Here is a 144179-nt window from a genome sequence, read left to right on the forward strand (position 1 = left end):
CTTACTTCTGCTCAGTTATGCCCCCTAGGCCACATTCGCGCTACAAAATGCCAAATTCAAAGAAAAAAATGAGTAGATTGATAACTGAAGATAATGTTTTACCCATATTCCACCTACTAATGAAGAAGGGGGCTGCATGGGAGTCAGGAGAGAAAATATTTATCATTTTAGGGCAGTTGTGCAAAAAAGAGTGTCTGAAATTGCTCCTGGATTTTATCAAATCGAAATATTAGTTAATGGGAAAAAAAAAAAAAAAATGTTTAACCAGCCTTAGCGGGATTCGAACCCTTGTCCTGGGGAGCTTCTAGCACCAGAGGCAGATGACATTGCCGCTGAGCTATTGCTCCTTGTTAGTACTCAGAGATTCAGGAGCGTCTATGAGCTACATATAGGCCCCTGGTCTACATCATACACCATAGCCATGATATAGGGACGATTGGAAATGATATAGATATGGAAGCCCATGTGGTCCAGTGGGTAAGTTCCTGCCTTCCACCCAGATGACCAGGGTTCAAATCCCGGCTTCGGCACCAGATGACTGATGGCGGTGAAGCAGAGGTAAGTCGGTAAGTAAAATGTGTGTGTGTGTGGAGGTGAGGCTGGCTGGTGATTGGTGGATGAAAGATTGGTTGGTGTGTAGGTGGAGTGGGAGTGCAGTAGAGGGGAGGAGGCAGAGTGTGAATGGGTGGAGCAAGAATGGTAAGATGAGAGAAGGGGGGCACAATTGGGGGAGGAGCCTAGGGATAGGTGGTGGCATAGAGCTGGGGTGGGGCATGGTTGGAGAGGGGTGGGCCCCCAGAGGAAAGGGAGGAGTAGAAAAGATTCACAGAAGTAGGTGGAGTGAGGGGCGGAGCATAGGGGAGTGAGGCCAACTAGTAAAGAGTACCCCTTCAGCCAACAGAGGGGGATGATGAGATGGGCACCATGGTAGTGACCCCCAAACATTTTATGACCGAGACCCCATACCCACCCCCAACTACAGAGTTGTGGGGGGGGGGCAAATTTTGGGGAACAGAGCAAAATATGGGTGTTGGGGTGCATTACAAAAGAGGGTGCCAGAAGGCACAGAATGGCTTCGGGTGCGCTACCCATAATTTCTTTCCCCCCCCCTTTTCATGGGGGGGGTGGTGGTGGGGGTGTACCCGAAAAGCATAGGGGCAACAGAAGGAACTTAGGGGAACAGGCTTGGGGAACATTTTATTACCGACCGCAAGGGGGGGCACCACACAGACAGACTGTAGTTATGGTATTGAAAGAGGTGACAGCAAGGAGCACGTGGTAAGACACGGCGAGGGGGGCACGGCACCCCAAGTTTTTATTGCCCCCCCCCCCCACCCTCACAGGATCTGTTATGAGGTCTCTTGGGGTAGTTTTATTGAAAACAGATGTTTAGACACTGAAGGGAAGGGGAATGTTGACAAGTGTGCCCCCCATTGTGTGGGTACTGTCCTCCGGGGGTGTCAGGGGGTGATGTCAAGAGGTCTGATGTAACTGACAGTAGTGAAAGGGGCTCTGGCCTTTTCAAGATGCCCGCCATGACAGCTGAGAACATACAAATTTGGTAAATAAGGGGGGTGGCTTGGGGAAGTAGATGAATGAGTCAGGGAGACGGCACATGCGGTAATTGGTTGGATGTGGCGTGGAGAATAATCATGGCATGCAAACCAGGCAGTAGTCCATGAATTGGCAGCATCTGCAGAGAGTTTGGGGTACTCGACAAGTGATTTGTCCTCCTTGGATTGGGTATATAATCCACAGAGGGAAGGTCACAGCTTATAGTTAGGCAGATCATGTATAGCGGATTTAAAGAAGGGTAGTTTGAGTGTGCTGGGAGGGGCTGCACGGAGTGATAAGTGGATGGGGTGCCGAGAAATGTGCATCCAACTGGTCACTGGAGGCTGGACAGTGGCAAAAGCACCTGGGTTACTTGGAGAATTACAAATGGAGGGCCAAAAGGAAGGGTGTTTATGGTCGTTCAAATGCTAGAAAATTCATTGGTGCCCTTCCGAAGGTGGGATACTAAGAGGGAACATTTGATTGGCAATGAGATGGGGGTATTGAAAGGTCACAAACTGTGTCCCAGGCGTAGAGGTATGGGGATCAGATATTCCTGCTAGGGTGTAAGGTGCCACCCTGGCCCTTTTTTGGTGCAGCCTGGTTCCCTCTCTAGTTTCTCTCCAGTGTCTTTCTATCCTGCAGATGATTAGAGCAAGCTTCCTAAAGTTTTTCTTGGCCTTGTATCCCCAATTACGTGCCTGGCATGCCTGGCCTAAGGATACTCCCAAAGAGTGTGCTACTTATATTCTGTGAAGAGCCTCACTAGTTCTGCCTATTTATGCAGCAAACAAGGCAAATCTTACAACCTGCAAAGTTGGAATCTTTGAGATGAAGTAAAGGTTTTTATTTTGGGGAAAATACTCTTCTATGCCTCTTCTCCCATCTGAAGGCCGTGGGCTCCTGTTCCTCTCTCACGTGTCCTTTCAAAGAGACAGATGACACGCTCACCCAATCACTCAGCAAACATCTATGCTTTGACTCTGTCATATTGCCGTTTCTCCTCCAAGTGCCCTCCCTTCCTCACAAATGCCGGATTATCGTTCCTCATTACTCATTCACTCGCTTATTGTAGTCCTCCGCTCCACAGGCCCGGCAAAGACCAACATGGACAAGCGGTACGTCAGCAAACAGATTTAACACTTCTCTCTTCTATGATGGTCATTCTGCTGCCCTCTAGTAACGCTACATGGCAACTGCAGCATGATGATCTGATTTAGAAGGGGGCTGTCCTATGCAAATAATGTCCTCCCATGCTTACTTTGGCCTGAGACACTCACAGGCTTCCACCATGATTTGGCCTCCAACATATGGTTTTCAGCAGAATTCTAAGCTTGACAACTTGTCTTACGCTAAAGCTTTTCCCACTCGAAGGCCGCTCATGGGACAGCACCCTCATTTAGAAGGGTGCCAAATTGTCTGCAGTCTTCCTCTATACAGAACATGGGGGTTCGTGGGCGTTCGGGGGCCTTGCTTGCTAGCTAAAGACTTAGTGCTGGGTTGTTTAAAGACCCAGGGCCAGGCCAGGCCAGCTGCTGCAACAACAGGCATGATGCAGGCCCAATGAAGCACACGCCGGACTTTACCCCTTTCTGCCTCTTGAAAACTTCAACATGTCTGTCTTCTGATTGCACCTAATAAAGGGAGTTTTACCAGCTCCAAACTTTACCCATCATTTTGTGACTGAGAGCTAACACTAGGCCAATATGCCTAGCCAGCAGCACAGGCTCTATCCCCCTGATTTCACAGCTCTGCTCATACCAAAATGAAAAATCCCCACCACTCAACCTTTTTTACTATTGGAGGGAGGCTTACTTCTGCTCAGTTATGCCCCCTAGGCCACATTCGCGCTACAAAATGCCAAATTCAAAGAAAAAAATGAGTAGATTGATAACTGAAGATAATGTTTTACCCATATTCCACCTACTAATGAAGAAGGGGGCTGCATGGGAGTCAGGAGAGAAAATATTTATCATTTTAGGGCAGTCATGCAAAAACGAGTGTCTGAAATTGCTCCCGGTTTTTATCAAATCAAAATATTAGTTAATGGGCAAAAAAAAAAAATATATATTTTTTTTTACCAGCTGTGGCGGGATTCGAACCCTTGTCCTGGGGAGCTTCCAGCACCAGAGGCAGATGACACTGCCGCTGAGCTATTGCTCCTTGCTAGTACTCAGGGATTCAGGAGCGTCTATGAGCTACATATAGGCCCCTGGTCTACATCATACACCATAGCCATGATATAGGGACGATTGGAAATGATATAGATATGGAAGCCCATGTGGTCCAGTGGGTAAGTTCCTGCCTTCCACCCAGATGACCAGGGTTCAAATCCCGGGTTCGGCACCAGATGACTGATGGCGGTGAAGCAGAGGTAAGTCGGTAAGTAAAATGTGTGTGTGTGTGGAGGTGAGGCTGGCTGGTGATTGGTGGATGAAAGATTGGTTGGTGTGTAGGTGAAGATGGACCTGGATGGTGATTGGTGGATGGAAAGAGTGTGAGGAGAGAGGCCTGAATGGTGGATTAAAGAGTGGTTGCTGTGTCTGTGCAGAGAGAGTGAGGATGGGTCCAGGCGAAGTGGGAGTGCAGTAGAGGGGAGGAGGCAGAGTGTGAATGGGTGGAGCAAGAATGAGAAGGCGGGGGCACAGTTGGGGGAGGAGCCTAGGATGGTGGATAATAGAGTGGTTGGTGTGTCTGTGCAGAGAGAGTGAGGATGGGTCCAGGCGGAGTGGGAGTGCAGTAGAGGGGAGGAGGCAGAGTGTGAATGGGTGGAGCAAGAATGGTAAGATGAGAGAAGGGGGGCACAATTGGGGGAGGAGCCTAGGGATAGGTGGTGGCATAGAGCTGGTGTGGGGCATGGTTGGAGAGGGGTGGGCCCCCAGAGGAAAGGGAGGAGTAGAAAAGATTCACAGAAGTAGGTGGAGTGAGGGGCGGAGCATAGGGGAGTGAGGCACGGTTGGGGGAGGAGCCTAGGGATAGGTGGTGGCATAGAGCTGGGGGTGGGGCATGGGTGGAGAGGGGTGGGCCCCCAAAGGAAAGGGAGGAGTAGAAAAGATTCACAGAAGTAGGTGGAGGCAGGGGCGGAGCATAGGGGAGTGAGGCCAACTGCCAACTAGTAAAGAGTACCCCTTCAGCCAACAGAGGGGGATGATGAGATGGGCACCATGGTAGTGACCCCCAAACATTTTATGACCGAGACCCCATACCCACCCCCAACTACAGAGTTGTGGGGGGGGGGGCAAATTTTGGGGAACAGAGCAAAATATGGGTGTTGGGGTGCATTACAAAAGAGGGTGCCAGAAGGCACAGAATGGCTTCGGGTGCGCTACCCATAATTTCTTTCCCCCCCCCTTTTCATGGGGGGGGGGTGGTGGTGGGGGTGTACCCGAAAAGCATAGGGGCAACAGAAGGAACTTAGGGGAACAGGCTTGGGGAACATTTTATTACCGACCGCAAGGGGGGGCACCACAGAGACATACTGTAGTTATGGTATTGAAAGAGGTGACAGCAAGGAGCACGTGGTAAGACACGGCGAGGGGGGCACGGCACCCCAAGTTTTTATTGCCCCCCCCCCCACCCTCACAGGATCTGTTATGAGGTCTCTTGGGGTAGTTTTATTGAAAACAGATGTTTAGACACTGAAGGGAAGGGGAATGTTGACAAGTGTGCCCCCCATTGTGTGGGTACTGTCCTCCGGGGGTGTCAGGGGGTGATGTCAAGAGGTCTGATGTAACTGACAGTAGTGAAAGGGGCTCTGGCCTTTTCAAGATGCCCGCCATGACAGCTGAGAACATACAAATTTGGTAAATAAGGGGGGTGGCTTGGGGAAGTAGATGAATGAGTCAGGGAGACGGCACATGCGGTAATTGGTTGGATGTGGCGTGGAGAATAATCATGGCATGCAAACTAGGCAGTAGTCCATGAATTGGCAGCATCTGCAGAGAGTTTGGGGTACTCGACAAGTGATTTGTCCTCCTTGGATTGGGTATATAATCCACAGAGGGAAGGTCACAGCTTATAGTTAGGCAGATCATGTATAGCGGATTTAAAGAAGGGTAGTTTGAGTGTGCTGGGAGGGGCTGCACGGAGTGATAAGTGGATGGGGTGCCGAGAAATGTGCATCCAACTGGTCACTGGAGGCTGGACAGTGGCAAAAGCACCTGGGTTACTTGGAGAATTACAAATGGAGGGCCAAAAGGAAGGGTGTTTATGGTCGTTCAAATGCTAGAAAATTCATTGGTGCCCTTCCGAAGGTGGGATACTAAGAGGGAACATTTGATTGGCAATGAGATGGGGGTATTGAAAGGTCACAAACTGTGTCCCAGGCGTAGAGGTATGGGGATCAGATATTCCTGCTAGGGTGTAAGGTGCCACCCTGGCCCTTTTTTGGTGCAGCCTGGTTCCCTCTCTAGTTTCTCTCCAGTGTCTTTCTATCCTGCAGATGATTAGAGCAAGCTTCCTAAAGTTTTTCTTGGCCTTGTATCCCCAATTACGTGCCTGGCATGCCTGGCCTAAGGATACTCCCAAAGAGTGTGCTACTTATATTCTGTGAAGAGCCTCACTAGTTCTGCCTATTTATGCAGCAAACAAGGCAAATCTTACAACCTGCAAAGTTGGAATCTTTGAGATGAAGTAAAGGTTTTTATTTTGGGGAAAATACTCTTCTATGCCTCTTCTCCCATCTGAAGGCCGTGGGCTCCTGTTCCTCTCTCACGTGTCCTTTCAATGAGACAGATGACACGCTCACCCAATCACTCAGCAAACATCTATGCTTTGACTCTGTCATATTGCCGTTTCTCCTCCAAGTGCCCTCCCTTCCTCACAAATGCCGGATTATCGTTCCTCATTACTCATTCACTCGCTTATTGTAGTCCTCCGCTCCACAGGCCCGGCAAAGACCAACATGGACAAGCGGTACGTCAGCAAACAGATTTAACACTTCTCTCTTCTATGATGGTCATTCTGCTGCCCTCTAGTAACGCTACATGGCAACTGCAGCATGATGATCTGATTTAGAAGGGGGTGTCCTATGCAAATAATGTCCTCCCATGCTTACTTTGGCCTGAGACACTCACAGGCTTCCACCATGATTTGGCCTCCAACATATGGTTTTCAGCAGAATTCTAAGCTTGACAACTTGTCTTACGCTAAAGCTTTTCCCACTCGAAGGCCGCTCATGGGACAGCACCCTCATTTAGAAGGGTGCCAAATTGTCTGCAGTCTTCCTCTATACAGAACATGGGCGTTCGTGGGCGTTCGGGGGCCTTGCTTGCTAGCTAAAGACTTAGTGCTGGGTTGTTTAAAGACCCAGGGCCAGGCCAGGCCAGCTGCTGCAACAACAGGCATGATGCAGGCCCAATGAAGCACACGCCGGACTTTACCCCTTTCTGCCTCTTGAAAACTTCAACATGTCTGTCTTCTGATTGCACCTAATAAAGGGAGTTTTACCAGCTCCAAACTTTACCCATCATTTCGTGACTGAGAGCTAACACTAGGCCAATATGCCTAGCCAGCAGCACAGGCTCTATCCCCCTGATTTCACAGCTCTGCTCATACCAAAATGAAAAATCCCCACCACTCAACCTTTTTTACTATTGGAGGGAGGCTTACTTCTGCTCAGTTATGCCCCCTAGGCCACATTCGCGCTACAAAATGCCAAATTCAAAGAAAAAAATGAGTAGATTGATAACTGAAGATAATGTTTTACCCATATTCCACCTACTAATGAAGAAGGGGGCTGCATGGGAGTCAGGAGAGAAAATATTTATCATTTTAGGGCAGTTGTGCAAAAAAGAGTGTCTGAAATTGCTCCTGGATTTTATCAAATCGAAATATTAGTTAATGGGAAAAAAAAAAAAAAAATGTTTAACCAGCCTTAGCGGGATTCGAACCCTTGTCCTGGGGAGCTTCTAGCACCAGAGGCAGATGACATTGCCGCTGAGCTATTGCTCCTTGTTAGTACTCAGAGATTCAGGAGCGTCTATGAGCTACATATAGGCCCCTGGTCTACATCATACACCATAGCCATGATATAGGGACGATTGGAAATGATATAGATATGGAAGCCCATGTGGTCCAGTGGGTAAGTTCCTGCCTTCCACCCAGATGACCAGGGTTCAAATCCCGGCTTCGGCACCAGATGACTGATGGCGGTGAAGCAGAGGTAAGTCGGTAAGTAAAATGTGTGTGTGTGTGGAGGTGAGGCTGGCTGGTGATTGGTGGATGAAAGATTGGTTGGTGTGTAGGTGGAGTGGGAGTGCAGTAGAGGGGAGGAGGCAGAGTGTGAATGGGTGGAGCAAGAATGGTAAGATGAGAGAAGGGGGGCACAATTGGGGGAGGAGCCTAGGGATAGGTGGTGGCATAGAGCTGGGGTGGGGCATGGTTGGAGAGGGGTGGGCCCCCAGAGGAAAGGGAGGAGTAGAAAAGATTCACAGAAGTAGGTGGAGTGAGGGGCGGAGCATAGGGGAGTGAGGCCAACTAGTAAAGAGTACCCCTTCAGCCAACAGAGGGGGATGATGAGATGGGCACCATGGTAGTGACCCCCAAACATTTTATGACCGAGACCCCATACCCACCCCCAACTACAGAGTTGTGGGGGGGGGGCAAATTTTGGGGAACAGAGCAAAATATGGGTGTTGGGGTGCATTACAAAAGAGGGTGCCAGAAGGCACAGAATGGCTTCGGGTGCGCTACCCATAATTTCTTTCCCCCCCCCTTTTCATGGGGGGGGTGGTGGTGGGGGTGTACCCGAAAAGCATAGGGGCAACAGAAGGAACTTAGGGGAACAGGCTTGGGGAACATTTTATTACCGACCGCAAGGGGGGGCACCACACAGACAGACTGTAGTTATGGTATTGAAAGAGGTGACAGCAAGGAGCACGTGGTAAGACACGGCGAGGGGGGCACGGCACCCCAAGTTTTTATTGCCCCCCCCCCCCACCCTCACAGGATCTGTTATGAGGTCTCTTGGGGTAGTTTTATTGAAAACAGATGTTTAGACACTGAAGGGAAGGGGAATGTTGACAAGTGTGCCCCCCATTGTGTGGGTACTGTCCTCCGGGGGTGTCAGGGGGTGATGTCAAGAGGTCTGATGTAACTGACAGTAGTGAAAGGGGCTCTGGCCTTTTCAAGATGCCCGCCATGACAGCTGAGAACATACAAATTTGGTAAATAAGGGGGGTGGCTTGGGGAAGTAGATGAATGAGTCAGGGAGACGGCACATGCGGTAATTGGTTGGATGTGGCGTGGAGAATAATCATGGCATGCAAACTAGGCAGTAGTCCATGAATTGGCAGCATCTGCAGAGAGTTTGGGGTACTCGACAAGTGATTTGTCCTCCTTGGATTGGGTATATAATCCACAGAGGGAAGGTCACAGCTTATAGTTAGGCAGATCATGTATAGCGGATTTAAAGAAGGGTAGTTTGAGTGTGCTGGGAGGGGCTGCACGGAGTGATAAGTGGATGGGGTGCCGAGAAATGTGCATCCAACTGGTCACTGGAGGCTGGACAGTGGCAAAAGCACCTGGGTTACTTGGAGAATTACAAATGGAGGGCCAAAAGGAAGGGTGTTTATGGTCGTTCAAATGCTAGAAAATTCATTGGTGCCCTTCCGAAGGTGGGATACTAAGAGGGAACATTTGATTGGCAATGAGATGGGGGTATTGAAAGGTCACAAACTGTGTCCCAGGCGTAGAGGTATGGGGATCAGATATTCCTGCTAGGGTGTAAGGTGCCACCCTGGCCCTTTTTTGGTGCAGCCTGGTTCCCTCTCTAGTTTCTCTCCAGTGTCTTTCTATCCTGCAGATGATTAGAGCAAGCTTCCTAAAGTTTTTCTTGGCCTTGTATCCCCAATTACGTGCCTGGCATGCCTGGCCTAAGGATACTCCCAAAGAGTGTGCTACTTATATTCTGTGAAGAGCCTCACTAGTTCTGCCTATTTATGCAGCAAACAAGGCAAATCTTACAACCTGCAAAGTTGGAATCTTTGAGATGAAGTAAAGGTTTTTATTTTGGGGAAAATACTCTTCTATGCCTCTTCTCCCATCTGAAGGCCGTGGGCTCCTGTTCCTCTCTCACGTGTCCTTTCAAAGAGACAGATGACACGCTCACCCAATCACTCAGCAAACATCTATGCTTTGACTCTGTCATATTGCCGTTTCTCCTCCAAGTGCCCTCCCTTCCTCACAAATGCCGGATTATCGTTCCTCATTACTCATTCACTCGCTTATTGTAGTCCTCCGCTCCACAGGCCCGGCAAAGACCAACATGGACAAGCGGTACGTCAGCAAACAGATTTAACACTTCTCTCTTCTATGATGGTCATTCTGCTGCCCTCTAGTAACGCTACATGGCAACTGCAGCATGATGATCTGATTTAGAAGGGGGCTGTCCTATGCAAATAATGTCCTCCCATGCTTACTTTGGCCTGAGACACTCACAGGCTTCCACCATGATTTGGCCTCCAACATATGGTTTTCAGCAGAATTCTAAGCTTGACAACTTGTCTTACGCTAAAGCTTTTCCCACTCGAAGGCCGCTCATGGGACAGCACCCTCATTTAGAAGGGTGCCAAATTGTCTGCAGTCTTCCTCTATACAGAACATGGGCGTTCGTGGGCGTTCGGGGGCCTTGCTTGCTAGCTAAAGACTTAGTGCTGGGTTGTTTAAAGACCCAGGGCCAGGCCAGGCCAGCTGCTGCAACAACAGGCATGATGCAGGCCCAATGAAGCACACGCCGGACTTTACCCCTTTCTGCCTCTTGAAAACTTCAACATGTCTGTCTTCTGATTGCACCTAATAAAGGGAGTTTTACCAGCTCCAAACTTTACCCATCATTTTGTGACTGAGAGCTAACACTAGGCCAATATGCCTAGCCAGCAGCACAGGCTCTATCCCCCTGATTTCACAGCTCTGCTCATACCAAAATGAAAAATCCCCACCACTCAACCTTTTTTACTATTGGAGGGAGGCTTACTTCTGCTCAGTTATGCCCCCTAGGCCACATTCGCGCTACAAAATGCCAAATTCAAAGAAAAAAATGAGTAGATTGATAACTGAAGATAATGTTTTACCCATATTCCACCTACTAATGAAGAAGGGGGCTGCATGGGAGTCAGGAGAGAAAATATTTATCATTTTAGGGCAGTCATGCAAAAACGAGTGTCTGAAATTGCTCCCGGTTTTTATCAAATCGAAATATTAGTTAATGGGCAAAAAAAAAAAATATATATTTTTTTTTACCAGCTGTGGCGGGATTCGAACCCTTGTCCTGGGGAGCTTCCAGCACCAGAGGCAGATGACACTGCCGCTGAGCTATTGCTCCTTGCTAGTACTCAGGGATTCAGGAGCGTCTATGAGCTACATATAGGCCCCTGGTCTACATCATACACCATAGCCATGATATAGGGACGATTGGAAATGATATAGATATGGAAGCCCATGTGGTCCAGTGGGTAAGTTCCTGCCTTCCACCCAGATGACCAGGGTTCAAATCCCGGGTTCGGCACCAGATGACTGATGGCGGTGAAGCAGAGGTAAGTCGGTAAGTAAAATGTGTGTGTGTGTGGAGGTGAGGCTGGCTGGTGATTGGTGGATGAAAGATTGGTTGGTGTGTAGGTGAAGATGGACCTGGATGGTGATTGGTGGATGGAAAGAGTGTGAGGAGAGAGGCCTGAATGGTGGATTAAAGAGTGGTTTCTGTGCAGAGAGAGTGAGGATGGGTCCAGGCGAAGTGGGAGTGCAGTAGAGGGGAGGAGGCAGAGTGTGAATGGGTGGAGCAAGAATGAGAAGGCGGGGGCACAGTTGGGGGAGGAGCCTAGGATGGTGGATAATAGAGTGGTTGGTGTGTCTGTGCAGAGAAAGTGAGGATGGGTCCAGGCGGAGTGGGAGTGCAGTAGAGGGGAGGAGGCAGAGTGTGAATGGGTGGAGCAAGAATGGTAAGATGAGAGAAGGGGGGCACAATTGGGGGAGGAGCCTAGGGATAGGTGGTGGCATAGAGCTGGTGTGGGGCATGGTTGGAGAGGGGTGGGCCCCCAGAGGAAAGGGAGGAGTAGAAAAGATTCACAGAAGTAGGTGGAGTGAGGGGCGGAGCATAGGGGAGTGAGGCACGGTTGGGGGAGGAGCCTAGGGATAGGTGGTGGCATAGAGCTGGGGGTGGGGCATGGGTGGAGAGGGGTGGGCCCCCAAAGGAAAGGGAGGAGTAGAAAAGATTCACAGAAGTAGGTGGAGGCAGGGGCGGAGCATAGGGGAGTGAGGCCAACTAGTAAAGAGTACCCCTTCAGCCAACAGAGGGGGATGATGAGATGGGCACCATGGTAGTGACCCCCAAACATTTTATGACCGAGACCCCATACCCACCCCCAACTACAGAGTTGTGGGGGGGGGGGGGGGGGGCAAATTTTGGGGAACAGAGCAAAATATGGGTGTTGGGGTGCATTACAAAAGAGGGTGCCAGAAGGCACAGAATGGCTTCGGGTGCGCTACCCATAATTTCTTTCCCCCCCCCTTTTCATGGGGGGGGGGTGGTGGTGGGGGTGTACCCGAAAAGCATAGGGGCAACAGAAGGAACTTAGGGGAACAGGCTTGGGGAACATTTTATTACCGACCGCAAGGGGGGGCACCACAGAGACATACTGTAGTTATGGTATTGAAAGAGGTGACAGCAAGGAGCACGTGGTAAGACACGGCGAGGGGGGCACGGCACCCCAAGTTTTTATTGCCCCCCCCCCACCCTCACAGGATCTGTTATGAGGTCTCTTGGGGTAGTTTTATTGAAAACAGATGTTTAGACACTGAAGGGAAGGGGAATGTTGACAAGTGTGCCCCCCATTGTGTGGGTACTGTCCTCCGGGGGTGTCAGGGGGTGATGTCAAGAGGTCTGATGTAACTGACAGTAGTGAAAGGGGCTCTGGCCTTTTCAAGATGCCCGCCATGACAGCTGAGAACATACAAATTTGGTAAATAAGGGGGGTGGCTTGGGGAAGTAGATGAATGAGTCAGGGAGACGGCACATGCGGTAATTGGTTGGATGTGGCGTGGAGAATAATCATGGCATGCAAACTAGGCAGTAGTCCATGAATTGGCAGCATCTGCAGAGAGTTTGGGGTACTCGACAAGTGATTTGTCCTCCTTGGATTGGGTATATAATCCACAGAGGGAAGGTCACAGCTTATAGTTAGGCAGATCATGTATAGCGGATTTAAAGAAGGGTAGTTTGAGTGTGCTGGGAGGGGCTGCACGGAGTGATAAGTGGATGGGGTGCCGAGAAATGTGCATCCAACTGGTCACTGGAGGCTGGACAGTGGCAAAAGCACCTGGGTTACTTGGAGAATTACAAATGGAGGGCCAAAAGGAAGGGTGTTTATGGTCGTTCAAATGCTAGAAAATTCATTGGTGCCCTTCCGAAGGTGGGATACTAAGAGGGAACATTTGATTGGCAATGAGATGGGGGTATTGAAAGGTCACAAACTGTGTCCCAGGCGTAGAGGTATGGGGATCAGATATTCCTGCTAGGGTGTAAGGTGCCACCCTGGCCCTTTTTTGGTGCAGCCTGGTTCCCTCTCTAGTTTCTCTCCAGTGTCTTTCTATCCTGCAGATGATTAGAGCAAGCTTCCTAAAGTTTTTCTTGGCCTTGTATCCCCAATTACGTGCCTGGCATGCCTGGCCTAAGGATACTCCCAAAGAGTGTGCTACTTATATTCTGTGAAGAGCCTCACTAGTTCTGCCTATTTATGCAGCAAACAAGGCAAATCTTACAACCTGCAAAGTTGGAATCTTTGAGATGAAGTAAAGGTTTTTATTTTGGGGAAAATACTCTTCTATGCCTCTTCTCCCATCTGAAGGCCGTGGGCTCCTGTTCCTCTCTCACGTGTCCTTTCAAAGAGACAGATGACACGCTCACCCAATCACTCAGCAAACATCTATGCTTTGACTCTGTCATATTGCCGTTTCTCCTCCAAGTGCCCTCCCTTCCTCACAAATGCCGGATTATCGTTCCTCATTACTCATTCACTCGCTTATTGTAGTCCTCCGCTCCACAGGCCCGGCAAAGACCAACATGGACAAGCGGTACGTCAGCAAACAGATTTAACACTTCTCTCTTCTATGATGGTCATTCTGCTGCCCTCTAGTAACGCTACATGGCAACTGCAGCATGATGATCTGATTTAGAAGGGGGTGTCCTATGCAAATAATGTCCTCCCATGCTTACTTTGGCCTGAGACACTCACAGGCTTCCACCATGATTTGGCCTCCAACATATGGTTTTCAGCAGAATTCTAAGCTTGACAACTTGTCTTACGCTAAAGCTTTTCCCACTCGAAGGCCGCTCATGGGACAGCACCCTCATTTAGAAGGGTGCCAAATTGTCTGCAGTCTTCCTCTATACAGAACATGGGCGTTCGTGGGCGTTCGGGGGCCTTGCTTGCTAGCTAAAGACTTAGTGCTGGGTTGTTTAAAGACCCAGGGCCAGGCCAGGCCAGCTGCTGCAACAACAGGCATGATGCAGGCCCAATGAAGCACACGCCGGACTTTACCCCTTTCTGCCTCTTGAAAACTTCAACATGTCTGTCTTCTGATTGCACCTAATAAAGGGAGTTTTACCAGCTCCAAACTTTACCCATCATTTCGTGACTGAGAGCTAACACTAGGCCAATATGCCTAGCCAGCAGCACAGGCTCTATCCCCCTGATTTCACAGCTCTGCTCATACCAAAATGAAAAATCCCCACCACTCAACCTTTTTTACTATTGGAGGGAGGCTTACTTCTGCTCAGTTATGCCCCCTAGGCCACATTCGCGCTACAAAATGCCAAATTCAAAGAAAAAAATGAGTAGATTGATAACTGAAGATAATGTTTTACCCATATTCCACCTACTAATGAAGAAGGGGGCTGCATGGGAGTCAGGAGAGAAAATATTTATCATTTTAGGGCAGTTGTGCAAAAAAGAGTGTCTGAAATTGCTCCTGGATTTTATCAAATCGAAATATTAGTTAATGGGAAAAAAAAAAAAAAAATGTTTAACCAGCCTTAGCGGGATTCGAACCCTTGTCCTGGGGAGCTTCTAGCACCAGAGGCAGATGACATTGCCGCTGAGCTATTGCTCCTTGTTAGTACTCAGAGATTCAGGAGCGTCTATGAGCTACATATAGGCCCCTGGTCTACATCATACACCATAGCCATGATATAGGGACGATTGGAAATGATATAGATATGGAAGCCCATGTGGTCCAGTGGGTAAGTTCCTGCCTTCCACCCAGATGACCAGGGTTCAAATCCCGGCTTCGGCACCAGATGACTGATGGCGGTGAAGCAGAGGTAAGTCGGTAAGTAAAATGTGTGTGTGTGTGGAGGTGAGGCTGGCTGGTGATTGGTGGATGAAAGATTGGTTGGTGTGTAGGTGGAGTGGGAGTGCAGTAGAGGGGAGGAGGCAGAGTGTGAATGGGTGGAGCAAGAATGGTAAGATGAGAGAAGGGGGGCACAATTGGGGGAGGAGCCTAGGGATAGGTGGTGGCATAGAGCTGGGGTGGGGCATGGTTGGAGAGGGGTGGGCCCCCAGAGGAAAGGGAGGAGTAGAAAAGATTCACAGAAGTAGGTGGAGTGAGGGGCGGAGCATAGGGGAGTGAGGCCAACTAGTAAAGAGTACCCCTTCAGCCAACAGAGGGGGATGATGAGATGGGCACCATGGTAGTGACCCCCAAACATTTTATGACCGAGACCCCATACCCACCCCCAACTACAGAGTTGTGGGGGGGGGGCAAATTTTGGGGAACAGAGCAAAATATGGGTGTTGGGGTGCATTACAAAAGAGGGTGCCAGAAGGCACAGAATGGCTTCGGGTGCGCTACCCATAATTTCTTTCCCCCCCCCTTTTCATGGGGGGGGTGGTGGTGGGGGTGTACCCGAAAAGCATAGGGGCAACAGAAGGAACTTAGGGGAACAGGCTTGGGGAACATTTTATTACCGACCGCAAGGGGGGGCACCACACAGACAGACTGTAGTTATGGTATTGAAAGAGGTGACAGCAAGGAGCACGTGGTAAGACACGGCGAGGGGGGCACGGCACCCCAAGTTTTTATTGCCCCCCCCCCCACCCTCACAGGATCTGTTATGAGGTCTCTTGGGGTAGTTTTATTGAAAACAGATGTTTAGACACTGAAGGGAAGGGGAATGTTGACAAGTGTGCCCCCCATTGTGTGGGTACTGTCCTCCGGGGGTGTCAGGGGGTGATGTCAAGAGGTCTGATGTAACTGACAGTAGTGAAAGGGGCTCTGGCCTTTTCAAGATGCCCGCCATGACAGCTGAGAACATACAAATTTGGTAAATAAGGGGGGTGGCTTGGGGAAGTAGATGAATGAGTCAGGGAGACGGCACATGCGGTAATTGGTTGGATGTGGCGTGGAGAATAATCATGGCATGCAAACCAGGCAGTAGTCCATGAATTGGCAGCATCTGCAGAGAGTTTGGGGTACTCGACAAGTGATTTGTCCTCCTTGGATTGGGTATATAATCCACAGAGGGAAGGTCACAGCTTATAGTTAGGCAGATCATGTATAGCGGATTTAAAGAAGGGTAGTTTGAGTGTGCTGGGAGGGGCTGCACGGAGTGATAAGTGGATGGGGTGCCGAGAAATGTGCATCCAACTGGTCACTGGAGGCTGGACAGTGGCAAAAGCACCTGGGTTACTTGGAGAATTACAAATGGAGGGCCAAAAGGAAGGGTGTTTATGGTCGTTCAAATGCTAGAAAATTCATTGGTGCCCTTCCGAAGGTGGGATACTAAGAGGGAACATTTGATTGGCAATGAGATGGGGGTATTGAAAGGTCACAAACTGTGTCCCAGGCGTAGAGGTATGGGGATCAGATATTCCTGCTAGGGTGTAAGGTGCCACCCTGGCCCTTTTTTGGTGCAGCCTGGTTCCCTCTCTAGTTTCTCTCCAGTGTCTTTCTATCCTGCAGATGATTAGAGCAAGCTTCCTAAAGTTTTTCTTGGCCTTGTATCCCCAATTACGTGCCTGGCATGCCTGGCCTAAGGATACTCCCAAAGAGTGTGCTACTTATATTCTGTGAAGAGCCTCACTAGTTCTGCCTATTTATGCAGCAAACAAGGCAAATCTTACAACCTGCAAAGTTGGAATCTTTGAGATGAAGTAAAGGTTTTTATTTTGGGGAAAATACTCTTCTATGCCTCTTCTCCCATCTGAAGGCCGTGGGCTCCTGTTCCTCTCTCACGTGTCCTTTCAAAGAGACAGATGACACGCTCACCCAATCACTCAGCAAACATCTATGCTTTGACTCTGTCATATTGCCGTTTCTCCTCCAAGTGCCCTCCCTTCCTCACAAATGCCGGATTATCGTTCCTCATTACTCATTCACTCGCTTATTGTAGTCCTCCGCTCCACAGGCCCGGCAAAGACCAACATGGACAAGCGGTACGTTAGCAAACAGATTTAACACTTCTCTCTTCTATGATGGTCATTCTGCTGCCCTCTAGTAACGCTACATGGCAACTGCAGCATGATGATCTGATTTAGAAGGGGGCTGTCCTATGCAAATAATGTCCTCCCATGCTTACTTTGGCCTGAGACACTCACAGGCTTCCACCATGATTTGGCCTCCAACATATGGTTTTCAGCAGAATTCTAAGCTTGACAACTTGTCTTACGCTAAAGCTTTTCCCACTCGAAGGCCGCTCATGGGACAGCACCCTCATTTAGAAGGGTGCCAAATTGTCTGCAGTCTTCCTCTATACAGAACATGGGCGTTCGTGGGCGTTCGGGGGCCTTGCTTGCTAGCTAAAGACTTAGTGCTGGGTTGTTTAAAGACCCAGGGCCAGGCCAGGCCAGCTGCTGCAACAACAGGCATGATGCAGGCCCAATGAAGCACACGCCGGACTTTACCCCTTTCTGCCTCTTGAAAACTTCAACATGTCTGTCTTCTGATTGCACCTAATAAAGGGAGTTTTACCAGCTCCAAACTTTACCCATCATTTCGTGACTGAGAGCTAACACTAGGCCAATATGCCTAGCCAGCAGCACAGGCTCTATCCCCCTGATTTCACAGCTCTGCTCATACCAAAATGAAAAATCCCCACCACTCAACCTTTTTTACTATTGGAGGGAGGCTTACTTCTGCTCAGTTATGCCCCCTAGGCCACATTCGCGCTACAAAATGCCAAATTCAAAGAAAAAAATGAGTAGATTGATAACTGAAGATAATGTTTTACCCATATTCCACCTACTAATGAAGAAGGGGGCTGCATGGGAGTCAGGAGAGAAAATATTTATCATTTTAGGGCAGTCGTGCAAAAAAGAGTGTCTGAAATTGCTCCTGGTTTTTATCAAATCGAAATATTAGTTAATGGGAAAAAAAAAAAAAAAAAATGTTTTACCAGCCTTAGCGGTATTCGAACCCTTGTCCTGGGAGCTTCTAGCACCAGAGGCAGATGACACTGCCGCTGAGCTATTGCTCCTTGTTAGTACTAAGAGATTCAGGAGCTTCTATGAGCTACAAATAGGCCCCTGGTCTACATCATACACCATAGCCATGATATAGGGACGATTGGAAATGATATAGATATGGAAGCCCATGTGGTCCAGTGGGTAAGTTCCTGCCTTCCACCCAGATGACCAGGGTTCAAATCCCGGGTTCGGCATCAGATGACTGATGGCGGTGAAGCAGAGGTAAGTCGGTAAGTAAAATGTGTGTGTGTGTGGAGGTGAGGCTGGCTGGTGATTGGTGGATGAAAGATTGGTTGGTGTGTAGGTGAAGATGGACCTGGATGGTGATTGGTGGATGGAAACAGTGTGAGGAGAGAGGCCTGAATGGTGGATTAAAGAGTGGTTGGTGTGTCTGTGCAGATAGAGTGAGGATGGGTCCAGGCGAAGTGGGAGTGCAGTAGAGGGGAGGAGGCAGAGTGTGAATGGGTGGAGCAAGAATGAGAAGGCGGGGGCACAGTTGGGGGAGGAGCCTAGGATGGTGGATAATAGAGTGGTTGGTGTGTCTGTGCAGAGAGAGTGAGGATGGGTCCAGGCGGAGTGGGAGTGCAGTAGAGGGGAGGAGGCAGAGTGTGAATGGGTGGAGCAAGAATGGTAAGATGAGAGAAGGGGGGCACAATTGGGGGAGGAACCTAGGGATAGGTGGTGGCATAGAGCTGGGGTGGGGCATGGTTGGAGAGGGGTGGGCCCCCAAAGGAAAGGGAGGAGTAGAAAAGATTCACAGAAGTAGGTGGAGTGAGGGGCGGAGCATAGGGGAGTGAGGCACAGTTGGGGGAGGAGCCTAGGGATAGGTGGTGACATAGAGCTGGGGGTGGGGCATGGGTGGAGAGGGGTGGGCCCCCAAAGGAAAGGGAGGAGTAGAAAAGATTCACAGAAGTAGGTGGAGTCAGGGGCGGAGCATAGGGGAGTGAGGCCAACTGCCAACTAGTAAAGAGTACCCCTTCAGCCAACAGAGGGGGATGATGAGATGGGCACCATGGTAGTGACCCCCAAACATTTTATGACCGAGACCCCATACCCACCCCCAACTACAGAGTTGGGGGGGGGGGGGCAAATTTTGGGGAACAGAGCAAAATATGGGTGTTGGGGTGCATTACAAAAGAGGGTGCCAGAAGGCACAGAATGGCTTCGGGTGCGCTACCCATAATTTCTTTCCCCCCCCCCTTTTCATGGGGGGGTGGTGGTGGGGGTGTACCCGAAAAGCATAGGGGCAACAGAAGGAACTTAGGGGAACAGGCTTGGGGAACATTTTATTACCGACCGCAAGGGGGGGCACCACACAGACATACTGTAGTTATGGTATTGAAAGAGGTGACAGCAAGGAGCACGTGGTAAGACACGGCGAGGGGGGCACGGCAACCCAAGTTTTTATTGCCCCCCCCCCCCCACCCTCAGAGGATCTGTTATGAGGTCTCTTGGGGTAGTTTTATTGAAAACAGATGTTTAGACACTGAAGGGAAGGGGAATGTTGACAAGTGTGCCCCCCATTGTGTGGGTACTGTCCTCCGGGGGTGTCAGGGGGTGATGTCAAGAGGTCTGATGTAACTGACAGTAGTGAAAGGGGCTCTGGCCTTTTCAAGATGCCCGCCATGACAGCTGAGAACATACAAATTTGGTAAATAAGGGGGGTGGCTTGGGGAAGTAGATGAATGAGTCAGGGAGACGGCACATGCGGTAATTGGTTGGATGTGGCGTGGAGAATAATCATGGCATGCAAACTAGGCAGTAGTCCATGAATTGGCAGCATCTGCAGAGAGTTTGGGGTACTCGACAAGTGATTTGTCCTCCTTGGATTGGGTATATAATCCACAGAGGGAAGGTCACAGCTTATAGTTAGGCAGATCATGTATAGCGGATTTAAAGAAGGGTAGTTTGAGTGTGCTGGGAGGGGCTGCACGGAGTGATAAGTGGATGGGGTGCCGAGAAATGTGCATCCAACTGGTCACTGGAGGCTGGACAGTGGCAAAAGCACCTGGGTTACTTGGAGAATTACAAATGGAGGGCCAAAAGGAAGGGTGTTTATGGTCGTTCAAATGCTAGAAAATTCATTGGTGCCCTTCCGAAGGTGGGATACTAAGAGGGAACATTTGATTGGCAATGAGATGGGGGTATTGAAAGGTCACAAACTGTGTCCCAGGCGTAGAGGTATGGGGATCAGATATTCCTGCTAGGGTGTAAGGTGCCACCCTGGCCCTTTTTTGGTGCAGCCTGGTTCCCTCTCTAGTTTCTCTCCAGTGTCTTTCTATCCTGCAGATGATTAGAGCAAGCTTCCTAAAGTTTTTCTTGGCCTTGTATCCCCAATTACGTGCCTGGCATGCCTGGCCTAAGGATACTCCCAAAGAGTGTGCTACTTATATTCTGTGAAGAGCCTCACTAGTTCTGCCTATTTATGCAGCAAACAAGGCAAATCTTACAACCTGCAAAGTTGGAATCTTTGAGATGAAGTAAAGGTTTTTATTTTGGGGAAAATACTCTTCTATGCCTCTTCTCCCATCTGAAGGCCGTGGGCTCCTGTTCCTCTCTCACGTGTCCTTTCAAAGAGACAGATGACACGCTCACCCAATCACTCAGCAAACATCTATGCTTTGACTCTGTCATATTGCCGTTTCTCCTCCAAGTGCCCTCCCTTCCTCACAAATGCCGGATTATCGTTCCTCATTACTCATTCACTCGCTTATTGTAGTCCTCCGCTCCACAGGCCCGGCAAAGACCAACATGGACAAGCGGTACGTCAGCAAACAGATTTAACACTTCTCTCTTCTATGATGGTCATTCTGCTGCCCTCTAGTAACGCTACATGGCAACTGCAGCATGATGATCTGATTTAGAAGGGGGCTGTCCTATGCAAATAATGTCCTCCCATGCTTACTTTGGCCTGAGACACTCACAGGCTTCCACCATGATATGGATTCCAACATATGGTTTTCAGCAGAATTCTAAGCTTGACAACTTGTCTTACGCTAAAGCTTTTCCCACTCGAAGGCCGCTCATGGGACAGCACCCTCATTTAGAAGGGTGCCAAATTGTCTGCAGTCTTCCTCTATACAGAACATGGGCGTTCGTGGGCGTTCGGGGGCCTTGTTTGCTAGCTAAAGACTTAGTGCTGGGTTGTTTAAAGACCCAGGGCCAGGCCAGGCCAGCTGCTGCAACAACAGGCATGATGCAGGCCCAATGAAGCACACGCCGGACTTTACCCCTTTCTGCCTCTTGAAAACTTCAACATGTCTGTCTTCTGATTGCACCTAATAAAGGGAGTTTTACCAGCTCCAAACTTTACCCATCATTTCGTGACTGAGAGCTAACACTAGGCCAATATGCCTAGCCAGCAGCACAGGCTCTATCCCCCTGATTTCACAGCTCTGCTCATACCAAAATGAAAAATCCCCACCACTCAACCTTTTTTACTATTGGAGGGAGGCTTACTTCTGCTCAGTTATGCCCCCTAGGCCACATTCGCGCTACAAAATGCCAAATTCAAAGAAAAAAATGAGTAGATTGATAACTGAAGATAATGTTTTACCCATATTCCACCTACTAATGAAGAAGGGGGCTGCATGGGAGTCAGGAGAGAAAATATTTATCATTTTAGGGCAGTCATGCAAAAACGAGTGTCTGAAATTGCTCCCGGTTTTTATCAAATCGAAATATTAGTTAATGGGCAAAAAAAAAAAATATATATTTTTTTTTACCAGCTGTGGCGGGATTCGAACCCTTGTCCTGGGGAGCTTCCAGCACCAGAGGCAGATGACACTGCCGCTGAGCTATTGCTCCTTGCTAGTACTCAGGGATTCAGGAGCGTCTATGAGCTACATATAGGCCCCTGGTCTACATCATACACCATAGCCATGATATAGGGACGATTGGAAATGATATAGATATGGAAGCCCATGTGGTCCAGTGGGTAAGTTCCTGCCTTCCACCCAGATGATCAGGGTTCAAATCCCGGGTTCGGCACCAGATGACTGATGGCGGTGAAGCAGAGGTAAGTCGGTAAGTAAAATGTGTGTGTGTGTGGAGGTGAGGCTGGCTGGTGATTGGTGGATGAAAGATTGGTTGGTGTGTAGGTGAAGATGGACCTGGATGGTGATTGGTGGATGGAAAGAGTGTGAGGAGAGAGGCCTGAATGGTGGATTAAAGAGTGGTTGGTGTGTCTGTGCAGAGAGAGTGAGGATGGGTCCAGGCGAAGTGGGAGTGCAGTAGAGGGGAGGAGGCAGAGTGTGAATGGGTGGAGCAAGAATGAGAAGGCGGGGGCACAGTTGGGGGAGGAGCCTAGGATGGTGGATAATAGAGTGGTTGGTGTGTCTGTGCAGAGAGAGTGAGGATGGGTCCAGGCGGAGTGGGAGTGCAGTGCAGTAGAGGGGAGGAGGCAGAGTGTGAATGGGTGGAGCAAGAATGGTAAGATGAGAGAAGGGGGGCACAATTGGGGGAGGAGCCTAGGGATAGGTGGTGGCATAGAGCTGGGGTGGGGCATGGTTGGAGAGGGGTGGGCCCCCAGAGGAAAGGGAGGAGTAGAAAAGATTCACAGAAGTAGGTGGAGTGAGGGGCGGAGCATAGGGGAGTGAGGCACGGTTGGGGGAGGAGCCTAGGGATAGGTGGTGGCATAGAGCTGGGGGTGGGGCATGGGTGGAGAGGGGTGGGCCCCCAAAGGAAAGGGAGGAGTAGAAAAGATTCACAGAAGTAGGTGGAGTCAGGGGCGGAGCATAGGGGAGTGAGGCCAACTGCCAACTAGTAAAGAGTACCCCTTCAGCCAACAGAGGGGGATGATGAGATGGGCACCATGGTAGTGACCCCCAAACATTTTATGACCGAGACCCCATACCCACCCCCAACTACAGAGTTGTTGGGGGGGGGGGGGCAAATTTTGGGGAACAGAGCAAAATATGGGTGTTGGGGTGCATTACAAAAGAGGGTGCCAGAAGGCACAGAATGGCTTCGGGTGCGCTACCCATAATTTCTTTCCCACCCCCTTTTCATGGGGGGGGGGTGGTGGTGGGGGTGTACCCGAAAAGCATAGGGGCAACAGAAGGAACTTAGGGGAACAGGCTTGGGGAACATTTTATTACCGACCGCAAGGGGGGGCACCACAGAGACATACTGTAGTTATGGTATTGAAAGAGGTGACAGCAAGGAGCACGTGGTAAGACACGGCGAGGGGGGCACGGCACCCCAAGTTTTTATTGCCCCCCCCCCACCCTCACAGGATCTGTTATGAGGTCTCTTGGGGTAGTTTTATTGAAAACAGATGTTTAGACACTGAAGGGAAGGGGAATGTTGACAAGTGTGCCCCCCATTGTGTGGGTACTGTCCTCCGGGGGTGTCAGGGGGTGATGTCAAGAGGTCTGATGTAACTGACAGTAGTGAAAGGGGCTCTGGCCTTTTCAAGATGCCCGCCATGACAGCTGAGAACATACAAATTTGGTAAATAAGGGGGGTGGCTTGGGGAAGTAGATGAATGAGTCAGGGAGACGGCACATGCGGTAATTGGTTGGATGTGGCGTGGAGAATAATCATGGCATGCAAACTAGGCAGTAGTCCATGAATTGGCAGCATCTGCAGAGAGTTTGGGGTACTCGACAAGTGATTTGTCCTCCTTGGATTGGGTATATAATCCACAGAGGGAAGGTCACAGCTTATAGTTAGGCAGATCATGTATAGCGGATTTAAAGAAGGGTAGTTTGAGTGTGCTGGGAGGGGCTGCACGGAGTGATAAGTGGATGGGGTGCCGAGAAATGTGCATCCAACTGGTCACTGGAGGCTGGACAGTGGCAAAAGCACCTGGGTTACTTGGAGAATTACAAATGGAGGGCCAAAAGGAAGGGTGTTTATGGTCGTTCAAATGCTAGAAAATTCATTGGTGCCCTTCCGAAGGTGGGATACTAAGAGGGAACATTTGATTGGCAATGAGATGGGGGTATTGAAAGGTCACAAACTGTGTCCCAGGCGTAGAGGTATGGGGATCAGATATTCCTGCTAGGGTGTAAGGTGCCACCCTGGCCCTTTTTTGGTGCAGCCTGGTTCCCTCTCTAGTTTATCTCCAGTGTCTTTCTATCCTGCAGATGATTAGAGCAAGCTTCCTAAAGTTTTTCTTGGCCTTGTATCCCCAATTACGTGCCTGGCATGCCTGGCCTAAGGATACTCCCAAAGAGTGTGCTACTTATATTCTGTGAAGAGCCTCACTAGTTCTGCCTATTTATGCAGCAAACAAGGCAAATCTTACAACCTGCAAAGTTGGAATCTTTGAGATGAAGTAAAGGTTTTTATTTTGGGGAAAATACTCTTCTATGCCTCTTCTCCCATCTGAAGGCCGTGGGCTCCTGTTCCTCTCTCACGTGTCCTTTCAAAGAGACAGATGACACGCTCACCCAATCACTCAGCAAACATCTATGCTTTGACTCTGTCATATTGCCGTTTTTCCTCCAAGTGCCCTCCCTTCCTCACAAATGCCGGATTATAGTTCCTCATTACTCATTCACTCGCTTATTGTAGTCCTCCACTCCACAGGCCCGGCAAAGACCAACATGGACAAGCGGTACGTCAGCAAACAGATTTAACACTTCTCTCTTCTATGATGGTCATTCTGCTGCCCTCTAGTAACGCTACATGGCAACTGCAGCATGATGATCTGATTTAGAAGGGGGCTGTCCTATGCAAATAATGTCCTCCCATGCTTACTTTGGCCTGAGACACTCACAGGCTTCCACCATGATATGGATTCCAACATATGGTTTTCAGCAGAATTCTAAGCTTGACAACTTGTCTTACGCTAAAGCTTTTCCCACTCGAAGGCCACTCATGGGACAGCACCCTCATTTAGAAGGGTGCCAAATTGTCTTCAGTCTTCCTCTATACAGAACATGGGCGTTCGTGGGCGTTCGGGGGCCTTGCTTGCTAGCTAAAGACTTAGTGCTGGGTTGTTTAAAGACCCAGGGCCAGGCCAGGCCAGCTGCTGCAACAACAGGCATGATGCAGGCCCAATGAAGCACACGCCGGACTTTACCCCTTTCTGCCTCTTGAAAACTTCAACATGTCTGTCTTCTGATTGCACCTAATAAAGGGAGTTTTACCAGCTCCAAACTTTACCCATCATTTCGTGACTGAGAGCTAACACTAGGCCAATATGCCTAGCCAGCAGCACAGGCTCTATCCCCCTGATTTCACAGCTCTGCTCATACCAAAATGAAAAATCCCCACCACTCAACCTTTTTTACTATTGGAGGGAGGCTTACTTCTGCTCAGTTATGCCCCCTAGGCCACATTCGCGCTACAAAATGCCAAATTCAAAGAAAAAAATGAGTAGATTGATAACTGAAGATAATGTTTTACCCATATTCCACCTACTAATGAAGAAGGGGGCTGCATGGGAGTCAGGAGAGAAAATATTTATCATTTTAGGGCAGTTGTGCAAAAAAGAGTGTCTGAAATTGCTCCTGGATTTTATCAAATCGAAATATTAGTTAATGGGAAAAAAAAAAAAAAAAATGTTTAACCAGCCTTAGCGGGATTCTAACCCTTGTCCTGGGGAGCTTCTAGCACCAGAGGCAGATGACATTGCCGCTGAGCTATTGCTCCTTGTTAGTACTCAGAGATTCAGGAGCGTCTATGAGCTACATATAGGCCCCTGGTCTACATCATACACCATAGCCATGATATAGGGACGATTGGAAATGATATAGATATGGAAGCCCATGTGGTCCAGTGGGTAAGTTCCTGCCTTCCACCCAGATGACCAGGGTTCAAATCCCGGGTTCGGCACCAGATGACTGATGGCGGTGAAGCAGAGGTAAGTCGGTAAGTAAAATGTGTGTGTGTGTGGAGGTGAGGCTGGCTGGTGATTGGTTGGTGTGGAGTGGGAGTGCAGTAGAGGGGAGGAGGCAGAGTGTGAATGGGTGGAGCAAGAATGGTAAGATAAGAGAAGGGGGGCACAATTGGGGGAGGAGCCTAGGGATAGGTGGTGGCATAGAGCTGGGGTGGGGCATGGTTGGAGAGGGGTGGGCCCCCAGAGGAAAGGTAGGAGTAGAAAAGATTCACAGAAGTAGGTGGAGTGAGGGGCGGAGCATAGGGGAGTGAGGCCAACTAGTAAAGAGTACCCCTTCAGCCAACAGAGGGGGATGATGAGATGGGCACCATGGTAGTGACCCCCAAACATTTTATGACCGAGACCCCATACCCACCCCCAACTACAGAGTTGTGGGGGGGGGGCAAATTTTGGGGAACAGAGCAAAATATGGGTGTTGGGGTGCATTACAAAAGAGGGTGCCAGAAGGCACAGAATGGCTTCGGGTGCGCTACCCATAATTTCTTTCCCCCCCCCTTTTCATGGGGGGGGTGGTGGTGGGGGTGTACCCGAAAAGCATAGGGGCAACAGAAGGAACTTAGGGGAACAGGCTTGGGGAACATTTTATTACCGACCGCAAGGGGGGGCACCACACAGACAGACTGTAGTTATGGTATTGAAAGAGGTGACAGCAAGGAGCACGTGGTAAGACACGGCGAGGGGGGCACGGCACCCCAAGTTTTTATTGCCCCCCCCCCCCACCCTCACAGGATCTGTTATGAGGTCTCTTGGGGTAGTTTTATTGAAAACAGATGTTTAGACACTGAAGGGAAGGGGAATGTTGACAAGTGTGCCCCCCATTGTGTGGGTACTGTCCTCCGGGGGTGTCAGGGGGTGATGTCAAGAGGTCTGATGTAACTGACAGTAGTGAAAGGGGCTCTGGCCTTTTCAAGATGCCCGCCATGACAGCTGAGAACATACAAATTTGGTAAATAAGGGGGGTGGCTTGGGGAAGTAGATGAATGAGTCAGGGAGACGGCACATGCGGTAATTGGTTGGATGTGGCGTGGAGAATAATCATGGCATGCAAACCAGGCAGTAGTCCATGAATTGGCAGCATCTGCAGAGAGTTTGGGGTACTCGACAAGTGATTTGTCCTCCTTGGATTGGGTATATAATCCACAGAGGGAAGGTCACAGCTTATAGTTAGGCAGATCATGTATAGCGGATTTAAAGAAGGGTAGTTTGAGTGTGCTGGGAGGGGCTGCACGGAGTGATAAGTGGATGGGGTGCCGAGAAATGTGCATCCAACTGGTCACTGGAGGCTGGACAGTGGCAAAAGCACCTGGGTTACTTGGAGAATTACAAATGGAGGGCCAAAAGGAAGGGTGTTTATGGTCGTTCAAATGCTAGAAAATTCATTGGTGCCCTTCCGAAGGTGGGATACTAAGAGGGAACATTTGATTGGCAATGAGATGGGGGTATTGAAAGGTCACAAACTGTGTCCCAGGCGTAGAGGTATGGGGATCAGATATTCCTGCTAGGGTGTAAGGTGCCACCCTGGCCCTTTTTTGGTGCAGCCTGGTTCCCTCTCTAGTTTCTCTCCAGTGTCTTTCTATCCTGCAGATGATTAGAGCAAGCTTCCTAAAGTTTTTCTTGGCCTTGTATCCCCAATTACGTGCCTGGCATGCCTGGCCTAAGGATACTCCCAAAGAGTGTGCTACTTATATTCTGTGAAGAGCCTCACTAGTTCTGCCTATTTATGCAGCAAACAAGGCAAATCTTACAACCTGCAAAGTTGGAATCTTTGAGATGAAGTAAAGGTTTTTATTTTGGGGAAAATACTCTTCTATGCCTCTTCTCCCATCTGAAGGCCGTGGGCTCCTGTTCCTCTCTCACGTGTCCTTTCAAAGAGACAGATGACACGCTCACCCAATCACTCAGCAAACATCTATGCTTTGACTCTGTCATATTGCCGTTTCTCCTCCAAGTGCCCTCCCTTCCTCACAAATGCCGGATTATCGTTCCTCATTACTCATTCACTCGCTTATTGTAGTCCTCCGCTCCACAGGCCCGGCAAAGACCAACATGGACAAGCGGTACGTCAGCAAACAGATTTAACACTTCTCTCTTCTATGATGGTCATTCTGCTGCCCTCTAGTAACGCTACATGGCAACTGCAGCATGATGATCTGATTTAGAAGGGGGCTGTCCTATGCAAATAATGTCCTCCCATGCTTACTTTGGCCTGAGACACTCACAGGCTTCCACCATGATTTGGCCTCCAACATATGGTTTTCAGCAGAATTCTAAGCTTGACAACTTGTCTTACGCTAAAGCTTTTCCCACTCGAAGGCCGCTCATGGGACAGCACCCTCATTTAGAAGGGTGCCAAATTGTCTGCAGTCTTCCTCTATACAGAACATGGGCGTTCGTGGGCGTTCGGGGGCCTTGTTTGCTAGCTAAAGACTTAGTGCTGGGTTGTTTAAAGACCCAGGGCCAGGCCAGGCCAGCTGCTGCAACAACAGGCATGATGCAGGCCCAATGAAGCACACGCCGGACTTTACCCCTTTCTGCCTCTTGAAAACTTCAACATGTCTGTCTTCTGATTGCACCTAATAAAGGGAGTTTTACCAGCTCCAAACTTTACCCATCATTTCGTGACTGAGAGCTAACACTAGGCCAATATGCCTAGCCAGCAGCACAGGCTCTATCCCCCTGATTTCACAGCTCTGCTCATACCAAAATGAAAAATCCCCACCACTCAACCTTTTTTACTATTGGAGGGAGGCTTACTTCTGCTCAGTTATGCCCCCTAGGCCACATTCGCGCTACAAAATGCCAAATTCAAAGAAAAAAATGAGTAGATTGATAACTGAAGATAATGTTTTACCCATATTCCACCTACTAATGAAGAAGGGGGCTGCATGGGAGTCAGGAGAGAAAATATTTATCATTTTAGGGCAGTCGTGCAAAAAAGAGTGTCTGAAATTGCTCCTGGTTTTTATCAAATCGAAATATTAGTTAATGGGAAAAAAAAAAAAAAAATGTTTTACCAGCCTTAGCGGTATTCAAACCCTTGTCCTGGGAGCTTCTAGCACCAGAGGCAGATGACACTGCCGCTGAGCTATTGCTCCTTGTTAGTACTAAGAGATTCAGGAGCTCCTATGAGCTACAAATAGGCCCCTGGTCTACATCATACACCATAGCCATGATATAGGGACGATTGGAAATGATATAGATATGGAAGCCCATGTGGTCCAGTGGGTAAGTTCCTGCCTTCCACCCAGATGATCAGGGTTCAAATCCCGGGTTCGGCACCAGATGACTGATGGCGGTGAAGCAGAGGTAAGTCGGTAAGTAAAATGTGTGTGTGTGTGGAGGTGAGGCTGGCTGGTGATTGGTGGATGAAAGATTGGTTGGTGTGTAGGTGAAGATGGACCTGGATGGTGATTGGTGGATGGAAAGAGTGTGAGGAGAGAGGCCTGAATGGTGGATTAAAGAGTGGTTGGTGTGTCTGTGCAGAGAGAGTGAGGATGGGTCCAGGCGAAGTGGGAGTGCAGTAGAGGGGAGGAGGCAGAGTGTGAATGGGTGGAGCAAGAATGAGAAGGCGGGGGCACAGTTGGGGGAGGAGCCTAGGATGGTGGATAATAGAGTGGTTGGTGTGTCTGTGCAGAGAGAGTGAGGATGGGTCCAGGCGGAGTGGGAGTGCAGTAGAGGGGAGGAGGCAGAGTGTGAATGGGTGGAGCAAGAATGGTAAGATGAGAGAAGGGGGGCACAATTGGGGGAGGAGCCTAGGGATAGGTGGTGGCATAGAGCTGGGGGTGGGGCATGGGTGGAGAGGGGTGGGCCCCCAGAGGAAAGGGAGGAGTAGAAAAGATTCACAGAAGTAGGTGGAGTCAGGGGCGGAGCATAGGGGAGTGAGGCACAGTTGGGGGAGGAGCCTAGGGATAGGTGGTGGCATAGAGCTGGGGGTGGGGCATGGGTGGAGAGGGGTGGGCCCCCAAAGGAAAGGGAGGAGTAGAAAAGATTCACAGAAGTAGGTGGAGTCAGGGGCGGAGCATAGGGGAGTGAGGCCAACTAGTAAAGAGTACCCCTTCAGCCAACAGAGGGGGATGATGAGATGGGCACCATGGTAGTGACCCCCAAACATTTTATGACCGAGACCCCATACCCACCCCCAACTACAGAGTTGTGGGGGGGGGGGCAAATTTTGGGGAACAGAGCAAAATATGGGTGTTGGGGTGCATTACAAAAGAGGGTGCCAGAAGGCACAGAATGGCTTCGGGTGCGCTACCCATAATTTCTTTCCCCCCCCTTTTCATGGGGGGGTGGTGGTGGGGGTGTACCCGAAAAGCATAGGGCCAACAGAAGGAACTTAGGGGAACAGGCTTGGGGAACATTTTATTACCGACCGCAAGGGGGGGCACCACACAGACATACTGTAGTTATGGTATTGAAAGAGGTGACAGCAAGGAGCACGTGGTAAGACACGGCGAGGGGGGCACGGCACCCCAAGTTTTTATTGCCCCCCCACCCTCACAGGATCTGTTATGAGGTCTCTTGGGGTAGTTTTATTGAAAACAGATGTTTAGACACTGAAGGGAAGGGGAATGTTGACAAGTGTGCCCCCCATTGTGTGGGTACTGTCCTCCGGGGGTGTCAGGGGGTGATGTCAAGAGGTCTGATGTAACTGACAGTAGTGAAAGGGGCTCTGGCCTTTTCAAGATGCCCGCCATGACAGCTGAGAACATACAAATTTGGTAAATAAGGGGGGTGGCTTGGGGAAGTAGATGAATGAGTCAGGGAGACGGCACATGCGGTAATTGGTTGGATGTGGCGTGGAGAATAATCATGGCATGCAAACTAGGCAGTAGTCCATGAATTGGCAGCATCTGCAGAGAGTTTGGGGTACTCGACAAGTGATTTGTCCTCCTTGGATTGGGTATATAATCCACAGAGGGAAGGTCACAGCTTATAGTTAGGCAGATCATGTATAGCGGATTTAAAGAAGGGTAGTTTGAGTGTGCTGGGAGGGGCTGCACGGAGTGATAAGTGGATGGGGTGCCGAGAAATGTGCATCCAACTGGTCACTGGAGGCTGGACAGTGGCAAAAGCACCTGGGTTACTTGGAGAATTACAAATGGAGGGCCAAAAGGAAGGGTGTTTATGGTCGTTCAAATGCTAGAAAATTCATTGGTGCCCTTCCGAAGGTGGGATACTAAGAGGGAACATTTGATTGGCAATGAGATGGGGGTATTGAAAGGTCACAAACTGTGTCCCAGGCGTAGAGGTATGGGGATCAGATATTCCTGCTAGGGTGTAAGGTGCCACCCTGGCCCTTTTTTGGTGCAGCCTGGTTCCCTCTCTAGTTTATCTCCAGTGTCTTTCTATCCTGCAGATGATTAGAGCAAGCTTCCTAAAGTTTTTCTTGGCCTTGTATCCCCAATTACGTGCCTGGCATGCCTGGCCTAAGGATACTCCCAAAGAGTGTGCTACTTATATTCTGTGAAGAGCCTCACTAGTTCTGCCTATTTATGCAGCAAACAAGGCAAATCTTACAACCTGCAAAGTTGGAATCTTTGAGATGAAGTAAAGGTTTTTATTTTGGGGAAAATACTCTTCTATGCCTCTTCTCCCATCTGAAGGCCGTGGGCTCCTGTTCCTCTCTCACGTGTCCTTTCAAAGAGACAGATGACACGCTCACCCAATCACTCAGCAAACATCTATGCTTTGACTCTGTCATATTGCCGTTTTTCCTCCAAGTGCCCTCCCTTCCTCACAAATGCCGGATTATCGTTCCTCATTACTCATTCACTCGCTTATTGTAGTCCTCCACTCCACAGGCCCGGCAAAGACCAACATGGACAAGCGGTACGTCAGCAAACAGATTTAACACTTCTCTCTTCTATGATGGTCATTCTGCTGCCCTCTAGTAACGCTACATGGCAACTGCAGCATGATGATCTGATTTAGAAGGGGGCTGTCCTATGCAAATAATGTCCTCCCATGCTTACTTTGGCCTGAGACACTCACAGGCTTCCACCATGATTTGGCCTCCAACATATGGTTTTCAGCAGAATTCTAAGCTTGACAACTTGTCTTACGCTAAAGCTTTTCCCACTCGAAGGCCGCTCATGGGACAGCACCCTCATTTAGAAGGGTGCCAAATTGTCTGCAGTCTTCCTCTATACAGAACATGGGCGTTCGTGGGCGTTCGGGGGCCTTGCTTGCTAGCTAAAGACTTAGTGCTGGGTTGTTTAAAGACCCAGGGCCAGGCCAGGCCAGCTGCTGCAACAACAGGCATGATGCAGGCCCAATGAAGCACACGCCGGACTTTACCCCTTTCTGCCTCTTGAAAACTTCAACATGTCTGTCTTCTGATTGCACCTAATAAAGGGAGTTTTACCAGCTCCAAACTTTACCCATCATTTCGTGACTGAGAGCTAACACTAGGCCAATATGCCTAGCCAGCAGCACAGGCTCTATCCCCCTGATTTCACAGCTCTGCTCATACCAAAATGAAAAATCCCCACCACTCAACCTTTTTTACTATTGGAGGGAGGCTTACTTCTGCTCAGTTATGCCCCCTAGGCCACATTCGCGCTACAAAATGCCAAATTCAAAGAAAAAAATGAGTAGATTGATAACTGAAGATAATGTTTTACCCATATTCCACCTACTAATGAAGAAGGGGGCTGCATGGGAGTCAGGAGAGAAAATATTTATCATTTTAGGGCAGTCGTGCAAAAAAGAGTGTCTGAAATTGCTCCTGGTTTTTATCAAATCGAAATATTAGTTAATGGGAAAAAAAAAAAAAAAAAATGTTTAACCAGCCTTAGCGGGATTCGAACCCTTGTCCTGGGGAGCTTCTAGCACCAGAGGCAGATGACACTGCCGCTGAGCTATTGCTCCTTGTTAGTACTCAGAGATTCAGGAGCGTCTATGAGCTACATACAGGCCCCTGGTCTACATCATACACCATAGCCATGATATAGGGACGATTGGAAATGATATAGATATGGAAGCCCATGTGGTCTAGTGGGTAAGTTCCTGCCTTCCACCCAGATGACCAGGGTTCAAATCCCGGGTTTGGCACCAGATGACTGATGGCGGTGAAGCAGAGGTAAGTCGGTAAGTAAAATGTGTGTGTGTGTGGAGGTGAGGCTGGCTGGTGATTGGTGGATGAAAGATTGGTTGGTGTGTAGGTGAAGATGGACCTGGATGGTGATTGGTGGATGGAAACAGTGTGAGGAGAGAGGCCTGAATGGTGGATTAAAGAGTGGTTGGTGTGTCTGTGCAGATAGAGTGAGGATGGGTCCAGGCGAAGTGGGAGTGCAGTAGAGGGGAGGAGGCAGAGTGTGAATGGGTGGAGCAAGAATGAGAAGGCGGGGGCACAGTTGGGGGAGGAGCCTAGGATGGTGGATAATAGAGTGGTTGGTGTGTCTGTGCAGAGAGAGTGAGGATGGGTCCAGGCGGAGTGGGAGTGCAGTAGAGGGGAGGAGGCAGAGTGTGAATGGGTGGAGCAAGAATGGTAAGATGAGAGAAGGGGGGCACAATTGGGGGAGGAACCTAGGGATAGGTGGTGGCATAGAGCTGGGGTGGGGCATGGTTGGAGAGGGGTGGGCCCCCAAAGGAAAGGGAGGAGTAGAAAAGATTCACAGAAGTAGGTGGAGTGAGGGGCGGAGCATAGGGGAGTGAGGCACAGTTGGGGGAGGAGCCTAGGGATAGGTGGTGACATAGAGCTGGGGGTGGGGCATGGGTGGAGAGGGGTGGGCCCCCAAAGGAAAGGGAGGAGTAGAAAAGATTCACAGAAGTAGGTGGAGTCAGGGGCGGAGCATAGGGGAGTGAGGCCAACTGCCAACTAGTAAAGAGTACCCCTTCAGCCAACAGAGGGGGATGATGAGATGGGCACCATGGTAGTGACCCCCAAACATTTTATGACCGAGACCCCATACCCACCCCCAACTACAGAGTTGGGGGGGGGGGGGCAAATTTTGGGGAACAGAGCAAAATATGGGTGTTGGGGTGCATTACAAAAGAGGGTGCCAGAAGGCACAGAATGGCTTCGGGTGCGCTACCCATAATTTCTTTCCCCCCCCCTTTTCATGGGGGGGTGGTGGTGGGGGTGTACCCGAAAAGCATAGGGGCAACAGAAGGAACTTAGGGGAACAGGCTTGGGGAACATTTTATTACCGACCGCAAGGGGGGGCACCACACAGACATACTGTAGTTATGGTATTGAAAGAGGTGACAGCAAGGAGCACGTGGTAAGACACGGCGAGGGGGGCACGGCAACCCAAGTTTTTATTGCCCCCCCCCCCCACCCTCAGAGGATCTGTTATGAGGTCTCTTGGGGTAGTTTTATTGAAAACAGATGTTTAGACACTGAAGGGAAGGGGAATGTTGACAAGTGTGCCCCCCATTGTGTGGGTACTGTCCTCCGGGGGTGTCAGGGGGTGATGTCAAGAGGTCTGATGTAACTGACAGTAGTGAAAGGGGCTCTGGCCTTTTCAAGATGCCCGCCATGACAGCTGAGAACATACAAATTTGGTAAATAAGGGGGGTGGCTTGGGGAAGTAGATGAATGAGTCAGGGAGACGGCACATGCGGTAATTGGTTGGATGTGGCGTGGAGAATAATCATGGCATGCAAACTAGGCAGTAGTCCATGAATTGGCAGCATCTGCAGAGAGTTTGGGGTACTCGACAAGTGATTTGTCCTCCTTGGATTGGGTATATAATCCACAGAGGGAAGGTCACAGCTTATAGTTAGGCAGATCATGTATAGCGGATTTAAAGAAGGGTAGTTTGAGTGTGCTGGGAGGGGCTGCACGGAGTGATAAGTGGATGGGGTGCCGAGAAATGTGCATCCAACTGGTCACTGGAGGCTGGACAGTGGCAAAAGCACCTGGGTTACTTGGAGAATTACAAATGGAGGGCCAAAAGGAAGGGTGTTTATGGTCGTTCAAATGCTAGAAAATTCATTGGTGCCCTTCCGAAGGTGGGATACTAAGAGGGAACATTTGATTGGCAATGAGATGGGGGTATTGAAAGGTCACAAACTGTGTCCCAGGCGTAGAGGTATGGGGATCAGATATTCCTGCTAGGGTGTAAGGTGCCACCCTGGCCCTTTTTTGGTGCAGCCTGGTTCCCTCTCTAGTTTCTCTCCAGTGTCTTTCTATCCTGCAGATGATTAGAGCAAGCTTCCTAAAGTTTTTCTTGGCCTTGTATCCCCAATTACGTGCCTGGCATGCCTGGCCTAAGGATACTCCCAAAGAGTGTGCTACTTATATTCTGTGAAGAGCCTCACTAGTTCTGCCTATTTATGCAGCAAACAAGGCAAATCTTACAACCTGCAAAGTTGGAATCTTTGAGATGAAGTAAAGGTTTTTATTTTGGGGAAAATACTCTTCTATGCCTCTTCTCCCATCTGAAGGCCGTGGGCTCCTGTTCCTCTCTCACGTGTCCTTTCAAAGAGACAGATGACACGCTCACCCAATCACTCAGCAAACATCTATGCTTTGACTCTGTCATATTGCCGTTTCTCCTCCAAGTGCCCTCCCTTCCTCACAAATGCCGGATTATCGTTCCTCATTACTCATTCACTCGCTTATTGTAGTCCTCCGCTCCACAGGCCCGGCAAAGACCAACATGGACAAGCGGTACGTCAGCAAACAGATTTAACACTTCTCTCTTCTATGATGGTCATTCTGCTGCCCTCTAGTAACGCTACATGGCAACTGCAGCATGATGATCTGATTTAGAAGGGGGCTGTCCTATGCAAATAATGTCCTCCCATGCTTACTTTGGCCTGAGACACTCACAGGCTTCCACCATGATATGGATTCCAACATATGGTTTTCAGCAGAATTCTAAGCTTGACAACTTGTCTTACGCTAAAGCTTTTCCCACTCGAAGGCCGCTCATGGGACAGCACCCTCATTTAGAAGGGTGCCAAATTGTCTGCAGTCTTCCTCTATACAGAACATGGGCGTTCGTGGGCGTTCGGGGGCCTTGCTTGCTAGCTAAAGACTTAGTGCTGGGTTGTTTAAAGACCCAGGGCCAGGCCAGGCCAGCTGCTGCAACAACAGGCATGATGCAGGCCCAATGAAGCACACGCCGGACTTTACCCCTTTCTGCCTCTTGAAAACTTCAACATGTCTGTCTTCTGATTGCACCTAATAAAGGGAGTTTTACCAGCTCCAAACTTTACCCATCATTTCGTGACTGAGAGCTAACACTAGGCCAATATGCCTAGCCAGCAGCACAGGCTCTATCCCCCTGATTTCACAGCTCTGCTCATACCAAAATGAAAAATCCCCACCACTCAACCTTTTTTACTATTGGAGGGAGGCTTACTTCTGCTCAGTTATGCCCCCTAGGCCACATTCGCGCTACAAAATGCCAAATTCAAAGAAAAAAATGAGTAGATTGATAACTGAAGATAATGTTTTACCCATATTCCACCTACTAATGAAGAAGGGGGCTGCATGGGAGTCAGGAGAGAAAATATTTATCATTTTAGGGCAGTCATGCAAAAACGAGTGTCTGAAATTGCTCCCGGTTTTTATCAAATCGAAATATTAGTTAATGGGCAAAAAAAAAAAATATATATTTTTTTTTACCAGCTGTGGCGGGATTCGAACCCTTGTCCTGGGGAGCTTCCAGCACCAGAGGCAGATGACACTGCCGCTGAGCTATTGCTCCTTGCTAGTACTCAGGGATTCAGGAGCGTCTATGAGCTACATATAGGCCCCTGGTCTACATCATACACCATAGCCATGATATAGGGACGATTGGAAATGATATAGATATGGAAGCCCATGTGGTCCAGTGGGTAAGTTCCTGCCTTCCACCCAGATGACCAGGGTTCAAATCCCGGGTTCGGCACCAGATGACTGATGGCGGTGAAGCAGAGGTAAGTCGGTAAGTAAAATGTGTGTGTGTGTGGAGGTGAGGCTGGCTGGTGATTGGTGGATGAAAGATTGGTTGGTGTGTAGGTGAAGATGGACCTGGATGGTGATTGGTGGATGGAAAGAGTGTGAGGAGAGAGGCCTGAATGGTGGATTAAAGAGTGGTTGGTGTGTCTGTGCAGAGAGAGTGAGGATGGGTCCAGGCGAAGTGGGAGTGCAGTAGAGGGGAGGAGGCAGAGTGTGAATGGGTGGAGCAAGAATGAGAAGGCGGGGGCACAGTTGGGGGAGGAGCCTAGGATGGTGGATAATAGAGTGGTTGGTGTGTCTGTGCAGAGAGAGTGAGGATGGGTCCAGGCGGAGTGGGAGTGCAGTAGAGGGGAGGAGGCAGAGTGTGAATGGGTGGAGCAAGAATGGTAAGATGAGAGAAGGGGGGCACAATTGGGGGAGGAGCCTAGGGATAGGTGGTGGCATAGAGCTGGGGGTGGGGCATGGGTGGAGAGGGGTGGGCCCCCAAAGGAAAGGGAGGAGTAGAAAAGATTCACAGAAGTAGGTGGAGTCAGGGGCGGAGCATAGGGGAGTGAGGCCAACTGCCAACTAGTAAAGAGTACCCCTTCAGCCAACAGAGGGGGATGATGAGATGGGCACCATGGTAGTGACCCCCAAACATTTTATGACCGAGACCCCATACCCACCCCCAACTACAGAGTTGTTGGGGGGGGGGGGGCAAATTTTGGGGAACAGAGCAAAATATGGGTGTTGGGGTGCATTACAAAAGAGGGTGCCAGAAGGCACAGAATGGCTTCGGGTGCGCTACCCATAATTTCTTTCCCACCCCCTTTTCATGGGGGGGGGGTGGTGGTGGGGGTGTACCCGAAAAGCATAGGGGCAACAGAAGGAACTTAGGGGAACAGGCTTGGGGAACATTTTATTACCGACCGCAAGGGGGGGCACCACACAGACAGACTGTAGTTATGGTATTGAAAGAGGTGACAGCAAGGAGCACGTGGTAAGACACGGCGAGGGGGGCACGGCACCCCAAGTTTTTATTGCCCCCCCCCCACCCTCACAGGATCTGTTATGAGGTCTCTTGGGGTAGTTTTATTGAAAACAGATGTTTAGACACTGAAGGGAAGGGGAATGTTGACAAGTGTGCCCCCCATTGTGTGGGTACTGTCCTCCGGGGGTGTCAGGGGGTGATGTCAAGAGGTCTGATGTAACTGACAGTAGTGAAAGGGGCTCTGGCCTTTTCAAGATGCCCGCCATGACAGCTGAGAACATACAAATTTGGTAAATAAGGGGGGTGGCTTGGGGAAGTAGATGAATGAGTCAGGGAGACGGCACATGCGGTAATTGGTTGGATGTGGCGTGGAGAATAATCATGGCATGCAAACTAGGCAGTAGTCCATGAATTGGCAGCATCTGCAGAGAGTTTGGGGTACTCGACAAGTGATTTGTCCTCCTTGGATTGGGTATATAATCCACAGAGGGAAGGTCACAGCTTATAGTTAGGCAGATCATGTATAGCGGATTTAAAGAAGGGTAGTTTGAGTGTGCTGGGAGGGGCTGCACGGAGTGATAAGTGGATGGGGTGCCGAGAAATGTGCATCCAACTGGTCACTGGAGGCTGGACAGTGGCAAAAGCACCTGGGTTACTTGGAGAATTACAAATGGAGGGCCAAAAGGAAGGGTGTTTATGGTCGTTCAAATGCTAGAAAATTCATTGGTGCCCTTCCGAAGGTGGGATACTAAGAGGGAACATTTGATTGGCAATGAGATGGGGGTATTGAAAGGTCACAAACTGTGTCCCAGGCGTAGAGGTATGGGGATCAGATATTCCTGCTAGGGTGTAAGGTGCCACCCTGGCCCTTTTTTGGTGCAGCCTGGTTCCCTCTCTAGTTTATCTCCAGTGTCTTTCTATCCTGCAGATGATTAGAGCAAGCTTCCTAAAGTTTTTCTTGGCCTTGTATCCCCAATTACGTGCCTGGCATGCCTGGCCTAAGGATACTCCCAAAGAGTGTGCTACTTATATTCTGTGAAGAGCCTCACTAGTTCTGCCTATTTATGCAGCAAACAAGGCAAATCTTACAACCTGCAAAGTTGGAATCTTTGAGATGAAGTAAAGGTTTTTATTTTGGGGAAAATACTCTTCTATGCCTCTTCTCCCATCTGAAGGCCGTGGGCTCCTGTTCCTCTCTCACGTGTCCTTTCAAAGAGACAGATGACACGCTCACCCAATCACTCAGCAAACATCTATGCTTTGACTCTGTCATATTGCCGTTTTTCCTCCAAGTGCCCTCCCTTCCTCACAAATGCCGGATTATAGTTCCTCATTACTCATTCACTCGCTTATTGTAGTCCTCCACTCCACAGGCCCGGCAAAGACCAACATGGACAAGCGGTACGTCAGCAAACAGATTTAACACTTCTCTCTTCTATGATGGTCATTCTGCTGCCCTCTAGTAACGCTACATGGCAACTGCAGCATGATGATCTGATTTAGAAGGGGGCTGTCCTATGCAAATAATGTCCTCCCATGCTTACTTTGGCCTGAGACACTCACAGGCTTCCACCATGATATGGATTCCAACATATGGTTTTCAGCAGAATTCTAAGCTTGACAACTTGTCTTACGCTAAAGCTTTTCCCACTCGAAGGCCACTCATGGGACAGCACCCTCATTTAGAAGGGTGCCAAATTGTCTTCAGTCTTCCTCTATACAGAACATGGGCGTTCGTGGGCGTTCGGGGGCCTTGCTTGCTAGCTAAAGACTTAGTGCTGGGTTGTTTAAAGACCCAGGGCCAGGCCAGGCCAGCTGCTGCAACAACAGGCATGATGCAGGCCCAATGAAGCACACGCCGGACTTTACCCCTTTCTGCCTCTTGAAAACTTCAACATGTCTGTCTTCTGATTGCACCTAATAAAGGGAGTTTTACCAGCTCCAAACTTTACCCATCATTTCGTGACTGAGAGCTAACACTAGGCCAATATGCCTAGCCAGCAGCACAGGCTCTATCCCCCTGATTTCACAGCTCTGCTCATACCAAAATGAAAAATCCCCACCACTCAACCTTTTTTACTATTGGAGGGAGGCTTACTTCTGCTCAGTTATGCCCCCTAGGCCACATTCGCGCTACAAAATGCCAAATTCAAAGAAAAAAATGAGTAGATTGATAACTGAAGATAATGTTTTACCCATATTCCACCTACTAATGAAGAAGGGGGCTGCATGGGAGTCAGGAGAGAAAATATTTATCATTTTAGGGCAGTTGTGCAAAAAAGAGTGTCTGAAATTGCTCCTGGATTTTATCAAATCGAAATATTAGTTAATGGGAAAAAAAAAAAAAAAAATGTTTAACCAGCCTTAGCGGGATTCGAACCCTTGTCCTGGGGAGCTTCTAGCACCAGAGGCAGATGACATTGCCGCTGAGCTATTGCTCCTTGTTAGTACTCAGAGATTCAGGAGCGTCTATGAGCTACATATAGGCCCCTGGTCTACATCATACACCATAGCCATGATATAGGGACGATTGGAAATGATATAGATATGGAAGCCCATGTGGTCCAGTGGGTAAGTTCCTGCCTTCCACCCAGATGACCAGGGTTCAAATCCCGGGTTCGGCACCAGATGACTGATGGCGGTGAAGCAGAGGTAAGTCGGTAAGTAAAATGTGTGTGTGTGTGGAGGTGAGGCTGGCTGGTGATTGGTGGATGAAAGATTGGTTGGTGTGTAGGTGAAGATGGACCTGGATGGTGATTGGTGGATGGAAAGAGTGTGAGGAGAGAGGCCTGAATGGTGGATTAAAGAGTGGTTGGTGTGTCTGTGCAGAGAGAGTGAGGATGGGTCCAGGCGAAGTGGGAGTGCAGTAGAGGGGAGGAGGCAGAGTGTGAATGGGTGGAGCAAGAATGAGAAGGCGGGGGCACAGTTGGGGGAGGAGCCTAGGATGGTGGATAATAGAGTGGTTGGTGTGTATGTGCAGAGAGAGTGAGGATGGGTCCAGGCAGAGTGGGAGTGCAGTAGAGGGGAGGAGGCAGAGTGTGAATGGGTGGAGTAAGATGAGAGAAGGGGGGCACAATTGGGGGAGGAGCCTAGGGATAGGTGGTGGCATAGAGCTGGGGTGGGGCATGGTTGGAGAGGGGTGGGCCCCCAGAGGAAAGGGAGGAGTAGAAAAGATTCACAGAAGTAGGTGGAGTCAGGGGCGGAGCATAGGGGAGTGAGGCACAGTTGGGGGAGGAGCCTAGGGATAGGTGGTGGCATAGAGCTGGGGGTGGGGCATGGGTGGAGAGGGGTGGGCCCCCAGAGGAAAGGGAGGAGTAGAAAAGATTCACAGAAGTAGGTGGAGTCAGGGGCGGAGCATAGGGGAGTGAGGCCAACTGCCAACTAGTAAAGAGTACCCCTTCAGCCAACAGAGGGGGATGATGAGATGGGCACCATGGTAGTGACCCCCAAGCATTTTATGACCGAGACCCCATACCCACCCCCAACTACAGAGTTGTGGGGGGGGGGGGGGGGCAAATTTTGGGGAACAGAGCAAAATATGGGTGTTGGGGTGCATTACAAAAGAGGGTGCCAGAAGGCACAGAATGGCTTCGGGTGCGCTACCCATAATTTCTTCCCCCCCCCCTTTTCATGGGGGGGGTGGTGGTGGGGGTGTACCCGAAAAGCATAGGGGCAACAGAAGGAACTTAGGGGAACAGGCTTGGGGAACATTTTATTACCGACCGCAAGGGGGGGCACCACAGAGACATACTGTAGTTATGGTATTGAAAGAGGTGACAGCAAGGAGCACGTGGTAAGACACGGCGAGGGGGGCACGGCACCCCAAGTTTTTATTGCCCCCCCCACCCTCACAGGATCTGTTATGAGGTCTCTTGGGGTAGTTTTATTGAAAACAGATGTTTAGACACTGAAGGGAAAGGGAATGTTGACAAGTGTGCCCCCCATTGTGTGGGTACTGTCCTCCGGGGGTGTCAGGGGGTGATGTCAAGAGGTCTGATGTAACTGACAGTAGTGAAAGGGGCTCTGGCCTTTTCAAGATGCCCGCCATGACAGCTGAGAACATACAAATTTGGTAAATAAGGGGGGTGGCTTGGGGAAGTAGATGAATGAGTCAGGGAGACGGCACATGCGGTAATTGGTTGGATGTGGCGTGGAGAATAATCATGGCATGCAAACTAGGCAGTAGTCCATGAATTGGCAGCATCTGCAGAGAGTTTGGGGTACTCGACAAGTGATTTGTCCTCCTTGGATTGGGTATATAATCCACAGAGGGAAGGTCACAGCTTATAGTTAGGCAGATCATGTATAGCGGATTTAAAGAAGGGTAGTTTGAGTGTGCTGGGAGGGGCTGCACGGAGTGATAAGTGGATGGGGTGCCGAGAAATGTGCATCCAACTGGTCACTGGAGGCTGGACAGTGGCAAAAGCACCTGGGTTACTTGGAGAATTACAAATGGAGGGCCAAAAGGAAGGGTGTTTATGGTCGTTCAAATGCTAGAAAATTCATTGGTGCCCTTCCTGAAGGTGGGATACTAAGAGGGAACATTTGATTGGCAATGAGATGGGGGTATTGAAAGGTCACAAACTGTGTCCCAGGCGTAGAGGTATGGGGATCAGATATTCCTGCTAGGGTGTAAGGTGCCACCCTGGCCCTTTTTTGGTGCAGCCTGGTTCCCTCTCTAGTTTCTCTCCAGTGTCTTTCTATCCTGCAGATGATTAGAGCAAGCTTCCTAAAGTTTTTCTTGGCCTTGTATCCCCAATTACGTGCCTGGCATGCCTGGCCTAAGGATACTCCCAAAGAGTGTGCTACTTATATTCTGTGAAGAGCCTCACTAGTTCTGCCTATTTATGCAGCAAACAAGGCAAATCTTACAACCTGCAAAGTTGGAATCTTTGAGATGAAGTAAAGGTTTTTATTTTGGGGAAAATACTCTTCTATGCCTCTTCTCCCATCTGAAGGCCGTGGGCTCCTGTTCCTCTCTCAGGTGTCCTTTCAAAGAGACAGATGACACGCTCACCCAATCACTCAGCAAACATCTATGCTTTGACTCTGTCATATTGCCGTTTTTCCTCCAAGTGCCCTCCCTTCCTCACAGAATGCCGGATTATCGTTCCTCATTACTCATTCACTCGCTTATTGTAGTCCTCCGCTCCACAGGCCCGGCAAAGACCAACATGGACAAGCGGTACGTCAGCAAACAGATTTAACACTTCTCTCTTCTATGATGGTCATTCTGCTGCCCTCTAGTAACGCTACATGGCAACTGCAGCATGATGATCTGATTTAGAAGGGGGCTGTCCTATGCAAATAATGTCCTCCCATGCTTACTTTGGCCTGAGACACTCACAGGCTTCCACCATGATTTGGCCTCCAACATATGGTTTTCAGCAGAATTCTAAGCTTGACAACTTGTCTTACGCTAAAGCTTTTCCCACTCGAAGGCCGCTCATGGGACAGCACCCTCATTTAGAAGGGTGCCAAATTGTCTGCAGTCTTCCTCTATACAGAACATGGGCGTTCGTGGGCGTTCGGGGGCCTTGCTTGCTAGCTAAAGACTTAGTGCTGGGTTGTTTAAAGACCCAGGGCCAGGCCAGGCCAGCTGCTGCAACAACAGGCATGATGCAGGCCCAATGAAGCACACGCCGGACTTTACCCCTTTCTGCCTCTTGAAAACTTCAACATGTCTGTCTTCTGATTGCACCTAATAAAGGGAGTTTTACCAGCTCCAAACTTTACCCATCATTTCGTGACTGAGAGCTAACACTAGGCCAATATGCCTAGCCAGCAGCACAGGCTCTATCCCCCTGATTTCACAGCTCTGCTCATACCAAAATGAAAAATCCCCACCACTCAACCTTTTTTACTATTGGAGGGAGGCTTACTTCTGCTCAGTTATGCCCCCTAGGCCACATTCGCGCTACAAAATGCCAAATTCAAAGAAAAAAATGAGTAGATTGATAACTGAAGATAATGTTTTACCCATATTCCACCTACTAATGAAGAAGGGGGCTGCATGGGAGTCAGGAGAGAAAATATTTATCATTTTAGGGCAGTCGTGCAAAAAAGAGTGTCTGAAATTGCTCCTGGTTTTTATCAAATCGAAATATTAGTTAATGGGAAAAAAAAAAAAAAAAAATGTTTAACCAGCCTTAGCGGGATTCGAACCCTTGTCCTGGGGAGCTTCTAGCACCAGAGGCAGATGACACTGCCGCTGAGCTATTGCTCCTTGTTAGTACTCAGAGATTCAGGAGCGTCTATGAGCTACATACAGGCCCCTGGTCTACATCATACACCATAGCCATGATATAGGGACGATTGGAAATGATATAGATATGGAAGCCCATGTGGTCTAGTGGGTAAGTTCCTGCCTTCCACCCAGATGACCAGGGTTCAAATCCCGGGTTTGGCACCAGATGACTGATGGCGGTGAAGCAGAGGTAAGTCGGTAAGTAAAATGTGTGTGTGTGTGGAGGTGAGGCTGGCTGGTGATTGGTGGATGAAAGATTGGTTGGTGTGTAGGTGAAGATGGACCTGGATGGTGATTGGTGGATGGAAACGGAGAGAGGCCTGAATGGTGGATTAAAGAGTGGTTGGTGTGTCTGTGCAGATAGAGTGAGGATGGGTCCAGGCGAAGTGGGAGTGCAGTAGAGGGGAGGAGGCAGAGTGTGAATGGGTGGAGCAAGAATGAGAAGGCGGGGGCACAGTTGGGGGAGGAGCCTAGGATGGTGGATAATAGAGTGGTTGGTGTGTCTGTGCAGAGAGAGTGAGGATGGGTCCAGGCGGAGTGGGAGTGCAGTAGAGGGGAGGAGGCAGAGTGTGAATGGGTGGAGCAAGAATGGTAAGATGAGAGAAGGGGGGCACAATTGGGGGAGGAACCTAGGGATAGGTGGTGGCATAGAGCTGGGGTGGGGCATGGTTGGAGAGGGGTGGGCCCCCAAAGGAAAGGGAGGAGTAGAAAAGATTCACAGAAGTAGGTGGAGTGAGGGGCGGAGCATAGGGGAGTGAGGCACAGTTGGGGGAGGAGCCTAGGGATAGGTGGTGACATAGAGCTGGGGGTGGGGCATGGGTGGAGAGGGGTGGGCCCCCAAAGGAAAGGGAGGAGTAGAAAAGATTCACAGAAGTAGGTGGAGTCAGGGGCGGAGCATAGGGGAGTGAGGCCAACTGCCAACTAGTAAAGAGTACCCCTTCAGCCAACAGAGGGGGATGATGAGATGGGCACCATGGTAGTGACCCCCAAACATTTTATGACCGAGACCCCATACCCACCCCCAACTACAGAGTTGGGGGGGGGGGCAAATTTTGGGGAACAGAGCAAAATATGGGTGTTGGGGTGCATTACAAAAGAGGGTGCCAGAAGGCACAGAATGGCTTCGGGTGCGCTACCCATAATTTCTTTCCCCCCCCCCTTTTCATGGGGGGGTGGTGGTGGGGGTGTACCCGAAAAGCATAGGGGCAACAGAAGGAACTTAGGGGAACAGGCTTGGGGAACATTTTATTACCGACCGCAAGGGGGGGCACCACACAGACATACTGTAGTTATGGTATTGAAAGAGGTGACAGCAAGGAGCACGTGGTAAGACACGGCGAGGGGGGCACGGCAACCCAAGTTTTTATTGCCCCCCCCCCCCACCCTCAGAGGATCTGTTATGAGGTCTCTTGGGGTAGTTTTATTGAAAACAGATGTTTAGACACTGAAGGGAAGGGGAATGTTGACAAGTGTGCCCCCCATTGTGTGGGTACTGTCCTCCGGGGGTGTCAGGGGGTGATGTCAAGAGGTCTGATGTAACTGACAGTAGTGAAAGGGGCTCTGGCCTTTTCAAGATGCCCGCCATGACAGCTGAGAACATACAAATTTGGTAAATAAGGGGGGTGGCTTGGGGAAGTAGATGAATGAGTCAGGGAGACGGCACATGCGGTAATTGGTTGGATGTGGCGTGGAGAATAATCATGGCATGCAAACTAGGCAGTAGTCCATGAATTGGCAGCATCTGCAGAGAGTTTGGGGTACTCGACAAGTGATTTGTCCTCCTTGGATTGGGTATATAATCCACAGAGGGAAGGTCACAGCTTATAGTTAGGCAGATCATGTATAGCGGATTTAAAGAAGGGTAGTTTGAGTGTGCTGGGAGGGGCTGCACGGAGTGATAAGTGGATGGGGTGCCGAGAAATGTGCATCCAACTGGTCACTGGAGGCTGGACAGTGGCAAAAGCACCTGGGTTACTTGGAGAATTACAAATGGAGGGCCAAAAGGAAGGGTGTTTATGGTCGTTCAAATGCTAGAAAATTCATTGGTGCCCTTCCGAAGGTGGGATACTAAGAGGGAACATTTGATTGGCAATGAGATGGGGGTATTGAAAGGTCACAAACTGTGTCCCAGGCGTAGAGGTATGGGGATCAGATATTCCTGCTAGGGTGTAAGGTGCCACCCTGGCCCTTTTTTGGTGCAGCCTGGTTCCCTCTCTAGTTTCTCTCCAGTGTCTTTCTATCCTGCAGATGATTAGAGCAAGCTTCCTAAAGTTTTTCTTGGCCTTGTATCCCCAATTACGTGCCTGGCATGCCTGGCCTAAGGATACTCCCAAAGAGTGTGCTACTTATATTCTGTGAAGAGCCTCACTAGTTCTGCCTATTTATGCAGCAAACAAGGCAAATCTTACAACCTGCAAAGTTGGAATCTTTGAGATGAAGTAAAGGTTTTTATTTTGGGGAAAATACTCTTCTATGCCTCTTCTCCCATCTGAAGGCCGTGGGCTCCTGTTCCTCTCTCACGTGTCCTTTCAAAGAGACAGATGACACGCTCACCCAATCACTCAGCAAACATCTATGCTTTGACTCTGTCATATTGCCGTTTCTCCTCCAAGTGCCCTCCCTTCCTCACAAATGCCGGATTATCGTTCCTCATTACTCATTCACTCGCTTATTGTAGTCCTCCGCTCCACAGGCCCGGCAAAGACCAACATGGACAAGCGGTACGTCAGCAAACAGATTTAACACTTCTCTCTTCTATGATGGTCATTCTGCTGCCCTCTAGTAACGCTACATGGCAACTGCAGCATGATGATCTGATTTAGAAGGGGGCTGTCCTATGCAAATAATGTCCTCCCATGCTTACTTTGGCCTGAGACACTCACAGGCTTCCACCATGATATGGATTCCAACATATGGTTTTCAGCAGAATTCTAAGCTTGACAACTTGTCTTACGCTAAAGCTTTTCCCACTCGAAGGCCGCTCATGGGACAGCACCCTCATTTAGAAGGGTGCCAAATTGTCTGCAGTCTTCCTCTATACAGAACATGGGCGTTCGTGGGCGTTCGGGGGCCTTGCTTGCTAGCTAAAGACTTAGTGCTGGGTTGTTTAAAGACCCAGGGCCAGGCCAGGCCAGCTGCTGCAACAACAGGCATGATGCAGGCCCAATGAAGCACACGCCGGACTTTACCCCTTTCTGCCTCTTGAAAACTTCAACATGTCTGTCTTCTGATTGCACCTAATAAAGGGAGTTTTACCAGCTCCAAACTTTACCCATCATTTCGTGACTGAGAGCTAACACTAGGCCAATATGCCTAGCCAGCAGCACAGGCTCTATCCCCCTGATTTCACAGCTCTGCTCATACCAAAATGAAAAATCCCCACCACTCAACCTTTTTTACTATTGGAGGGAGGCTTACTTCTGCTCAGTTATGCCCCCTAGGCCACATTCGCGCTACAAAATGCCAAATTCAAAGAAAAAAATGAGTAGATTGATAACTGAAGATAATGTTTTACCCATATTCCACCTACTAATGAAGAAGGGGGCTGCATGGGAGTCAGGAGAGAAAATATTTATCATTTTAGGGCAGTCGTGCAAAAAAGAGTGTCTGAAATTGCTCCTGGTTTTTATCAAATCGAAATATTAGTTAATGGGAAAAAAAAAAAAAAAAAATGTTTTACCAGCCTTAGCGGGATTCGAACCCTTGTCCTGGGGAGCTTCTAGCACCAGAGGCAGATGACACTGCCGCTGAGCTATTGCTCCTTGTTAGTACTCAGAGATTCAGGAGCGTCTATGAGCTACATACAGGCCCCTGGTCTATATCATACACCATAGCCATGATATAGGGACGATTGGAAATGATATAGATATGGAAGCCCATGTGGTCCAGTGGGTAAGTTCCTGCCTTCCACCCAGATGACCAGGGTTCAAATCCCGGGTTCGGCACCAGATGACTGATGGCGGTGAAGCAGAGGTAAGTCGGTAAGTAAAATGTGTGTGTGTGTGGAGGTGAGGCTGGCTGGTGATTGGTGGATGAAAGATTGGTTGGTGTGTAGGTGAAGATGGACCTGGATGGTGATTGGTGGATGGAAACAGTGTGAGGAGAGAGGCCTGAATGGTGGATTAAAGAGTGGTTGGTGTGTCTGTGCAGAGAGAGTGAGGATGGGTCCAGGCGAAGTGGGAGTGCAGTAGAGGGGAGGAGGCAGAGTGTGAATGGGTGGAGCAAGAATGAGAAGGCGGGGGCACAGTTGGGGGAGGAGCCTAGGATGGTGGATAATAGAGTGGTTGGTGTGTCTGTGCAGAGAGAGTGAGGATGGGTCCTGGCGGAGTGGGAGTGCAGTAGAGGGGAGGAGGCAGAGTGTGAATGGGTGGAGCAAGAATGGTAAGATGAGAGAAGGGGGGCACAATTGGGGGAGGAACCTAGGGATAGGTGGTGGCATAGAGCTGGGGTGGGGCATGGTTGGAGAGGGGTGGGCCCCCAAAGGAAAGGGAGGAGTAGAAAAGATTCACAGAAGTAGGTGGAGTGAGGCACGGTTGGGGGAGGAGCCTAGGGATAGGTGGTGGCATAGAGCTGGGGGTGGGGCATGGGTGGAGAGGGGTGGGCCCCCAAAGGAAAGGGAGGAGTAGAAAAGATTCACAGAAGTAGGTGGAGTCAGGGGCGGAGCATAGGGGAGTGAGGCCAACTAGTAAAGAGTACCCCTTCAGCCAACAGAGGGGGATGATGAGATGGGCACCATGGTAGTGACCCCCAAACATTTTATGACCGAGACCCCATACCCACCCCCAACTACAGAGTTGGGGGGGGGGCAAATTTTGGGGAACAGAGCAAAATATGGGTGTTGGGGTGCATTACAAAAGAGGGTGCCAGAAGGCACAGAATGGCTTCGGGTGCGCTACCCATAATTTCTTTCCCCCCCCCCCTTTTCATGCGGGGGTGGTGGTGGGGGTGTACCCGAAAAGCATAGGGGCAACAGAAGGAACTTAGGGGAACAGGCTTGGGGAACATTTTATTACCGACCGCAAGGGGGGGCACCACACAGACATACTGTAGTTATGGTATTGAAAGAGGTGACAGCAAGGAGCACGTGGTAAGACACGGCGAGGGGGGCACGGCAACCCAAGTTTTTATTGCCCCCCCCCCCCACCCTCAGAGGATCTGTTATGAGGTCTCTTGGGGTAGTTTTATTGAAAACAGATGTTTAGACACTGAAGGGAAGGGGAATGTTGACAAGTGTGCCCCCCATTGTGTGGGTACTGTCCTCCGGGGGTGTCAGGGGGTGATGTCAAGAGGTCTGATGTAACTGACAGTAGTGAAAGGGGCTCTGGCCTTTTCAAGATGCCCGCCATGACAGCTGAGAACATACAAATTTGGTAAATAAGGGGGGTGGCTTGGGGAAGTAGATGAATGAGTCAGGGAGACGGCACATGCGGTAATTGGTTGGATGTGGCGTGGAGAATAATCATGGCATGCAAACTAGGCAGTAGTCCATGAATTGGCAGCATCTGCAGAGAGTTTGGGGTACTCGACAAGTGATTTGTCCTCCTTGGATTGGGTATATAATCCACAGAGGGAAGGTCACAGCTTATAGTTAGGCAGATCATGTATAGCGGATTTAAAGAAGGGTAGTTTGAGTGTGCTGGGAGGGGCTGCACGGAGTGATAAGTGGATGGGGTGCCGAGAAATGTGCATCCAACTGGTCACTGGAGGCTGGACAGTGGCAAAAGCACCTGGGTTACTTGGAGAATTACAAATGGAGGGCCAAAAGGAAGGGTGTTTATGGTCGTTCAAATGCTAGAAAATTCATTGGTGCCCTTCCGAAGGTGGGATACTAAGAGGGAACATTTGATTGGCAATGAGATGGGGGTATTGAAAGGTCACAAACTGTGTCCCAGGCGTAGAGGTATGGGGATCAGATATTCCTGCTAGGGTGTAAGGTGCCACCCTGGCCCTTTTTTGGTGCAGCCTGGTTCCCTCTCTAGTTTCTCTCCAGTGTCTTTCTATCCTGCAGATGATTAGAGCAAGCTTCCTAAAGTTTTTCTTGGCCTTGTATCCCCAATTACGTGCCTGGCATGCCTGGCCTAAGGATACTCCCAAAGAGTGTGCTACTTATATTCTGTGAAGAGCCTCACTAGTTCTGCCTATTTATGCAGCAAACAAGGCAAATCTTACAACCTGCAAAGTTGGAATCTTTGAGATGAAGTAAAGGTTTTTATTTTGGGGAAAATACTCTTCTATGCCTCTTCTCCCATCTGAAGGCCGTGGGCTCCTGTTCCTCTCTCACGTGTCCTTTCAAAGAGACAGATGACACGCTCACCCAATCACTCAGCAAACATCTATGCTTTGACTCTGTCATATTGCCGTTTTTCCTCCAAGTGCCCTCCCTTCCTCACAAATGCCGGATTATCGTTCCTCATTACTCATTCACTCGCTTATTGTAGTCCTCCGCTCCACAGGCCCGGCAAAGACCAACATGGACAAGCGGTACGTCAGCAAACAGATTTAACACTTCTCTCTTCTATGATGGTCATACTGCTGCCCTCTAGTAACGCTACATGGCAACTGCAGCATGATGATCTGATTTAGAAGGGGGCTGTCCTATGCAAATAATGTTCTCCCATGCTTACTTTGGCCTGAGACACTCACAGGCTTCCACCATGATATGGCCTCCAACATATGGTTTTCAGCAGAATTCTAAGCTTGACAACTTGTCTTACGCTAAAGCTTTTCCCACTCGAAGGCCGCCCATGGGACAGCACCCTCATTTAGAAGGGTGCCAAATTGTCTGCAGTCTTCCTCTATACAGAACATGGGCGTTCGTGGGCGTTCGGGGGCCTTGCTTGCTAGCTAAAGACTTAGCGTGGGGTTGTTTAAAGACCCAGGGCCAGGCCGGGCCAGGCCAGGCCAGCTGCTGCAACAACAGGCATGATGCAGGCCCAATGAAGCACACGCCGGACTTTACCCCTTTCTGCCTCTTGAAAACTTCAACATGTCTGTCTTCTGATTGCACCTAATAAAGGGAGTTTTACCAGCTCCAAACTTTACCCATCATTTCGTGACAGAGAGCTAACACTAGGCCAATATGCCTAGCCAGCAGCACAGGCTCTATCCCCCTGATTTCACAGCTCTGCTCACACCAAAATGAAAAATCCCCACCACTCAACCTTTTTTACTGTTTGTGGGAGGCTTACTTCTGCTCAGTCACGCCCCCTAGGCCACATTCGCGCTACAAAATGCCAAATTCAAAGAAAAAAATGAATAGATTGATAACTGAAGATAATGTTTTACCCATATTTCACTTACTAATGAAGAAGGGGGCTGCATGGGAGTCAGGAGAGAAAATATTTATCATTTTAGGGCAGTCGTGCAAAAAAGAGTGTCTGAAATTGCTCCTGGTTTTTATCAAATCGAAATATTAGTTAATGGGCAAAAAAAAAAAAAATAATAATTGTTACCATCCGTGGCAGGATTCAAACCCTTGCCCTGGGGAGCTTCCTGCACCAGAGGCAGATGACACTGCCGCTGAGCTATTGCTCCTTGCTAGTACTCAGGGATTCAGGAGCGTCTATAAGCTACATATAGGCCCCTGGTCTACATCATACACCATAGCCATGATATAGGGACGATTGGAAATGATATAGATATGGAAGCCCATGTGGTCCAGTGGGTAAGTTCCTGCCTTCCACCCAGATGACCAGGGTTCAAATCCCGGGTTCGGCACCAGAATACTGATGGCGGTGAAGCAGAGGTAAGTCGGTAAGTAAAATGTGGGTGTGTGGAGGTGAGCCTGGCTGGTGATTTGTGGATGAAAGATTGGTTGGTGTGTAGGTGAAGATGGACCTGGATGGTGATTGGTGGATGGAAAGAATGTGAGGAGAGAGGCCTGTATGGTGGATAATAGAGTGGTTGGTGAGTCTGTGCAGAGAGAGTGAGGATGGGTCCAGGCAGAGTGGGAGTGCAGGAGGAGGCAGAGTGTGAATGGGTGGAGCACCAATGGAAAGATGAGAGAAGGGGGGCACAGTTGGGGGAGGAGCCTAGGGATAGGTGGTGGCATAGAGCTGGGGTGGGCCATGGAAAGGAGTGGGCCCACAGAGGAAAGGGAGGAGTAGAGAGGATTCACAGAAGTAAGTGGGATGAGGCAAGTTGGGGGAGGAGCCTAGGGAGAGGTGGGGCAGGGGAGGAGTGGGCCCACAGAGGAAAGGGAGGAGGAGAAAGGATTCACAGAAGTAGGAGGAGTCAGGGGTGGAGCATAGGGGAGTGAGGCACAGTTGGGGGAGGAGCCTAGGGATAGGTGGTGGCATAGAGCTGGGGTGGGGTATGGGTGGAGAGGGGTGGGCCCCCAGAGGAAAGGGAGGAGTAGAAAAGGTTCACAGAAGTAGGTGGATTCAGGGGCAGAGCATAGGGGAATGAGGCCAACTGCCGACTAGTAATTGTACCCCTTCAGCAAACAGAGGGGGATGACCAGATAAGATAGGCACCATGGTAGTGACCCCCAAACATTTTATGACCGACACCCCCCCCCCCCAACTACAGAGTTGTGAGGGGGGGAGGCAAATTTTGGGGAAGAGAGCAAAATATGGGTGTTGGGGTGCATTACAAAAGAGGGTGCCAGAAGGCACAGAATGGCTTCGGGTGCGCTATCCATAATTTCTTTTGCCCCCCCCCCCTTTTCATGTGGGGGGGGTGGTGATGGGTGTGTACCCCAAAAGCATAGGGGCAACAGAAGGAACTTAGGGGAACAGGCTTGGGGAACTTTTTATTACCGACCGCAAGGGGGGGGCACCACACAGACATACTGTAATTATGGTATTGAAAGAGGTGACAGCAAGGAGCACATGGTAAGACACGGCGAGGGGGGCACGGCACCCCAAGTTTTTATTGCCCCCCCCACCCTCGCAGGATCTGTTATGAAGTCTCTTGGGGTAGTTTTATTGAAAACAGATGTTTAGACACTGAAGGGAAGGGGAATGTTGACAAGTGTGTCCCCCATTGTGTGGGTACTGTCCTCCGGGGGTGTACGGGGGTGATGTCAAGAGGTCTGATGTAACTGACAGTAGTGAAAGGGGCTCTGGCCTTTTCAAGATGCCTGCCATGACAGCTGAGAACATAAAAATTTGGTAAATAAGGGGGGTGGCTTGGGGAAGTAGATGAATGAGTCAGGGAGACGGCACATGCTCTAATTGGTTGGATGTGGCGTGGAGAATAATCATGGCATGCAAACTAGGCAGTAGTCCATGAATTGGCAGCATCTGCAGAGAGTTTGGGGTACTCGACAAGTGATTTGTCCTCCTTGGATTGGGTATATAATCCACAGAGGGAAGGTCACAGCTTATAGTTAGGCAGATCATGTATATCGGATTTAAAGAAGGGTAGTTTGAGTGTGATGAGAGGGGCTGCACGGAGTGATAAGTGGATGGGGTGCCGAGCAATGTGCATCCAACTGGTCACTGGAGGCTGGACAGTGGCAAAAGCACCTGGGTTACTTGGAGAATTACAAATAGAAGGCCAAAAGGAAGGGTGTTTATGGTCGTTCAAATGCTAGGAAATGTGTTGGTGCCCTTCCGAAGGTGGGATACTAAGAGGGAACATTTGAGTGGCAATGAGATGGGGGTATTGAGAGGTCACAAACTGTGTCCCAGGCGTAGAGGTATGGGGATCAGATATTCCTGATAGGGTGTAAGGTGCCACCCTGGCCCTTTTTTGGTGCAGCCTGGTTCCCTCTCTAGTTTTTCTCCAGTGTCTTTCTATCCTGCAGATGATTAGAGCAAGCTTCCTAAAGTTTTTCTTGGCCTTGTATCCCCAATTACGTGCCTGACTATACCTGGCCTAAGGATACTCCCAAAGAGTGTGCTACTTATATTCTGGGAAGAGCCTCACTAGTTCTGCCTATTTATGCAGCAAACAAGGCAAATCTTACAACCTGCAAAGTTGGAAGCTTTGAGATGAAGTAAAGGTTTTTATTTTGGGGAAAATTATCTTCTATGCCTCTTCTCCCATCTGAAGGCCGTGGGCTCCTGTTCCTCTCTCACGTGTCCTTTCAAAGAGACAGATGACACGCTCACCCAATCACTCAGCAAACATCTATGCTTTGACTCTGTCATCTTGCCGTTTTTCCTCCAAGTGCCCTCCCTTCCTCACAAATGCCGGATAATCGTTCCTCATTACTCATTCACTCGCTTATTGTAGTCCTCTGCTCCACAGGCCTAGCAAAAACCAACAAAGACAAGTGGTACGTCAGCAAACAGATTTAACACTTCTCTCTTCTATCATGGTCATACTGCTGCCCTCTAGCAACGCTACATGGCAACTGCAGCATGATGATCTGATTTAGAAGGGGGCTGTCCTATGCAAATAATGGCCTCCCATGCTTACTTTGGCCTGTATGTGGTTCACATATATGATATTTTGTTGGCCGAACAAGACTGGCCACCTGAATTTGTCAGTACATGCCCACATGGGCAAGATGTTATCAAACCTTCTTCCTCGGCCCTTGTTACCGATGAACTCTCAGAATCCTATGCCATTGAGTGGGCATTGGCACAGGCACCCGCAATATATCGCAACCACATAGGGTGGGACAAAGATTCCCCCTACCATGTAATTTCTATTATAAATTAACCCTAACCTCAACCCAAATATCAAATAAAACATGATGCTAAAGCACCGGTGAGAGAAATTCTCACACAACAGAAGTACCAGGGCATAATTGAACCCTGTGTCTCCCCAATAAATAATCCTTTATTACCAGTAGCTAAACCGGACCATTCATACAGAATAGTCTTAGACCACGGACATTTAAACAGTCATACTTGCATATATGCTACACAAAACGCATATAGCACAGCACTCATGAACAACATAGTGCACAAAAAATACAAAACAACACTGGATATTTCCAGTGGTTTCTTCTGCCAAAATATAGTGCCTGAGAGTATAGACTTAACATGTTTCAGCGCACTACGCTCGCAGAAAAAAATTTGGTTGTTTACCCCAGGGGTCCAAGAACAGTCCAGGACTGTTCGCGGCTTGTGTGACTTCAATTTTGCATGACATTGACCCTGAAGCATTGCCCTATATAGATGATATCTATCTCATGGATGATGAACTACTGTAACATTTAAGACAGGTAGCCCGCATTGTTGTGGGATTTGCCGAGATCGGCTACAAATTTAATTAAAAAAACAAAACAAATACCCTTCCTTTGCGTCCTGTTCCTGGGATATGAGCTATCAAGTGAATGCAAGAGCCTAGTGCCACAATTCTTAGAAAAATTGGCACAATTACAAACTCCAAATACCATTAAAAAACTCCAGTCTTTATTTGGTTTCCTAAATTTTGGCAGAACTTACATTCCTGATTATGCATAAAACCTTTGTATGACTTCACACGTCTGGACTTTTCAAGTAAGTTTTGGACAGTCAGACACACACGTATTCTCAGAGAGCTGCAGTCAGACATGCTTGCAGCAACAATATACTTACACACAAGGGACAACAAAACACACTTGGTCATCAGAGTAATTGCTGGTGCCATTGGTTTCACCTATGTAACCTTTAATGAGGGTGAGACCGCCCCAATGGCATACAAATCACATTTGTACTCAGCAGCAGAACAACGCGTTGCTCCCACTGAGAAAATTCTCACTGCTGTACCGATGGCCGTCATTAAAGAACGACCTCTGGCCCAAGACAAAAGCATTATTGTTGTCTCTCTAATTCCATCCCTTGAGGCTGTCACCAAAGCCAGCATTCCAAAAGCTAAAGCATTACATCCATGATGGATACAATTGGCCACGTCTTTGACAGCCACTGATGTAGACTACATTTTTGACCCAAAATTACAAACTCAAGAATTTCTGCAGTACGAACTAGAATACCCAGTTCCAACAAACACACAGCCTATTGAGCAATATCAAAGAGTCATGTACACCGATGGCTCAGCGCAACCTGCAATTGGCACTAAGCATTAGTACTCCGCTGCTTGCACAGTCGTAATTGGTTATATGGAGGGGGATTAATTTTGTCCCCAACATACGTACATGCAAACCCTAGGGGATTGCACAGCACAACTTGCAGAGTTAAAGGCTCTGGTGATGGCACTGGAACATATGGATCCTGCACAGTTAACACTGATTGTTTGTGATTAGTACTATTGTGCCCAGTCCTTGCAGGAGGCTGGACTGGCTTGTAGTGAGTACCAAGGGGTACTTACACCTTGCACCAGGCCCAGGTATCCCTTATTAGTGTATAGGGTGTCTAGCAGCTTAGGCTGATAGATAATGGTAGCTTAGCAGAGCAGCTTAGGCTGAACTAGGAGACGAGTGAAGCTCCTACAGTACCACTAGTGTCACTTGCACAATCTCATAAGAAAACACAATACACAGATATACTAAAAATAAAGGTACTTTATTTTTATGACAATGTGTCAAAGTATCTCAGTGAGTACCCTCAGTATGAGGATAGCAAATACACAAAAGATATATGTACACAATACCAAAAATATGCAGTATAGTCTTAGAAAACAGTGCAAACAATGTATAGTTACAATAGGATGCAATGGGGACACATAGGTATAGGGGCAACACAAACCATATACTCCATAAGTGGAATGCGAACCACGAATGGACCCCAAACCTATGTGACCTTGTAGAGGGTCGCTGGGACTGTAAGAAAACAGTGAGGGTTAGAAAAATAGCCCACCCCAAGACCCTGAAAAGTGAGTGCAAAGTGCACTAAAGTTCCCCAAAGAGCACAGAAGTCGTGATAGGGGAATTCTGCAGGAAAGACCAACACCAGCAATGCAACAACGATGGATTTCCAGACGAGAGGACCTGTGGAACAAGGAGACCAAGTCCAAAAGTCACAAGCAAGTCGAAGATGGGCAGATGCCCAGGAAATGCCAGCTGTGGGTGCAAAGAAGTTGCTACTAAGCAGTAAAAGCTGAGGATTCTGCAAGAACGACAAGGGTTAGAAACTTCCCCTTTAGAGGATGGATGTCCCACGTCGTGAAGAGTTGTGCAGAAGTGTTTTCCTGAAGAAAGATCACAAACAAGCCTTGCTAGCTGCAAATCGTGCAGTAAGGGTTGTTGGATGCTGCTGTGGCCCAGGAGGGACCAGGATGTCGCCAATTGCGTCTGGGGACAGAGGGGGCGTCGAGCAAGACAAGGAGCCCTCTCAAAAGCAGGCAGCACCCAGAGAAGTGCTGGAACAGGCACTACAAAGAGGAGTGAAACAGTGCTCACCCGAAGTTGCACAAGAGAGTCCCACGCCGCCGGAGGACAACTCAGGAGGTCGTGCAATGCAGGTTAGAGTGCCGTGGACCAAGGCTTGGCTGTGCACAAAGGATTTCCGCCGAAAGTGCACAGAGGCCGGAGTAGCTGCAAAAGATGCGGTTCCCAGCAATGCAGTCTGGTGTGGGGAGGCAAGGACTTACCTCCACCAAACTTGGACTGAAGAGTCACTTGACTGTGGGAGTCACTTGGACAGAGTTTCTGGATTCAAGGGACCTTGCTCGTCGTGCTGAGAGGAGACCCAGGGTACCGATAATGCAGTTCTTTGGTGCCTGCGGTTGCAGGGGGAAGATTCAGTTGACCCACGGGAGATTTCTTCAGAGCTTCTAGTGCAGAGAGGAGGCAGACTACCCCTACAGGATGCACCACCAGGAAAACAGTTGAGAAGGCGGCAGGATCAGCGTTACAGAGTTGCAGTAGTCGTCTTCGCTACTTTGTTGCAGTTTTGCAGGCTTCCAGCGCGGTCAGCAGTCGATTCCTTGGCAGAAGGTGAAGAGAGAGATGCAGAGGAACTCTGATGAGCTCTTGCATTCGTTATCTAAGGAATTCCCCAAAGCAGAGACCCTAAATAGCCAGAAAAGAGGGTTTGGCTACTTAGGAGAGAGGATAGGCTAGCAACACCTGGAGGAGCCTATCAGAAGGAGTCTCTGACGTCACCTGCTGGCCCTGGCCACTCAGAGCAGTCCAGGGTGCCAGCAGCACCTCTGTTTCCAAGATGGCAGAGGTCTGGAGCACACTGGAGGAGCTCTGGGCACCTCCCAGGGGAGGTGCAGGTCAGGGGAGTGGTCACTCCCCTTTCCTTTGTCCAGTTTCGCCCCAGAGCAGGGCTGAGGGGTCCCTGAACCGGTGTAGACTGTCTTATGCAGAAATGGGCACCATCTGTGCCCATGAAAGCATTTCCAGAGGCTGGGGGAGGCTACTCCTCCTCTGCCTTCACACCTTTTTACAAAGGGAGAGGGTGTAACACCCTCTCTCTGAGGAAGTCCTTTGTTCTGCCTTCCTGGGCCAAGCCTGGCTGGACCCCAGGAGGGCAGAAACCTGTCTGAGGGGTTGGCAGCAGCAGCAGCTGCAGTAAAACCCCTGAAAAGGCAGTTTGGCAGTACCCGGGTCTGTGCTACAGACCCGTGGGATCATGGGTTTGTGCCAACTATGCCAGGATGGTATAGAGGGGGCAATTCCATGATCATAGACATGTTACATGGCCATATTCGGAGTTACCATTGTGAAGCTACACATAGGTAGTGACCTATGTGTAGTGCACGCGTGTAATGGTGTCCCCGCACTCACAAAGTCCGGGGAATTTGCCCTGAACGATGTGGGAGCACCTTGGCTAGTGCCAGGGTGCCCACACACTAAGTAACTTAGCACCCAACCTTTACTAAGTAAAGGTTAGACATATAGGTGACTTATAAGTTACTTAAGTGCAATGAAAATGGCTGTGAAATAACGTGTGCATTATTTCACTCAGGCTGCAGTGGCAGGCCTGTGTAAGAATTGTCAGAGCTTCCTATGGGTGGCAAAAGAAATGCTGCAGTCCATAGGGATCTCCTGGAACCCCAATACCCTGGGTACCTCAGTACCATATACTAGGGAATTATAAGGGTGTTCCAGTATGCCAATGTGAATTAGTGAAATTGGTCACTAGCCTGTTAGTGACAATTTGTACAGAAAGAGCATAACCACTGAGGTTCTGGTTAGCAGAGCCTCAGTGAGACAGTTAGGCATCACACAGGGAACACATACATATAGGTCACAAACTTATGAGCACTGGGGTCCTGGCTAGCAGGGTCCCAGTGACACATAACAAACATACTGAAAACATAGGGTTTTCACTATGAGCACTGGGCCCTGGCTGGCAGGATCCCAGTGAGACAGTGAAAACACCCTGACATACACTCACAAACAGGCCAAAAGTGGGGGTAACAAGGCTAGAAAGAGGCTACTTTCTCACAGTCCTTCAATGATTACCTGAATTATTGGCTTCAGAATGGGTTCAGAGATTCAAAAGGCAACACCATTCAACACAAACTTCTGTTGGGGAAAGTAGCGGATCTGAAGGAAACGCTACCAAATGTCCATGTTGTACATACACTCGGACACCCGCGCGTTGGAATACACGTTGCTGGGAATACACTGGCTGATGAAGCCGCAAAGTCAGCAGTAGCCACGGCTATTGTTGCTGCAGTAACCCACTCAGGAGCAAAACCGGACAAAGACATTTGGGCTGCCGTGAAAGCTACAGCTGATGGTACACCTTATTCAAAAGCATTTTCTGCTAAATACTCCTACCGAATGAGAGGCTGCCTAAACGCTGAGGTTAAGATATCAGGCGTATGGGTTTGAGATATTCCCAACGAAGATATAAGACCATTGATTAAAGCATCGCATGAGAGGGTGGCTTCTGCTCATGCTGGTGTGGTGGCTACAATATCAATGTTACAAGCCTGTTATTTGTGGCAAGGCCTATATAAAGAGGCCAAGCAGTATGTCCTCTGTTGTGACATCTGCCAACAAATTAAGGTTTCTACTGCTAAGCGCCCTCCGCAGACACCCCTCTTAATTTCCAACAAACCTTTACAATATGTGTACTTTGACCATTGCGGTCCCCTAACACCGGACAGTGCATGTAAATACATCTTAGTCGGTGTTGACTCCTGCTCCAGATTTCTATGGGTGTGGCCACAACCCTCAGCTGACGCTCGGACTGTTATTAAAGATTTGTGAGTCTTTATTCGTACATATGCAGTTGTGGTTTTCCACTTGGCCCAGGGCCCTGCTTTCGCCTTAAGGGCATTCAGGGACGCCATGGTTTTGTTAGGGGGTCCAACTTCAGTACTCGTTTCAATTTCATCCCGAGGGAAATGGTGTTGGGGAGTGTCTAAACCGTGATCTAAAGCAATCCTTAACAGCCAGAGTCTTAGGTACAGGTCATAGTTGGCTTAATCACCTGTATGGAGTCCAGAGAGCACTTAACAGTGTGCCTAGAAGGACCCTGGGGGTCGTACTTCATATGAGTGCATGTTTAGAACTCAAATGTTTGTTCCAGATCTTGATGGCCCTGGTGTGGAGGCGGCAGAAACAACTTTTGACATAAATGAACGTGTCACTGTCTTACAGGAATTACAACAGTTCTGTGATGACAACGCTTCTGCCAGTGCTGCCTCCACAGGAATTAAGAATATACCTGTAACGCCTATAGGCTGGATTCTTAAAGATGGGGATCTAGTATGTGAAAAAGTTGCTGTGAAAAAGGAGTTTGGTCCTTCATATCATGCACTGGTCCCAGTCTTGGGAATACATGGTACCAGAACAGTCATTCTACCACCGTTGGCTGGTGCTAAACAGAATCGCTTTGCATCCATTGATAATGTCAAATTACACCATGTGGCCGATCCTGTACAGCAGACCAAAAGGAACAACAAGTAGTTCCTGAATCCCTCTCACGACTGGTCAGGAAGTTCCTCTACAAGTTGTGAGCAGCAACACTAACACCTCTCCGGGCTTGGGGAGGTTGAAAAATTATCTTGCATTAGTTCCACTGACATCAAATAATACAGTAATGATTGATCGATTTGACACAACTTCAACACAGACGGATGACGTCATATATTCTGAACCACCGTGGGAAACACCCACCGGTTCTCCACCTACCAACACGGCTCAAGGTTTTGCACGCACGCTTCTGGATACTTTGCCGACATCAGCAACAACGTTTCAGACTCATTTGTCTCTTCTACATCTGAACTGTCAAAAGCACATAAGCTGATAAACTGGCTTAAAGCAAATGACTTTATTTTTTCCATGGAACTGTCTGTGGCTTTCTCTGACTGTACTAGCTTTCCTACTTTGGATTGGGTTTGTCAGAACATTCTTTTTATTAATACATGGTCATTTTCTTCCTGAAAGATCGACAGTTGAACTGGTGGATGAGGTCCTGAACCCACATTTGTCTTCCCATAAGGTCTGCAGGGACTTTTCTTTTGTGAACATTTCCGCTATACCAATTCCTGATGGGACTGTTTGGGACAAAGTAGCATTTGATATATACGGTCCTACAGAAGTCATTTAAACTTTCAATGAACTATGTAATAGTACCCGGAGTTGTTTCTGATGTTTGGGATGTGAAAATAGTTGATTCTATGATGACGGAATTGCAGTATTGCACTGTATTTGAAAATGAAGATGTTTACCATTTGAAAGGGAATTATGGTGATATGTTTTGCTATAATTATTATGGGCACCATTTCATCAACAGAGCTAGTACCCGAAGACTGTTTTTAATTACACCCAATGGGAACATTGACCAACTCCGCAATAAGAGAGTTCTAAAACATACTCTGAAAACTTTGCATATTTTTCTGGGCACAATGTAAAAAATGCTGAGTCATATTATTTTAAATTGCCGCCGATAGAAAATGTACGCATTTTATTGACACAGACGAAATGTATTTATTCGGATTCCTTTGTTTCCCGATTGACTATAGAAGGCTATGAATAGTGGCTGAAGTTGATTGACTTGAAAAAAGTGTAAAAACAGGGGGAAGGAATCTTTATTTAGAGCATGCCTGATACCTGTCCAAATTATATTTTTAAATGAAACTCTACAACAAACAACTTGTTTAGGCTTACCTAAGATTAAGGAATTGAATGTGCCCAGTATTCTTGTCCCTGCAAAATTTCATAATTGGCAAAAGTATATTAATGCAAACAGAAAATGAGCTTGATGAATGGGTCCAGATTGGTACGTTTAATGCTTCACTGTCACATCCTGGCGGGTGGTTATTGTGGCCAATAGATACCAATGAGCGTCACAAACGTTTTATAAACTCCAAGGAGGGTTTTAGAACAAGTATGCCGGACCCTCGCTATATATCATACGAACATGCGGGTATAGTCACAACATACAGTGTAGGGAAACTATGCCAGCAATGGTTAAAAAGTTCCTCAGTAGATGCAGTTAGAGAGCACCTCAGTCACTTGTCTATTAACACTGATTTACAGGATTTTCTGTTAGATGCCAGAAAACAACGCAGAAAGTGCTTCTTATATGAAGTATATAATGAAATTTGGAAACTTTCCCAACAAGAAGCCGCTGCCCGGTTAATCTGTTGTAGATAATGGGATTAATACCCTGACTGACCGGATATACACCTTAAATAACATCGTCTCTTCTGCTATAGACATCATACAAACAGATATCTCTTTCTTACACCATGGACAGAGTCAACTAAGGTCCATTATGCAGTTGGATTGGACATTTCAAACATTTAAGGCAGGTCGCATTCCCTGGCAACACGTCAGCGCAAGGGATATATTTTCTACATTTAACTTGACGCGACAACAACAACTAATGGCTAAGAAAGAAGCAACTCTGGTCATGTTAAACATCGAAAAGTTAGAAAGGTTGCTTTTTACTGTGGCTGAAATACCATCTGCTGAGTGGTTAGTACACAGGGTAATTAATCTGCCTATTTCTACACTGCAATTTACGTCCTGTTTAAAACACACTCCGGTAGGCAGATATGAAAGGCTGAGAGATAGTTACATCCATGAGGTGTGGGAGCTACCTTTCTCATATAAATGTCTTAGTGGCATGAAAGAGGTCTTTTTTAGCGGTAGTGAATGCAAGACTTCTGTCAGCCATTGGATGGTTTGTAAACAGCTGTCCTTGCACGGGGCGTGTAACGGGTCTGCAGCGAACTTGGCTTGTTATCTGAAGGGAGTTCCAGTCTTCTTGATTAGACCTGCGTTCCAGGTGCTTTCAAACAGCAGCTATGTTCTCCTCAAGGGTGAAGACTGTTGTGGGATGCGAGCCGGAATAGTTTACGTTGTTTCGGTCTCTAAGATTGTTACATGCTGTGGGAACGTGCTTTTTCCCCCTACTGGATTAAAAGAGGTAGCTGACATCTGGCCCCATGTTGCTACCTCTAATGTGAATTGTGACGAGTTGAGCAGGCCCAAAGCTTTATTCTTTCAAGAACATGTGGCCCTCACATCTGCACCTGAGATCTACGCACTTCAGGTGGCAAGGTTGTTAGCGGAGATACAGTCCTTTTTAAGTACCAACTTTCCGAGACACTTTGGTGAACTCATGGGACGAATATTTAATGTGTCCAGTACTACTGGAATCGCAAACATTTCTTTAAGGCTAATGGTTCTGGTTTCGTTCACACTTTCCCCTCCAAATTCGGTTTGATACCATCAACTATCCACTCAATATTCTCCACTATTTCGTGGGATTTCCAATAACTTTGGGTATAATAGTTGGCATTTTGCTGTTGCTATTTTTCATGCACAATGTCTGTCCCGCTGCAACAAGGAAAAATGGTAGCGCTCCCATCAGCGCAGCTGTGTTGTGACCACATGATGCAGTACGTTGGAGCAACGCTCCTGGAGGAATTGGAGTGTCACTGGTCTCTGTCATTCAGAGCGATTTTTCATTGTGTGCAGCCCATGTTTCAGTGCCACTGGTGCTCTTTCAAACATGCACTGAAAGTTTGCATTTCTACGCAGTACTTGCTTTCATTGGCTGATGTTCTCGCTGAGGGTACATTACCGGAAAAGCATGTTGAGGGTGCATTTGCTATGGGAAGCTGCTTATGAGTCGCCCTTTGTGGCGGATGTGGCTCTAAATTCATCACAGGGCACACCACGGGATGCTGCCTCCTTGGCTGACCCTCAGGCTATGGAACACAAATGCTCCTTGGTCCTCCTCAGCGATACCTTTCCAACTTTAACACCTTCCGAAGTGTAAGATTTCCTGTCTTCCATTGAAGCGGATCCAATTGGCGATTTTCTAAATTACTCTGAATCTTGAAAATTCGGCTCCTTTTTATGCCACATGTAAACATTTTTATTTGTCCTTTTTATATGCTCACGTGTCCTGTTAACTTGTCACTATTGACATCTTTACATTTCTTAGGTTGAGTTTTTTTGTAGCTTTCATGCATTTAGGCTTTGAACCACCTTCAATCGACAAGGGGAGGGTGTTGTGTAGCCATTTTAGTTATAGCTTCATGCACATTATTTTAGCACATTAGGCCTGCCACTGTGCACTTTAACCTAAATATATTTTATTCAGTTTAATTTATTATTTTAATAAAAGCCACTTTAGCCGTCTTGTTTTAAATTCTCCACATCTAGATGTTTTTGCTTAGGCCAGTACTACGTTCTCAAACAAGACATTCTTACTCACTCTGTGCTTCGTTCAAGGCTGTAGTGAGATAGGTTGCCGGTGAACGTGGTAAAAGTTTTGTCTCTGGTATTCATGGAAAAACACACATCCTTACGTAGGGACATTTTCTCAGAACACCAGCTGTTTTATTACAAAAACACTTCCTTGTCCCTTACACGTTAGAGGGAGATTCCACCCAGAGAACAGCAACTGTAAGCTGATTGCTGAACGCTTCACTACAGATGCTTATGCAGACTTCAGACCTTTGCTCATGTATGGGGGATGATGTCTTCCCAGGGGAACCTGAAGGGCAGAATTAGAGCTGAACATGCTGTGCTCTATTATAGCCTAGGTAGGAATTAGTCCATTGACTCTAGTGACAATACAGTAGCGTTATTTCTATGCTTAACTCTCCTTGTCACAATTCTAATCTTGTCATGCTGTATGGTCCTGGTTATTGCAGTACACGCTTTGCTATCTAAGATGCAGTCGCTACATTATAACCTTATTGAAACATATACTGCCTCTGCTTGTCATTGTGTATGTGAGATGAATGTAATTGAGAGAAACGGATGAGACCCGAGTCACCATGATTTCCTTGAGGAGTCAATTAGGTCATGCGCTCGGCTGCCCAATCATCCCTGCCCCTTGGTAGAGATGAGGCACTGCTAGTTAGCTGGAGCAAAACCTGTATTGGGGCGACAGGCGTCACCTGTAGTGGGTCAGACTTAGGCCCTCATTACGATTATGGCGGTTTGGCCCGCCATGCGGGCAGTGGCAGCTGAAGCCACCAGCCAGCATGGCGGGCCAAACCGCCATATAAGGGACATGGTGACGGCTGCCAGCGGCAGCCGTCACCCACCGCCAGGTTCCCGCCGTCAGGCAGCCTGGCAGCAGGTTGAAACACCATCCGCCAGGGTAGCTGCGCTACCTTGCGGATATTGTTTCATTGCCCGCCAGCCTTTTCCTGGTGGGATATCCAGCCAAGAAAAGGCTGGCGGAGGGGGGGCCCCTTCACTGCCCATGCAGTTTGCATGGGCAGTGCAGGGGCCCGGTGCAGAGCCCCATCGCACAGTGATCTGCAACTGCACCTGCTGCACAGAGGTATTGACGGTGGCTCCATGAGGAGCCACTGTCAATGTCCCGGCCGAGCCTTTCTGTGAGCCGGCGGGCGGAAACAAGGTTTCCGCCGGCCTGCTCACAGAAAAGTTCATTATCTGGTCGGCAGGGTTCCGGGGTTGCTGGCGGTCAGTGTTTTGTGCGTGTTTCCGCCGTATTCAAAATGGCCACCTTAGTCTCCCTCAACGCAGGCGATTCTGACGCTCAAAATCCAGTAGTCTCATTAGAATAATGAAAGCCTATGCGACAGGTGGATGAAAGAGAAGTTGGTGTGTAAGGTGAAGAGTGGACCAAAGCGTGGTTGGTGTGTCTGTGCAGCGAGAGTGAGGCTGGCTCTAGGCCTAGTGAGAGGGTGTGAGTAAAGCGGGGGAGGCACAGGGGGTGAGTGTGAATGGGTGGAGCAAGAGAAGTAGCGGGAGGAGGCTAGGGATAGGTGGTGGCATAGAGCCAGGGGCATGGGTGTAGAAGGAGAGGGGTGGGGCCACAGAGGAAAAGCAGTTCCAGGGAGGAAGAAGGGATCACATAAGTAGGCGGAGTCAGGGGCAGAGCATAGGGGAGTGAAACCAACTGCCAGTAAGTAAATAGAGCTCCTCCCCTTCAGCAAACAGAGGGGGGTGCTCATATAGGATGGGCCCCACGGTAGTGACCCCCAACATTTTATGACCGGCACCCGCCCAAACTACAGAATTGGGGGTGGGAGGGTGTTAAATTTTGGGGAGCAATGTTAGGAACGGGTGTTGGGGTGCATTACAAAAGGCACAGAAAATGATGTGGCTGGGGGGAGGTGGTGGGGGTGAGCTACCCATAGTTTTTTTGCTCTCCCTTCCATGGGGGGGCGTACCCCAAAAGCATAGGGGCAACGGAGGGAACTTGGGGAACAGGCTTGGGACACTTTGTATTACCAGCCACAAGGGGGCACCACACAGACATACTGTAATTATTGTACTGAAAGAGGCAGTAGCAAGGAGCAGGTGGCAATATACCAAGAGGTGGGGGGCAAGGCACCCCAAGTTTTTATTGCCCCCACCCTCGCAGGATCTGTTATGATGTTTCTTGATGTAGTTGTATTGAAACCAGATCATTAGACATTGAAGGGAAGAGACATGTTGACAAGTGAGTCCCCCATTGTGTGAGTACTATCATCCAGGGGCACAGGGGGTGAAGTCAAAAAGGGCTGATGTAACTGACAGTAGTGAAAGGGGCCTTGGGGTTTTCAAGAACTGGTCACATGAGGCCAATTTCTTGTGCAATACCCTCTCGTTTATTCACTCACCACAAAGGAGCTGCCACAAAATGACAATTGTTGTGATGGTAGCACTGAAAGGGGCTATATAAGGTAGAAAACCAGAAGGAAGGCTAGCTTCAAGTGACACTTGGAGAAATAGCCATCTGAGCACAGTTGGGCTACTAAGAAAGAAGGGGAAAAGTGGGTGAACAAGAAGCAGAGATGCCCGCTTGACAGCTGAGAGCATTAAAATGTGGTAAATAAGGGGGTGGTTGGGGAAGTAGAAGGATGACGCAGGGAGAGGGTGCATATGGCAATTGGTTGGATGTGGCGTAAAAAATTATCATGGCATGCAAATTAGGCAGTAGTCCATGAATTGGCAGCCTCTGCAGATAGTTTGGGGTGCTCGGCAAGTGATTTCTCCTCCTTGGATTGTGTATATAATCCACAGATGGAAAGTCACAGCCTTATAGTGAGGCAGATCATGTATATCGGATTTAAAGAAGGGTAGTCTGAGTGTGCTGATAGGGGCTGCAGAGAGTGGTAAGTGGATGGCGTGTGTGTGGAGGTGTGCCAAGCTGGTGATTGGTGGATGAAAGAGTGGTTGATGTGTGCGGATGAAAGAGAAGTTGGTGTGTATGGTGAAAGGTGGACCCAAGGGTTGGTGAGTCTGTGCAGCGAGAGTGAGGCTGGCTCCAGGCCTAGCAAGAGGGTGTGAGTAGAGAGGAAGAGGCACAGGGGTGAGTGTGAATGGGTGGAGCAGGAGTGGAAAAGTAGCTGAGAGAAGGAGGGGCCAGCTGGGGGAGGAGGCTAGGGATAGGTGGTGGCATGGAGCCTGGGGCGGGGGATATAGGTGTAGAAGGAGAGGGTTGGGATCACAGAGGAAAGCCAGTCCTAGGGAGGAGGATGGGGTCACAGAAGTAGGCGGGGTCAGCGGAGGAGCAGAGGGGAGTGAGGCCAACTGCCAGCAAGTAAACAGTGCCCCTCCCCCTTCAGCAAACAGAGGGGGGTGACCAGATAGGATGGGGCCCATGGTAGTGACCCCCAACATCTTATGACCGACGCCCCCCCAACTACAGAGTTGGGGGGCTCTCTATTATTCTAGTCAAACCTACTAACAAACTCACATATCCTCTCCTCAAGTGAACTCACACTAATACTAAAAGTGTGCTCATAATTCCCTTTCCTAATCCATCACTAATCCTTTTGGGTTCCGGAGTAGCGTGCTACTCACTGAAAAGCACTTCAAAGCCTTGTCAGGGGTACGAAGCGCTATATAAATACAAATACAATTACAATCTTTTGTCCTGTGATGTGGCTGCATACAAATTCACCTATGAATTGAACCTAAAGATTCCGATGCTTTGCCACACTGCTTACTTCTCTTCCCACATAGGCTAATTTATACACCCACACTGTACCAACCAAACATAACAAATAGAGTAGCATGCAACTCACTCACTCATAAGTGCTTAGAGATGTAAAGTGCTACACAAATGTATTAAATTACAAAACATTTCCTTCATGTCCTGAATATTCACGATAAGCAAATTTTTACTTGTGCTACAGTGACTCAACATCCACAAACTCTGAGATATTAAGGTCAATCCAATGCTTTAAAAATCAGAGGCATAAAGTTATAATGCCTCCTAGAACCCTAGACTCAAATATATATGGTAAAGGCAGATGGGTCAGGCAAAACCTTTGTTTAAAATGTTATTTACAATGGCAACTACCACATACCTACCACATAAGATATAGAAAAGATGCATATGATTTACAGTAGGCATAATAACTTTTACATTTTCTTTTCACATTTGCATTTGCAATATCTGGTTTGTTCTTTTTATATTGTGCTTACAGTCAGGGGGATATTTCTAATGCCAATAAAAAACAACATGATAATCAACGTCTGAGATCCTGGCATTTAACAGTGTACTTATTTTCAATGCACACTTTCTAGACTGCAACACAAAGAAGTAGATTTGACACAGTAAGGCATTTTTACTGATATTGACTCTAATAAGTCATCTTTTCTGAAATTGACTTGAAAGGATCCAAACATAAAGTGCATAGTTTGTTAAAACAATATATGTGTTCCTCAGATAGGTGGACCTAAATGTGTGGCATATGTATAAAAATATACAATAGAAATTGTCTATGTAAAGAGGCGTCTAATCAACATTGGAAAGTGTGTACCTCAGCTACAGCTACAAAAAATGATACAATAAGATTATGATAGCTCTTTCATGATTAAGTGACATGATTGTCTATGGTAATGACTACAGCTTGAATCTTCAGCACTAGTTGCATAGCTCTGTACAAAATAAATGAGCGGCTTATTCAAGGTTCTGGAGTATAAAATGTGTATTCATTGCCAATGCTTTTCAATGGAACATGAGGGCATCCTGCAGACTGCGCTCGCCATCTGACAGCCAGTGAATTGTTCATATGACCAGATGCTGGCAAAGCTCACTATTTGGAAAACCTGAGTCCCTTGCATGCATGCCAGCACTTCCAATTTAATCAGGAGACAGTGATTTGTAAAGAAAACAAAATTGTTATATTTAACTTGCGCTTAAAACTTAATCTACTCAAATACAAGTTATGTGGAGAAATACAACCCATGCCTCTCAATTCAACCACATTTGGAATCACCCTTCTTTCATTCCTATTTACCCACCTGGCAAATAAAATGCCTCCATGGACTTCAATGGGGCACTAGTTTTTCAGCCGTATTACCATATAAACCCCCCCCCGCCCCCTCAGTGAAACACTGGCTTTGTCTTTTCAGCCTTATTGCAGTCATTTGAGGACAGATTTATTGTGGTGCGGGAGGGTGAAGTGTTTATTGGGACATGTTGTTTTGCCTTACTTTTTAGCTCCTGTGCGGTAGGAAGTCATGTGTGGTGTCAATTAAGTTTTTTTTTTTTATTAACGTAGCTCAATGCAACAATACAACTATAACATCAAGAGTCACAACATGGTATAATTCTACTTGTTTACTCTCCAGGCCTGCACACAAAACACAGAATTATGGAATGCTTGTTTTCATGTAGGAGGAAGTACGAAGGCCGGCTCCACGCTGGAACACCCACAAAATAGGCAATGAAGTGTGCACTCTCAGGACCTGGCTGTGTCATCCTTTCTGATGCAGCAATCAGGGGTAGAAAAGGACAGCCCTGACCTAGAAACTTCTTCACTGTGAAAAACAGAAATTGCAGTCCCACCCATTGCCCCTGCCACCTACCAAATGTCAATGCTCAGGAAGACTAATCTGCAACTCCTTGTTAAACTAAAGGCCTCATTGAATTTCCAAAGGTAGCGTGGTCTGTTCCTCCTCGCTACAGTGTCAGGTGCTCCTTTCTCCAGCTACTGTAATGCAGGCAATACACTAACTCTGAAGATATCCTCACCCTCATCCTGTGCAATGCTAAACTGGGGCCATTCAAATGGATTCCACTTTGCAATTAATACTGTGAGGCAAACATTAAGGATAAACATCAGAAGACATCTACTACAGCATTTAAAGACTCTACTATTTAGGGTGAGCACGAAAGAGCTTTCAACCTGTTTTCATCTATTCTGTGGGCATTATCCATGCCCATCTCATGCCTATCACTTTCATTCATTTGTGAGCTTGCTTTTCTAAATCCCTTAGATTTCTTTTGTCAAAGGCATGTATACGTCAAGCCTTTTCCGGTGTTTAGCCCTCATTGAGAGCACCGGCTGACTACTGTTACCATACGCACCGTCCATGTTTTCCACATTGTTTCTAGACTACTTTTTTTATTTTTAGGACAAGTTTCTCTAAGGTGTCTCCCCTTCACTCTCCATGGCACTTTCAAGTTTTATACAATGGGAACTCCATCAGCAGTATTGGAGCGCTTTGCATGACCAGTTATTTCACTTTGTTTTTTGTTTTGTTTCCACCTCATGCTCCATGGCGCTTTCAATTTTTATGCAACAGGAATTCCATCTGCAGTATTGGAGTGCTTTGCATGACTCGTTAATTCTCATTGTTTTTATTTTGTTTCCCCTTAGCGTTCCATGGTGCTTTCAAGTTTTATACAGTGGGAAATCAAACAGCAGTATTGGAGAGCTTTGCATGACCAGTTACTTCACATTGTACATTGTTTATTTTGTTTCCCCTTCGTGCTGTATGGTGCCTTCAAGTTTTATACAGCGGGAACTCCACTGGCAGTATTGGAGCAATTTGATGTTGTAGTTCACCCAGGAATGTCAATGAAAGTTTGTTTTTGTTCAAATGTAGACTGTTTTTTGCAGGATTGGCTACAGCAGTTTTGTAATTTGATATGGCCAGGTTGTAGCGTTGCTTAGGAGGCTAGGGCCTTCATTATGAACTTGGCGGTAATCACCGCCGACCGCTGTGGCAACGGTGAACAGAAGACCGCCAGTGGCGGTACACTGCACACCGCCGAATAATGATACCAAAAAGTGAAACCTCCAAAAATCCTGCAACCTCCACCCACTGCCAGGGCCTACAACGGCAGAAAGGAAGTACACCCCACCAGCCACCGCATTGCAGACAAATCCTCCACCCACCAAATAATGAAGCACAAATCAGCGTGGCGGGTAGTGGACACCAAACAACCATTGCCGGTACGGACCGCCACGACCAGCAATGGGACACACCAACATCAAATGCACACATTGGCAAATTTGAAACCCACACACCTGACACACATCCACAACACTATAAAACACACACACATACCCTACAATCCTTTGCATCGCCAATAGCACGACTGAGATTGACAACACAACATCCATACACTGAACACAACATCACACAAGTCACACACACAAATACACCACCGAAACACATACAAACCACAAACACCTTTATAAGCCACACACACAACCACACAACAGCACCCTCACCAATACACTCACAACACACCACCCACAACACACACCATGGCACCACTTAAGCAACCCCGCTTCACAAACAGGGAGCTAAGGACCATGGTGGACGAAATACTCAGGGTCGAGCCACAACTACTTACGAAATAGTAGAGCACACCATATGTAACATAGAAAACATTTAATTTGTATCAAACTAAATATTTTAAATCTAGATGAAAAACATTAGTAGATCCCCTATTTGTGGGATAATTGATCAAAAAACAAAAAAAGGGTGTTCATTCTTCTATCTTTCTAAACAACAAAAAACTCACTTGTTGGTACAAAACTAGAGTTTTTAATATACCCATATAAAGGATAAAAGTACAAAGAATCATACAAACTTATAACACACGTAATATAAATGTACAAGATAATGAATAAAAAACAACATAAACACATAGGACGTGATGTGTATGCAGTTCTCATAGATCCCAAATACTTGGAAAAAGGGCCAAATAATGTATAATGCGACCCCCTCGTAGTAGAACTTCAGCCTAGTAGGACTTCAGCCGAGACACAATTATTCGGGCACAGGTGCAGCAGACACCCGTGGCCAGGAAGATGGAGCTATGGCAGGCAATAGTCAACAAGGTCAATGCAGTGGGAAACCATCCATGCACAAGGGATGACATCCAGAAGTGATGGAACGACCTGCGCAGGAAGGTTCGGTCAATGGCATCCAGGCACAACATCGCCGTACAAAAGACTGGTGGCGGTCCCCCACCTACACCCCCTGAATACACCGACTGGGAGGAGAAGGTCCTGGCTATCCTGCACCCGGAGGGCCTCACTGGAGGACTAGGCTCGGGTAAGTCAACTACTATACCTTAACAGTCACCCCACCCATAATGCATGTATCACCCCACCCCTCACTATCACCAGGACCCCATCCCCAGCCAGTCCACAATACCCACATCCAACTACCCTGCATGCCCACTGTCCCACAAACAGACCTCCATCCAGCCCCCTGTGCACAGTCACCTACCCCTGCATCGATTCCCAGTGGCACTACAGCATCCACACTGCACCTCCACCCCCACATAATTGTGCAAAGAAATGTACACGAAGGTACCTTGCATGCCACGATAGGGGAATATAAGGACACAATTGGGCAGAGCAGTGCAGTAATTGCCAAAAAAGTACTTAACACCCACATGTCCATTCCTCCCCCCACAGACACCACCACCCATGCCACCCGGACGGAAATGCCAATGAGTGCCAGCGCCCCACCTGAAGACACAGGCCCCACTCAGGAGAGTGCAGAGGGATGTCTGAAAATTGAGGAATACCCTGGCCCATCACACAGTCCAGGACTCTCATCCTCCAGCAGCCCCACCCAGGAAACCACTGACAGCCCTACCACACAGCCACCATCATCAGTTCTGGCCAAACTACCCCACACCAGTGTCTCCCAGCCACGACTGGCTGCCCACATGTACAGAGGCCAGAGTCTCCACCCATCATCAGGCAGGATGATGAAGGGCCCAGTGCAAGTGGGACTGCCAGACCTGAGCAGGGGACACAGGCACAGGGAGCTAGGGCCAATGGGAGGGCATCAGTGGCCCATGGGGGTGGCCAGAGGATGGCTTCAGCAGCCCAGGAGGTGATATCGGAGGTCCTAGGAGCATTCCACCATACCAAGGACAGGATGGGCCAGATCCTGGCCACCTTGGAGCCGAATCAGCAGCTGCAGTTAGCACACCACCAGGAGGCCATGGAGCAATGGAAACAGCTCAATACCACCATGGCCTCCATTGCAGGGGTGCTGCAGCACCAGTACCACAGCCAGCCTGAGTCCTCCCCCCACCTGCAAGCCCCTACCTCTAGCCAGGACACTGCCCTGCCCTCTACATCTGCAGCAGCTACTGGACTGGTGGCACTGCCAGAGGACACACAGGAAACCAGCACCCCTACCCCTGCAGCTCAGCTCCAGCTACGCAAACGTGCACTCAGACCCAGACATACCATTGAAACACCAGCCAAAACCAAGCCCACCACTAGGAAGTGACTCTGCCCTGAACTGTCTCCCTTGTGTGCCACTGTGCTCCCTTGTAGACATGCCACTGCCATCACACCATCTATCATTGGCCACATGGACCAAAACCTAGTGCTACCAACAGCTGAGCATATGTACCTGAGTATGGATTTTCACCATGTGCCCGCTCCCTATCACTGTCCCACGAAATATGTATATTTTGCCATTTAATAAATACACCTATGCACTCAAATCGAATGTCCCTCGTCAATATGAGATATCAATTGTGAGTGTGTGTATGCATTAGCCAGTCAATTACATAACCATTTCTTTATTGCAGGAGGGGATCCAACTGACTGTAGTGTCTGAAGTATGTCGCACTGTACATACTATGGGGTTTACTGGCACATGCCACTTCAGTCATCAGTTAACAGTGTCACTGACTATAGACACCACATTACCAATTACATGAGTCTGACCAAATCAATGCAGAGAAGACATCAGCATCATTGAACAGTACCTTATAGTCACTGGAAGTATAGGCGGATAAGCTGGTTCCTGGAGTTGAGATCTTCCCCTCTTCTTCCTCACCATCACAGTCATCCCCTCTATGAGGTTGTTGGGCTAGTTGGACAGCACCCTCCTCTTCCAGAGGGGGGTAGCTTTCTTCACAACCAAGTTGTGCAGCATGCAGAAGGCCACCACTATCTTACACACCTTGGCGGGGACATAGCACAGGGACCCCCCAGAGGGATGGAGGCAACGAAATCTAGCCTTCAGGAGACCTATAGTGCGCTCAATCACCTTCCTAGTACGTCCATGGGCCTCATTATAATTCCTCTCTGCATCTGTCCTGGGATTCCTCACAGGTGTCAGGAGCCATTACAAGTTGGGGTAGCCAGAATCACCGGCACAAGTGGGCGACACAGGACCTTCATAAACTGATTTTACATGTACATAGCCTGGCTGTCAGCTATGTACAGATCCAGTGTAATACACACTCACCTATGAGCCATCCTCTGTCCCCTTGTAGTTGTTCCATCAAGTGTGGTACACTGCTGTTTCTCAGGACAAAGGAATCATGGACTGAGCCTGGGAACCTGGCATTGACATGTGATATGTACTGGTCAGCAGTACACACCAATTGAATATTCATGGAATGATAGTTCTTCTGATTCCTGTACACCTGTTCATTCACTCTTGGGGGTATGAGAGCTATGTGGGTTCTATCAATGGCACCTATCACATGGGGGATGTTAGCAAAGGCATAAAATCCAGATTTGATGGTGGGAAGTTCAGCCCTTAGGGGAAACTGGACATATGTTTGCAGGTGTTGGACAAATTCATCTAGGAATTTTGACAGGATGAGGCTGAACATTGGCTGTGAGACCCCTGCACCCATGCCCACTGTCACCTGAAATAAGCCTGTAATTTGGGCCAAAAAATGGAGTACAGATAGCACTTGCACAGATGTAGGGATGGCATGCTGATTTCGATTAGCTGGTTACAGTACAGGATCCATTAATTCACAGAGGTCATGGACAGTAGCTCTATTGAGTCTGTATGTGAAAATGATGTGACATTCCTCCATAGTTTCCAAATCAACCAGGGGTCTGTAAATAGATGGGGCCCACACTCGCCACATGGGTCTGTACCTATGGGGGAGGAAAGAACACATTTTGAGTGTCAACATACACTTGAATCACATGATGTCACTGTATCTTTGTAAGTGCGACACGTAGGTAACACAAACAAACTAAGTACACTGTCAGGCATATGTGTGCTGAGTTAACTCTGTCATAATGGTATCCCAGTGTGGACACAATTCCAAAGATGGGTACATGTAAGGATCCTAGACTCATGTCAGCAAGCGACTAAGGGTGGCGATTTTGAGGCCCTGGATGAGGCCCCTGGCCAGGCTATGGTGACGTGGTGGTAGCAAAATGGCAGCCTCCTGCCATCCAGGTATGATAGAGTGGAAGTGACTTCAATCCTCTGGCGTTGGTTGTCATGGTGGAAGGCAGTGTTCACTGCCGTGCACACGATCATTGGATTACATGGTTGTCAATGGGGAACCTGGGCCAATCATGATCGCCGCCGGTGGTGACAGAACACACTGCTGTGGTACCTATGCCATTTCGTCAGACCCTTGACACTTGACTCCTGATTCCTGTGCAGGCTAGTACTCCACTGCGTGTGCTGCTGCGTACTGACTCTGGTCCCTGAGATGGCGCGAGTTACAGGGGAACGGGCCACAGCCTTCACCACGGAGGAGCTGGAGAAGCTGGTGGATGGGGTCCTACCCCTGTATGCCAAGTTGCATGGGTGACCAGAGGAGCAGGTGAGTTGGCATCTGTCATCCTTAGATGTGTGTGATTGTGGCAGATGCCTGTATGCATGTGGGTTCAATGTGTAACTGCCCAGCCATAGACTGTCTGGCATGTACTGTATGTGAGTTGATAACTTGCCTTTCAACAATGGCTGTTCCACAGGGGATGACATGTCTGTATTTAGTGCCCACATACTGACGTCTGTTTTATTTTTGCTCTGTGTGTCCCATGCAGGCCAGGGCCCATCAGAGGAAAGGCTTGCAGCAAGCCATCGCCAAAGAGGTACGGACCCTGGGGGTCTACAACTGGCGGAGCACCCACTGCGGGAAGAAGTGGTAGGACCTGAGGTGCTGGGCCAGGAAGACGGGAGAGGCCCAGCTGGGGAAGGCCTCCCAACGAGGAAGGGGTGCCTGTTGGACCCTGACCCCCCTAATGGCCCGCATTCTTGTGGTGGCCTACCCGGATTTGGATGGGTGCTTGAAGGCAGCACAGCAGCCACAAGGGGATGAGTACCTACACTGTTGTGAGACTGCTGAGATGGATGTATGTTGGTGCTGTAGTATGAATGCATTCTAGTGCCTGGCACTTGGACAGGTGTCTTCCTGCAGTCCTGCCCCCTCAAAGTCCCTGGAATGGTGTGAGGGCTAGTTTGGGTAGGCTCAATAGGCCCATGGGGGGGTCCCCTTTCTGTCATCTGGTATGCTTTGTGGCCTCATGGACTTGTAAGTCCATTGGCTGGGCATGGTGTCTCATGGGTGTACTCCACACAGTGTATCAGGTCCGTGTTTTATGTGGGTTATGTGGTGTATTCTGGGGTGATGGCCACTAGTCAGGGGCACAGTCATGATGTATGTTGCATGTGCTGTGTGTAGGTGTGTGACCTGGATGGGAGTGTGTGTGGGCCAGAGATGTACATATATTCAGTTTTTGATAAAGTTCTCTCTTGTTTTGTCTCTCCATCCCTGTGCTCTTGTGTCCTTTGTGTACATCAGCATCATCTGGCGAGGGAGCAGTGGCACCGGCGAGTGGGGATGCAGTAGCCCACGGTTCCAAGGAGGCAGAGTTGAGCGACGCCAAGGGGACCAGTGGGTTGGAGGGAGAGGGGAGTACCACGGGGAGGCAACTACCACTGGAGGTAGTGACTCTGATACCTCCTCAGATGGGAGCTCCCTGGTGGTGGCGGACCCTACTGGGCACACCCTTTCTATGCCGTCTTCTGCCACCCCCTTTGCCATCACCATCCTCCAAGTTGCTCCCCACCCAGTTGCCCGTGCCCGCTCACCCAGGAGGGTGGGTGTCTCCTTCGCCCCAGGCACCTCATCCCCTGATCTTTCAGCCCTGCTGCCCTCACGGAGGAGGCTGTTGACCTCCTGAGGACCATCTCTGTAGAGCAGACAACCACTGTGAATGCCATCCAGGGGCTAGCATTCCAGATGCAGCAATGCAGTGCATACCTGGAGGGCATTCACAGTGCCTTGTCTGGCTTACAGAGATCTTTTCAGGCTCTGGCCTCTTCTTTGATGGCAGCCAGTGTCCCTGGTCTTTCCGTTCCCCCTCCCACCATCTCTACCCCTTCCAGCACCCCACTCCCTTCACCCATCCCAAGCACACGTACAGACAGCCATGCAAACAGATACACACACAAGAAGCCCACTGAAAAACACAAGCACCACACTTCCCAGCACAGGCAGGCACACACCCAACATACCAAAGCACACAAAACAACATCCACTTCCCCCAGTGTGTCAACCTACCCTGCCACCCTGTCTGTCACCTCACCATGCATACCCACACACACTGCACCCTCAGTCACTGCTGCTGTCCCCATTCATGCAGTCACCACAACATCTGACATCCAGACATGCACCCCAGACACCACACCTGCACAACTACATTGACAGACACTTGCAGCACACTCACCAGACCTGCAGACACCCAGAAAACATGCATGTACACTGGCAGCCTGTCTTGTCCCACTGTGTCCACCCCCATCCTCCCAAAACACCCAACCATTCGCAGACATCGACACCCCACACATCCACCACACATCAGCATACTTTACAGGCACCTGCATCCACGTCCAGCACATCTACACCTGATGCAAGCACTCCCTCAACCTCCACTCCCAGACCTGCCTACAAATCCCCTCCAACTGCCCATAAGAAGTTTTTCCTCTCCTGTATTGAACTGTTCGAAACCCAATGGCCCACCCCGTCTCGTCCCTAAACGTGCCCATCTCCTTGCCCAGTCCACTCCTTCCACGTCCAAGTCCACCCTAGTCCACCCTTCCCATTCCCGTGCCCCTTCCCCAGGGAGGAAGAAGCCCTGTGTTTCCCCAGGTTTCTCTGCCACCCCCCGGTCCAAGCCCACTCCCCCTCCTTCCAAGGGCAAGCCCAAACCCCCTCCACCTCCCAAACCTAAGCCCAAGCACCCCCCTTCCAGACGTAAGTCCCCACCCCTGCCATCCCCTGCCCCTGTTCCCTGAGGTGCCTGGCTGCCCCATTGATGCCCCTTTCCAGTGGAGTACCCTTTGCACACGATAAGAGTCAAGTTCGGGCTATATTGGCACTTCAGGGACTTACCGATGGACTGGCCAATGGCCTTATTTGGACATTAGTTTTGATTTGTCAAATAAATTTCAGTGCCCAGTAGTGCTATTGGCACAATATAGTGACGTTGTTTGCGTTTCACTGTTGGGGTGTGATGTGCGCATGTGTGTTCTTTGGTGCAGGTCTTTGTTGGCATGTGTCTGGTAAGTACATTTTGTTATGGTTTGTTTGGCTTGGGATGTGGGAGGGGTTTGGAGTGCGTTGCATGGTGGGTAGGGTGGGTGTGTAACTAGGCCCTTTCTTCCCATGTGTACTAGGTTGCAGTACTTACCATCGTCGTCTTCGTCATAATACGAATATAAAAAATAAATAAATAATTGGACCTCCCACAATGAATACATGTAATCACATGTATTCTATAAAAATACAATCAAATACATGACTGCTTACATAGTATTCTGGTCAGCCAGGTTCTACTAAAGTGTAAAAGTATCCACAGTATGACTATTTACACATTGGCTTTGAGGTCCTCCTCCTTTGACACCTACTCTTAACCAGGATATGAATGGCATAAGATTAAAGTGATTGCTCATACTCAGGGCTGACTGCTGCTCTTTTTTTCACTAAACAAAGCACTGTTTTCAGCATGATGCTTCTCTTGGCCAGGCACTGGCGCCGCCACCTTGAGATCAATTAAGATCACCCCATGGGGGCCCGTCCTTACTTTGAAGAGCTCTATTCTAGGGTCTATCAAATATAGCACTCTCTTGCATGCAAATAATAATGTTTCTTTCTACAGTTTTATATCCTGAAAGTGCATGTCATCTCAAAAATCGACTCTATGTTCCTAAAATCCTGCATTGAAATTTTGACCTTGACTTAAAACTTCTGATTGTTGCCTCTCTTTTTTTCTTTGAGTGTCCCTCTCCCCATGTCTTTCATATGACTTCTCTCTCTGTACTTGTATTTTTTGCAAATTGCAAATGCCTCATCTCAAAGGACACAACCTGTCCTTTTTTGAAAGTCATACCCTGAAACCTATCATTACGTAATCTCCTACAGCTCATCTATTAATCCCACCTACCATCTGCATGCACTCAGCCCCCACCTCTCACTAATGATAACAACTGACTCTTACTAATTTAATCACCACAAAGGCATTGAGTAAATGCATGGAATGGCCTCATTGAGGTCACAAAGCTAACCTAAAAAAACAAGGTGGAGGATGGTCTTAATACCAACTTCGAAATGGAATACTATTTGGGAACATAATGATAAATTGGAATAATTAACTTGGGAATATGTATTTTCTTTACAATTTATTCTCCACTCATTCTGACTTATTAAGTTCATCAAGCCTGTATTGTTCAAGAATCTGTCTCAAATTTAGTCTTTGTATTATATTGTGTCTCAGCTGCACTAAGATATTGGTTTAATTGTTAAGTGAATGGATTATATTGACTGATGCCCAACTTAGAGGTGCACATATTCTACATATTTAGTAAGCATAAACACTTACTTAGATATATTAGGGTGTATTTATTGTGATATAATACTATTACACAATACTGCAATGGTAGATTATCATTAATTTTTCATATGTCTGCCTTTTTGTAATCTATATATTTTGTGTATACTCGACAATGTGGTGTTTATACATAATATGAGTGTGGCACGTCACATTTACGTTTACTCTCTCTCTCTCTTTGTTACATTAACCACTTACTCATATACCTCTGTGATATTGGTTATAAGTCTACTCTGTTGGGTTGTGCGATGGACATTCCTGCATCACACACTTACACTTAGACATATTGTCATATGCGGACATGTACAGCTATGGATATAACTATGGAGCACGGGGGAAGGGGTTCTCCCCGAAGGTCAATATCTCGCCTCGGATTATGGCGACGCTTAGCTTTAAGAATTCCTCGTGAGTCAATGGTTATTCTCATGAAAAGAGTAATAAGAATCTGGGGGCCGTCTATTTGCTCGTTGTTCATACCGGTTGTGTTATTATACTGCGAACTCTAGTTATATTCAGTTCCAAGATGGCGCCCATAAAGTGGGTTAGTCCTTTTTTCCTTCTCGTGCCATTACATAAGGATGATTAATATATTCAGAATTCTCCCGGACGTGTCAACAGTCATTAATTACTTAGAGCGACGTTCATGGTAAACTTTCCCCGTCTTATAGCTGGCATTTTTCGTGATTACAATTGATCTTGATATACGCCCACTGGCTATACCGATTCAGTATTTTACACTCGCGACCAGGAGATTGTGCACATGTTCTAAGATGGCGCCCATAGGAAGGGGTTAGTCCACTTTCTATCCTCATGCCATCAACGCGAGGAGGCTTTAAGTTTGAATCCTCCCCGGTTGGGTCGACCTTCGATAAGGGCTATTTGATACTGAGGACGCCGCGGGAGAATTTTGACCGCGGTCGGCTTCTTCTTCAATATTGATACTAACTTTGACGATGGGTGAGTGACCAGTTTGGTCGGTTGGGACTCAGTGACTGTTTAGTTTTAGTTTTTTATTGGGGATCGTTCATAATTATGTCTATCTAGGCTTACCATGCCTAAACTTAGTATATTTTCTCTCTTTCCTTATTTTTCACACGTAGGAAACAGTTTGGAATACCTCATTTACGACCTAAATTTGGACTATTTATACCTTATTCAGGTAAGTCTGGGACCATTGGCCATATTTGCATGTAACCCTTTTGGGGACGGTTTTCTGTTCAGGCATGCACGAGACATGGATGATTACATAGTTTGTTTATGGTTATTTTCCACAGACTATAGAATTGTTTTAAGGAGACTGGTTGCACACGCAGACTTTCTTAAGTTAAGGTATGTTTCGGATTATGGGGTTTTTACAGTTGAGTATTTAGGGCTTTGATGGTTATTCTGACTTGGGCTTAAATGTTATTGGATAGTTTGCACTGAAAAAGCTATTATTTTCTCGCGCACTTTGTTGATGACTGGGTTTCTGTGGTTAGTATTTTCTCTAATTTGGAGACATGCACACTCATATTATGATAAACCCTGTACACATGGGATATTCACATGTATGTTCCCATTTTGGTGTTTTTACTGTATGGACAGTGCGGATATCATGCTTTTAGGTAATTTTATTCCGGTGAGGGGGTAACATTTCAGTTTCCACTAGATTATTGGGCACATGAAGTCACGAATGGCATGTCTTTTGTTTGTGTTCTCACAAAATGTCATGATAAGATAAATTTATGGTCTGCTCTGAACAGTTTTGAATATATACTATGGTTGTAGTCATTGTTCTCATTTATTTTCAGCCCTGATGAAGTCTGTGAGAGTATTGTTCTCATAGGACGAAACACGTGTTGGCTGTATGTGCTACATGAATATTGACTTCAATGCTGTGTTTGCTACACAAATACTGACCTCAAGGACGACTTTTTGTTTGTTATTATGAACTTTTCTGCTTCATGAATAAATTGAGAATGAAACTCTCCATGGTGTTAATGCCAATATACATTGCATAATTGATACATCACTGACTTCTAATTACACGTTCATGGGTGCCCTGACAGCTGTTTTTGTCACTGTGAGTTTCCCTTGAAACATTAGAGGAATTTGGAAGATCCTCTTGCCAGGAGCACCATGATAAGATTGGAATGTTAATGTTATTATGTGGACTCACTGTGAGCGCCCAAATCCTATGACTTGCTTCCTATGTGCTTTCATTTGATTCATGCACTGAATTAACTACTAACCTTGGGTTCCAGAGCGGCAAGCTTCAATGCCTCGTCAGGAATAGAAAGCCCCATATCAATGCAACTAAAATACATTACAATACTAACAAGAACTTACAATGCAGTGGGTCTCGCGTTTGCTCGAGTTAGAGCAATTAGCGTTGTAAGTTCCCAACTGGACTTTTCTTGCCACATAAATTGAAAATGAAAAGTAAAACAGTTGACATGAGCAAGCCAATTCAAAGCGCCACGGCCGCCATAAGTATGGGCGTGAAGGAGAGACACAAAAGAAAAAAGTTTACTCACAGGCAAATGTGTTGGCAAACATGCAATTATCCATGTAACAGAGTTGATGGCCAAGGCGGTAACAAAACTGCCCCAAGGAGGGACAAACGTAAAACATTTACCAATGATAACAAAGGATTTTTGAAAGGCAAGCCCATGAACGAGTGATGGTGATGGGTGTGGTTAAAAGCCCTCAGACAGATTACAACACGTCAGAGCACTTGCTCTCGAACTAAAAAGTATACATTTTCCATTCCCCTTAATGTGATCATCCTCTAAACACCTAACAGCACCTGCATTTTTGAGTCAAAAGGTTGACAGACATGACAGTTCCAATATTTGACTCAAAATTCCATCTTAGCCTAAATGTTGGTGTGTACGCCTACTGAAAAGTACAGATGTAGATGCAAGTGATATCAGGTGAATACACTTCTTTTCATTTACTTTTAACTATAGATCAGGAAAGAAATGCCTCATACTTCCCTCATCAAACTTCTGTAATGATTTGGATGGAATTACTCCCTGCCTCTTAGTGCCATCCCTCCAATGTTCAGAATGCCAAGTCACTTTGCTTCATGTTTGGAAGCTAGGATGCTACCTTTCCAAGAGTAGCCTACAAAGGCCTAGACTGCAAGATAAATATTATTTTAAACAAAATCATATGTATTTATTTGTAACATGACTTTTCTGCCTGTGTTTACTGTAGGAAAGTACCATCTTGCCTGGCATATTACCCCCATTTTTTACTGTATGTATGTTTGTTTTTGCCTATGTGTCACTGGGATCCTGCTAGCCAGGACCCCAGTGCTCATAAAGTATCCCCTCTATGTGTTCCCTGTGTGGTGCCTAACTGTATCACTGAGGCTCTGCTAACCAGAACCTCAGTGTTTATGCTCTCTCTGCTTTTAAAATTGTCACTGCAGGCTAGTGACTAAATGTATCAATTCTCACTCATTGCCACACTGGAACACCCTTATAATTCCCTTGTATATGGTACCTAGGTACCCAGAGTATTGGGGCTCCAGGAGATCCCTATGGGCTGCAGCATTTATTTTGCCACCCAAAGGGAGCTCAGACAATTCTTACACAGGACTGCCACTGCAGCCTGAGTGAAATAACGTCCACGTTATTTCACAGCCATTTTACACTGCACATAAGTAACTTATGAGTCACCTATATGTCTAACCCTCACTTGGTGAAGGTTAGGTGCAAAGTTACTTAGTGTGTGGGCGCCCTGGCACTAGCCAAGGTGCCCCCACATTGTTCAGGGCAAATTCCCCAGACTTTGTGAGTGTGGGGACACCATTACACGCGTGCACTACAGATAGGTCACTACCTATATGTAGCGTCACAATGGTAACTCCGAACTTGGCCATGTAACATGTCTAGGATCATGGAATTGTCACCCCCAATACCATTCTGGTATCGGGGGGACAATTTCATGCATCCCGGGTCTCCAGCACAGAGCCCGGGTACTGCCAAACTAACTTTCCGGGGTCTCCACTGCAGCTACTGCTGCTGCCAACCCCTCAGATAGGTTTCTGACCCCCTGGGGCCTGGGCAGCCTGGTCCCAGGAAGGCAGAACAAAGGATTTCCTCTGAGAGAGGGTGTTACATCCTCTCCCTTTGGAAATAGGTGTGAAGGGCCTGGGATGAGTAGCCTCTCCTGGCCTCTGGAAATGCTTTGAAGGGTACAGATGGTGCCCTCTCTGCATAAGCCAGTCTACACCGGTTCAGGGATCCCCCAGCCCTGCTCTGGCGCAAAACTAGACAAAGGAAAGGGGAGTGACCACTCCCCTGACCAGCACCTCCCAGGTGAGGTGCCCAGAGCTCCTCCAGTGTCCCAGACCTCTGCCATCTTGCATACAGAGGTGTGAGGGCACAATGGACAGCTCTGAGTGGCCAGTGCCAGCAGGTGACATCAGAGACCCCTCCTGATAGGTGGTTACCTTTCTAAGTAGCCAATCCTCCTCTGTGTGCTATTTAGGGTCTCTCCTGAGGGCATCTCACCAGAAAACGAATGCAAGAGCTCACCAGAGTTCCTCTGCACTTCCCTCTTCGACTTCTGCCAAGGATCGACCGCTGACTGCTCCAGGACGCCTGCATAACTGCAACAAAGTAGCAAGAAGACTACCAGCAACATTGTAGCGCCTCATCCTGCCGGCTTTCTCGACTGTTTCCTGGTGGTGCATGCTCTGAGGGCTGTCTGCCTTCACCCTGCACTGGAAGCCAAGAAGAAATCTCCCGTGGGTCAACGGAATCTTCCCCCTGCTAACGCAGGCACCAAACGTCTGCATCACCGGTCCTCTGGGTCCCCTCTCATCCTGACGAGCGTGGTCCCTGGAACACAGGAGCTATGTCCAAGTGTCTTCGACAGTCCAGTGGCCCTTCTGTCCAAATTTGGTGGAGGTAAGTCCTTGCCTCCCCACGCCAGACAGTAATCCTGTGTACTGCATGAACTGCAGCTGCTTGGGCTTCTGTGCACTTTTGCAAGACTTCCTTTTTGCACAGCCTAGCCCAGGTCCCCAGCACTCCATCCTGCATTGCCCAACTCGCTGAGTTGGACTCCAACGTTGGGGGACCCTCTTTTGTGACTCTGAGTCGACCACTGTCCTCAGATTTTCTAAGTGCCTGTTCAGGTACTTCTGCGGGTGCTGCCTGCTTCTGCATGGGCTCTCTGTGTTGCTCAGTGCCCCCTCTGTCTCCTCCTCCAAGGGGTGACCTCCTGGTCCTTCCTCGGCCCTAGCAGCACCCAAAATCCTCAACCGCGACTCTTGCAGCTAGCAAGGCTTGTTTGTGGTCTTTCTGCGTGAAAACAACTCTGCATCTTCCAGCACGCCGTAAGACATCGTCTGTCCAAAGGAGAAGTTCCTGGCACCTTCCATTGTTGCAGAATCTTTGGCTTCTTCCACCTGGAGGCAGCCCTTTTGCACCTTCCTCCGGGGTTTAGTGGGCTCCTGCCCCCCCAGGACACTTGCGTGACTCTTGGACTTGGTCCCTTTCCTTTACAGGAATCCATCTTCAGTGTTTTGCAGTCCGTTGTTGTCCTTGCAGAATCCCCTATCTCGACTTTACTGTCTTTCTGGGGTAGTAGGGTAACATTACTCCTACTTTTCAGGGCCTTGAGCGGGGGGTTTCTTGGACAACATTAGTGTTTTCTTACACTCCCTGCGACCCTCTACACACTACACTAGGCCTAGGGTCCATTTGTGGTTCGCATTCCACTTTTGGAGTATATGGTTTGTGTTGCTGCTAGGCTTCTTTCTCCCTATTGCATTCTATTGTGTCCTACAGTGTTTGCACTACTTTTCTAACTGTTACTTACCTGGTTTTGGTTTGTGTGCATATAATTTGTGTATATTACTTACCTCCTAAGGGAGTATATCCTCTGAGATACTCTTGGCACATTGTCGCTAAAATAAGGTACCCTTATTTTTAGTAACACTGAGTATTGTCTTTCTTATGATATAGTATCTATATGATACAAGTGGTATTGCATGAGCTTTGTATGTTCCTAGTTCAGCCTAAGATGCTCTGCTATAGCTACCTCTATCAGCCTAAGCTGCTAGAACACCTCTATTCTACTAATAAGGGATAACTGGACCTGGCACAAGGTGTTAGTACCATTGGTACCCACTATAAGCCAGACTAGCCTCCTACAGCGAATGCTAGACATTTTTATGGGCGAGCGCAAAGCGCTCCGTCCATAAAGTAATCTCTCTTTGGGCTTCAAACCACGCCCAGGTCACGTCAGTCTCTTTCATTGGTTCCTGAGCTTGCTCTTTAAAACCTGCTTGCTTTCATTTGTGAAAGGCATGCATACGTCAGGCCTTTTCTGGTGTTTAGCCCGCCTACACAGCACTGGTAAACTACCAAAAACATACGAGGCTCGATGTTTTGAGCCTGGGGTCCGGACTACTTTATCTGTTAATTTTCCCCGCAGCGCGATCGCGCTGGGGTTTACATAGCATGATCGCGCTCAATTTTTCCATTTTCAATTGCAGCGCGATTGCGCTGCATTTTACATAGCGCAATCGCGCTGTGTTTTTTTGCTTTTTATTTGTGTGGCAAGAAAAGTTAGGTTAGGAGTTTACAACGCAAATAGCTCCAACTCGAGCAAATGTGAGCCCCGTTGCTTTGAAAATGCTTGTTTATTCTGTGTCAGGGCCAGAGGCTCTGATTATGCTTTTTTAAAGCTGTCCCACCACAACTGAAGCAATATTGATAATGGGCTTCCAATAAAAGGAAAAACAACAAGTGATGGACGGAATGCTGAACATTGTCAAACATTCACCCCCAGTCACAGATCTGGGTTTAATCCATCGTTTTTTTGCTGCCCATGCCATTCCAGTTTGGACCCAGCCATATGCAAATCAGTCTTGACCCTGTTCCCCATGGGAACAGTCCAGCCCGAACTGCTAGGCCAGGTCTTCCCTGGACTGGAAACAAGCATCTTGGGACCGGTTTCGGGGTTTCACCCCTGATCAGCCAGGCTAGCTTGAATCCAGTGGCATGGGAAGCACGGGACCCACGTCTGGGCATACCCTTCCCACTTAGGGCGACAAATGCAAAAACAACAAGTGATGGACGGAATGCTGAACATTGTCAAACATTCACCCCCAGTCACAGATCTGGGTTTAATCCATCGTTTTTTTGCTGCCCATGCCATTCCAGTTTGGACCCAGCCATATGCAAATCAGTCTTGACCATGTTCCCCATGGGAACAGTCCAGCCCGAACTGCTAGGCCAGGTCTTCCCTGGACTGGAAACAAGCATCCTGGGACCGGTTTCGGGGTTTCACCCCTCATCAGCCAGGCTAGCTTGAATCCAGTGGCATGGGAAGCACGGGACCCACGTCTGGGCATACCCGGAATGCTGAACATTGTCAAACATTCACCCCCAGTCACAGATCTGGGTTTAATCCATCGTTTTTTTGCTGCCCATGCCATTCCAGTTTGGACCCAGCCATATGCAAATCAGTCTTGACCCTGTTCCCCATGGGAACAGTCCAGCCCGAACTGCTAGGCCAGGTCTTCCCTGGACTGGAAACAAGCATCCTGGGACCGGTTTCGGGGTTTCACCCCTCATCAGCCAGGCTAGCTTGAATCCAGTGGCATGGGAAGCACGGGACCCACGTCTGGGCATACCCTTCCCACTTAGGGCGACAAATGCAAAAACAACAAGTGATGGACGGAATGCTGAACATTGTCAAACATTCACCCCCAGTCACAGATCTGGGTTTAATCCATCGTTTTTTTGCTGCAAATGCCATTCCAGTTTGGACCCAGCCATATGCAAATCAGTCTTGACCCTGTTCCCCATGGGAACAGTCCAGCCCGAACTGCTAGGCCAGGTCTTCCCTGGACTGGAAACAAGCATCCTGGGACCGGTTTCGGGGTTTCACCCCTCATCAGCCAGGCTAGCTTGAATCCAGTGGCATGGGAAGCACGGGACCCACGTCTGGGCATACCCTTCCCACTTAGGGCGACAAATGCAAAAACAACAAGTGATGGACGGAATGCTGAACATTGTCAAACATTCACCCCCAGTCACAGATCTGGGTTTAATCCATCGTTTTTTTGCTGCCCATGCCATTCCAGTTTGGACCCAGCCACATGCAAATCAGTCTTGACCCTGTTCCCCATGGGAACAGTCCAGCCCGAACTGCTAGGCCAGGTCTTCCCTGGACTGGAAACAAGCATCCTGGGACCGGTTTCGGGGTTTCACCCCTCATCAGCCAGGCTAGCTTGAATCCAGTGGCATGGGAAGCACGGGACCCACGTCTGGGCATACCCTTCCCACTTAGGGCGACAAATGCAAAAACAACAAGTGATGGACGGAATGCTGAACATTGTCAAACATTCACCCCCAGTCACAGATCTGGGTTTAATCCATCGTTTTTTTGCTGCCCATGCCATTCCAGTTTGGACCCAGCCACATGCAAATCAGTCTTGACCCTGTTCCCCATGGGAACAGTCCAGCCCGAACTGCTAGGCCAGGTCTTCCCTGGACTGGAAACAAGCATCCTGGGACCGGTTTCGGGGTTTCACCCCTCATCAGCCAGGCTAGCTTGAATCCAGTGGCATGGGAAGCACGGGACCCACGTCTGGGCATACCCGGAATGCTGAACATTGTCAAACATTCACCCCCAGTCACAGATCTGGGTTTAATCCATCGTTTTTTTGCTGCCCATGCCATTCCAGTTTGGACCCAGCCATATGCAAATCAGTCTTGACCCTGTTCCCCATGGGAACAGTCCAGCCCGAACTGCTAGGCCAGGTCTTCCCTGGACTGGAAACAAGCATCCTGGGACCGGTTTCGGGGTTTCACCCCTCATCAGCCAGGCTAGCTTGAATCCAGTGGCATGGGAAGCACGGGACCCACGTCTGGGCATACCCTTCCCACTTAGGGCGACAAATGCAAAAACAACAAGTGATGGACGGAATGCTGAACATTGTCAAACATTCACCCCCAGTCACAGATCTGGGTTTAATCCATCGTTTTTTTGCTGCCCATGCCATTCCAGTTTGCACCCAGCCATATGCAAATCAGTCTTGACCCTGTTCCCCATGGGAACAGTCCAGCCCGAACTGCTAGGCCAGGTCTTCCCTGGACTGGAAACAAGCATCCTGGGACCGGTTTTGGGGTTTCACCCCTCATCAGCCAGGCTAGCTTGAATCCAGTGGCATGGGAAGCACGGGACCCACGTCTGGGCATACCCTTCCCACTTAGGGCGACAAATGCAAAAACAACAAGTGATGGACGGAATGCTGAACATTGTCAAACATTCACCCCCAGTCACAGATCTGGGTTTAATCCATCGTTTTTTTGCTGCCCATGCCATTCCAGTTTGGACCCAGCCATATGCAAATCAGTCTTGACCCTGTTCCCCATGGGAACAGTCCAGCCCGAACTGCTAGGCCAGGTCTTCCCTGGACTGGAAACAAGCATCCTGGGACCGGTTTCGGGGTTTCACCCCTCATCAGCCAGGCTAGCTTGAATCCAGTGGCATGGGAAGCACGGGACCCACGTCTGGGCATACCCTTCCCACTTAGGGCGACAAATGCAAAAACAACAAGTGATGGACGGAATGCTGAACATTGTCAAACATTCACCCCCAGTCACAGATCTGGGTTTAATCCATCGTTTTTTTGCTGCCCATGCCATTCCAGTTTGGACCCAGCCATATGCAAATCAGTCTTGACCCTGTTCCCCATGGGAACAGTCCAGCCCGAACTGCTAGGCCAGGTCTTCCCTGGACTGGAAACAAGCATCCTGGGACCGGTTTCGGGGTTTCACCCCTCATCAGCCAGGCTAGCTTGAATCCAGTGGCATGGGAAGCACGGGACCCACGTCTGGGCATACCCTTCCCACTTAGGGCGACAAATGCAAAAACAACAAGTGATGGACGGAATGCTGAACATTGTCAAACATTCACCCCCAGTCACAGATCTGGGTTTAATCCATCGTTTTTTTGCTGCCCATGCCATTCCAGTTTGGACCCAGCCACATGCAAATCAGTCTTGACCCTGTTCCCCATGGGAACAGTCCAGCCCGAACTGCTAGGCCAGGTCTTCCCTGGACTGGAAACAAGCATCCTGGGACCGGTTTCAGGGTTTCACCCCTCATCAGCCAGGCTAGCTTGAATCCAGTGGCATGGGAAGCACGGGACCCACGTCTGGGCATACCCGGAATGCTGAACATTGTCAAACATTCACCCCCAGTCACAGATCTGGGTTTAATCCATCGTTTTTTTGCTGCCCATGCCATTCCAGTTTGGACCCAGCCATATGCAAATCAGTCTTGACCCTGTTCCCCATGGGAACAGTCCAGCCCGAACTGCTAGGCCAGGTCTTCCCTGGACTGGAAACAAGCATCCTGGGACCGGTTTCGGGGTTTCACCCCTCATCAGCCAGGCTAGCTTGAATCCAGTGGCATGGGAAGCACGGGACCCACGTCTGGGCATACCCTTCCCACTTAGGGCGACAAATGCAAAAACAACAAGTGATGGACGGAATGCTGAACATTGTCAAACATTCACCCCCAGTCACAGATCTGGGTTTAATCCATCGTTTTTTTGCTGCCCATGCCATTCCAGTTTGCACCCAGCCATATGCAAATCAGTCTTGACCCTGTTCCCCATGGGAACAGTCCAGCCCGAACTGCTAGGCCAGGTCTTCCCTGGACTGGAAACAAGCATCCTGGGACCGGTTTTGGGGTTTCACCCCTCATCAGCCAGGCTAGCTTGAATCCAGTGGCATGGGAAGCACGGGACCCACGTCTGGGCATACCCTTCCCACTTAGGGCGACAAATGCAAAAACAACAAGTGATGGACGGAATGCTGAACATTGTCAAACATTCACCCCCAGTCAAAGATCTGGGTTTAATCCATCGTTTTTTTGCTGCCCATGCCATTCCAGTTTGGACCCAGCCATATGCAAATCAGTCTTGACCCTGTTCCCCATGGGAACAGTCCAGCCCGAACTGCTAGGCCAGGTCTTCCCTGGACTGGAAACAAGCATCCTGGGACCGGTTTCGGGGTTTCACCCCTCATCAGCCAGGCTAGCTTGAATCCAGTGGCATGGGAAGCACGGGACCCACGTCTGGGCATACCCTTCCCACTTAGGGCGACAAATGCAAAAACAACAAGTGATGGACGGAATGCTGAACATTGTCAAACATTCACCCCCAGTCACAGATCTGGGTTTAATCCATCGTTTTTTTGCTGCCCATGCCATTCCAGTTTGGACCCAGCCATATGCAAATCAGTCTTGACCCTGTTCCCCATGGGAACAGTCCAGCCCGAACTGCTAGGCCAGGTCTTCCCTGGACTGGAAACAAGCATCCTGGGACCGGTTTCGGGGTTTCACCCCTCATCAGCCAGGCTAGCTTGAATCCAGTGGCATGGGAAGCACGGGACCCACGTCTGGGCATACCCTTCCCACTTAGGGCGACAAATGCAAAAACAACAAGTGATGGACGGAATGCTGAACATTGTCAAACATTCACCCCCAGTCACAGATCTGGGTTTAATCCATCGTTTTTTTGCTGCCCATGCCATTCCAGTTTGGACCCAGCCACATGCAAATCAGTCTTGACCCTGTTCCCCATGGGAACAGTCCAGCCCGAACTGCTAGGCCAGGTCTTCCCTGGACTGGAAACAAGCATCCTGGGACCGGTTTCGGGGTTTCACCCCTCATCAGCCAGGCTAGCTTGAATCCAGTGGCATGGGAAGCACGGGACCCACGTCTGGGCATACCCTTCCCACTTAGGGCGACAAATGCAAAAACAACAAGTGATGGACGGAATGCTGAACATTGTCAAACATTCACCCCCAGTCACAGATCTGTGTTTAATCCATCGTTTTTTTGCTGCCCATGCCATTCCAGTTTGGACCCAGCCAATAAAAGGACCAGTCTGCAGGCCTCAATATGTCCTCTAGGCGAGCACCTAACGAAAAAGATGTCATGGCCCCTCTTGTGGAACGAGCACCAAATTTGGAAATATCAATGACTACTTTGCTTAAGAGCTATCGCACCCACCTAGCCAAAGTCACTGATGTAACAGGACAGTAAGGTTTCAGTAGGGAAATTAGCAATTAACCCCCCCTACCAGAACAAAACTCTTCCGTAAGCCATCAGACATTGTACCACACATAGTTTAGGGTTATCCCCAAAACTAGGTTAAGAAACCGATCTGGAGTTGCATTTGGTATGACGGGATATGGAGAAAGTTACACCCTCAGATGAGAAAACTCTACCCGCCAAGTCTAGGACCTTAACATCTGAAACTCATTTACATGAGATCAAAAAAAAAGTAAAGTGGTGAGTTAAGCTGAACGTTGCTTTCTGGACAGAAATATATTATCAAGCCAGGCTTCCAAAAATGCAAAACTACATCGACATCCCATACAGTGGAATACCAAGGGGGAATGGACATCCAGATGCCCTTTAAGAGCTTACATACAATGGGAAGTTCACCAATGCGTTCACCCGTCACAAGCAAATGACCAGGGGAGATGGCTGATCTATAATTATTTACCGATCTGTAGACCAAACCTGAAGACGCCAAAGAGGACAAGAAATTCAGAACCAGACTACAATCCGCTGAAGTGGGATCTGCGTTCCATGTATGACACTAGGCACACCATTGTTTCCAAGCGGAAACATAATGTTTATGAGTGCCGAAGAACAGGCCTTGATGATAAAATCATTAGATTCCTGCGAAAGGCTTGTGAGGCTCCAACGTTCCCTGAAACTTTCCATACCACAAGAGAGAGGTGCTCTGACAGGATCAGAGGCTGCAGAAGTCCTAGAGGATCCAGCAACAGGTTCCACCTGTGAGGGATCAGAACAGGGTAAGCACAACTCATCTCCAGTGCCACTGGAAAACAAACTTGGGCTTTCCAAAAGGGTGATCAATAGGTTCCCCCGATTCTTTAGCCTGAAATCCCAGTTCTAAAATCTTTGTTAAGGGTCCAGCCATGTCCAGGAGTTTATCCTGGCATCCGCACCAAGCACAATCAATTCCCTTTTTTGAGTCCTTGGTAAATTTTTTCAGATAGGTAACCAGTGTAGGGTCAATCTTAAGGTTCTCCGTCACCTTGGGCGTGAAGTCCGATCTGGGACATACCTACCTTAGGCGACACATTACTTATTTTTGAAACCCATGTTGAATATGGGATTCAATATATTATGTCACCTCAGCTGGTGGGGTACAGAGTAATGGTCTGGGGTGGACAATACCTTCAGGTTCCAAAGTTAGTACTTAATCATAATCATAATCGAGGGGCGTGGCCAAGCAAGCTGGCCGGCGAGACGTGCTCCTAGTGAGCTCCTGCTATCCAGGCTAAAACCTTCCTTGATCCTGTGGTGCCTGTGGCGACTGGCACCCTCCAGCATTGTGGACGGAGCCCCAAGTGTGTCGGCATGACACAGCCCCATTTTTGAGGTTCTAACCTCAGAACTCGAAGGCGCATCCTTGGTGGATCGGAGCTGGCAGGAGGCCTTGAGGGGTGGCGACGGCCTGTCCCCTGCCTTGCGCTCCCTGTTGGGGGTTGTGTTCTTCCCCCGTGAGGACTTGAATCGGCTGGCAGCCTGTGGTGGGCTCGAGGTGACCTGTGAGGTGCCAGAGCGAAGATACTGAACAACTTGGGCAGGCCCTGCCGGGCGGGCACGGTCGGGGTAGTGGTCTGCCGGGGGCGTGAGGAATTGAGTAGCCTGTGAGCCGGGCAGCGGATGGGCTGATAGGACGCTGGAGGGAGGGCTGAGGGTGGCCGAACAACTTAAGACACATCTTGGTGAGGGACAGCCTTGGAGCTACACGTGGAGGAAAAGGTCTCTGGGTGGCTGCCTGGGGCCTGGTTGTGGGCCCCCTGAGACCAAGGGTGTCGGGCTTGCTGAAGGGTGCCCACGGGGGTGCTTGGACCTCCCTAGTCCGGGGCTGCCTACTGGGAGGTGGTGCATGACGGTGTCCCGAGGCTGGGGAAGTGGATTCTGAGCCTCTGATCCTGCAAATGTTGGGCACTTTTGCCATTTAACTGGGCTAATCAAGATGGAGATAAAGTTTGGTTCCAGGACTGCTCTGGAATGGGGCAACATCAGCGGACGGAGGCATCGCAAGGTAACACCATGGAGCAATATACCACTCCGGTGCCCCTACCGCAGCGCCAGTCCTGATTGGGGGGTCCAGAGATGGCCTGAGTGTGGCGACGAACACTGAGGAGCCATCGGGAGCTGAGATTCTTGTGGCTATAGAGGGTTCGAGGGTGGCCCTTGAAGACAAGATAGAAACAGAGGCAGTTAAGGTAAACCTCCTATGGGCAGATCTCAGGAAGGTCTCTGACAAGGGGGCAGAGGGCTCTATTGTGGAGCTGCAGACGGAGGTGGGGTCCTTGCGTAAACAGATGGTGCAAGCTATCTCCACGGTTGGAAGGCTGGAGGCAAGATTGGAGGATGCAGAGGACAGGTCCTGGAGGGATTCCCGGAGTGTGCGGAGGGGTCCGCAGCTGAAACTTTTGTGGATAATTGGATTAAGGACGTTCTACAGCCGGCTGGCCTGTCCAGAGTGTTCATGGTGGAGCGTGCTCATAGGGCCCTCGTTGCACCTCCAAGGGCTATCATTGCCCGTCTTTTGAATTATGAAGACAGAGACTGTGTTCTGCGGGCAGCCCGTGAGTCTGACACAGCGGTATTTGAGAACTGCAACATTTCCATCTATCCTCATTACACGAACAAGGTGCAGAACTCCAGAAAGGGGTTCCTGGAGGTGAAAGCGAAGCTCTGGGCCATGAACATCAGATATATGCTCCTGTATCCTGCGTGCCTAGAGGTGCTCTCCTGCTGCAGGTCCCACTTCTTCGGGCATTGGGAGGAGGTTTGGAGATGGCTGGAGATGTGGGATAAGGTCACTCTGGGCAGATCGGAGAGTACAGGTGGGGCGGCTCATCAGGTTTCTGAAGTGGACGGCCTGGACTGGAGAATTTGTGGGGGAAGCCAGCTGGAGGGTACTGTGGCTCAGGTGGCGGCTGAGGACTCTGCCCATAGAATTGAGATACAACAGGATGAGACAATGAAGGTGGTGACTGCTGGATCGAGTGTGGAGCTGGAACGGGGAGCGGACAAGGTCTCCGCACAGGTCTGACTGTTACTGACACCTGGAACTGGCTGTCGTGCCCTCTATCGGGGGGCCTGTGTCTGAGTGAAAGCACTTGGTCTGGGAGAAGGAGTGCTCCAGGACAATGATCAGGGTTCTGAAAGGGCGCTATCTAAACTTGGGTTGTATTGGACAGTGGGGGGGTCTATAATAACATTGAGTCATGTTGGGTTGGTTTTCAGTTAATAATATGTTGAAGCCGGGGTGGGGGGTGGTTACTCCACAGTTGTGGTAGGTCTTCACAACTGGGTAGTTGGGGATTAGGCTGTTGTTCTGGCAGCATCTATAGCATGGATCTTCAGTACGGTTTGTTGTGCTTGTTTTACTGTTTATCTGGGGTGGGGGAAGGGAGGTTGGGTTGTATGGCTGGCGCAGTTTATCTACATTTGGAGTTCATTCTAGCAGTGCAGGCAGGTATGCGAGGGAGGCAATGTGTATTCCCTTGTCCTTTCCCGGATGAAGGGGAGGTGAGGGTTCGAGTTATAGATGGAGGGTTGGAGGCTAGACTTTGACATGGGTCGACAGATTAATGTATTGATGTGGAATGTCAGGGGGTTGAAGAGGTACACCACGCGATATAGAGTACACTCATTTCTGAGGAGACACAAGGTTCATATCGCCTGCCTTCAGGAAACACATGACTGAGGAGGAAGCACAAAAACTACCCAAGAAATGGCGGGGTCAGATGTTCTCCTCTTATACAAGGGGAGTGACCATATGGGTGGCTCCGGGGGTCCAATTTACCCAAGTGTACAGTGAAGTAGATGTTGAGGGTAGATACGTATTTGTGGAGGGCACCTTGGATGGGTCACCCATCACTATCCTTAATACTTATGCACCCAACACAGATGATCTCTCCTTTTATGCCAAAATACCTGAGATCTTGGGGGACAGTGTGGACGGGCCTATTGTGTGGGTCGGTGATGTTAACTGTATATTGAAGGGGGAAAAGGATTGTCTCCCGCCCCAGTTAGGGACTAAACCATTGATGGTAAAATCTCTCATGGAAATTATGAGTAATCTAGGGTTATGGGATGGATGGAGGGAACTGCACCCGGAGGGCAAGGTTTTCACCTGTCATTCAAAAACATACAATACATATAGTTGGCTAGATCGGTTTCTCCTGGGCAGTTTCTCCTGGGCAGATTGAACAGTTCACAGGTGCTGGATGTCTCGCACCTGGGAGGGTTCTTATCTGATCATGCACCGGTGTTGATGCAATTGCAGTGGGGAGCCGATAATAATGGATCAGTACGTAGTTGGCGTATGCCTGATGACTTTCTGATGGATTGCGGGTGTTGGGATACATTGGGGGAGGCCATTAAAGTTTACATGGAATTCAACTGGAACACAATGACGTCTAGGGGCATGAATGGGAGGCTCTGAAAGCTGTAGTGCGTGGGGTCTGTATAGGTACCGCTTGTGGGATACGTAGACAGATGGAACAGGAATTCACAAGTGCGGAGGAGAAGTTAGCGGTTCTGCAGCACCAGCTTCCGGCCACAAAAGTGACTGACAGGGAGGAACCTAGTTTGTACACGGTGGTTAACAATTGTTGGGGTACCCTGAATAGGGTAACACTCAGAGCATATAGGCAGCGCCTGCACCGGGAGGGGGATAAATCTGGCAAACTATTGGCGTAGATCCTAAAACGATAGGTGGAGGCACCTTACATTGTGCATGTCAGTAATGCTAGGAGTGAGATGATCCCTAATCGTAAATAACTCCTTCAGGTGTTGGCGGAACATTTACAGAGAGTATCAAGAGCTGGTGCACCAATCCCAGAGGATGGCCTGGGGGAGTTTCTGTGGCAGATGCATCTCCCACGTTTGGAACTGTAGAGTAGGGATGCTGTGGAGGCTGCGATTACTGTGGAGAAGGTGAGCGAGGCAGTGGGTGCAATAACCAAGTCTAGGTCTCCAGGTGGAGATGGCTTCCGGGTTGAAATGCACCAAACGTTCTCCCTCCTCATATGGGAGAAGCTCCTGTTTGAGGAGGCCTGAATGCGAGGCATATTGCCAGAAACCATGCGTCAGGGCATTGTGTGCTTGATGCTTAAGCCTAGAGGGGATCCTAGTGACCCCTCTTCCTATCGCCTGCTTACTGTGCAGAACAGTGAGGTAAAGATACTCTGGAAGATTCTGGCTACTCTGCTTTGTGGGGTGATTTGGATCTTGGTGGACAAAGATCAGTGCTGCTTTATGCCTGGTCGCAGCACGACCTATAACTTGCTTCACTTGGCACATGTCTTGCATGAAACTGAGGGTGAGGAGGATGAAATGGTGCTTGTGTCCTTAGACCTGGAGAAGGCCGTCGACACAGTGGAATGGGGCTATCTTCTGGAGGTGCTGGAGGGCATGGGGTTTGGCCCATGTTTTTACACGTGGGTGAAGCTGTAGTATACTGCTCCCTCTGCAAGCGTTCGGGTGGGAGGAGAACTATTGGAATCCTGGGAGATTGGCAGGGGAAACAGGCAGGGATGCCCACTCTCGCCACTCCTCTTTGCCCTGGCTGTTGAGCTGTTGGCGATCAGGCTCTGGGTGGAGCTGGGACCGTGGGGTCTTACGGTGGATAGAAAAAGTCACTCCTGTTTCCCTTGGGTTCACTTTACAGTGTCCCTCAGGATGATTTGCCGAGGGTAGCACTTAAGTGGGAGATTGAGAGCTTCTGGTATCTTGGCATTTGGGTCACTCACACTGTGGCAGCACACGAGAAACATAACATAGAATGGGTGGTTACCGGCCTGGAGCGTTCGGTCTCGTTCTGGAACAGATTACCTCTCTCTGTAATGGGGAGGGTGGCTGTAGCAAAGCACCCCGGAGTAAATAAACCCAGGACACATACACAGTTCCAACCACTGCATTCCTTTTGTATGAATATGTAAAATGCAAAAACATGCACAACTGCAGAAATAAATAAATGCAGGCCCAAAGGCCAATCCAAAGTCACTAATGCTTACAGGGCAAAGTCCAATCCCCAACTTGACACCTGACAACATCGTGACTCCCCTGTTCAGGGGCATCATGTTAAGAATGGGCAGGCACCTCAGGGGGCGGGAGGTTGGGTGGTGGTTGAAACTCATTGTGAGGGGGCTACCTGCCCACTGGTTCTGGAGGGGGCTTCCTGCCCACAGGTTGAGGAGGGGGCTTCCTGCCCACTGGTTCTGGAGGGGGCTTCCTTCCCACAGTTTGAGGAGGGGGGTTCCTGCCCACCGGTTCTGGAAGGGGTTTCCGGCCCAGGGGTTGAGGAGGAGGCTGCCTGCCCACTGGCTCTGGTGTGGGCTTCTTGCCCACAGGTTGAGGAGGGGGCTTCCTGCTTACAGCTTGAGGAGGGGGCTTCCTGCCCACTGGTTCTGGAGGGGGCTTCCTGCCCACAGGTTGAGGAGGAGACTTCCTGCCCACAGCCACTGGTTCTGGAGGGGGCCTCCTGCCCACAGGTTGAGGAGGGGGCTTCCTGCCTACTGGTTCTAGAGAGGGCTTTCTGCTCACTGGTTCTGGAGGGGCTTCCCGCCCACAGGTTGAGAAGGGGGCTGCCTGCCCACTGGTTATTGATGGTTCCCCTTGGCCTCTGGTTCCGGATGCTGCTCCTTGGCCACAATTTTGAGTGGGGTCTCCTTGTCGAGGGATTTCTGTGGGGCCTCCCTGGCCTTGGATTTCTGTGGGCCTCCTTGGCCTTTGATTTCTGGGGGGCCTCCTTGGCCTTGGTTTTCTGGGGTGCCTCCTTGGCCTTTGATTTTTGTGGGGCCTCCTTGGGCAGGGATTTTGTTGGGGCATCCTTGGCCCTGGGTTTTGGAGGTGGCCCCATGGTCTTGGCAGTCTGTTTGGGAGAGCGCTGCACTTTAGCCCTCTGTTTTTTTTTGGGGGGGGGAGTGTCCTTGTTGCAGGGGGCCTGCTTCTCACTCATGTGCCCCTTTGTGGCAGCTGGAGACTTTTGGGATGGAGCTGTGTCACACTGGGTGCCTGAGGTATTGGGCTGGGGTGATATGACCTTCCTCTTATGGGCAGGAGAGGGGATAGGAAGAGGTCAAGGCTGGCAATGAAAACCTTCTTAGGAACAATGGGACGGTATGTGCGAGGAGGGATGGGAGTGGAGGTAAAGGCATTGGTTGTAGGAGGAAGAGGTGTGCTGGACTTGGGTGCAGGTGCATGAACAGTGTAAGTGTGTGAGATGGATGGCTGTTGGGGATCTGAGTGCGAACGTGTATGTTTTACTGGAGGGGGCAGACAGGGTGGGGGAGGACAAACATGACGTGTGTATGGATGTTGTGGTGGTGTCTGCAAGTGAGGTGGGTGTGCTGCATGAGGTGGTGGTGGTGGTGACTGCACATGTGGTGTGTGGGGTGCATGTCTGCGGGTCTGCCGTTGTGATGTGCAGTTGGCAGGGTCTGGGACTAATGATGCGGTGCATGCAGGTGTGAGTGCGGCTGTGACTATGAGGGAGGAGGAGGGGGACACAGTGGAGGCAGTGACAGTGGATGATGTTGTGTGTGCATCTGGGTATTGGCTGTGTGAGTGCTTGTGGACTGAAGTGTGCTGCTTGTGTGTTGTTTTGGGTGCATGCTTGTCAGAAAGTGTGCATGGGATGGGTTGGGGGTGAGGAGACTGGGACTAGGTAGTGGTAGTTGGATGGGGGACGGATGAAACAGGGACACTGGCTGCCATCAGTAAGGGCCTGAAACTATTTCTATAGGGCACCAACCCACGTGGATGCCCTCCAGGAAGGCACTGCATTGCTTCATCGGGGATGCCAGCCCCTGGATGGCATTCACAATGGTTGACTGCACTACAGAGATGGATCTCATGAGGTCAATAGCCTTCTCACTGAGGGCAGCATGGCTGACTGGGGCAGAGCCTGAGGTGCCTGGGGCGAAGGAGATGCCCACCCTCCTGGATGAGCGGGCACGGGCAATTCGGAGGGGGGAACCTGGGAGGGTGGTGCTGGTACGGGGCTGGCGGTAGAACCTGTAGCTGGGGTGGTCCCAGATGGGTCCCCCACCACCAGGGAACACCCATCAGAGGATGAATCAAAGTCAGTGGTGTCACTTTCTAAACCCGCTGTGGTGCTCCCCTCGCACTCCCTCCCACTGGTCTCCTCAGCGTTGATGGACTCTGCCTCCTGGGTCCCGTGGGCTGAAGCTCCCTCACTCGCCGGTGCCCCTGCTCCTTCACCAGATGATGCTAATGCACACATGGAGAGGATCACAAAAGGAGAGAGAGGGGGAGAGAGAGAAAGGGAGCACAGGGTCAATCTCAGCACCAACAGCACAGATGGCAGACACATCACTGTCACACACTGAGACTGAGAATGGGCAGTATGGACCACACTGGCATACCATTAGCTACGTACCACAGCAGGTAGGAGCCAAGCACTGCCAGCTACACACCCACTAGAACCAGCTAAGCCCTGTCTGACATGGGAAGCCACCTACCTAGCTATCTAATACATGCTTTCCACCCTATTAACCTGAGCTGGACCACACAGCAATATCTGAACTGGCATATTGGGGCATCCGCTGACTTGTACCCTGCACCCAAATACCATGTCCGGCAACAGAGATGGTTGACAAACACACTGTACTCACCCCCTTGTGGCTGCTGTGATGCCCTCAAGCGCCCATCCAGCTCTGGGTAGGCCACCGCCAGTATGCGGGCCATCAGGGAGGTCAGGTTCCAATGGGCACACCTCCCTCATTGAGAGGCCATCCCCAGCTGGGCCTCCGCGGTATTCCGGTCCCAGCTTCTCAGGTCCTCCCACCATTTCCTGCAGTGGGTGCTCCGCCTGCTATAGACCCCCACGGTCTGCACGTCCTTGACAATGGCACGCCACAATCCCTTCTTCTGATGGGCACCGACCTGCAGAGGAAACACAGAAGGCAGGACACTATGAACCTGACAATCCAGCCTGTCACACATATGGCAAACGAAAACCATTTCCCCTCAGGCACACACATGACCAGTACCCCTGCATTGATGCAGCCACCAGCCATACCCCCCAACTGACACACTGCCAGCACACACACACATCTCAATGCAGTCATGTCACAAGCAACATACCCATGATGTACTCACCTGTTGGTCTGGAGGCCCATACAACTGGCCATACAGGGGTAGGACCCCGTCCACGGGGCAATCCAACCACTCTGACGTGAAGGCTGGGGCCCTTTCCCCTCTTGCACAAGCCATGGCAGATTCCAGACACAGGTCACAGCAGCATATGCAGTGGAGATGTTGTTCTGTGGAAAGTCAGGAATCAAGTGAAGTGGTAGAAAGGAAATGGCGTCACGTCTGCGGCGGTGAACACCATCACCACCGGCGTTGATCATCATTGGTTCCCTTTATCCATAGAGGGCCATGTTAGCCAATGAGGAATTGCATGGCATTGCAGACCGCCTTCCGCCATGACGCGAATGCCAGCGGTGTGAGGTCACTTCCACCTGTCCCTGAATACAGGACAGGCGGATGTCATTTTCTAATGCTGGTACATATGTACAGATTAATTAGTGCGTCATTGTAGTTGAATGTACTCACGTACACAGTTCCAGTGTCCAACATACAAACCTGCTCTCTGTACACTGATGTAGTGTGTTCATGGTTCCTGTTGTCATACCTTTCTTACATTTCGATCCCTTAGGTACCAACCACTGCGGAGGGATAAGAGGAGATACACACCCGAGTAAAGACCCCTTGTGGACTTGGCTACACTAGAGGACCGGCACATCATACTCACCTATCGTCTGGACATGGCCACAATCACAGAGCTGTGTGAACAATTGGAGCTTGATCTGCTACCTGTTATCTGTAGCACCACAGCAATCCCCCCTCTTGTGCAGTTACACTCAGTACTCTATTTCCTGGCAACAGACTCTTTCCAGGTGGCAGTGGGCTTGGCTGCAGGGATGTCAAAGCCAATGTTCTCTTTTGTGCTTGCAAGGGTTTTGTCTGCCTTGCTCAAACACATATGCAGCTACATCGCATTCCCACTGGTAGATGATTTACCTACTGTGAAGGCTGGATTCTATGCAATGGGACATATACCTCATGTTATTGGGGCCATCAATGGGACCCATATTGCCTTATCCCCCCCCCAGGGCCAATGGAAAAGTGTACAGGAATCGGAAGAGTTTCCACGTCTCTGCCAAGTATCCAGGGTCAGTGCATGGTGCCTTTATCCTGAGGAATAGCAGTGTCCCACAGCTGATGGCACAACTACAGAGGCACAGAGTGTGGCTAATAGGTGAGCCTGTGTCCCCACCCAATGTTTGTAAGTGTATGCCTTCAGGAGTCACGGCCCATACCATTGTGCAGGGCTAATGTGTGTCCCTTACTTATTGCAGGTGATTCCATCTATCCAAACCTATCCCCTGTTAGAAATCCAAGAACAGGGGCTGAAAATAGGTACAATGATGCTCATAGGCGTACCAGAGTTGTAGAAATGACCTTCGGTCTCCTGAAGGCTAGGTTCAGGTGCCTCCAGCTGACAGGTGGATCCCTCTGCTACTCCCCTGAAAAGGTCTGCAGAGTTGTTGTGTGCTGCACGTTGCTCAATTTGGCCCTCAGACGGCATGTACCCTAGCTGTAGGAGGAGGAGGGTGACAATGCAGCTGTGGCAGCAATGGACACTGAGGACTGTGAGGAGGAGGACGAGGAGGAGGATGTAGACAACAGGTCACATTCTATCCAGCAGTACTTCCAATGACACTCAAGTAAGACTGTTGAACTAGACAGTTTTACATTTTAGTGTTGTACTGTGTGTCTGCAGCATTCCCTTTGCATCCCACCTGACTTTCACCTATTCCTTCCCTTACTGAAGATGTTGGTGTTGTTCCAACAGTGTACTGCTGTGATGTGTACAGACTGCTGAGACACATTGTTTAAGGATGGATCAACATGTCACTGGACATTTACACAGGATCATGCAGTTCATTACAGTTCATTACATTGTACATTACCTGTAGATAAAGCACTATTACTCAAGCTGTGTCCAAGGGTGTTTATTGAATATTGTTCTACAATAAGAAGTGCAATGTAGTGGGGTGATGGTTGGGAATAGTCAGGGTAGTGGTCCAGTCTGTTTGTAGCACAGGTCCAGTGTCCAAGGGGCAATAGGAAGGGGAGCAATGGCAGTTCAAAGTTGACAAGGTGACACAGTGGAACGGAAGGGGGACAGTCAGGAGGGGCTAATTTCCTGGTGGTGGTCGTGGCCTTGGCAAGTATCTCTGGTGTCTGTCTGGGTCGCAGTGAACGTTTGCGGGGTGGTTCACCTTCTGCGGGGGGTGCTGGTGGCCTGTGGGTCCTGTGGCAGGGCCTCCTGTCCACTAGCTGTAGCAGATGTGGAGGGCTGGTCAGTTGACTGGCTAGTGGAAGGGGCCCGCTGGTGTGATGTGTAGTCCCTCATGAGGTTGACCGTGTCACCCAGCACCCCTGCAATGGAGACCATGGTGGTGTTCAGGGCCTGCAATTCTTTCTTGATCTCATGGTGATGTTCCTCCTGCAGCCGCTGGTTCTCCTGCATGATGTTTATCAACTGACCCATCTTGTCCTGGGATTGTTGGTAAGCCCCAAGGACATTAGTGAGTGCTACCTGGACAGTTGGTTCGCTGGGTCTGTCCTCCCCCTGGCGCACAGCTGTCCTCCGAGTGTCCATGGCCCCCTGTGCCTCTGTCCCCTGAACCGTGTGTCCACTGCCACTGACCCCAGGACCTTCATTGTCTTGCCTGTGAGGTGTGGACTCGGGTCCCTGTAGAGATGGGCACATTGCTGATTGACGTGTCCTGTGAACAGAGGTCTGGGGACGTTGGATGGCTGCTGTGGTGTTGGATATTGAGGGGGAAGGCTCTGTGGTGGACTGGATGTGGGCTGGGGTAGCCAACTGACTAGTGGTCCCTGATGGGCCAGGGTGTTCATTCAGATCCAGAACTCCAGAGTTGCTGTCATCACTGGGGGCATCTTCTGGTGGGGGACTGGGTAGCCGTGGCACCTCCTCGCCGCTGAGATTTTCTGGGGCACCTGTGGGGATGTAAGTGGTGTATTATGCTACATGTCTGTGACATATTCTGCATCCATAGCTTCCCCTATATTGTTTCTGTTGCCCTGCCACCTTTGTTTGTGTATGCTGATGTATTGTGGGATTGTTAGTTCTCCATGCTGCGCATGCATTGGTGGTGGTTGTACATGCAGGGCTGGAAGGGATGTGCATGCAGTGGGTATGGCATGCATGTTTGTTAATTGCGGTGGTGCACTCTGTGGGATGGAGTGGAGTGATGGGTGTCAGGATGAGGGGCTGTGGTGGCATGCAGGTATGGGTGATAGGAAGTAAATGTTGACTCACCAGTGTCCAGTCCTCCGGCAACTCCAGTGAGTCCCTCAGGATGCAGGATTGCCAAGACTTGCTCCTCCCATGCTGTCAGCTGTGGGGAAGGAGGTGGGGGTCCACCGCCAGTCCTCTGGATAGCGACCTGGCGGCCTTGCTGCTATGGAACGTACTTTCTCTGGTCGGTCGTTCCACCTCTTCCTGATGTCGTCCCTTGTTCGTGGATGTTGTACCACAGCGTTCACCTAGTCCACGATCCTCAGCCATAGCTCCATCTTCCTGGCAATGGTTATCTGCTGGATCTGTGCTCCAAACAGCTGTGGCTCTACCCCGACTATTTCCTCAACCATGACCTGCAACTCCTCATCAGTGAAACAGGGGTGCCTTTGTGGGGACATGGGTGTTGTGTGGTGTGTGTGTTGTGCAGAGGATGTTTAGTGATGTAGTGGGGATTGGGGCGTTTGGTGCATAACGGATGAATGGGTAGTTGTGGTATGTGTGTGTAGTTGTCTTGTAGTTTGCATGGCTAGCTATTGCGGTCTTTTTGTGTTAGAAAAGGATTGTGGGTGATCTGGGTGTATGTTTTATAGTGCGGTTGGTAAGTGTGTGGGGTGTGGTTTTTTTTTGTTCTGGCTAATGTTGTCTTGTTTTGTCTTTGGGTGGTTTTCTCTGACATGGCGGTTTTCATCGCCAATGGTTTACCATCATTGAATGGCCGCTGTGGTGATTGGTGGGTCATTATTTGGAGGGCGTAGTATTTATGGCATAACGGTATGGGTGGTAGCGCTGACAGTTTATCACATTCAGTGGGTCTGGCGGATTTGTGGTTGTGGCTGTTTTCTGTTGGTTTTGTATGTATGTGTCATAATGTGGCGGACGGATGTCCACCTCCGCGGCGGTATGCAAGCAGCAGTCAGCACAGCGGTATTCCGTATTTACCACCAAGTTCATAATGAGGGCCATAGAGCCAAAGGAGACCAACTTGCAGGTAAGAACTTCCAACTCTGGCCTTCCTCCTGTAGGAGACAGATTGGGAATTTGTCTAAATGCTTGGTTATCTTTGACCTCAGATCCTTGGGTTATTTCTTACAGAGCTCTACAAAGATTGCAGGTTCCGTCACCTTCACAAACATCTAGGTTATACAGACCCAGTCGTTCTGGATTCCGAATCCAGAGAAGAACTTTTCTGGTGGCTGAGTCACTCAGATGCTTAGAATGGGAGAACGATTTTTTCTGCCGCCCCAGATCTTGTCTTAGAGTCAGATGCAAGTCGGACAGGGTGGGCGCAAGATGTGGTCAACTCTCGACTGGAAGTTCATGGTCCATTCAGGAGTCAACACTGCACATCAATTGTTTAGAGATGCTTGCAGGTTCCTTTGTCATCCAATCCTTTATAAAAGACAGGGTAAAATGCACAGTTCTTCTGAGGATGGACAACCTGTCTGCAGTCAGGTACATAAACCGTCTGGGCGGCACAAGATCCAAACCTCTGGCACTGTTGACCAGGAGTCTGTGGGAATTCTGTCTCCCAAGAAATATCTCATCAAAGCGGAATATCTCCCGGGCAAGCTGAATGTGGTGGCTGATTGGTTTTCCGGGGATATCTACGACTCAAGCGATGAGAGACTCCATCCTTCCGTATTCAATCATCTTTCTTCCGTCTTCTGCTCCTTGTCAATAGACCTCTTTGCTTCTCGTATCAATACCCAGCTTCCTTCCTTCTTCGGTTGGAGGCCGGATCCACTAGCGGTTGCGACAGAAGCTTTCCTTCAGTCATGGCCTCTTTCCCTCATCTATGCATTTCCCCCTTTCCTCCTCATTGCCCGGGTACTAGCTCAAGTCTGCAGACAGCAATCATCCCTCATTCTGATCACTCCATTCTGGCAGTCCCAGTCTTGGTACCCAACCCTATTAGAGCCAGCCTCAGACCTCCGAGTATTTATTCCTGATTTTCCTGATCTTCTTTTGAACCCTCAGGGTATTCCTCACAGTCTTGTCTTAGAGAGCTCTCTACATCTCACAGCTTGGAGAATTTCGGGTCTTCCTGGAGAACCCCAGGAATTTCGGAGGAGGCTGTCCAGTTTATCCAACAATCCTGGGCTCCGGGCACAAAAAGGGTTACAGGTCAGCCTGGTTGGCCTGGTGTAGCTGGTGTTTGGACAGGGATTCAGATCCCCTTTCAGCAGCTGTGACCTTGGTGGTATATTTTCTGGCTTCCCTGGCATCCCAGGGTAAGGCTTATCATACCAATAATACTTACTGATTTGCGAGCTCTTCAGAACATATCAGAGTGGAAGAAAGGCCTATTAGTGAACACCCGTTGCTTTGTAGACTATTAAAGGGAGTACGCTTTGCTAAGTCTCCAGTTCCCAAATACAACGTTATGTGGGATGTGAATGCAGTACTTTGCCTATGTAACGCATGGCCGGATAATGTTGATTTATCACTCGAACATTTGTCTGCCAATTTGACTATGCTCTTGTGTTTAGTTTCTATCAAACGTGTATCTGATGTCAAGGCTCTGGATATTTCCTCCTTCCGATATTCCTCTGTAGGTGTTTATTTTCAGGTCAGTAGGCGTACCAAAACTAATTTATCATCTGTACATTATCCCTTTTTCCCCTCTCAACCTAAGTTGTGTATTGGTAATTGTTTAAAAACATATGTTTCTCGACCTGCAGATCTCAGGAATATCTCCTCTTCCTAACTGCTTATTTTCTTTCAGAAAAAAGATTTGTTGTTTTCATGGCTGCTGTTTATTAAAGTAAGAAAAGAATGCATAATACTTGCCTCTGTGTCTTTAATAAATTCTTGCCTTTCAGACATCAAGGCTAGGAAAGTCTCAATTCTGTGAGCAAATGCAGCAGGGAAAAGACTCTGACGATTGCGGGCAGCGAGTAAATCAGAAACGATATTACAAACACAAACGTGAGTCGGGTTGATAGCATAAATCAATACAGTTATAAAATACTTAAACCATCTAGAAATGGGTAATAAGCGTTGAGGTACTTAACTAGCTGCGGAGCAGCAATGAAAGAGGAGGTGTTAGTGTGTTTAACTGAATATATAGGGTCTTGGCTCTATGGTTGGTCAGATGATGTATTGATTCATGGGATTTGTAGTGTTTTTTTGATTTCTAATTGGCTGCTGAGAAAATTAAAGAAAAGAAAGAGAAGCATAATCGGAGCCTCCGGTCCTGACATAGAATTCACACTTACATAGAATTCACACTTACATACATTCTCTATCACATAAACACACTCTCACCCGCAAGCATGCACCCAACATACATTTAAAAGCATTTTTTACTTATCTCAGATGCCATGTATGGGCATATTCGGGCTAATTGTAGTCCATTTTTATTACACTAATAGTGAATAATATGGTATTATTCACTACTAGTGTAATAAAAAAAACTGACAGAAAACTAAGAGAATGGAATCCCAACCGGTCCAGAACGATGAGCTTCCCCCTGTTTTCCAGGCACTGAATGTTGCTACTTCTGAGACCAGGGGTCGCAAACGGCCAGCCACGGGTCACAGCAATGACCCCTAGAGACCCCTAAATGACATCCATGACTCACTATTTCATACATGGCAACATTTTAGAACAAGAAAGTGGGAGGTTTAAAAAAAAGCGGGGGAAGGCATTTTCCCCTTCTAATTCTTTTAAAGAGAATTTTAGGCAGGTGAGATCTAAAATAAAACCATTTTTTCGACAAAAATCGAGAGTCTCCTATCTGAATAGGGTCTGCTGGCATGCATACTATCGAAAGTATGTTTTCATTTTTTTTATCTGGTATAATTATTTTTTTTACCCCTTCTGTGCCGCGGACGTAACGGTTACGTTCCGCGGCACAGTGCTCCTGTGCCGAGGACGTAGCCATTGCGTCCTCGGCACGGAACACGGAGGGAGCGCTAGCGTTCCCTCCTTGGGGTTCCCCCCACGCTCCCAAGGTGGGGATGGAAGGGGAAGAGCTTCCCCTTACACCCCCACCCTCCCCCCCCCCCACCCCCCTGTAATGATGTCAGCGCACGATCGCGCGCTGACCTCATTACCCAGTGCCGGTCGCACTGGAAGCCATTTGCTTCCAGTGCGATCCACGGAGAAACAGGTAAGCGGGTGGGGGGTTTGGGCCAAAGAGGCACTGGGGGAAAGGAAAGGCTTTTCCTTTCCCCCGGTGTCTCTTTGAGCATTCCTGCTGCCCGATCGCATTGCGATCGGGCAACAGGAATGCCCACTAGACGCCAGGGATTTATTTTTTGTGTGTTTTTGTTAAGTGTTGCATCGGGGAGCGGCCCTTGGGCAAGGGTCGCTCCCTTTTGGGGGCAACTTTATTGTGGCCATTTCTTGGGGGCAGATCGGCCTATTATTTTTAGGCCAATCTGCTGCCAAGGGGGGCAGAATCCACTAGACACCAGGGATTTTTTTGTTTTTTTGTTTGCATTGCTTGTGTGTGGGAGCGGCCCATTGGGCAAGGGTCGCTCCCTTTTGGGGACATCTTTATTGTGACCATATCTGCCCCCCTTGGGGGCAGATCGGCCTATTATTTTTAGGCCGATCTGCCCCCAAGGGGGGCAGAATCCACTAGACACCAGGGATTTTTTTTTAATTTTGTTTGCATTGTTTGTGTATGGGAGCGGCCCCTTGGGCAAGGGTCGCTCCCTTTTGGGGGCATCTTTATTGTGGCCATTTCTGCCCCCCTTGGGGGCAGATCGGCCTATTATTTTTAGGCTGATGTGCCCCCAAGGGGGGCAGAAGCCACTTAGACACCAGGGATAGTGTGTGTGTGTGTTAGTGGGGGGGGCGACCTTGGGCACGCGTACCAAGGCCATTTCTGCCCCCTTTAGTGACAGATCAGCCTAATATTTTAACCACTAGAATGCCAGGTTTTAAAAAAAATATGTTTATTTATGTGGGGGCGTTCCCTTGGGCAAGGGGCACACCCCCCCCAAGGGGGGCATTGAACTGTTGGCCATTTCTGCCCCCCTTGGGGGCAGATGGGCCTATTTCTTTTAGGCCCAGCCACGTGGCACCAGGGATAGTGTGTGTGGTTTGTTTTTTGTTTGGGGGTGGGCGCTTGGGGACACACTACTAAAGGTATTTTCTGCCCTCCTTGGTGCAGATAGGCCTTTTTTTTTAGTAGGCTCATCTGCCCCTATGGCAGAATCCACTTATGTACCAATTTCTAAATGCTTGATGGTGGGATGTTTGTCAACTGACGAAGTATTTGCATTTGTGATAAATTTTTTCCTCCTTTTGACGGTGGTTGACCTGCGGTTTGCATAGTTGCATGTTTTAGGTACGTAAAAACAATTTACTCCAAAGGAGTATTGTTGCCATGCATGAATGACATGTTTGTAGGTGGTGTACTAAATGCAGGTTTGTGTGAAATTGTCCTTAGATTTGTGCACAATGATATTTGTATTGTCTTATTTCTAATGTACTTTTCTTTCTTTCTTTTTAGTGGGATATCATTGGTGATTGCTGTGTCTGCGCAGAGTAGTTGCTGGTGATTCAAGCTTTTTCAGGCAAGTGAGCTGTATAGTTTTTGAGTTTATAACTCTTACTAATAAAGCTACACTTTATTACTTATCTTACACAGTGCTGGTTGTTGGTGGTGCATTTGTCCAGTTAATTTTAGTAGGAAAGATCATGGCTAGCCGCAGGATGACCGCTCAGCAGGTGGTTGGTATGCTTTTTGAGTCATTGTCTGATCATGATTATGAGACGGACTCTGCATCTGAGGCAGAGGAGGAAGTGAGGGATTCTGGCAGGGAAGTTTCTGCCGGAGAGGAATCTTCTGATGAGGAAGCCACACTCAGTGCAGATGAAGGGCCTGTTTCAGAGGAGGACACTGATGTGCCATTAGTGCGGCAACCTGGGGCTGAAAGGTTTCCCGTTAGAAGACCTGAACTCTGGGTTGCCCCAAACATGGAGCAGCCAAAGTTGCCTGCCTTTACTGGTCTCCTGGGGTGTAGAGTCGATACTGAGAACTTTTTGCCTGTCAATTTCTTTGAGTTATTTGTGGATGATGTGTTTTTGGAAGAGATTGTTGAGCAGACTAATTTGTATGCGGAGCAGTATTTGAGGGACAACGCTGCTAGACTTAGCACTCTAGAGCTGCCCAGTAGATTCCCACAAATTTGGAGGAGATGAAAAGGTTTTTAGGTTTGACTCTTTTGATGGGGTTGATAAGGAAGCCGTCACTGGCTTCTTCTTGGTCTACTAGTCCCTTGATGGCAACAGCTATATTTCCTGCAACAATGAGTCGTAATCAACTTAGGATGCTGCATTTTATTGACAATGCATTAGCCTTGCCACGAGATCACCCTGATTCTGACCGTCTTTTTAAGATTAGTCCTGTCCTTGATCATTTTGTAGATCGGTTTTCAGAGGTCTATGTTCCAGGCAAAGAAATAGCTGTGGATGAGTCTTTGGTCCTCTTCAAGGGTCGTTTGGTTTTTAGGCAGTATATTCCTAGCAAGAGGGCACGATGTGGAATTAAATTGTATATGCTGTCTGAAAGTAGTACAGGATATGTGTATAATTTCCGTGTCTACACTGGTAGGGATTCATGTATTTACCCCCCAGGTTGTCCTCCCACTTATGGAGTTACTGAGAAAATTGTGTGGGAACTTGGTAGACGACTGTTCAACAAAGGTCACTATTTGTATGTAGATAACTTTTACACTGGAGTGCAGTTGTTCAAGGAATTGTTTAGAGTGGACACTGTTGCTTGTGGCACAATTCATTGTAACCGGAAAGGCTATCCAAGGGAGCTTGTCTGTAAAAAACTTGAGAGGGGACAGTGCAGTGCCTTGCGGAATGATGAGCTGCTAGCTTTGAAGTTTTCAGACAGGAGGGATGTCTACATGCTAAGTACCATCCATGATGAGAGTACTTCCCCTGTGACTGTTTGGGGCCAGGTTGCTGAAGTGCGCAAACCTGTGTGCTTTTTAGATTATAATAAGCACATGGGAGGTGTAGATAGAGTTGATCAGAGGTTGGAAACTTATACTGCTATTCATAAGTCTCACGTTTGGTATAAGAAGTTAGCAATTCACCTCTTCCACTTAGCAACTTTTAATGCTTTTATTGTGTTTAAGGATAGGTCTCCAGAGTCAAAGATGACATTTGTGAAATTTCAGGAGTCAGTGATAGAGAGCCTTATTGTGGTGGAACAGGCCAGAGTTCCTAGAGAAGCAGTGGTGGAGGATGTGGCTAGATTGAAAGATCGCCACTTTGCTGAGCACATTCCTCCTACACACACAAAAGACTTTGCAGCTAAGAAATGTAGAGTGTGTTTTCGGAGAGGTATCCGGAGGGAGACTTGAATGTACTGCCCAGATTGTCCTTCAAAGCCTGGGCTGTGTGTGGGTGGTTGTTTTAAGAATTACCACACCCAGAAGAATTACAGGGAACAACCATGTTTGTAAACTCATGTCTGTTTTGTATTTTCATGTGTTCAGTTTCATGGTTAGCATTTCTGTCATGTACTTAGAGCTTTTGTGTTTGTAGTTTTGTAATGATTTCTAATTAGTTAGGGGTTTCTTTGTTTAAAAAAATAAAATAAAAAGTGATACCATTGTGTGTGGAGTGGGGCTTGGCTGAGGGTGTACATAGTGTACATATTGACTTGCTGTTGGCTACTGCAACACACTGCCAACCAAACACCAGTCCACACATTGCCATCAGCTGGTGTGATTGTTGTATCAGGCATGTGGGCGTATGTAAGCGATGGGCCCTTGAGTGCCGCTGTCTGTCGATGTGAGTGTTGTAATGTGCTGGGCCCGTGGATGGCGGTGTGAATGGTCTTGTGCGTGTCATGTATGAAAGGTGTGTGAATGGACTGTAAAGCGGTTGGTGCCTTGTCGCGGCTTTACAGCTCACGAGCTGTGAGTCATTGGTTCAGTTTTTTGCCTTTCAGTTATTAACAGTGCATTTCATTTTTGTGAAATCTCTGTTAATAAAATTTGATCCACTGAACCATCACTCACCCTCGTGCCAAATCCAACCAGTATGGGTGATGAAAATGACAAAACCTGCTCCGCTGTAATCAGGCGTCGCAGCACACCTGTGACACGCTAGGTGCCTTGGGTGGGACCCCGATGATGAAGCATGCCACCAACTTGGTTGGTGGGTGAGAGGTCTTTTTCACATAACCTAAGTGCGTTTCTTTTCACAATTTTAGTGTTTGGCACATCACAGACGTATGTGGACACATCAAAATGATATACTGCAAAACTACCTGTGTTTGGGGGGGGCACCTATGATTTTGGTCCTGGGTGCGGCCTTCATCTAGGGAAACCTACCAAACCCAAACATTTTTTAAAACTAGACACCCCAAGGAGTCCAGGGAGGTGTGGCTTGCGTGGATCCCCCAACATTTTCTTACACAGACTCCTCTGCAAACCTCAAAATTTGCTTAAAAAAGCATATTTTCCTGACTTTTGTTTGTACGATCACCACTCCAGCACAACCTTCCTACTCGCCAGCGTTCCCCTCAGTCTCCCAAGTAAAATGACACCTCACTTGTGTGGGTCCCCAAAGCAGAGTCAGCCAAAAGATGTATAAAAGAAGATTATGTCCTTATCAACTCGCTGTGCTATCCCCTCTATCTCTACAAGTTTTGGGCCTTATTCTGTTGCAGGCACCTGGCCCACCCACACAAGTGAGGTATCATTTTTACCGGGAGACTTGGGGGAATGCTGGGTAAAGGAAATTTGTGGCTCCTCTCAGATTCCAGAAATTTCTGTCACCAAAATGTGAGGAAAATGTGTTTTTTTAGCCAAATGTTGAGGTTTGCAAAGGATTCTGGGTAACAGAACCTGGTCAGAGCCCCACAAGTCACCCCATCTTGGATTCCCCTAGGTCTCTAGTTTTAAAAAATGCACAGGTTTGGTAGGTTTCCCTAGGTGCCGGCTGAGCTAGAGGCCAAAATTTACAGGTAGGCACTTTGCAAAAAACACCTCTGTTTTCTGTGAAAAAATAGGATGCGTCCACGTTGTGCTTTGGGGCATTTCCTGTCGCGGGCGCTAGGCCTACCCACATAAGTGAGGTATCATTTTTATCGGGAGACTTGGGGGAACGCTGGGTGGAAGGAAATTTGTGGCTCCTCTCAGATTCCAGAACTTTCTGTCACCGAAATGTGAGGAAAATATGTTTTTTTAGCCACATTTTGAGGTTTGCAAAGGATTCTGGGTAACAGAACCTGGTCAGAGCCCCACAAGTCACCCCATCTTGGATTCCAATAGGTCTCTAGTTTTCAGAAATGCACAGGTTTGGTAGGTTTCCCTTGGTGTCGGCTGAGCTAGAGGCCAAAATCTACAGGTAGGCACTTTGCAAAAAACACCTCTGTTTTCTGTGAAAAAATGGGAAGTGTCCACATTGTGTTTTGGGGCATTTCCTGTCGCGGGCGCTAGGCCTATCCACACAAGTGAGGTATAATTTTTATCGGGAGACTTGGGGGAATGCTGGGTGGAAGTAAATTTGTGGCTCCTCTCAGATTCCAGAACTTTCTGTCACCGAAATGTGAGGAAAATGTGTTTTTTTAGCCAAATGTTGAGGTTTGCAAAGGATTCTGGGTAACCGAACCTGGTCAGAGCCCCACAAGTCACCCCATCTTTGATTCACCTAGGTCTCTAGTTTTCAAAAATGCACAGGTTTGGTAGGTTTCCCTTGGTGCCGGCAGAGCTAGAGGCCAAAATCTACAGGTAGACACTTTGCAAAAAACACCTCTGTTTTCTGTCAAAAAATGGGATGTGTCCACGTTGTGCTTTGGGGCATTTCCTGTCCCGGGCGCTAGGCCTACCCACACAAGTGAGGTATCATTTTTATCGGGAGACTTGGGGGAACGCTGGGTGGAAGGAAATTTGTGGCTCCTCTCAGATTCCAGAACTTTCTGTCACCGAAATGTGAGGAAAATGTGTTTTTTTAGCCAAATTTAGAGGTTTGCAAAGGATTCTGGGTAACAGAACCTGGTCAGAGTTCTTGATGAACCTACAAGTCCTATATATCCCCGCAACCAGAAGAGCCCAGCAGACGTAACGGTATAGAAAGAAGAGTGGCCAGGGCACACCAATAGCATGAATCCTTATCCTGATAATGTTCAAGAATAAGTAGAAAGTTCGTTCTTGGAAGATGATGTGTAGATATTTATTATAAGTGCAGGTAGAAAGTAGAAATCTCAATCAAAAGGCTGCGTTGTACAAAATGACCATGTGTCCAGAGCAGCCAGATGGTGATAAATGGTCAAAGTTACAATAGGATGTTCGAATGTAACAATAAGTACATACAGCAAAACAGCCAACACGTGTTTCGTCTTCAAGACTTTGTCAAGGCTTCAGATGTATATAAAACATTATATGTAAACACGAAAGGTACATAGATCAAGCTGCTGGTAGTCATGAGTCCTTGGGAGGAATCAAATAGTATAGGCAAATGATGGCCAAAGATAATTCTACAGCAGAGCAAACTACAGATCAAGGCCATCTGATCTGTTATCAGGCAGCCTGTGTTTTTGGTTATGTCCTGAAAAAATGTCTCGAATTTATTGCTTGCATGGAAGGGACATAGGAGCCTGCTTTTGGCAAACCAGTTTTATTATTCAAAGCAGCTACAAGCCATTTGTCAGGCCATAAATGCAGGGCTCACAGGACCAGCTGTCATTCCAAGGAGCGATCTGTTAGGCAATGTTGTGAAGCGCCAAAGAAAGGGCTTAAATGGCCATTAGATCAGCGCATGTCAAAGGAAAGTGAAAGTAAAAAGTAGGAGGTCAGACTATAGTAGTTAAGCAAACACTCCAGTAGGTGAATCATCGGGGAAGGAGATCTTTGGTACTATACTTAGTCATCCGTCCAGTTCTTAGTGCACCGTCCGTTTGGTCGTCATCCATCGTTTTCAAAGAGCTGTCAGACATTAACACCCTTGTGGTACTCAATCAAAGAGCTGGTACATTTATATAAAAGTTTAATTCTGGTAAAATTGACCCACGAGTAGAGATGGAACCTGTCTGAGCAAGGGATCTGCAGCTGCCAGAGACAGAATATTGCTCAAAAGCTTGTGTAATTAAAATTCAACTTAATTAACGTAGCTGAATACATAAGTGAAGCATCTGTGTCCAGAATCACTAGAGGTGGTATATAGATAAAGTGGAATCTCTGGTCACCCAGGGGTGCCCTCACAAACCTGCACCCTGGCCTTTGGGTAATATTTGTGCATGAATTTAAGATGTTATAAGTGTTTAGCTATTTGTCTGGGTGTGGTGAGTAGTTCTGGCTTATGTGAGTGAGGCGTTGTAGGAGAGGTACACAACCAAACAATTATTTTTTTGTTCCTTTCACTTTTATCAGTAGCAATTAATCAATGCACTGCCATTTGTTAAAAGCATAACGCATGTCCTTCTTTTCCATTATTTATGAAAGCCTACAGTGTTTACTACATTTCTCATATATTCACCAATTTCGTCATTTTACAGCACAATGGAGGCTAACAAATACAATCATCTGTTAAATTATGTGTGTCGAAACGTGTATCCACATGGTTGGGGCAAAGTACAGAAGCGAGTTCTACGTCGTCTTTCTCAGAATTTCACTTTTCAAGGTAAGTTACATTCATAGTGATTTTTTGTTATTGTATAATGTAAGTAAAATGTGCAACCATACTTGTAAGAAGAGGCAATTAATTGTCAATCCCTTTTCTTGCTACATTGATATGTGTAGGAATATATTCATTTGTAGAGGGTAATATATCAAATTATTCTTAGTAGTCAGGTTAATTCAAGGTAAGCTTTACTCCTAATCATTTTCATTTCATTTATTTAACTAGACGGCAAGTTGTTCTATATAGGAAAGGGAAAGAAGGCCCATGTTGTGGTTGGTGCTGATTCGGCGAAGCGTATTTTCAGTGACTTTCATTCATCACTTATGGGAGGTCATTCTGGTATAAATAAAACCAAAAAGAGTATCAGCATGCGCTTTTACTGGCCGAACATGACGATCGATATTGAAGAATGGGTGAGTTATACATTGTAATTACTCAAAAATAAATACTAATCTCAATGTTTTCTTTTTTGTTTTAGTGTAATAATGAGTTTACCAAACTATTGTTACAGAAAGTGTCACGCTAGCAATCATTGACAATTTTTTAAACCATGATTCTGTAGTCCCATCATTTAGTGTCAAACATAGAATTTTGACATGCACACACAATTCCCCTAACCTTTACATCTGATGGAGATTTATACTTCGGAATTCTCTACATTACATTTTCACCCAGGTGTCAGACCTCCACTGAACATTTTCCGTTGGGGAATACCGCTGCACGCTTTCAGGTGCCATTGGTCCACTCTGCGTATCTTGCTGCTTGCCGTAGTGTTTGCTGTGATGATGCAGTAATTGCTAGGTGCCACGCCTTTATGCGGATGTCTGTTCTTTTCTGTCTGTGCCAAGCTACGTGGAGATCCAGGGAAATGGCTAACCCACGCTGTTTTTTGATAGATTATGACAGTTTTGAAATCTGGACTGTTTGTGACAAGGGATGTTCCGGGAGGTTGATATCTCATGGACTTGTAGTTTTAGATTACTGTAAGGAAATGCCTTCCTTGGCATGGTTACCCTGTAAATGTTTGCCTTTTGTTGATGCCAGTTATGATTGAAAGTATTCTGGGATCCTGCTAAGATAACCAAGCCCCAGCACCAGTGTTCTTTCCCTAAACTGTACCTTTGTTCCCACAATTGGCACAGCCGTGGCACACAGATAAGTCTCTTGTGACTGGTACCAAGGGCCCTGTGGCTAGGGAAGGTCTCTAAAGGCTGCAGCATGTATTATGCCACCCTGGTGACCCCTCACTCAGCACATGCACAGTGCCTCATAGCTTGTGTGTGCTGCTGGGGAGAAAAAGACATAAGTCGACATGGCACTCTGCTCAGAGTGCCATGCCATCAACCCACTGCCTGTGGCATAGGTAAGTTGTTAGAAAAAGTACTTTTCAACCCTCCTCAGAGTGACGCAACGAAAACACAAACACCAGGCAAGGCTCCGGAACAGATGAAAAGTTTATTGGCAGCCCAAGGCAGAAGGCAGATTCACATCCAGTGTTACGTCTTACAAGCTGGCATCTTGTGCCCTGAAGCATATGTCAGGCAGTCATATATGTTAATAAGTGCTGTCACAGCAAAACCCCATAAAGGGACTGTAAGGAAATGCCTCCTTGACATGGTTACCCCCTGACGTTTTGCCTTTGCTGATGCTATGTTTTGATTTGAAAGTGTGCTGAAGCCTGCTAACCAGGCCCCAGCACCAGTGTTCTTTCCCTAACCTGTACTTTTGTTTCCACAATTGGCACACCCTGGCATCCAGGTAAGTCCCTTGTAACTGGTACCCCTGGTACCAAGGGCCCTGATGCCAGGGAAGGTCTCTAAGGGCTGCAGCATATCTTATGCCACCCTGGGGACCCCTCACTCAGCACAGACACACTGCTTGCCAGCTAGTGTGGGCTGGTGAGGACAAAACGAGTAAGTCGACATGGCACTCTCCTCAGGGTGCCATGCCAACCTCACACTGCCTATGCAGTATAGATAAGTCACCCCTCTAGCAGGCCTTACAGCCCCATGGCAGGGTGCACTATACCATAGGTGAGGGCACAAGTGCATGAGCACTGTGCCCCTACAGTGTCTAAGCCAAACCTTAGACATTGTAAGTGCAGGGTAGCCATAAGAGTATATGGTCTGGGAGTCTGTCATACACGAACTCCACAGCACCATAATGGCTACACTGAAACCTGGGAAGTTTGGTATCAAACTTCTCAGCACAATAAATGCACACTGATGCCAGTGTACATTTTATTGTAACATACACCCCAGAGGGCACCTTAGAGGTGCCCCCTGAAACCTTAACCAACTACCTGTGTAGGCTGACTGGTTTTAGCAGCCTGCCACACTCGAGACATGTTGCTGGCCACATGGGGAAAGTGCCTTTGTCACTCTGGGGCTAGTAACAAAGCCTGCACTGGGTGGAGATGCTTTTCACCTCCCCCTTGCAGGAGCTGTAACACCTGGCGGTGAGCCTCAAAGGCTCACCCCCTTTGTTACAGCACCACAGGGCATTCTAGCTAGTGGAGTTGCCCGCCCCCTCTGGCCACGGCCCCACTTTTGGCGGCAAGGCAGGAGGAGATAATGAGAAAAACAAGGAGGAGTCAGTGGCCAGTCAGGACAGCCCCTAAGGCAACCTGAGCTGAAGTGACTCCGACTTTTAGGAATCCTCCATCTTGCAGATGGAGGATCCCCCCAATAGGGATAGGAATGTGACCCCCTCCCCTTGGGAGGAGGCACAAAGAGGGTGTAGCCACCCTCAGGGCTAGTAGCCATTGGCTACTGCCCTCCCTGACCTAAACACACCCCTAAATTCTGTATTTAGGGGCTCCCCTGAACCTAGGAACTCAGATTCCTGCAACCTAAGAAGAAGAGGACTGCTAAGCTGAAAAACCCTGCAGAGAAGACGGAGACACCAACTGCTTTGGCCTCAGCTCTACCGGCCTGTCTCCCTCCCTTCTAAAGACACTGCTCCAGCGACGCTCTCCCCAGGGACCAGCGACCTATGAATCCTCAGAGGACTGCCCTGCTCTAGAAGGACCAAGAAACTCCCAAGAACAGCGGCCCTGTTCACCAAAGACTGCAACTTTGTTTCCAAAGGAGCAACTTTAAAACAACTGCGTTTCCCGCCGGAAGCGTGAGACTTGCTACTCTGCACCCAACGCCCCTGGCTCGACTTGTGGAGAAACAACACTTCAGGGAGGACTCCCCGGCGACTGCGAGACCGTGAGTAGCCAGAGTTGCCCCCCCTGAGCCCCCACAGCGACGCCTGCAGAGGGAATCCCGAGGCTCCCCCTGACCGCGACTGCCTGACTCTCAGATTCCGACGCCTGGTAAAGACTCTGCACCCGCAGCCCCCAGGACCTGAAAGATCAGAACTCCAGTGCAGGAGTGACCCCCAGAAGGCCCTTTCCCTTGCCCAGGTGGTGGCTACCCCGAGGAGCCCCCCCCTTGCCTGCCTGCATCGCTGAAGAGACCCCTTGGTCTCCCATTGATTTACATTGGAAACCCGACGTGTGTTTGCACACTGCACCCGGCCGCCCCCGTGCCGGTGAGGATGTACTTTCTGTGCTAACTTGTGTCCCCCCCGTGCCTTACAAAACACCCCTGGTCTGCCCTCCGAAAACGCAGGTACTTACCTGCTGGCAGACTGGAACCGGGGCACCCCCTTCTCCATTGAAGCCTATGCGTTTTGGGCACCACTTTGAACTCTGCACCTGACCGGCCCTGAGCTGTTGGTGTGGTAACTTTGGGGTTGCTCTGAACCCCCAACGGTGGGCTACTTTGGACCCAAACTTGAACCCCGTAGGTGGTTTACTTACCTGCAAGAACTAACAAACTCTTACTCCCCCTAGGAACTGTGAAAATTGCACTGTCTAGTTTTAAAATAGCTATATGTGATTTATGTGAAAAGTATATATGCTATTGTGATTATTCAAAGTTCCTAAAGTACCTACCTGCAATACCTTTCATTTGAAGTATTACATGTAAAATTTTAACCTGGGGTTCTTAAAATAAACTAAGAAAATATATTTTTCTATACAAAAACCTATTGGCCTGGAATTGTATCTGAGTGTGTGTTCCTCATTTATTGCTTGTGTATGTACAACAAATGCTTACTACTCCTTTGATAAGCCTACTGCTCGACCACACTACCACAAAATAGAGCATTAGTATTATCTCTTTTTGCCACTATCTTACCTCTAAGGGGAACCCTTGGACTCTGTGCATACTATTCTTTACTTTGAAATAGTGCATACAGAGCCAACTTCCTACATTGGTGCATCAGCGGTGGGGTACAAGACTTTGCATTTGCAGGACTACTCAGCCAATACCTGATCACACGACAAATTCCACAAATTGTCATTAGAAACTGATTTTTACAATTTGGGCTATTTTTCTAAATTTTTAAAAGTCCTGCTAGGGCCTTGTGTTAGTCCCTGTTAGCATTTCTTTTAGAGTTTAAAAGTTTTGTGAAAGTTTGAATTAAGTTCTAGAGATAGTTATAGATTCTTAAAAAGTATTCCAACTTTTAGAAACATAATGCCTGGTGCAGATGAGAATGTGGTGGAACTCGACCTCACACCTTACCTCCATCTTAAGATGAGGAAGCTAAGGTCTCTCTGCAAAATAAAGAAAATCCCAGTTGGCTTAAGACCCTCCAAACAACAGCTCCAGGAGCTTTTGGCAGAGTTTGAAAAAGCCAACCCCTCTGAGGATGACAACCCAGAGGATGATGTTTGTGACTTGGAAGAGAATTCCCCCCTTCTAGTCCTAATTAGGGAGACCAGGGACCCTCAATCCCTGACTCCAACTGTGTTAGTCAGCGATGCTGCTTCCCTCACAGGAGGGGCCAGCACCTCTGAAGTCACTGAGGATGACCTCCTGTTAGCCAGGATGGCCAAAAGATTGGCTTTGGAAAGACAGATCCTAGCCATAGAAAGGGAAAGACAAGAGATGGGCCTAGGTCCCATCAATGGTGGCAGCAACCTAAATAGGGTCAGAGATTCTCCTGACATGTTAAAAATCCCTAAAGGGATTGTGACTAAATATGAAGATGGTGATGACATCACCAAATGGTTCACAGCTTTTGAGAGGGCTTGTGTAACCAGAAAAGTAAACAGATCTCACTGGGGTACTCTCCTTTGGGAAATGTTCACTGGAAAGTGTAGGGATAGACTCCTCACACTCTCTGGAAAAGATGCAGAATCTTATGACCTCATGAAGGGAACTCTGATTGAGGGCTTTGGATTCTCCACTGAGGAGTATAGAATTGGATTCAGGGGGGCTCAAAAAACCTCGAGCCAGACCTGGGTTGATTTTGTGGACTACTCAGTGAAAACACTGGATGGTTGGATTCAAGGCAGTGGTGTTAATGATTATGATGGGCTGTACAATTTATTTGTGAAAGAACACCTGTTAAGTAATTGTTCAAATGATAAACTGCATCAGCATCTGGTAGACCTAGGACCAATTTCTCCCCAAGAATTGGGAAAGAAGGCAGACCATTGGGTCAAGACTAGGGTGACCAAGACTTCCACAGGGGGTGACCAAAAGAAAGGGGTCACAAAGCCTCCCCAGGGGAAGAGTGTTGAGACATCCAAAAACAAAAATAGTAAAGAGTCTTCTTCAGGCCCCCAAAAACCTGCATAGGAGGGTGGGCCCAGAGCCTCTTCACAAAACAATTTTGGGTACAAGGGTAAAAACTTTGATCCCAAAAAGGCCTGGTGTCGTAGCTGTAATCAGCCTGGACACCAAACTGGAGACAAGGCCTGTCCCAAGAAAAGTACCACTTCCAACTCCACTCCAGCTAACACTGGAATGGCTAGTCTCCAAGTGGGATCAACAGTGTGCCCAGAGCAAATCAGGTGTCACACTGAAGCTACATTAGTCTCTGAGGGTGGGGTGGATTTAGCCACACTAGCTGCCTGGCCTCCTAATATTCAAAACTACAGGCAGCAGCTCTTAATTAATGGGACAAGTGTAGAAGGCCTGAGGGATACAGGTGCCAGTGTCACCATGGTGACAGAGAAACTGGTTTCCCCTGGTCAATACCTGGCTGGACAAACTTATCCAGTCACCAAAGCTGACGATCAGACTAAAGTACATCCCATGGCTATGGTAACTTTAGAGTGGGGAGAGGTCAATGGCCTGAAACAGGTGGTGGTCTCCTCAAATATCCCAGTAGACTGTTTGCTTCGAAATGACCTGGAGTCCTCAGCATGGGCTGAGGTAGAACTGAAAACCCATGCAGCCATGCTGGGTATCCCTGAACTGGTGTGTGTCAAGACAAGGGCACAGTGCAAGGCTCAGGGTGAAAAAGTAGAGCTGGAGTCTGGAGAAAGGGCCCAGCCTACCAAGAGAAAAGGAAAGACAATTGGGAAACCAGCTGCAACACAACAACCAAAAGAGAACCTCTCTTCCCAGGAAGAAGTTCTGCCCTCTGAGGGAACTGAGCCTATGGAGTTAGAACCTTATCAGGTTGAGCTATTAGGCCCAGGGGGACCCTCAAGGGAGCAGTTGTGTAAGGGGCAAGAAACCTGTCCCTCTCTTGAAGGCCTTAGGCAGCAAGCTGCCGAAGAGTCCAATGGCAAGAAAACTGGAACGCATAGGGTCTATTGGGAAGATGGACTCCTTTACACGAGGCAAGAGATCCCAAACCTGGTGCCACTAGGAGAGTGGTAGTGCCTCAGGAGTTTAGGGAGTTCATACTGACCTTAGCCCATGATATTCCTCTTGCTGGGCATTTGGGACAAACCAAGACGTGGGAGAGACTAGTCAACCACTTCTACTGGCCCAACATGTCCCAGAAAGTCAAGGAGTTTTGTGTCTCCTGTACCACCTGTCAAGCCAGTGGTAAGACAGGTGGACATCCAAAGGCCCCCCTCATTCCACTTCCAGTGGTGGGGGTCCCCTTTGAAAGAGTGGGTGTGGACATGGTGGGTCCACTTGAACCTCCCACAGCCTCAGGGAACATGTACATACTAGTAGTAGTGGATCATGCTACTAGATACCCTGAAGCTATTCCCCTTAGGTCGACTACTGCCCCTGCAGTAGCCAAGGCCCTCATTGGTATTTTTACCAGAGTGGTTTTTCCTAAGGAGGTGGTGTCTGACAGAAGTACCAACTTCATGTCAGCATACCTGAAACACATGTGGAATGAGTGTGGAGTGACTTATAAATTCACTACACCCTAGTGTAGGAAGTTGGCTCTGTATGTGCTATTTCAAAGTAAGGAATAGCATGCACAGAGTCCAAGGGTTCCCCTTAGAGGTAAAATAGTGGTAAAAATAGATAATACTAATGCTCTATTTTGTGGTAGTGTGGTCGAGCAGTAGGCTTATCCAAGGAGTAGTGTTAAGCATTTGTTGTACATACACATAGACAATAAATGAGGTACACACACTCAGAGACAAATCCAGCCAATAGGTTTTGTTATAGAAAAATATCTTTTCTTAGTTTATTTTAAGAACCACAGGTTCAAATTTAACATGTAATATCTTGTTTGAAAGGTATTGCAGGTAAGTACATTAGGAACTTTGAATCATTTCAATTGCATGTATACTTTTCAAGTTATTGACAAATAGCTACTTTAAAAGTGGACACAGTGCAATTTTCACAGTTCCTGGGGGAGGTAAGTTTTTGTTAGTTTTACCAGGTAAGTAAGACACTTACAGGGTTCAGTTCTTGGTCCAAGGTAGCCCACCGTTGGGGGTTCAGAGCAACCCCAAAGTCACCACACCAGCAGCTCAGGGCCGGTCAGGTGCAGAGTTCAAAGTGGTGCCCAAAACGCATAGGCTAGAATGGAGAGAAGGGGGTGCCCTGGTTCCGGTCTGCTTGCAGGTAAGTACCCGCGTCTTCGGAGGGCAGACCAGGGGGGTTTTGTAGGGCACCGGGGGGGACACAAGCCCACACAGAAATTTCACCCTCAGCAGCGCGGGGGCGGCCGGGTGCAGTGTAGAAACAAGCGTCGGGTTCGCAATGTTAGTCTATGAGAGATCTCGGGATCTCTTCAGCGCTGCAGACAGGCAAGGGGGGGGTTCCTCGGGGAAACCTCCACTTGGGCAAGGGAGAGGGACTCCTGGGCGTCACTTCTCCAGTGAAAGTTCGGTCCTTCAGGTCCTGGGGGCTGCGGGTGCAGGGTCTCTCCCAGGCGTCGGGACTTAGGATTCAAAGAGTCGCGGTCAGGGGAAGCCTCGGGATTCCCTCTGCAGGCGGCGCTGTGGGGGCTCAGGGGGGACAGGTTTTGGTACTCACAGTCTTAGAGTAGTCCTGGGGTCCCTCCTGAGGTGTTGGATCTCCACCAGCCGAGTCGGGGTCGCCGGGTGCAGTGTTGCAAGTCTCACGCTTCTTGCGGGGAGCTTGCAGGGTTCTTTCAAAGCTGCTGGAAACAAAGTTGCAGCCTTTCTTGGAGCAGGTCCGCTGTCCTCGGGAGTTTCTTGTCTTTTCGAAGCAGGGGCAGTCCTCAGAGGATGTCGAGGTCGCTGGTCCCTTTGGAAGGCGTCGCTGGAGCAGGATCTTTGGAAGGCAGGAGACAGGCCGGTGAGTTTCTGGAGCCAAGGCAGTTGTCGTCTTCTGGTCTTCCTCTGCAGGGGTTTTCAGCTAGGCAGTCCTTCTTCTTGTAGTTGCAGGAATCTAATTTTCTAGGGTTCAGGGTAGCCCTTAAATACTAAATTTAAGGGCGTGTTTAGGTCTGGGGGGTTAGTAGCCAATGGCTACTAGCCCTGAGGGTGGGTACACCCTCTTTGTGCCTCCTCCCAAGGGGAGGGGGTCACAATCCTAACCCTATTGGGGGAATCCTCCATCTGCAAGATGGAGGATTTCTAAAAGTCAGAGTCACCTCAGCTCAGGACACCTTAGGGGCTGTCCTGACTGGCCAGTGACTCCTCCTTGTTGCTTTCTTTGTTCCCTCCAGCCTTGCCGCCAAAAGTGGGGGCCGTGGCCGGAGGGGGCGGGCAACTCCACTAAGCTGGAGTGCCCTGCTGGGCTGTGACAAAGGGGTGAGCCTTTGAGGCTCACCGCCAGGTGTTACAGCTCCTGCCTGGGGGAGGTGTTAGCATCTCCACCCAGTGCAGGCTTTGTTACTGGCCTCAGAGTGACAAAGGCACTCTCCCCATGGGGCCAGCAACATGTCTCTGGTGTGGCAGGCTGCTGGAACTAGTCAGCCTACACAGACAGTCGGTTAAGTTTCAGGGGGCACCTCTAAGGTGCCCTCTGGGGTGTATTTTACAATAAAATGTACACTGGCATCAGTGTGCATTTATTGTGCTGAGAAGTTTGATACCAAACTTCCCAGTTTTCAGTGTAGCCATTATGGTGCTGTGGAGTTCGTGTTTGACAGACTCCCAGACCATATACTCTTATGGCTACCCTGCACTTACAATGTCTAATGTTTTGTTTAGACACTGTAGGGGTACCATGCTCATGCACTGGTACCCTCACCTATGGTATAGTGCACCCTGCCTTAGGGCTGTAAGGCCTGCTAGAGGGGTGTCTTACCTATACTGCATAGGCAGTGAGAGGCTGGCATGGCACCCTGAGGGGAGTGCCATGTCGACTTACTCGTTTTGTCCTCACTAGCACACACAAGCTGGCAAGCAGTGTGTCTGTGCTGAGTGAGAGGTCTCCAGGGTGGCATAAGACATGCTGCAGCCCTTAGAGACCTTCCTTGGCATCAGGGCCCTTGGTACTAGAAGTACCAGTTACAAGGGACTTATCTGGATGCCAGGGTCTGCCAATTGTGGATACAAAAGTACAGGTTAGGGAAAGAACACTGGTGCTGGGGCCTGGTTAGCAGGCCTCAGCACACTTTCAATTGTAAACATAGCATCAGCAAAGGCAAAAAGTCAGGGGGCAACCATGCCAAGGAGGCATTTCCTTACACCTAGCATCCACAAACTAATGGCCTTGTTGAGAGATTCAACAAGATATTAAAAGGCATGATCATGGGGCTCCCTGAAAAACTCAAAAGGAGATGGGATGTCCTCTTGCCATGTCTGCTTTTAGCATACAGAGAGGTGCCTGAGAAGGGAGTAGGGTTCTCACCCTTTGAACTTCTGTTTGGCCACCCTGTAAGGGGACCACTAGCTCTTGTGAAAGAAGGCTGGGAGAGACCTCTTCATGAGCCTAAACAAGACATAGTGGACTATGTACTTGGCCTATATTCAAGGATGGCAGAGTACATGGAAAAGGCAAGTAAAAACCTTGAGGCCAGCCAACAGCCCCAGAAGTTTTGGTATGACCAAAAGGCTGCAATGGTTGAATTTCAACCAGGGCAGAAAGTATGGGTTTTGGAGCCTGTGGCTCCCAGGGCACTTCAGGATAAATGGAGTGGCCCTTACCCAGTGCTAGAGAAGAAGAGTCAGGTCACCTACCTGGTGGACCTAGGCACTAGCAGGATCCCCAAGAGGGTGATCCATGTGAACCACCTTAAGCTCTTCCATGACAGGGCTGATGTGAATCTGTTGATGGTAACAGATGAGGACCAGGAAGCTGAGAGTGAACCTCTCCCTGATCTACTCTCATCAAACCCTAAAGATGGCTCAGTGGATGGAGTGATCTATTCAGACACCCTCACTAGCCAACTGCAATCTGACTGTAGGAAGGTCCTGCAACAGTTTGCTGAGCTCTTTTCCCTAACCTCTGGTCAGACACACCTGTGTACCCATGATGTGGACACAGGAGACAGCATGCCTGTCAAAAACAAAATATTCAGACAGTCGGACCAGGTTAAGGAAAGCATCAAGGTGGAAGTCCACAAGATGCTGGAATTGGGAGTCATTGAGCACTCTGACAGCCCCTGGGCTAGCCCAGTGGTCTTCGTCCCCAAACCTCACACCAAAGATGGAAAGAGAGAGATGAGGTTTTGTGTGGACTACAGAGGACTTAATTCTGTCACCAAGACAGATGCCCATCCCATTCCAAGGGCTGATGAACTGATTGATAAATTAGGTGCTACCAAATTCTTAAGTACCTTTGACTTAACAGCAGGGTACTGGCAAATCAAAATGGCACCTGGAGCAAAAGAAAAGACAGCATTCTCCACACCTGATGGGCACTATCAGTTTACTGTTATGCCCTTTGGTTTAAAGAATGCCCCTGCCACCTTCCAAAAGTTGGTGAATCAAGTCCTTGCTGGCTTGGAGCCCTTTAGTGCAGCTTATCTTGATAATATTGCTGTCTTCAGCTCCAACTGGCAGGATCACCTGGTCCACCTGAAGAAGGTTTTGAAGGCTCTGCAATCAGCAGGCCTCTCTATCAAGGCATCCAAATGCCAGATAGGGCAGGGAACTGTGGTTTACTTGGGACACCTTTTAGGTGGAGTCCAAGTTCAGCCACTCCAGCCTAAGATCCAGACTATTCTGGACTGGGCAGCTCCAAAAACCCAGACTCAAGTCAGGGCATTCCTTGGCTTGACGGGGTACTACAGGAGGTTTGTGAAGGGATATGGATCCATAGTGACAGCCCTCACAGAACTTACCTCCAAGAAAATGCCCAAGAAGGTAAACTGGACTGTAGAATGCCAACAGGCCTTTGACACCCTGAAACAAGCCATGTGCACAGCACCAGTTTTAAAAGCTCCAGATTACTCCAAGCAGTTCATTGTGCAGACAGATGCCTCTGAACATGGGATAGGGGCAGTTTTGTCCCAAACAAATGATGATGGCCTTGACCAGCCTGTTGCTTTCATTAGCAGGACGTTACTCCCCAGGGAGCAGCGTTGGAGTGCCATTGAGAGGGAGGCCTTTGCTGTGGTTTGGTCCCTGGAGAAGCTGAGACCATACCTCTTTGGTACTCACTTTGTAGTTCAAACCGACCACAGACCTCTCAGATGGCTGATGCAAATGAAAGGTGAAAATCCCAAACTGTTGAGGTGGTCCATCTCCCTACAGGGAATGGACTTTATAGTGGAACACAGACCTGGGACTGCCCATGCCAATGCAGATGGCCTTTCCAGGTTCTTCCACTTAGAAAATGAAGACTCTCTTGGGAAAGGTTAGTCTCATCCTCTTTCGTTTGGGGGGGGGGTTGTATAAGGAAATGCCTCCTTGGCATGGTTACCCCCTGACTTTTTGCCTTTGCTGATGCTATGTTTTGATTTGAAAGTGTGCTGAGGCCTGCTAACCAGGCCCCAGCACCAGTGTTCTTTCCCTAACCTGTACTTTTGTTTACACAGTTGGCACACCCTGGCATCCAGGTAAGTCCCTTGTAACTGGTACCCCTGGTACCAAGGGCCCTGATGCCAGGGAAGGTCTCTAAGGGATGCAGCATATCTTATGCCACCCTGGGGACCCCTCACTCAGCACAGACACACTGCTTGCCAGCTTGTGTGTGCTGGTGAGGATAAAACGAGTAAGACGACATGGCACTCCCCTCAGGGTGCCATGCCAACCTCACACTGCCTATGCAGTATAGATAAGTCACCCCTCTAGCAGGCCTTACAGCCCTAAGGCAGGGTGCACTATACCATAGGTGAGGGCACAAGTGCATGAGCACTGTGCCCCTACAGTGTCTAAGCCAAACCTTAGACATTGTAAGTGCAGGGTAGCCATAAGAGTATATGGTCTGGGAGTCTGTCATACACGAACTCCACAGCACCATAATGGCTACACTGAAACCTGGGAAGTTTGGTATCAAACTTCTCAGCACAATAAATGCACACTGATGCCAGTGTACCTTTTATTGTAACATACAACCCAGAGGGCACCTTAGAGGTGCCCCCTGAAACCTTAACCAACTACCCGTGTAGGCTGACTGGTTTTAGCAGCCTGCCAAACTCGAGACATGTTGCTGGCCACATGGGGAGAGTGCCTTTGTCACTCTGGGGCTAGTAACAAAGCCTGCACTGGGTGGAGATGCTTATCACCTCCCCCTTGCAGGAGCTGTAACACCTGGCGGTGAGCCTCAAAGGCTCACCCCCTTTGTTACAGCACCACAGGGCATTCCAGCTAGTGGAGTTGCCTGCCCCCTCCGGCCACGGCCACACTTTTGGTGGCAAGGCCGGAGGAGATAATGAGAAAAACAAGTAGGAGTCAGTGGCCAGTCAGGACAGCCCCTAAGGCAACCTGAGCTGAAGTGACTCTGACTTTTAGGAATCCTCCATCTTGCAGATGGAGGATCCCCCCAATAGGGATAGGAATGTGACCCCCTCCCCTTGGGAGGAGGCACAAAGAGGGTGTAGCCACCTTCAGGGCTAGTAGCCATTGGCTACTGCCCTCCCTGACCTAAACACACCCCTAAATTCTGTATTTAGGGGCTCCCCTGAACCTAGGAACTCAGATTCCTGCAACCTAAGAAGAAGAGGACTGCTAAGCTGAAAAACCCTGCAGAGAAGACAGAGACACCAACTGCTTTGGCCCCAGCTCTACCGGCTTGTCTCCCTCCCTTCTAAAAACACTGCTCCAGCGACGCTCTCCCCAGGGACCAGCGACCTCTGAATCCTCAGAGGACTGCCCTGCTCTAGAAGGACCAAGAAACTCCTGAGAACAGCGGCCCTGTTCACCAAAGACTGCAACTTTGTTTCCAAAGGAGCAACTTTAAAACGACTGCGTTTCCCGCCGGAAGCGTGAGACTTGCTACTCTGCACCCGATGCCCCCGGCTCGACTTGTGGAGAAACAACACTTCAGGGAGGACTCCCCGGTGACTGCGAGACCGTGAGTAGCCAGAGTTGCCCCCCCTGAGCCCCCACAGCGACGCCTGCAGAGGGAATCCCGAGGCTCCCCCTGACCGCGACTGCCTGACTCCCAGATCCCGACGCATGGTAAAGACTCTACACCCGCAGCCCCCAGGACCTGAAAGATCGGAACTCCAGTGCAGGAGTGACCCCCAGGAGGCCCTCTCCCTTGCCCAGGTGATGGCTACCCCGAGGAGCCCCCCACCCCCTTGCCTGCCTGATCGCTGAAGAGACCCCTTGGTCTCCCATTGATTTACATTGGAAACCCGACGTGTGTTTGCACACTGCACCCGGCTGCCTCCGTGCTGCTGAGGGTGTACTTTCTGTGCTAACTTGTGTCCCCCCGTGCCCTACTAAACCCCCCTGGTCTGCCCTACGAAGACGCGGGTACTTACCTGCTGGCAGACTGGAACCGGGGCACCCCCTTCTCCATTGAAGCCTATGCGTTTTGGGCACCACTTTGAACTCTGCACCTGACCGGCCCTGAGCTGCTGGTGTGGTAACTTTGGGGTTGCTCTGAACCCCCAACGGTGGGCTACTTTGGACCCAAACTTGAACCCCGTAGGTGGTTTACTTACCTGCAAGAACTAACAAACTCTTACTCCCCCTAGGAACTGTGAAAATTGCACTGTCTAGTTTTAAAATAGCTATATGTGATTTATGTGAAAAGTATATATGCTATTGTGATTATTCAAAGTTCCTAAAGTACCTACCTGCAATACCATTCATTTGAAGTATTACATGTAAAATTTTAACCTGGGGTTCTTAAAATAAACTAAGAAAATATATTTTTCTATACAAAAACCTATTGGCCTGGAATTGCATCTGAGTGTGTGTTCCTCATTTATTGCTTGTGTATGTACAACAAATGCTTAACACTACTCCTTTGATAAGCCTACTGCTCGACCACACTACCACAAAATAGAGCATTAGTATTATCTCTTTTTGCCACTATCTTACCTCTAAGGGGAACCCTTGGACTCTGTGCATAGTATTCCTTACTTTGAAATAGTGCATACAGAGCCAACTTCCTACAGGGACATAGTCCAAACATGGGCACGCATATACAAAAGCAATGCTGCATATACAAAACTTCAAGTCCATAGAGTAAAAAATATACAAAATGCAGTGTGAGCATGAACAAGTGAACAGACAATTGGACCCTAAAGAAAAGAGGGCTGGGTTGCTGACTGGCTGAACCTAAAGTGTGAGACTGTGTGTAGGAATTTGGCTCTGTATATACCATGTCAAAGTGAGAGATAGTGTGCACAGAGTACAAAGGTTCCCCTTAGAGGTTGGTATTGGCAAAATTAAATAATACTAATGCTCTATTTTGTGGTAGTGTGTTCGAGCAGTAGGCTTATCATAGGGTAGTGTTAAGCATTTGTTGTACACACACACAGGCAATAAATGAGGAACACACACTCAAAGACTTAACTCCAGGCCAACAGGATTTAGATAGAATAATATATTTTCTTAATTTATTTTAGAACCAAAAGATTCCAGATTTGAGGTAAGTACATAAAATGCAAGGTACTTTACACTGGTAAGTATAGAACTTTGATTTAAAAGCGTAGTACAGTTTTGGTTGAAATGGCAATAAGCTATTTTAAAAGTGGAAACAGTGCAAAAATCAACAGTTCCTGGGAGAGTTAAGTTTGGTTAGTTTGGTTTGGTTAGACCAAATCAGAGGGTAGTGTTAAGCATTTGTTGTATGCACACAGGCAATAAATGAGGAACACACACTCAGACTTACTCCAGGCCAATAGGTTTTTATATAGAAAAATATATTTTCTTAGTTTATTTTAAGAACCCCAGGTTCAAGATTTGCAGTAAACACTTTAAATGCAAGGTGCTTCACTTAGATACTTTAGTAACTTTGAATATAGCCTTAGAACCCGCAGTAGCGGGCTCTACCGGCTATTAAAGGCCCGCTCCCGCGTTAAATGCCCGAGCCGAAGGTGAGGGCATTTAACAAGGGAAAGGGCCTTTAATAGCCGGTAGAGCCCGCTACGGCAGGTTCTAAGGCTATTAGAACATTCTGCCACTCAGGGCAGAATGTTCTATTAAATAAAAAACACATTGCTCACGGAGCCCGAGGGGATTAAAATCCCCTCGGGCTCCGTGAGGCTTTGTTCACAGCTGTTGCTGTGAACAAAGCGAACATTGGAATGTTGGTGCTGCGGGCTTTTACCGGCCAGTAAAAGCCCGCAGCACTCCATTGTTTTCAATGGAGCTGCCAACCTTCCAATGTTCTAATAAAAGTAATATCATGTTCGATGGCATGTGAAGCTGCAGATACACATGCTGTGCATTATCCTGCCATCTAGTGTTGGGCTCGGAGTGTTACAAGTTGTTTTTCTTCTAAGAAGTCTTTTCGAGTCACGAGACCGAGTGACTCCTCCCTTTCGGCTCCATTGCGCATGGGCATCGACTCCATCTTAGATTGTTTTCTTTCTGCCATCGGGTTAGGACGTGTTCCTCTTCGCTCCGTGATTCGAATCGGGAAAGTGATAAAATCATCGAAAAAACGTCGGTATTGTTGCGTTCGGGAAAGATCTTCTATTGACACATCGGCACCGACGAGACAACCGCTTTGGTTGCCCTTCGGGGCTTCCGCACCCACCTGATGCCTGGTCGGCCCGACCACAATGTCGTCGAAGCCTCATGGACCGGACCCCTTTCCGTTTCTGTCCGACGTGCCACGTGAAGTATCCATACACAGACCAGCATTGGGTCTGTAATCTGTCTGTCGCCGGAACACAGAGAGGATACTTGCGAGGCTTGCAAGGCCTTTCGGTCGAAAAAGACCTTAAGAGATCGGAGGGCGAGATGCTTGCAGATGGCGTTGAAATCGTCGCAACACCTCGACATCGAAGAGGAGGAGATGGCTATCTCCATCCAGGGATCCGAATCGGATGACTCTGACGGAGACCGACCGCCGACAGCGGGCCAAAAAGGGGGATGCCCTGTCAACTTTGCCTTTTTCTCCCCACCAACACACGCAAGCTGTGAGACAGTGTGTATGTGCCGAGTGAGGGGTCCCTGGGGTGGCATAATGCATGCTGCAGCCAGACCTTCCCTGGCCACAGGGCCCTTGGTACCAGGGATACCACTTACAAGGGACTTCTCGATGTGCCAGGGCTGTGCCAATTGTGGGAACAAAGGTACAGTTTAGGGAAGAACACTGGTGCTGGGGCCTGGTTAGCAGGGTCCCAGCACACTTTCAATCAAATCTGGCATCAACAAAATGCAACAGTTAGGGGGTGACCATGCCAAGGAAGGCATTTCCTTACACAAAGGTACAGATTTTTGGAAAGAACACCAGTGCTGGTGGTTATTACAGGATTGAGCACACTTTCAATCAAAGTTGGCATCAATATCATGCAAAATAGAGGGGGGGGAACCAAGCCAACAAGAGCACTTTTTTACAACTCTCAACTGGAATGTAACTGGTTCATCTGATAGACTTCTAGTTGCACATTCTCTACTTTAGAATAGATACTAAAGCAATTGCATCCTCTGTGGTGGGGTGTGAACTAACTTCACACAAGGAAGTCCTTCAGGCCCAAACGACCAAAGTATCCATCTCTGTGGACCTGACTGCCTAAGCAGTAGTGTTCAGCAAATGTGCGCAGAGATGCTTCTTTTTAGCAAAGTCACATTGTGTGAATTGGGCCGTTTGCGACCCGACAAAAGCTTTGTCTCTAGAGCACCAAGCAACACTTTCCCTAAAATATGTTTTATGTTATTTTTAGATAAAGGAGTGTGATGCTTGCCAAAAAGAACAGCCGGCAGTCCATGTTTCCCCTGAGTTACAGCCAATTAAAGTAAGGGTTTGGTTTGATTTTTCGATTTTTTTCACCTTATGTAAGGCGTGTTATGAAATGTTAATTTAAAAAATGTAGTCTTTGACAAAGATTAGTATTCTCATTGTTTTGAACAATATGTAACAATTTTGTACTTATTAGATGTGTGTTTTGCAATAGGTGAAAGAAGTCTGGGAGCTCATAGGAGTTGATTTAATAGGACCTCTTCCCACAACTCAGACAGGCTACAAATACATATTAACTGCAACAGACTAATTTTCGAAATGGGTGGAGGCATTTCCCATAAAAACAAAGAGTGCAGTAGAGGTTGCTTCAAAACTTCTCACCATGTACTTGCACCACGGAAGTCCAAAAATAATCCTTTCCGATCAAGGGCGTGAATTACAAGTGGAAAGGACAGTGCTCCATTTAGTAGGATTTAGAGGTTGAGAGATGTTCCACATCTGTGCACTGTTTTATTTGTTGATCTGCATTATATTTGACAACACCTCATGTGATATCAAAGTTTCTAATTAAAAAAATAATAATAATTCTATTCCCCAGGTGAATTCTGAGCTGTCCAAACTGTGGCAAATTGAACGCTCTGTTACAGCAGCCTATCATCCTCAGACAAATGGCTTGGACGAGCGAACAAATGCCAACATAAAGAGGTGCTTTCAATCAAACCTATTAATATAATGTAACACATTTTGTAATGAGCCATTCTTCTATTCTTTGTTTGCAAGACATGTATTGATGTTCTTGGGCAGTTTATTTCTTAATTTAACCTCCAAGTAAAACAGTCGTACTCTGAATGTGGTATAAATTAAGTTTCAAAATGAACATGAAATAAAGGGATTCTGAAATTGTATCTACAAAATACCCATTTCTTATTTGCAGCACACTTTCCAAGTTTGTCAATGAGCACCAGAACAACTGGGACCTATTTTTGGATCATGCCTTGTTTGCCTTGAGATCCAAGCCACATAGCACGACCAAAGTGTCGCCATTTCAGCTAATGTACGGTCGTGAAGCAAGATTTCCATGCGAGGTTCCAGAGGAATTGGTAAGAGCAAGGTCATGTGCCTTGTATAAGATGATGTTGTAGGAATATTCGGATTCCCGAACGACATGCATTAGGAAATCTGCATTTTTGTAGTGTAGATGTTAATTTAATTGATTGCTTGCATAATTCTTATCCAAACAACCAGTTGGAGGAAGGTCACTTTGTCCCTATGTTCATAAACATGTCCTTCTCAGTAATGTAAGTGTGAGATTAATATAGGCAGAGAATGTTTCATGAAATTGATTTCTTTAGCTGCCTAACATGGACTGAAAAATAGATCAAATTTCTGACATATTAAGTGCAATAACTAAAGATTACTTTTCATATTTCCCTCATAGCTTGAGTTTATTCTACCTACTGAAACAGAGTATGTAGGTATAATTAAAGAAATGAATACAAAAAGAGCAGAGATGCAGAGCCAGATCAAAGCAAACATAGAGGTAGCCCAGGAGAAACAGAAAGAAAAGTACAGAAATAGAGTGACAAAGAAATATAAACCTTGCACCTTTAAAGAAGGACTGTTGGTGCTTCTGAAAAACTGCAGGAGAAGTACAAGGAAAGGTGGAGTGTTGGAGCAGAAATTTTCAGGACCGTATGTAGTATCTGAACTCCACAGAAAGCTGGTTAAGCTTGTCAATGCCAATAACATTCCTTTACGTAGAAATTTCAATATTGACATGTTGAGGCCTTATAGGACTAGCAGCAGCCAAAAACCATCCAATGGTATGCTTATTGTTTCTTTATCAGATATGTGTATCGTATTCTGCAGCATAAACCTAGTCTGAAGGCACCGTGTTGGGTGATAGACAGATCTGAAGTAGAGTTCGGTGTGTAGGAATGGTACTTAAAGTATTACTGCTGTATATGTACAGTTATTTTAGAAGAAGAGAATGTTAATATGTCTTTTATTGCCATGGGTGTGGAGGTTCATATGTGTAGGGTCACTTTTTCATTTCAGTAGCTTTAATGTCCAAATCCGGGCTTTGTACAAAACGTTTCTATGTTTGGTGGATGTATCTTTAACATTAGACTGTTGATAATCTTTTTGTTAAAAAAAAGTATGATGGAATCTCATTGACGTCACGTTTTAATTTTTATTACACTTTTACAGAAACCATGGACATAGAGGATTCCGCATCATCTCTTCCTGTAGTCACAACTTGTAAGGAAATTTCAGGTACTGCACATAAAACTACTAATATTATGGGTACTAGTACATCCACTTCATAAATGGTTGCCCATCGTAAATTGGTTGGATTTGAAAGGGCCAATAAACAAATATACTATCTGGGCAGGGAACCAAAGTACACCATAATAATGACAGACCTTTTCCAAATCTGAAAATCAGTTTACTTTTGGTGTCCTGTACATTACTGTGATTGGTAAATAAGTGTTTGCAGCCATCTTCCATTTAATGTAGAAGCCCTCAGCAGGAGTACTTGGTACCAGTTCCAAAATCATCCTCTTTAGTACTGGTCAGAAATTTGCAAGGACTGTCTCCATTCCTGGGCATGCCTCTGAAACTACCTTGGCCCCGTAGAGGGTGTGTATTTAACTTAGGTTGCCCATTCTTCCTCTGACCAGTCTGATGGACTATTGATATTTTTTCTAAGTATTTATTGTGTGAATCAATGTTTGTGAATAGGTTCCTCATTACGACTTTGGCGCAAGGGGATTAGACCATGGCAGATATGTATGAAATACCGTCTGCCACGTTACAATATGTATTCTATCTAATTGCACATGTAGTGTGGCTGGTGACATATATGTCCTGTTTGTGGTGGAGTAAACCCTTAGGAGAAATCTGTAATGAGTCCATAAATTGTTGTGGCTATGGACAATAGATTTATCTACAAATGAGCTTATCAAAATTTTCATTACAGATATGAGTAATGGTGCAACGAATGAAGCTGAAAAAGTGTTGGTGATATGGAACAAGCCAGCTACTGGGCGATTGGAAGCAATTGTCTCTAAGATAAAATTATACGACTCCTCCTTCCATTCTCTGAAGACGGCACAATGGATTGTTGATGAGGTTGTTTCTTTGTATAACTTGCTTTTAAATTATGTCTCAAGTTTGTAGGCATTCTTCTCTGCCATGTTTGCAGCCTTGCACAGCAGTGTGATAAGTAAGGCAGTGCTCTATTTCCTAATAACAGGAATTAGTCTGTCTGTGCAACTTTTTAATACACTTGGATGGGTAAAGTCAGTGAACTTTGGAGGTAAGTACAACATTTAGTTTCAGGCAGCAGGGCTTAAGATGTCCACACTTAGGGGTTCAAGTTCACCTTTTTTATGTATTATTGTTGCGTGCAAACAAGGAGCTGTAAAATTGATTAATCCACCCCAACAAAGCAAAGTTCAATGTTACTGTTTTTAGATTTTTTTATCGTTTTTTATTTTATTTGATTTTTTACAGATAATTGATGCTTATCTTGGAAAGTTGTGCATGTCTAGACCCCATGTACGTACATTAACGGTTAATTTATCCATTATATTTTTATTTCAATCAAAATGTGAGATATGATTGTTTTGTTTATTCTTTCTAGTCCATTGCGATATCCGCAACGGTTTGTTCCGCAATATTCCTGGGCCACTACCGCTCGTCAGTTTTCCGTGTAAGTACAATGTTATCTGACTTTGCACACTGGTATTTCCTAACTATATTGGGTTCCATAACAGTCGATGTTGGTGGAGAATGTTCAAAGTATCATTTTGTAAATAAATATGAAAGTCAGAGTGAATATTAATTTTCACTTCATGCAATCACATCTATTTCCTTGATCCGCACTTCTACTAATAATTTGGACCTTTGACATTATGATATGCCCCAAACAATTCTTTATATTTCTGGAAACATTATTGTGGACCTCTTGCTACAAGTTAGAGGTATTCATGACTATGTAATATCCCTTGCAGGTTCCGTTTGAGGAGATGGAAACTGTTTTGTGTCCCGTCAACACATGCGTTCATTGGATTCTTCTGGTAAGCGGTACAACTTTATGTGGATATAATCTGTAGTATCTCCCTGTGCGTGTTGGCCACTGTCAGCATGCTTTCCCTCCCCCCCTCCACTTTTTGCCTAGCGTCGATGCTAACTTTGAAAGTGTGCTGGAATTTATCTATAGTGCCTACTTCCTACACACCCCCACAACCTTCTCATGAGGACAGATTCGACCGTCTAGACCCAAAAAGCGCGTTCGTATTCTATGTTAATTGTACTAAAGATTTCTGGGTGGACGATCAACTCGGTCAGGTATGTGGGTGCAAAAAATGTTAAGGCGGTGCAAAAGCATACCATCTCTCGATGGGTGCTTCTTTGCATTACAGTGTGCTACGCTTTGGCAAAGAAGCAACCCACAGAGGGCCTGCGTGCTCATTCCACCTGAGCAACTTCCACTGCATTAGCATGCAGAGCAACTGTTCTGTATATCTGCCAGACAGCCACGTGGCCGTCCCTGCACACGTTTGCTAAACTCTACTGCCTGGACAGTCAGGTCCGTCGGGACGGCTACTTTGCTCGTTCGGTCCTACAGGACTCCCTAGTATGATCTTGGTTCGCAGCACACCTCTGAGGATGGTGTTGCTTGGGTATCTATTGTAAGGTAAGGAATCTGCAACTAAAAGTCTCTATCAGATGTACAAGTTACTTACTTTCTGTAACAAAATATCTGGTAGAGACATTCTAGTTACAGATTCCTTACCACCCACCCATCCTCCATACTTGCTAACTGATTTCTAGGGACAGGGATTCCCCTTTCAGGTCCCTAGCTGTGGCACACCAATCTGTGTTCTTAGCGGCTCAACGCTTTGTCCTGGAAAGTCGTTAAAAGGAACTGACATCAGTCCGCGAAGCAGGCGTCTATATACTGCTCTCGACATCCTTGCGGTGACTACAACGCCTGCGGAGTCGACCAACGCCACCTACCGACGCACAAGGGTATTGCGTGAAGAAAAATCTCCGGATCCAGTCTGACGCCTGGGGGAAACTCATAAGGTAAGGAATCTTCAACTAGTATATGTCTCTACCAGATATTTAGTTACCGAAGGTAAGTAACTTTATTACTATTTCCCGACATCAACTATGGTGTATTGAGTGGTGTCCATTTGAAACATGTTTACATTCTTGTTTGGTTTTTTGGCAGATTCTAAAACCTTCAGAAAAGAAAATCCTACTTTTTGATTCTCTCCCTGCCGATGTTGCAACCTACAGTGGATTCTTGATGAATTGGAGGTACTTTTTTTTTCAAGTTACCATATAATTTTTACCATATACTTTTTTTTTTTTAATTTTCACTCACAGTTCAGAAACGATTGAAAAGCATTGGCGCACATTTACGTCTCTATTTTTCGCACTGCATTACTTTTGAAGATATTCCGTACTGCCTACTCACTTAGCCTCAGTTTCAAAATCTAATGCTCTTTGTATGCGTTTTTATTTCTGAAAAGGGATTTCCTACAGGCTGTGAAGCTTTCACATTACCTACAATGGCAGATAGTCATTCAAAAGAACCCAAAACAACTTGACAGCTACAATTATGGCGTTTTTTGCATGCTGGTAATTCACTTTTTTAGAATTTTAGTAAATTATCATATTTCAAACTTGTATTCGTATGAGCTGTTATGTGAAGACATTTTTTAAGTACAAATTGATATTCCCTTCTAAGCTGTTCAAGTAGTACAGGTTCTCATATAAGTGCAAAGAACATTATCGTGAAATTAGAATTAACCACAATAAATTGACATTGGGTTGTGTTGTGGTAACTGGCTTGAAACCATTAGCTTAATAGACCTTAGTGCTCAGTTTATTCATTGTATAACATCTGAATGAGAACTGTAATGAACTTTTATCGCTCATCTATTTAGTTTGCAGAATCGTACCTCAATCAGACACCTGTGCTGGAATTGTCAACTCAATTTGAAGATATGGAGAACTGTAGGATGAGGATTGCACTCAATCTTCTAGACTCCTCAGGTTGTTCTTTAGCATGTCATTTTTCTTTTTTGATATGGCATTTAATTATTTCAACCGAAGCTTTCATGTTTATTTTTCATGAGCACACACTTAGTGTATCTTGGTAGAACATTTCCAATTTTCTTTCTATAATCTTGACACCTGCTTTGACAGTTCTTACTGTGTCATCCCATTGTTCATCGTTAGTATGTGAGCAGCAAAACTATTATGTTTGCCACTATTACTACGTGGAATGCTGATAGTGTGAAAGTTATTTATATTGGTATTTCTCGAAATAATACACTGCAAAGTGAGTTTCTTCTAAGTTATGTAGCACAATACCTGCAATTGCATTGTCTTGTCCCATTACAATATCATGGAAATGTCCCTCCTACTTTTTTAAAAATGTGTTTCAGAATCAGTTGATGACTTCTGTGGAGTATGCAATGAGTCATCCAGAAACATGACATCAGAGAACTTCATGGTAAATTGTTGTTCTTACTTCAGTATATGAATAGTAACTAACATTACCTATGCACATTTCCGTTCTGTGCTTTTCACCTGCATTTCAGTTTTTGAATAGTTTCCTAACTCCAATGTCTTCATTGGAGTCGCTGGGAAAAAAAATTCACATATGTGTAGCTTACATGCCCTTTGGATACGTATGAGGTGGGGTGTGTGACAACCTCTAAAGTACAAAAGATTTCTGTGCCGACAATCAACTCTTTGGGTAAGTGGGTACGAATCAAGGGAAAGCAGTGCAGAGCCGTACAATCTCATGATGGGTGCTACTTTGCATCAAAGTGTGCAACGCTTTGACAAAAAAGCAACCCGGTCATGGTTTGCATACTCGCTCAACAAGAGCAACTGCTGCTTACACAATATTAATATGGGGAGTTCCTGTCCTGGACATCTGTCAAACATTGTTTCTCTGCACACGTTCACAAAACAGAACTGCCTGGACAGTCTGGTCCGTAGACGTGTACTTTGGTCGTTCTGGATTGCAGGACTTTTTTTTAGTATGATATTGGTTCGCAGCCCACCACTGAGGTTGGTATTGCTTGGGTATCTAGCGTGAGGTAAGGAATATACTAATAGAAGACTCTATGAGAGGCAGAAGTTACTTATCCTTGTTAAAGAAACACTTATTGTTCTGCACATTAGGCGAAGTACATGATTTTTTTCATTACATTCTTCAACAGGCGCTATGTACAGAATGCTTCCGGTGGATTCATGTATCATGCATGGAAACAGAGGAGGTAGCCTTTGGAGATTCGGCCAGATTTAGATGTAGAAAATGTAGTGATGCTACTTGAACCACACTGAAGATGGTTGAGCATTGGCTCCGCCGCCCTGACCCCTTCAGGTTTGTGTGTGTATATTCTGACTTCCTTCCTCGGGTCTTGTCTCCGCTGCTGAGGAGGGCATCCACCTGACAGTTTCCGGTTGGTGCCTTCTGCCCCACTTACGCAGTGCTCTAATTGTGTCGTCGTTGGCCGACTGTCCAAAGCTCACTGCACAGAACAATCTTTGTTGACAGCCTTTTACACTTGGAAGTCGTGTGCGGACTGGAGCTGTCATTCTCCTCTCCCTTGAAGAAATGCTAATCGCTCCTCCGCTTGTTTCCCCCCCCCCCCTCTTGCCCACCACCCTATTTAGAGTGCGGAGACGGTGAACCGTGAGGAAGTGTGCTCAACAGGCAACGTCCGGAGCAGCCGAAGACCGGTGGACGGGAAGAACAACTAGCACAGGATGGCGATATTGACAGAACAGTCAGACACAGAGCTGCCGCACTACGTCCGAAGAAATGGAGAAGCGCCGGTTGAGCTCTAGCCCCGCCGCCCTGACCCCTTCAGGTTTGTGTGTTTGTGTATTCCGACTTCCTGCCTCGGGTCTTGTCTCCGCTGCTGAGGAGGGCACCCACCTGACAGTTTCCCATTGGTGCCTTCTGCCCCGCTTACGCAGTGCTCTATTTGTGTCGTCGTTGTCCGACTGTCCAAAGCTCACTACACAGAACAATCTTTGTCGTCAGCCTTTTACACTTGGAAGTCGTGTGGGGACTGGAGCTGTCATTCTCCTCTCCCTTGACGAAATGCTAATCGCTCCTCTGCTAGTTTTGTTTTGTTTTTTTCCCCTCTTACCCACCACCCTATTTAGAGCGCGGAGACAGTGCACTGTGAGGAAGTGTGTTCAACAGGCAACGTCCGGAGCAGCCGAAGACCGGTGGACGGGAAGAACAACTAGCACAGGATGGCGATATTGACAAAACAGTCAGACACAGAGCTGCCGCACTATGTCCGAAGAAATGGAGAAGCGCCGGTTGAGCTCTGGCCCCGCCACCCTGACCCCTTCAGGTTTGTGTGTGTGTGTATTCCGACTTCCTGCCTCTGGTCTTGTCTCCGCTGCTGAGGGGGGCACCCACCTGACAGTTTCCGGTTGGTGCCTTCTGCCCCGCTTACGCAGTGCTCTAATTGTGTCGTCGTTGTCTGACTGTCCAAAGCTCACTGCACAGAACAATCTTTGTCGACAGCGACCTTTGACCCTGTCACCAGGCAGGTCGCTCCCCCCATCTGCCACGCAGAGACAGTGCACCGTGAGGAAGTGTGCTCAACAGGCAACGTCCGGAGCAGCCGAAGACCGGTGGACGGGAAGAACAACTAGCACAGGATGGCGATATTGACAGAACAGTCAGACACAGAGCTGCCGCACTACGTCAGAAGAAATGGAGAAGCGCCGGTTGAGCTCTGGCTCCGCCGCCCTGACCCCTTCAGGTTTGTGTGTGTGTGTGTGTGTGTGTGTATTCCGACTTCCTGCCTCGGGTCTTGTCTCTGCTGCTGAGGAGGGCACCCAACTGACACTTTGAAACAATTTACTTTTTCTAGCAAATACAAAACTTGGTCTTAAAGCTACAGACAAATGTTTACTGTGTCCATCAATTCCATATTGTTTTACCCTATTGCTCATGGCAATTTATGTTAGACCCGTGTATGCGCTCGCCCCCTGCACGTTCCTCTCAATGGATTACCAGAGTACATTTGGCCAGCAATTAATTTAACCAGCTACCAATGTGAGTAAAGTTAGGGGCATTCAGGGCCTCCCCCCCCCAAAAAAAAAACACAATCAGGTTAAATGCCTGGTGCTGGACAACTGTCAGCAGATGACAGAAAGATCACATAGCTCACTTCAGACTTTGAAAAATTGGAGTTCCTCAGCATGATTAACATTAATCTGGTGTCAGTAGCGGACCTCTCCATACTCCCCAACCTGCAGAATGTAAATACAGGGGTACAATGAACATTAGGTTTTCGGTGATGGGTGGTGCAACGCCTGTAATGCCATATGGGTTCTGCAGTGCTAACCTGTATAACTTGCGTTGAAATGTTAGGTTATCCTAATTTGCAATTTACAAGTACCTGCAACTTTTTATTTCTGTAATGTGGATATAGCAAGGCTGTTATACTGTGGTGTATTTTTTATTTACTAGTTGGAACTAAGTGATAATGGGACCTCCAGGGGTATTGAAGTCTTGGCAGAGCAGACGGCATGCCTTGCACGTTTTAACCTGAGTGGCAACAAAATAAAGGACATCAACACATTGGAGTCTCTGGTAAGTGCATGAGTCCATACCCTTCCCAGCATTGAGCTGAGTATGACATATGGACGGACTATGACTTTAGCTGTTTGTCTACCCGTGGACAGACCAGTTAATAAAGCAGAAACACTCCGTGTGCAGGCATGCAATGGTTTGTATATGCCCTCTTCTATGAAACTGAATTAGCTCAGCAACAATCTGCCCCGCTTCTATCCAAAATTACATGTCCAAATCCAATCCCAAATAATCTGCACCAATCCAGATCAATCTTCTCTGCTCCAATCTGACCAAATCCACTCCACCTTAGTCCACTTCAACTCAATCCATTCCAGGCCACTCAGTTCACACTAACCAATCCAATTTCTGTTTATTCCTTTTGTCCCCCATTTTTGCCTGCTTTCTCACCTCCTGTCTAGCCTCGTCCACCGCCTCCTAGCACTCCTCCGAGGACCTACTTAATGGAGGCCGCACAGCGGATGTGTAGAGCTGGTGCACCACTGGTGTGCTGAAGGGAAGCCTGTCCGTGTCTGGACCAGGGTCAGTGCTAGGACCCCTACCTCATGCATGTGAAAAATGGATTTCTTAACTTGGCGTGAGGGCTTCAATTTGTCAAACTTTCAGTTCCATTTGTTCTGTGCTGAGAGCAAAATTGTATGCCTTCAGCAGCCCTACTCAATTTCGTTCTTGCAAATGTGCAGGTTTCTTAGAATTGCTTTCAAAACTTTGCAGATCGTCTAGTTTCCCTATGTTCTTAGATATGTTATCTCTGTGTTTGAATATCCTGATCTTGTGGTTCAAGTGTGTTAAAGGGAATGTTTGCTTGAACGTGTTAGGAAATTATGATGCATGTATAGTGTGGTAAAGTGGGTTTTTGCAGTGTATCCTACTCAATGCACGTTCAATAGTTAAACACGCCACCGAGGTCTGGGACTCGATCC

This window comes from Pleurodeles waltl, chromosome 1_2 (genome assembly GCF_031143425.1).
Source record: "Pleurodeles waltl isolate 20211129_DDA chromosome 1_2, aPleWal1.hap1.20221129, whole genome shotgun sequence".
Classification (NCBI taxonomy): domain Eukaryota; kingdom Metazoa; phylum Chordata; class Amphibia; order Caudata; family Salamandridae; genus Pleurodeles; species Pleurodeles waltl.